Raw genomic sequence first — 143,805 nt, 5'->3', positions numbered from 1 at the left:
AATTGGATCGGAAGATGATTTTCTAAATTCAATTACTAATTGAATTGAATCGAAGAAGAAAATGTTAAATTAAATCAGATGCCCACCCGTATTTAAAACACCACTCACTATCTCAATCTCAATTAACTGTATAGTTTATATCTCTTTTGAACAAATAACTTGTTAGACTATATATATAGTGTATGTAATATAGCATATACAATGATATGAAATGCGGAAAATAAACTGTAATCATATCTATAATATATGCAATGAAAGGATCGATGTACCTCCAGCCATTGATCTTTGAGCTTCAATCCCTGCGATAGCTTCGGTATTGGAGTTCGGGCTTCCTCGCTCTCTCAACTCTCTTTAGATGGAATTTGCTGAATGGATTCAGAATGAGTGAGGAGCTCGGGGACCGAGACCCTATATTTATAGGTGAGATACTCCATCAGTATCTGTGCCACATTAATTGTCAGAATATTTTGACAATTAATTCAGGAAATCAAATCAGGTAATGAAAATAGAAATCTGACCATATATAGAATATTACATAATTGATTTTGTTCAGATTCAATGAATATAAAATATTCATTTATCAGAATATCAATTATTTATTTATTTCCTTAAATAGAAAATCATTTCCTTAATTAGAAAATAATTTCCATAAATAAAAATATTATAATATAACTAACATAACGGTTTTGTAGTACGGACTGGTATTACTTCGGTAATAACATCATTACCAAATTTTGGCGCCAAAATCTGTTAATATCAGAATCCAAACACAACCCAACTACTATATATATAAACATATACCATACATTAAAATTAAACACAACACCACTCTCTACATAACCAAGCTGGTGATGTCTTTGACAAGAGTTCCAAACAGTGAATTGTGTTGATCCATTCTTCAAATTGAGATGAAAACAGAACAAGAAAAACAGAGAGAACAGAGAGAGAAACGTATATAGAGAGAGAGAGATTTGATTGTTTTGGGGCTAAGTTTTGTTCATGACATTACCGAACTGATTTAACGGCAGTTAAGTTAGTTAATTAACGGAATTTTTCTTCATGATAAGTGTCAATATTGGGTTTTTGAAAGGCTCATCTCTCCAAATTCCCAATATTCTTAACTCATGCTTCTTCTCACACTCAACCATTTTTGTCCCTCTTTTTCTATCTCAATTTCAAAAATACTGGATAATAATTAACTGTATAGTTTACATCTCTTTTGAACAAATAACTGATTGTAAGAATAACTAACATAACGGTTTTGTAGTACGGACTTGTTTTACTTCGGTAATAACATCATTACCAACTACTATATATGTACCTATACCATACATTAAAATTAAACACACACCACTCTCTACTCTTAATTTCTCTCTCTGTTCTCTCTGTTTTTCTTGTTCTGTTTTCATCTCATTTTGAAGAATGGATCAACTGTTTGGAACTCTTGTCAAAGACATCACCAGCTTGGTTATCCCAAATCCACTATCAACCACCATTGAAGCACTCCCAATTCTCCAAAGAAGTAATCTTTACATCAGCGACAAAGAGTTTGGAAACAACATCACCCGAATGGTTAGGCCTGTGTTCTTTGGCCACAGCATTGCCCTCATTGTAGGACCCGAATGGAACTCCTTCGTAAGAGATCGCGGGATCAGAGTTGGAGACGTTCTTCTCTTGAGACTTGTTCATCAAGTTACTTCTCCAATCGTCATAATCAATGCCAAATTAATCCGATTAAACCACCAAAATAATCAGACTTTCGTTCCTTTGTTACCCCAAGAAGAACAACGACAATGGCGTGATCACCAACCACAACGACAAGAAGGGCCAGAACCAATTTTGTGTGTAAAAAGATTGAGTCTTGAAGATGTGACTAATGTTGTTGGTCATCAAATTGTTATGCCTAAAGAGATATTAGAAGTGTTTATAGCATCAGGAGGAGTAATGGATATTGCTAATTTGCAACGTTGTAATTTTATGGTTGATTTCTTAGACCAACACAATCCATCTTTGATATTAGACGCAACTTTGGGTTTGAGAATTGATACAATGGAAGTTTTTATTGCATACAATCATTGGTTGCATTATGTGCATCGTCGTGGGCTTCGTGTTGGAGATGTCGTCGTCTTCTGTTTCGATCTTTTTCGAATATGTATCATCTCATCGGCCTATCGTTACAGTCCTCAACATGGTGTTTGCGCTCCAATTCCGATCTAGCTCGAATCAATAATTAATCAGTTGTAATTGTTTAATCAATCTTGGAATCTTGCTTCTTCTTTTTTTGTTACTTGTTTTTTTCTATAACAAAATTTGATTGATGTTAATAAGTACTATTCATAAATAAATGCATTACTTTTTTTGAGAAAGAAATTGTCAATTAGTACTATGTAGTTAGTATTCATTCTCTCAATTACTTGATTATAATTTGTCACTAAGATTGTGATAAAATAGTGCTCTTTTATGTTGTAGTTTTTGATATTAAGAAACTATCACTTGGGGTTCTTACTTTGTTCCAAACAAATGTTGTTAATTTTTATACAAATTGCTTCATTCCTAATAATCAAATGTTCTTACTGTGTATTTTGTTCTGTATCATAGTTTGATTTGCATGAGAAAGGAACACTTGGATGCAGTTAAGTGTTAATAATCAAAGTAAGATGCATGTAAGCCAACTAGTAAAAAAAATGTAATATTCTAGACTTATAGAACATACAAAGTGTGAACCCATATAAACGAGATGCATTTTAATTAGTTACGATATATATTTAGTAATAGTTAAGCCGGCTTTACAATAAAAGAAAACTTACAAATTGTTTGCAGCTTTATGTAGTTGAGATTTATTGCAAAAAAATAGGTTCCAATAATGGGTAGATTGGGATTGGGATCTCTTCGTGTTTAGCCATTAATTCAATTCTTACGTTTTCTCTTTCCTCTGAAAGAAACAAGGCCAATTAAGTTTTACTGTTTAACCAAATTCAATTTTTAACGAAGAAAAAGTTGAGATGAATACTTACGGCTTAAATCGTAGTAGATGTTGTACTTCTTCTTTGCCCTTTTGAAAATTATTGGCTCTAATTCTTCCTCTATATATGTCGATTGATGGAAGCTTTTTACTCCTCAATGCATAATTTTGAACGTTTTTGCTACTTCAAAAATTGACTCAATAAAGGATCTAATAAAAGAGAAAAGGAAAAAAAATTAAAACAATAATAGTTGGGTTTTTTCCCAAAAATAAGAAAAATAGTTGAGAATAATTAAATAAAAAAACCAAAACAAATTACTATATTATATTAATACCAAAAAGAGTAATTTGCGGGATAAAACCTAAGTCTAACGGTAAGAATAGAAAGAAATGGCTTGGTGCCATTAATGATGAAATGGGATCACTAGAAAGAAATAAAACATGGATTAGAGTACCTAGACCTAAAGGACAGAGGGTAATAGGTTGCAAATGGATATTTAGGCACAAAGAAGGGTTGCCTGGTGAAGAAATCAGATACAAAGCAAGGTTAGTTGCAAAGGGGTTTAATCAGAGAGAAGGAATTGACTATAATGACATTTTTCTCTCCTGTGGTAAAACAAACTTCAATTAGAATCATGATGGCTAAGGTTGCTATGTTTGATCTTGAAATGGATCAAATGGATGTAAAGACAACATTCTTACATGGAAGTTTAAAAGAGAAAATCTACATGGAAGAGCCTGAGGGATTTAAGAACATGGAAACTGATCAAGTTTGTTTACTACAAAAATCTCTATATGGTCTGAAGCAGGCACCAAGGCAATGGAATCTTAGATTCCATGAATTCATGCTGCAAATTGAATTCACAAGAAGTGAATATGACCCTTGTGTTTACTACAACAAGACTCCTATATGGTTATTACTCTATGTGAATGACATCTTGATAATTGGAAAGGATAGAAAGGCTATTGACTTACTAAAAGAACAACTCAGCTCTGAATTCGAAATGAAAAACCTAGGTGAAGCTAAAAGGATACTCGGGATAAAAATCAAGAGACAAAGACCTGGCTATGTGTTCTTATCTCAGGAAGGTTACATTCAGAAAATTATTGACAAGTTCTGCATGAGTGAGTCCAAGACAGTCACTACTCCTCTTGCCTCACACTTCAAACTTGCTCAAAATCAAGCCCCTGATAATGAAGAAGACAGAACATACATGGACAATGTTCCTTATGCTTCCTGTGTTGGAAGTCTAATGTATTGCATGGTCTGTACCAGACCAGACTTGGCATATGCATTGAGCATGGTGAGCAGATTCATATCTGATCCAGGCAAGACACATTGGGAGGCTGTGAAGTGGGTTCTAAGATACCTAAAGGGAACATCTACTGTTGGTTTGCTGTACAAAGACAATGGAAAATTTGAAACTGAGGTTGCAGGGTATGTTGACTCAGACTATGCAGGGAGTATTGTTAGGCTAAAATTAGTCTAAGTTTCGGGTTATATTTTCGGTTAGTTTTCACTCTTTGTTTCTAGTTTTAGGGCTATTTTACGCCTGATTCTTTTGTTTCAGGTCCTTGGGTGTTTAAAGAAAGTATGTACAAGAATTGAGGATGCGTGGTGAAAGAATCGAGAAGAAAAACCAAATATTGTGTCGTTGCATGTTCCAGTCGCGGCGGGGAACATGCCAGTCGCGACGGGAACTGGCAGAAACTTTTTCAAGAACTCGATGCTTAACCCCGTCGCGACGGGGGCATTGCCAATCGCGACGGGGACCCAGAGACGGGATTTTTGGGCAGTTTTGTAATTTCACGAATTTTTAAGTTGAGACTTGGTTTAAATAGTGAGAGTTCGTGAAAATTAGGTATTATTCAGAATTAGAACCCTAGAAACAAAGAAGGAGGCTAGAAGAGCGGCTTGTGGCGACCCAGATCAATTGCTTCAACTAGTTCTTTCTCTTCTCTTTAATTTTTCTATGCTATTTTCTGTTTCAATGTTAATTATGGATTTGATTATGGATGTTTTGAACTAAACTCCTATTTAGGGAGAATGATGAATGTTGTTTAAGTTTTTCCTAGTTAATGAATAATTGTCATTCCTCCATCTTGATTATGAACACTATTCATATTTGTGTTTAATTTCCATGTGCAAGATTGATCACCTTTTACATGTTTTATGATCTCAATTCGAAATCCGAAAAGTGAGAATTGAGAATGCTAAAATTGGATAGTCTAGGTTTTGATGTGAAACGAAAGTATTTACATAGCCTTTGTGACATTTAGATTATTGCTTAATGCTGATTTCATGTTAGTTTAATTAAGAGATTAATTAGAGAGCATGAGATTTAGAACCTAGAAGATTTGAAAAGAGCTAGGTTAATTTATAATCTGTCATTCACTTCAAGAGAAGGATAGCAATTATTTTATGTTGAATTTTTTGTTTTTCAATCTTAAAAGTTTAGGGGTTTTATTCCTCATTAAATTCTCTTTCTATTAATATATTATTTGCATAAAATTATTGAGTAAATTAGGAGAATTTTAAGATTAAACTTTTAGGGTTTATATATTTTCTTTATGAAATTAATTTTGTGTTTTTCAATTTTATTCATTATAATTTGAAATTGATTGTGTATATCTCATCAATAATTGATTTAAAATGTTTGTACACCTTTAATTTCCGAATTGGAACACATATTTGGGTTACTTTCTTCTTTAGTTTTCGGATTTATTTTAGATTAGATCTACCTAAGTTTATGTGTTTTCACATGAAATTAATATCGTAGATCTATTAGAAATTGTAAACCAATCAAAATCCCTCTTTTTCCCGTCCGTTTCGTCACTTTTTTGGCCGAAATTTCGTCCCGACCCGCTCGGGTCTGAACCGGGTCGCACAAAACCCATTTTTTTCAGCCATGGAGGTTGCTAGAGGTTGAAGACAACCTGCTGGGACGAAGCCCACTCGCGGCTGCCGGAGAGTGAGAGAGAGTGAGGTAGTTTCGTGACTCCGTTTTCGACGATTCTTTTTTTCAGCATTATTAGAATTTAATTTCTGATTTTTCTATGATTTTTAATTAATTTTTTGACTCCGTTTAATAATTATTATTATTTTAATGATAATTATGCAGTTAAAAAATTATTAAAAATAATTTTTTGATGATTTTTCAAAATCCGTAAATCATAGAATTTTTTTTTTTTTTTGAGTTTCTTCTCGTCCCATATGACATAGTCACTCTCTTGTTTAATTTATCTTGACTATGTAATCTCCACCAATATTCTTTATTTCACATTTTTCCATTAATTGTTGTTCTAAAGTTATAAAACTTGATTATTTGATATAAAAATAATGTGTTATGGTGGACACTTTATTTTTTTTTATTATCAATATAATAAAAGCAATTATATATCTCTTTTGGAAATTTGGTTGAAAATTATTAATTTTCAATGATTGCTTTATCACCAAGTTTCACATGTTGAAGAAAATATTATATTTTGGTTGACTATATGTGTAATTACTTGCCCAAAGGTAGTATTTACATATATTAGTTCACATTCCATGAAGTGAGTTAATATTAAATGTATATATTTTAATTATTTGCCCAAAGGTAATAATTTAAATATATAAATTTATTATTATTTTTTGCTTGAATTAATACATATTTTTAAGAAATTTATTTGCCCAAAGGTAATAAAATTCTTAAATGATATGTATTTTTTTCTTTGTTGTTAACTTCATGAAGGTAAATCATGTGTGTGTTATATTCTCACCCCAAAGGGGAGTTTATAATGACCAGTTGATTCTACAATATTTTCTAATACATTGCTCATATTGCTTATTCAAGTTTTAATTTTTGAATTTTTCAGTCTCCTTTTCTGTGAACAACAATAATGCTTCCATCCATATTTTGAATGCTTCCAACTACAAGACATGGAAACGAGATGTGGAATTTACTTTAGGCATAATGGATTTGGACTTGTGCCTACGAGAAGAAAAACCTGCTGATCTTACAGACTCCAGTACAGCTGCCGAGAGAACTCATCATGCACAATGGAAAAAGTCAAGTCGACTTAGTCTTCTTACTATGAAAAGATCCATTCCTGAACATCTATTGAGTGGTTTGCCAGACACTACAAATGCCAAAGAGTTTTTCAATGCTGTAGAAAAATTATATGACACTGGTGAAAACGCTGAAGCTGGACATCTTATGGATGAAATGACAACCATTAAGTATGATGAATTAAAAGGAGTGCGTGATTTTATTCTGAAATTGGTGAATGTTCAGTCCAAGTTGAAAGATCATAATATTCCTCTTCCTGACTCTTTCATTATTCATCGAGCTCTTCATGCTCTTCCTGCCTCTTTCAGCCTAATCAAGACAGCCTACAACACTTATAATAAAGCATGGAGTGTTAGTGACCTTATTTCTCAGTGTGTAGCTGAAACAAGCAAGATAACTAATTGAAAAGAATGAGTCTTCTCACTTTGTTTCTCACCTCAAGCCTAACAAAGGATAAAGAAAATATGAAAAGAAACAACCACAACCAGAGGCTAAGGGATCTCAAGCAAATAAGTGAGAGGGAGTCAAAGCTTAAAGTGGCACTTATGTTGGAGTTGATCCTATCTATGTTGGCACACTTATTCTTGAATTACAGTTTAGTGTTCAGATTATTTTGAACAGTAATTTCTTGATTCTTACTTTTAAAGTAATTCAGTTTCGCTTCCGCGTTTAGTTAAACAATGATTTTCTTTTCGTTTTACCAATTATAGTGTTAACATTATGTTTGACTCCGAATAATTGGAAACTGTTTTTACTCTGATATTCTTGTCAAATTATCATTGACTTCCTTAGCTTCCTTTTTCAATGCTGTGAATATTGTGGGTAAGAAATCTTATATTAAGATGACATCCTTATTATTATGGCACGATATATCGGGTCATATTTCTAAACAAAAAATGATCGATTCCTTCTAGCTAAAATTCTTCCTCTTGTTGATGTTTCTGGTTGGAATACTTGTGCTGATTGTAATTGTGAAAAATTGACTAAAATAAGAAAGCAGATTGCTATCTATAGTCACTCTTTATAAGAGATTATCCACACTGACATTAGTGGACCTTATTCCACCACGTTGTGCAGAAACAAGTATTTATCACTTTTATCAATGATTTTTCTCGTTATGGATTCACCTATTTAATTAAAGAAAAATCTGACGCCCTTGATAAATTCAAAATTTTTCGAAATGAGGTTGAGAAACAATTAGGAAGAGTCATCAAAGTTGTTCATTCTGATCGTGGAGGAGAATATTATGGTCGTTATACAGAATCTGGACAACACATGGGGCTTTTTGCAGAGTACTTACAAGAAAATGGTATAGTTGCTCAATACACTATGCCACGGTTCACTCCGAGCATAATGGCGTTGCTGAAAGGAGAAATCGCACTCTCATGGATATGGTGAGAAGCATGATGAGTAGAACAAATCTTCCAGAGTTTTTATGGGGTGAAGCACTTATGACTGCAACTTATATTTTAAATCTGTTCATAAGACCCCTTTTGAGTTGTGGACTGGGCGGAAGCCTAGTCTGAATCATCTTCGTGTATGGGGTTGTCCAGCTGAAGTACAGATTTATGATCCTAATTTGAAAAAGTTAGATCCGAGAAGAAATCGCTGTTATTTCATTAGTTATCCAATGCGCTCAAAACGCTATCGCTTTTGCTATCCTACTCGTGGTACGCGAATTGTTGAATCTCAGACTGCTAAATTTTTAGAATTTGATGTTGCTGAAAATATTCCTTCAACGTCTCTTGAAACGGGGGAGTCATCTAAAGGAATTTTTATTCCTATGTCTTTTTCAAGAGATGATAATAATGGTAGTCTTATTCTTACTCTAGTTGATAACACTCCCATTACTGATGAATATATTGCTCCTAATATCTAAGATGACGAGGGTCCTATTATTGATGAGGAACCTATTATTGAAGAAGTTTTTGTTGTTGATGAGGGTCATGTTATCAGAGAAATCTAATTGTGGAATATGTCATTCAAAATGATGGTCAATAAATAGAGGTTATTCCAGAAGTACCTCCTATATGGAGATCTCAGAGACAAAAGAAGTCAACAAAGTGTCATGATAATTTTGTTTATCTTGGAGAAGGAGAATATGATATTGATCATTTTGTGGATCCTGTCACTTACAGTGAAGCACCTAATTGTCCACATTCTTCAAAATAGATAGAAGCTATGGATGATGAGATTAAGTTCATGGACAAAAATAATGTATGTGTGGAAGTTAGTTCCAATACTTGATGGTTTCAAACCAATAGGTTGCAAATGGATTTTTTAAGAACTAAAAGGGATAAAAAGGGACAGATTGAAAGGTTTAAAGCGTGTTTAGTGGCTAAAGGCTTTACTCAAAGAGAAGGTATTGATTACACTCAAAATTTTCTCACCTGTTTCCACTAAAGATTTATTCATAATTATTATGGATTTAGTTGTGCAATCTGATTCAAAGTTGCATCAAATGATTGTTAAAACTGTTGTTCTGAATGGAGAATTGAGTGAGCAAGTCTATATGTCTCAACCTGAAGGCTTCGAGGAAAATGGAAATGACAACTTGGTTTGCAAGTTAAAACGATCCATTTATGGTCTCAAACAGGCATCTCGCCAGTGGTACTTGAAGTTTGACAAGGTTGTGACATCGTTTGGTTTCGTAGAGAACAAGTTTGATTAGTGTATTTATATGAAGATCAGTGGGAGTCGTTATATTTTTCTTGTTCTTTATGTAGACGACATTTTACTTGCCAGCAGTGATTTGTCATTACTAAATGAGACCAAAAATTTTCTGTCTTCCAATTTTGATATGAAAGATCTTGGAGAGGCATCCTATGTTTTGGGGATTGAGATCCATCGTGACAGGAATCGAAAAGCTCTTGGCTTATCTCAAGAAGCTTACATTAATCGTGTGCTCAAAAGGTTCAACATGGATTTGTGTAAAGCTGGTTCTGTTCCTATTCTGAAAGGGGACAAGTTCACTAAGCAACAATGTCCTAAGAACGACTTAAAAAAGAGAAGCAATGAAGAATATCCCATATGCAAGTGCAGTAGGGAGTTTGATGTATGCTTAGGTTTGCACTAGACCTGATATTGCTTTCATGGTCGATGTTCTTAGGAGATATTTATATGATCCTGGCCATGATCATTTGGTTGCAGCCAATAAAGTTTTGAGATATTTGCATAGAACGAAGAGTTTTATGCTTGTGTATAAGCATGTCAACAATCTTTAAGTTGTTGGTTATTCAGATTCAAATTTTGGTGGTTATGTAGATGATTTAAAGTCAACTTCTGGCTATATTTTCACTTTTGTTGGTGCTGCTATTTCTTGAAAAAGTGTTAAACAGACTTTGATCACATCATCTACTATGTATGCTGAGTTTGTTGCATGTTATGGGGCATCTTTGCAAGCTTTGTGGCTGAAGAATTTTATTTCGGAGATACGAGTGGTTGATTCTATTTCCACACCTATGCTAATCTATTGTGATAATGATGCTGCTGTTTTCTTTTCAAAGAATAACAAGATTAGTAGTGCTTCTAAACATATGGAAATAAAGTATCTCACTGTCAGAGACTTGGTCAAGAAAGGAGACATTGTCATTGAAAATTGCAAGACCGAGTCGATGTTAGCTGATCCTCTAACCAAAGGGTTAAGTGTCGTGCTGTTTAATAAACATGTTGTTAATATGGGCATTTTAGAATCTTTTGCTCCTTTGGGTTAGTGGGAGTTTCTTGTTTTATCTTTTGAGATTACATTTATATGTAGTTTACTTGTTGATGTTATGAACTACTTTGTGGGCCAATAATTTTTATTATTGGATGTTTATGCTTTCAGTTAGGCTTTGTTATATTCTCGAGAATAATTGAATTGAAAGCATGTAGTTCATATCTTGTTGTGATCATTGTATTTTAAGTATATTTACTAAAAGACAATGATATTTTGTTGGCTTAATTTTTTAAGCAAGTTTAGTGACACTTACTTATTTATTAAGTAGTGTATGTTTAATTTCACTGGCTTATTTATTAAGCATCACGGTATCAGTGAAATTGAGGACTGATAAGGATATTATGTTATTTTAAATTGATCACATGTTGAACATAATTCCTTACCACACTACTAGACTTATTGACCATGTCGATTTAATACTTTGGTATTTGTGATTATGAATGTCTTTTGTTGAGCTAAAAAAAAAACAATATGACTGTCATAGTTCATTATCAAAGGTTAAATTAGACCGGTATGTTGAGATGCTATCAGAGACTATCAGTTTTTAAAGTGGCCACAAATGTTTTCCTGTTGTTCAACCCATGAGTCGTTTTCAAATAAAATTATTTTGATATATAATATATATGTATTAAAATCAATGTAGCCCAAGTGGGAGAATGTTAGACTTTTTATTTGGGCTTAATTAAATTTTATTGGTTTTATTAAAACTTGGGTTGATTGGATAGTTCTTTGCTGTATTAGCCCATGTTGTTGGTGATCAATTGTTAATGGGCTTAGCATCTGTGAGTAAAGTCTAGGTGAAGCAGAAGTGTGGGCTTTTCTAGTTGACTGAAGCCTTTGATGAGCAGGCCCAGTCCAACTAGGGTTTTGTAGCTAAGTCCCCTCCCTAAGTCTATAAATACATATTGTCTCATCACAATTGTATACCTTTTGATAATCAGAGAAAATAAACTGCTTCTGATTTAGAGATCTAGGGAGGAAGACTTAGTTGATAGTATTGCACTATCGAATTGGAGTAACTGCTGTGGATCAAACAGAGATAATTGCTATGGATCAATCAGGTACACATACCTAATTATTATATCTTATTATTGTGTTCTATGTTATATACAAATAGATCTTGGGTTAATTGTTAATTTATCTAACAAATTAGACATTAACATTGGTAACTTAACAATCTTTCATCTTGATCAATATTCACTTGTTTCTTTAAGTTTCTTGAATTTCTTTCTTCCTTTTTCAATCATAAATACTTTTGATTTGCCAAATAGAATTATAAGTATAGTTTAGTAGTAATTAATCCAATTCCTTGTGGTTCGACCTCACTTGCGTGAGTATACTACTTGATTGCGTGCACTTGCGTAGTAATTAATAATTTTCGCAACAAGTATCGACACCAGAAGGTCTATCACTGGTTATGCATTCACAACTTTTGGTGGATGCATCAGTTGGAAATCGAACTTACAGAAAGTGGTGGCTCTATCTACCACAGAGGCTGAATATATGGCTGCTACTGAAGCCATTAAAGAGGCAATTTGGTTAAGAGGTTTCACAAGTGAACTTGGTTTCAAAGGAGAAGACATCACTGTCCATTGTGACAATCAAAGTGCTATTCATTTAATGAAAAACCCAATGTACCATGAAAGGTCCAAGCACATAGACATCAAGCTCCATTTTATTAGAGAAGTCATTGCAAGGAAGGAGATACAGATCAAGAAGACTGGAACCAAAGAAAATCCTGCTGACATGTTAACCAAATATGTTCCTCAAGCCAAGTTCAGACTTTGTCTGAACTTGCTAAGCATTCTCACTGCCTGAGATTGCTCAAGTCCAGAACAGCTGCAATTCATCTCTATACTGCTGCAATTTTTTTGATATATGTCCAAGGTGGATAATTGTTGAAGTAGTTGGCCAAATATCAAATTCCTAAAGTGCCCTTACCAAACTTAACCATATTAACCAACTGTCTGTTATGACAGTTGGTGATCGAGCACTTTGAACTCAGCTGCAACATCAGTATTTAAAGGGCCTTACATTCATTGATACATAGACTTCTGAACAGATAGAGAGATAGACAGGGAGAGAGAGAGAGAGTTTAAAGAAAGAGAGAGAGAAAGTGAGTAGCCTTGAGTGTTGTAATTGGGGTGACACTGTGTTTGTGTTCATCACCATCATAGTAAACAATTGCAGAAGTTAAGCTTCCTGGTTGTGCAGTTGGTATAAGTTGTAATCTCTTAAACTCGATCAATAAAGTCTCTCAAAGTCATAATTGTGGCTGTTTCTGGCCGAGGATGTAGGCAAGGTAATTTACCATTATCTTGTTCGAACCTCGTTAATTCTTGTGTGTTTTGATACTTGTTATTACTAGTGATTCCTGGTTTTACTTTGCTGCACTACATGAATTGAATTTAATTGGTTTTCATTCATCTCTCCAAATTCCCAATATTCTTAACTCATGCTTCTTCTCACACTCAACCATTTTTGTCCCTCTTTTTCTATCTCAATTTCAATGTATGGTATGGTATGGTATATATATAGTAGTTGGTTAGTGTTTGATATTAACAGATTTTGGCGCCAAAATCTGGTTATGATGTTATTACCGAACTCATACTACAAAAGTGTTGTCTTAGTTATTTATACAAGAGTGTATATTTATTTAACTATATAATTAAGTATTCTTGAAATTGAGAAAGAAAAAGAGGGAGAAAAATGAAAGTGTTGCTTAATATATCTTAATATTTTAAAAAAATATTTTTTATTCCGAACTTTGATATGTAATAAAATATACTCGTGAATTTTACGGGTCGTTAAAAATTTTCTCTAACTATTAAGATTGTTAGATTTAAGAATTTTTGTCTAGTTTCATTCAATTTTGCTAACACAGTAATTGTCCATATACTAAATCGTGTCCCTCGAATTTTGATATTTATAAAATCATGTCCTTGAATTTTATTGTGCTCATTAAATTTTCTCTAACTATTGAGAGGTCGTTAAAAATTTTCTCTAACTATTGAGATTGTTAAATTTAAGAATTTTTGTCTAGTTTCATTCAATTTTGCTAACACGGTAATTGTCCATATACTAAATCATGTCCCTCGAATTTTGATATTTATAAAATCATGTCCTTGAATTTTATTGTGCCCCTTAAATTTTCATCCACGTCACACTTTCTTTTGTAAAATTAGATAAAAGTCTTTAAATCTAACAATCTTAATAGTTCGAAAAGAATTTTTAACGACCTGAAAAATTCAAGAGACATGATTTGATACATGTTAAAATTTAAAGAGTAAAAATATAAATTATCCTATTAAAGAGGTATAGGGGTGATATTTTTATTAACAAGTATACCCTTATTAAGAAACTACTATTTTTTTGTGTTTTTTTTTTTCAAATTTTTATGCTTTATTGTAGTTGTCAATAGAGTTATATGAAATTATGAATCTTACTATAATTAGTTGTGCATTTCTGTCTCATCATGAATTGGAATTTGCTTCCTTTACATCATTTATTGTTTATTTGGACTTGAGTTTGGATGAGCTTTGCACAAGTGACAGGATAAAGAGTCCTCTTCGAAACATAACAAATCTCCAATTACAGTATCTTGCAAATTCATTCAATAGCTAAATCAAAACTTATTACAAAAGAGTATTTATATTGTTGCAAAACTGAAGAAAATAAAAAGAATTACATCCTAACAAATTTTTGGTGACTCAACAACTTGTTTCTCAACGTTTCTCGAGCATCACGAAATCCTCCAACCACTTTGATTTGGCTCGAGCCCTCTTCTTGTGCGTTGGGATTTCCTATTCAACTTCAACCTTGTTCTTTTCCATTTTATCTTCGTTAATCTCAACTGGAGTCAATGTTTCCTCATCACCATTTTAGACTGAGTTGTTTAGCCACTCTCTTACCTTTTGGCCCACTTTTACGGGGTCCAAAGGTATTGGGCTTTGCTAACAATAGGCCTAACCTGCTTCAGTCTAGGACCGGGCATAGCAATGTGAGTATTGTGTGTGTTGTTAGATTTGGCTCAAAAGTTAAATTTTTACATCACATACCCAAATTTCCAAACTTTTTTCTTTTTTATTGTGAGGTGGAATTTTTTTCAAAAATACTGTATAAGTTTTATACTGTGTTAAATTTTCATTGTTGTTCTAAGGTTGTTTTTTAGTTGTCCTATTATTATTTTTGATTATTCTATTTAGTTGTTTTACGATTGTTTTATAAAAAGAAAATATTTTTGTAAAAAAAATTTGTAACAGTAAAATTATAAATTTTTACTCAAAATTCAATATTTTTGTAAAAATTCCAATTATTTTTAAGTTACAAATATATATTTCAATAATCAATCAAGAGATTTGAAATTTATGATTTACCATATTTGTCAATAAAGCTATTTATGCAATGACTTATTATAATCTTACATTAGCTACCTCTCATTAATTATATATGATTGAAAGAGAGAGAAAATTATTAAAGGCTGAAGGAGATATGAGAGAGAGCACTTATTTCTCCACTCATCATAATCCACTATCAACCACCATTGAAGCACTTATTTCTCCACTCATCATAATCAATGCCAACTTAATCCGATTAAACCCCCAAAATAATCAGACTTTCGTTCCTTTGTTACCCCAAGAAGAAGAACAACAAGAGCGTAATCGACAACCACAACGACAACAAGGGCCACAACCAATTTTGTGTGTGAAAAGATTGAGTCTTGAAGATGTGTTAATTGTTGTTGGTCATGAAATTGTTATGCCTAAAGAGATATTTCAAGTGATTATGGAATCAGGAGGAGGAATGGAACGTGCTAATTTGCATCATCGTAATTTTGTGGTTGCTTTGAGAGACCAAAACATTCAGTATTTGGTAATAGAGGCAACTTTGGGTTTGAGTGATGATGCAATGGAAGTTTTGATTGCATATAATCATTGGTTGGAGTTTGTGTTTCGTCGTAGGCTTAACGTTGGAGATGTTGTTGTTTTCTGTTTCGATCTTTCCCGACGAACTATCATCACATCGGCCTTTCGTTACCATCATGAACTTGGTGTTTGCATTCCAATTAATCACATGTAATTGTTAAATCAATCTTGGAATCTTGCTTTTTCTTATTTTTTGTTACTTGTTGATGATGTTAGTAAGTACTAGTCATAAAGAAATTGTCAATTAGTACTACGTAGTTAGTATTCATTCTCAATTAGAATTAGAAAAAAAAATGGTACTTAATTGATTATAATTTGTCACTAAGATTGTGATAAAATAGTGCTCTTTTAATATTAAGAAACTATCACTTGGAGTTCTTCCTTTGTTCCAAATAATTGTTCTTAATTTTTTAACCTAATATTTATTGTGTATATTGTTTTGTAGCATAGTTTGCTTTGCATGAGAAAGGAACACTTGGATGTTTGATTGGATATAATATTGGATTTTAGTATTGAAATTTTTTCCCGTTGAACTTTGACATATACCAAATCATCAATCATGTTCTCTGAATTTTTTAGGTCGTTAAAAATTCTCATCGAACTATTGAGACTGTTAGATTTAAAGACTTTGTCCAATTATGCTAAACAAAGTCTGAGGTGGATGAAAATTTTAGAAGCGCAATTTGGTACATGTTAAAATTCAAGAGACATAATTTAGTAGATATCAAAGTTTAGGGGCACAATTTAGTTAATGGACGCTCGCTACATTAATAAAATTAAATGAAATTAGACAAATATTCTTAAATTCAACAATTTCAATAGTTCAAGGAGAATTTTTAACGACCTAAAAAGTTCAAGTGACATAATTTAGTACATGTATAGTTCAGGGTGTAATAATTCTAATAAGCCTATAATTAATTGTGCTTCAAGTTTGGCCATACAATGGTAGTTCAATTCCTCCAACACCAACCAACCCCAAACCTATTGTTTAAGCTCATCTCATGATAGAATATTCTATCAATTATTTTACAAAATAAATTCAAAATTTCTCAACTGATCTTTATTCTTAAAAAGAACAGTGATGTGTTAATATCGAGTTTTCGAGAGGCTCATCTGTTAATTTCATTTTTAGCATATTTAATTGACAAAAATATTTTATTATTTTCTTTTAATTTCAGCTGGTATGTATTAATATGGTTTCCTTATTTTGTGTATTCAAACTTGGAAGGAAAGTTGTCTAGCTTTCCTATTTTTGGAAAAAAAGGTAAAAATGGTAAGTTTGGTTACCCATTTCGTTTTTATCTAACCAGCTGTATAATCTGATCTTGTGTTGAGTTTCCCATTTTCTCAGATCAGATTTCTTGAAGAGAAAACCGGAGTTGAACTTTCTTTTTCTATAAAAGGAAAGTTGTAGTTACTGCCCACGATTCTGTAGGTACAGAAACAGAAATTTTTGGACTGATTGAAGAATTATTTTAATGAAGTTTCTAGTGGGCTGAGGTCTTGTTCAGACCGAATGTAAGCTATCAATAAGATGTATATTCATTATAAATAGGGCTATTTTCAAAAATATGGGAAAAATTATTAAGGTTATGATAAATATGGCATAAAAAGTAAATGCCACTAAATATGGTATTATCTAACCAATCAAACTAAAAATATGATTTTTTTTCCTAAAAAAAACCATATAAAACATTAAAAAAAAATCTGAATTTAAAATTCATAAAAAATAAAAACTTAATTAAATTACCATAAAAAATATTAAAATTTCCTTCATATTTATTTTTTAAAAAAAATAAAACAAATAAAACTATAATGATTGCCGAAGTTGTCACTCGTGCCGGAAAAGTCACCGGAGTTTACTGTCGGCACCGGAAAAGTCGTCGAAGTAGCCGCCGGTGCCGGAAAATTCGCCGGCGCCAAAAAAGTCGTTAGAATTAGCATTGTCACTGGAAAAATCACCAAGAAACTGATTTCTTGATGAAGAAACCGTTTCTTTTCGGTAATTTTACCGATGACAATGTCAAGTCCGACGACTATTCTGGAGTTTGATGTCGGTGCCGAAAAAGTTGCTGGAGTAGTTCGTGGTGTTGGAAAAATCGCCGGAGTTATTGCCAGCGTAAAAAAAGTCGTCAGAATTGGCATTGTCGCCAGTAAAATCATTAGAAAAATCACCAAGAAAGTGGTTTTTTCATCAAGAAACTGGTTTCTTCACTAAGAAAGTGGTTTCTTTATCAAGGAACTAATTTTGTTACACAACAATAATAAAGATTATGAAAACAAAACAAAAATGATATACACTGAAAATAATTAAAACCAGTTTCATCAATCAACCAAATAGAGAAAAAAATACAAAAAAAATTACTAAGAAACTGGTATCTTCATCAAGAAATTGGTTTCTTGATGAAGAAAAAAAACCAGTTTTTTGGTGATTTTTTCGATAATTTTTTCGGCGACAATGCCAATTCTGATAAATTTCCTAGAGTTTACTGTCGGTACTAAAAAATTCACCGGAGTAGCTGCCGGTATATTAGTCGTCAGAGTTGCTACCAACGCCAGAAAATTCGTTAGAATTGCCATTGTCGTCAGAAAAATTACCGAAAAAATTACCAAAAAACTGGTTTCTTCATCAAGAAACTAGAAACCAGTTTCTTGGTAATTTTTCCGGCGACTATGCCAATTCTGATGACTATTCTGAAGTTTACTGTCGGTGCCGGAAAAGTCGCCGGAGTAGTTGCTAGCGTCAGAAAAGTCGTCAGAATTGGCATTGTCAACGGAAAAATCACCAAGAAACCGGTTTCTTGGTAATTTTTCAGTGATTTTTTCGGCCACAATGCCAATTCCGACGCATTTTCCGGCGCCGGCAGCAACTCCGACGACTTTTCAGGCCCCGACCGCTACTCCGGCGACTTTTTCAGCACCGGCAGCATACTCCGGTGACTTTTCCGACATCAATGACAAATAAAACTTCCTAAACAAATAAAAACATTAAATATGGGATTTAGAAACCTAATTACATATATATGGCATATCAAATACCACAAAAAAACCTAAAAATAAAAAAAATACCATATAAATTGGCCAAACTTAAATGTGTCATATTTATCATAAGAACTTTTAAAATCCCATACTAAGTGTAATTTCCTCTTATAAATACATCTTATAGCAGCTAGGTTTTATTATCTCTTTCAAACACTTAGAATTGGTTTCATATCTTAAGCAAAGAGTGTCTTTGTTATGTAGAGAAGAGTTGTTCGACTCTTACTCTGTTTATTTGTTGTTTGTATTGTCTTGAGTCTGTATCCAAGTCTACAACGAAGAAGAACATCAGTGCACCTTCGGGAGAAGGGTATTTACAAGCTTTCGGGAGATTTCTTTTGAAGTCTTGCATCGGGAGGATACAAGCACACCTTCGGGAGAAGGGTTTTACAAGCTTTCGGGAGATTGCTTTTGAAGTCTTGCATCGGGATGATACAAGCACACAACCTTCGGGAGATGGTTGTATAGGCTTTCGGGAGATAGTCTTTAAGCCTTGAATCGGGAGGATTCAAGCACTCTTCAAGGTGATCGAAGGGAGTTCGAGCTCTTGGAGTTTTATCAAGATTCGATTAGCAGGTGGAATACATCAAGCTTGCGGCATACAATAAAAATGAGTCTATTTATGCATAAGTCAATTACTTTGTATTTTTGATACCGATCTAATGAATCTTATCTTTGGGCGTGGCCCCGTGGACTAGTAACAATCTGAAAAGATTGTTGAAACCACGTAAAAAAATCTTGTGTGTTTTTTACTTTTATGCACTGTTTGTTTTTCTGGGTTTCTATGAAGTTACAGAGTTGTATTCTGTAACTATGGAAAAACTGTTCTCAGTACCGGTTTCATTATTCCGCATTTAATTAATCACTTAATTAAATAATTAAACTGGAAATATTAAAATACGGAATTTCATCATCTCTCCAAATTCTCAATATTTCAAATTTCATGTGGATTTTTGTTTTGTGAATAATCAACTACTCTTAACTCATTCTTCTTCTCACACTCAACTATTTTTCTCTCTCTTTCATGAGCAGTTTATATTTATAATGAAATAATTGCCGGCGCGTATTTAAAATTATGGGTGGGCAACATCCAATCCAATCCATTTGAACCAAACCGATCCAATCTAATTCAATTATAAAAAATTGGATATCCAATTATAATTGGATTGGATTTGATTGGATGTTAAAAGTTGCATTCTAATTGGATTGGATCAATTATTGAATGTCAATCTCAAAATCTAATTAAAAATCGATCTAATTCAATTACATTTATATATGTTAAAGAATTATTAATAATTATTTATATAATAAAAAATACAATATATTAATTATATTTTTATTTGATTTTTTTTTTGTTGAATTTGTAACCGTTAGTTGTTTTATGTATTAATTTTCAAGAAATTTTATTCTATTTTATTACATAGAAATATTGTTGTTTTAACTATTTGAAATTTTTAGTTGCATTACATTGTAATGATAGTGTTTTTATAGAATATTAAACTTAAATAAAGGATGATATTTAATTTTTAAGCATTTTTTTTCTTCATATTTTTATATTAATATTAAAAATTATGTGTGTAATTGAATATCCAATTAAAAACCGATCTAATCCAATTAATAATTAGATTTGATTGGATTAGATTTTGAGGTCTAATTGAATTGGATCGGAAGATGATTTTCTAAATTCAATTACTAATTGAATTGAATCGAAGAAGAAAATGTTAAATTAAATCAGATGCCCACCCGTATTTAAAACACCACTCACTATCTCAATCTCAATTAACTGTATAGTTTATATTGTTGGACACCACAACACGTCAAAAACGTAATTACTTTATTATTGTAAAAGCAATTACACCAAGACTTGAACACTTTAACTTGACCACAATACGCACTAAGCACTCACTCTTTTATTTTATCACTAGACACCTTTACTACACACTTGTGTATAACTCACACTTTTGGGATACTTTGTCTTTAGACACTTATTAAGAACTCACACACTTTAGACTCTTTTTCTCACACTTGAACTCTCTTGCTCAAACTTGCATCTTAAGCACACACCTCACTTATATTTATAGGCTACAAAGGATGTATCTAAAGATTTCTAGATTTTTCTAATTTACTAGCTAATTAATTACTTCTTACTATTTTCTAAACAACTCTAGAATTATCTAATCTTAGTTCTAGTGATTCTAAGTTTTCTCTAAAACTTTCTAGAGTGTTCTTGATTTTTCTTACAAATTTCTTAGAACATTGTAAAACATTCTAACATATTCTAGATTTGATAATGATTTTTAACATATATCTCTTTTGAACAAATAACTAACATAACGGTTTTGTAGTACGGACTGGTATTACTTCGGTAATAACATCATTACCAAATTTTGGCGCCAAAATCTGTTAATATCAGAATCCAAACACAACCCAACTACTATATATATAAACATATACCATACATTAAAATTAAACACAACACCACTCTCTACATAACCAAGCTGGTGATGTCTTTGACAAGAGTTCCAAACAGTGAATTGTGTTGATCCATTCTTCAAATTGAGATGAAAACAGAACAAGAAAAACAGAGAGAACAGAGAGAGAAACGTATATAGAGAGAGAGAGATTTGATTGTTTTGGGGCTAAGTTTTGTTCATGACATTACCGAACTGATTTAACGGCAGTTAAGTTAGTTAATTAACGGAATTTTTCTTCATGATAAGTGTCAATATTGGGTTTTTGAAAGGCTCATCTCTCCAAATTCCCAATATTCTTAACTCATGCTTCTTCTCACACTCAACCATTTTTGTCCCTCTTTTTCTATCTCAATTTCAAAAATACTGGATAATAATTAACTGTATAGTTTACATCTCTTTTGAACAAATAACTGATTGTAAGAATAACTAACATAACGGTTTTGTAGTACGGACTTGTTTTACTTCGGTAATAACATCATTACCAACTACTATATATGTACCTATACCATACATTAAAATTAAACACACACCACTCTCTACTCTTAATTTCTCTCTCTGTTCTCTCTGTTTTTCTTGTTCTGTTTTCATCTCATTTTGAAGAATGGATCAACTGTTTGGAACTCTTGTCAAAGACATCACCAGCTTGGTTATCCCAATTCCACTATCAACCACCATTGAAGCACTCCCAATTCTCCAAAGAAGTAATCTTTACATCAGCGACAAAGAGTTTGGAAACAACATCACCCGAATGGTTAGGCCTGTGTTCTTCTTTGGCCACGGCATTGCCCACATTGTAGGACCCGGATGGAACTCCTTCGTAAGAGATCGCGGGATCAGAGTTGGAGACGTTCTTCTCTTGAGACTTGTTCATCAAGTTACTTCTCCAATCGTCATAATCAATGCCAAATTAATCCGATTAAACCACCAAAATAATCAGACTTTCGTTCCTTTGTTACCCCAAGAAGAACAACGACAATGGCGTGATCACCAACCACAACGACAAGAAGGGCCAGAACCAATTTTGTGTGTAAAAAGATTGAGTCTTGAAGATGTGACTAATGTTGTTGGTCATCAAATTGTTATGCCTAAAGAGATATTAGAAGTGTTTATAGCATCAGGAGGAGTAATGGATATTGCTAATTTGCAACATGGTAATTTTATGGTTGATTTCTTAGACCAACACAATCCATCTTTGATATTAGACGCAACTTTGGGTTTGAGAATTGATACAATGGAAGTTTTTATGGCATACATTCATTGGTTGCATTATGTGCATCGTCGTGGGCTTCGTGTTGGAGATGTCGTCGTCTTCTGTTTCGATCTTTTTCGAATATGTATCATCTCATCGGCATATCGTTACAGTCCTCAACATGGTGTTTGCGCTCCAATTCCGATCTAGCTCGAATCAATAATTAATCAGTTGTAATTGTTAAATCAATCTTGGAATCTTGCTTCTTCTTTTTTTGTTACTTGTTTTTTTCTATAACAAAATTTGATTGATGTTAATAAGTACTATTCATAAATAAATGCATTACATTTTTTGAGAAAGAAATTGTCAATTAGTACTATGTAGTTAGTATTCATTCTCTCAATTACTTGATTATAATTTGTCACTAAGATTGTGATAAAATAGTGGTCTTTTAATATTAAGAAACTATCACTTGGAGTTCTTCCTTTGTTCCAAATAATTGTTCTTAATTTTTACTGTGTATTTTGTTCTGTATCATAGTTTGATTTGCATGAGAAAGGAACACTTGGATGTTATAAAAGAAATCCAAAATAATTCTAATGGAAATTGTATCAATACACTTCAAATTGGATATTTTTTTTTTTTTTTAACATTTGTACAGTTTTTTTTTTTTTTTAAAGTTTTTCACTTATTTTTTTTTCCAGAGAAAAACATTAATTTCACGTCGTTTTTTCATGGCTGCAAAATAGAAACAAAGGAAACACAACAGTCCGAATTTTTGTAAAAAGAAAAACTTAAAAATCCATAAAAATGTAAACTTTTTGTCATTTTTTTAATATTTATGACATAATCCCTAAGCCCAAACCCAAACAGAATTGAGCCCAAATAGCAAAAGGCCCAAAACCCAAAACCCTGTTGCCTTTGTCGTCTTCTCCGTCGATTCACACAAACCAAACATAATATATCTCTCTTTCTCACTACCCCAACGGAACCCTACCCCCTCCGCCACCCACCGCCGCCTATCTTCCCTCTCCGGAATCCTCATGATACGGTACGTGTATGATATGTAGTTCTTTTCTGTAATTTTCCTTTATATTGCTTTTCTTTGTGATATCATTTGTTATTGATACAATACAATACAATACTTAGTAAATTGCTCATTTCATTTTATGACTCCATTGTTGGATAGTGATGAGAAAGTTGAAGCTGCAACCAAAATTTTTATTGTTATGTTTAAAAAATTATAAAAATTTAGTGTTTAATAAATGCATTACATTTTTATAAAGATTCTCAATTAGTACTATGTAATTAGTATTCATTCTCAATTAGAATTACAAAGAAAATGGTACTTACTTGATTATAATTTGTCACTAAGATTGTGCTCTTTTATATTGTAGTTTTTAATATTAAGAAACTATCACTTGGGGTTCTTCCTTTGTTCCAAATTAATGTTCTTAATTTTTAAACAAATTGCTTCATGATTCCTGATATTTACTGTGTATTTTGTTCTGTATCATAGTTTGCTTTGCATGAGAAAGGAATACTTGGATGTTTGATTGGATATAATTACTTAGTTTGTAATTTGTGTAATGATGATTTATATATTCTATTAAGGTTCTGTATAAATATGCAGTTTAAGTGTTAATAATTAAACTAAAAAGATCATCAAGGTAGAATTGATTTGTTACAAACTCAATTGTTTGTAAATAAAGTTTTTTTTATTTACTCTCTGAAAACACTCTTTATAGATTGATAAAATCTTATCAAATCAGCTTTATGCATGTATAAAATATCATTTAGGTAATTACACTAATACAAAAAGGGTATTCTCCGTCGGTTTTTGAAACGATTTTTTTCGAGAACCGTCGCTAATAAATATGAATGACTGTTTTAAACTGTTGAAAAAAATTAAGTATTCACTCGTTATAAAAATAGGCGACGATTTTAAGTAAAACTATCGAATATCTAATACTCTTGTACTCGACAGTTTAAAACTATTTTCTCATTTCTTCATCCCAACCGCACCTAACCCCGAAACCCCACGAAACCACCACCACCGCCGATCTCTCTCTGTTGCCTCCAACTAGCCACGAAACCCACCCACAACCGCTTCCTCCCTCTCTTGTCTCTCGTCTTCCTCCCTACGTAACCACCACCACCGCCGCACCCACCCACCACCTCGATGCCAGACCACCACCTACCACCTCGGTCCCCCTCTCTCTTTCTCTCAAGGTATATATATACATTTATTTATTTTTTATTTATATATTTATTTTCTTACATATATATTTTTTCCAAAAATCTATATCCTAAGAAAAAAGATGTAAATATATATTTATTTATATACATATATATTTATTTACGTATATGGTTAGGAATAAAAAATTAATTTGTTTAATTTAAAGTTAGTTGTTATTGAATAAATTTAATGTGTTATAAAGTTAATTTATTGTAAAAAATTTAACGTGTAAAAAATATTTGGAAAAAACTTTTAGAATAAAAAAGATTTAGTTTAGGTAAAAAATTTATTTATTTAATTTGTTATTATAAAAATTATTTAGTTGTTTTAATTTAGTTTAGGTAAAATTAAAAATTATTATTAGTCAAAATGATTGTATAAATTTAGGTAAATAAATGTTTTGGTATAAGTTTGTTATAGGGATAACTTGAAAACAACACAAAAATAATAAAAAAATTACAAAATTACAGTTGTACAGAATTTTAAACATTTTTATTGTTTTAAGATATTATTTACATAAAATGAAGTCTTTTTGATGCATTTTTATGTTGTATTTTTGTTATTTTGTTATTGATTTTTTGTTATTTGTATATTATTTTTTATGTTTTTTTTTTTCATGTTTTCTTGTTACTTTTATGCGGTTTTCATGTGTTTTTATTGAATACCGTAAAAATATATAAAAAAAAAACCTTAAACGTAATAGTGTAAATATTTTACCAAAAATAGCAGTTTATGTAATTTTCCCTTTATTATAGTTATAGAAAAAAAAAGTTTACTATTATTTAGCTAAAAAAAGAAAGTTAGTTAAAGGTGTAATTAATGTTTATAGAATAAGTTTAATTTTAATTAGTTTGATCTAATTATTTAATTAACTGTTAATTGTTAATTTTGTGTAGGTATTTATTTGTAGTGATACTGTTTGATCTTGTTCAAGTACGTTGATGGGTAACTTTATTAGACTTGGTAAGTTACTAAAATTATGTTGTTAATATTTAGTGATGTTTGTATATTATCGGTAATATATATAAATATACATGTTATATATTTGTGTATTTTTAATTTATACATATTTATATATATATATATATAAGTTGATAATAGTTATAAAGATTAAAATTTTATCTACTTTTACTCTAATTTGATAAGTTTGTAAATGGAAGTTTTTAATTTAATATTTTAAATATTTTATAGGTATCGGGTTCTTTGTGTTGATTGAAGAGTGTACAAGTAGCTATCTTTATTGGAGAAAGGTATAATCACTAAAACTTTAAAATTCTTTATTTAGTGGAGTTTGAATATCTTAGATATTCATTCGTAGTGAAGTAAGTTCTCCGATTAATTATACTGCGGTCGGATGGGTGGAATATGCATGTTGGATGAGTTTAGATATCTTAAATATTCATCCGTACTGAAATAGGTTTTGCGAATACATGTAATGCGGTCGGATGGGTGGATAATTTTTGTACTGTTAATGCTATTTTGTTTGTTTTGTTTCTTATTTTTGGCATGTTTAAAATTTTTGGGACGTCCGATTACAGTCGTTATGTTACTAAAATTTTGGTAGAATTAGGATAAATTTTCATGTTTAGAATGCATAAATTTCACTAAAATTTATATATGTGCGGTAGTTAATTTAACTAATTAAATACTACACATATTCAAACAAATAATTAAATATTGTTTTGTTTTCTTTATAGAAGTTTTAAAATGGATAGAAATTGGATGAATGCAAATAGATTATCAGCGGAGTATAAACAAGGTGTTGACCATTTCTTGGACTTTTGTCAGAAGTATGCGAAAAATCCTAAATTGGTTCTTTGTCCTTGTCTTGAATGTGGTAACTTGGATCGTATGAACATTACTAAGATAAAAGAGCATTTGTTAAGGAACGAAATAGATAAGAGTTATAAGGTTTGGGTTTACCACGGGGAAAAGAAGATTAGAGTTCCGGGCGAGGGAACATCTAAGTCTAAGAAGGTTAAGGGTGTTAATTTGGACTATGAGGATGATTGCATTCCAGAAATGATAGGAGATGCACAATTTGAATCAAATGCCGATCTATTGAAATTTCAAAGTTTTGTAGAGGATGCCGAGAAGCCTATTTACCCAAATTGTAATAGATTTACTAAATTATCGACACTTGTTAGATTATACAATATAAAAGCCAAACACGGGTGGAGTGATAAGAGTTTTACGGATTTACTAACTTTCCTAGTAGAGTTATTACCCGAAGGTAATGTGATGCCTTTGTCTTTTTACGAGGCAAAGAAGACACTTTCTTCTTTAGGCATGCAATATGAAAAAATACATGCATGTCCTAACGATTGCATCCTATATCGTAAGGGACTTGTGGATGCAGTATTGTGTCCCACGTGTGGCGAGTCTAGGTGGCAAAAAAAAAAAAAAATTCTGACGAGGTGAAGGTTGGTGTCCCTGCAAAGGTATTATGGTACTTACCCCCAATACCTCGTTTGGTTCGTTTTTTTCGAAATGTCAATCATGCTAAAAATTTGACTTGGCATGCAAGCGATAGAATATTAGATGGTAAGATGAGACATCCAGCTGACTCACCAACTTGGAAATCTATTGATGCTAGGTGGCCTGAATTCGGCAATGAACCTAGGAATATCCGTCTTGGTCTTTCTGTAGATGGAATCAATCCACATACAACCCTTAACAGTAAGTATAGTTGCTGGCCAGTTTTGCTTGTGATGTATAACTTGCCGCCTTGGTTGGTAATGAAGCGAAAATTCACTATGCTTACACTGTTGATATCAGGCCCTTCACAACCTGGTAATGACATTGATGTGTATTTAGCCCCTCTAGTTGATGATTTGAGTCAATTGTGGTATGAGGGTGTTCCTGCATACGATGCCTTTAGGAAAGAAGAATTCAATCTTAAGGCCATATTACTGTGGACCATTAATGATTTTCCAGCTTTCGGAAATCTTTCTGGATACAGTGTGAAAGGGGACAAGGCATGTCCTATTTGTGAGGAGAAAACATGCTCTATGTATTTGAAACACTCTAAGAAAATGTGTTATATGGGACATCGAAAGTTTTTACCAAAGGAACATGTGTTTCGGACTTGGAAAAAAGCATTCAACGGTAAGCAAGAATTTGAATTGCCACCTTCACCTCTGCAAGGGGAACAAGTATTTGAGAAGTTGAATAAAGTTCAATTCCACCTTGGAAAGCGAAAAATGACTTCAAAGAAAAGAAAAGGTCGGCGTGAGAAAAGTGACGTTACAAATGAACCTCAGGGGCCATGGAAGAAGAAGTCAATATTTTTTGAGCTCGAATATTGGAAGCATTTGTTTGTACCTCATAATTTGAATGTGATGCATATTGAGAAAAATGTATCAAACAACTTGCTTAATACCTTGTTCAATATTCCTGGGCGGAGCAAAGATGGAATCAAATCCCGCCTAGATTTGAAAGAGTTAGGGATCCGGACCAATTTACACCCACAAGTTGTTGGTGGACGAACGTTTTTACCACCGGCTTGTCATGCTCTGACTAAAGTAGAAAAACAATCTTTCTGTAGTTCTATCTCCCATGTGAAATTACCTGAAGGGTACTCTTCAAATGTATCAGATTGGGTGGATACAAACAAATTGAGTTTGAGTGGTCTTAAATCTCACGATCATCATATGTTGATTCAACACATTCTACCGGTGAGTATCCGTTCTGTGTTGCCTAAGAAAGTTAGATATGCAATCACGAGGTTGTGTTTGTTCTTCAAATCTCTTTGTTGTAAAGTGGTTGATGTCCCTAAGTTAATGAATCTCAGGTCAGAAATTATAGAAGTTTTGTGTTATTTGGAACAATTTTTTCCACCTTCCTTTTTTGACATAACGGTTCACCTAACAGTGCATTTAGTGAGAGAGGTGAAGTTGTGTGGACCTGTGTACTTAAGATGGATGTACCCATTTGAACGATACATGAAAATGTTGAAGGGTTATGCTAGAAATAAAAGTAGGCCCGAGGGTTGTATTGTTGAATCATACATCGTTGAAGAGACGATTGAATTCTGCTCAGACTACATGTCAGAGGTTACAACTGTTGGCTCTCGCCCTACTCGGGTCGATATTGGAACAAGTAGAGAGAATAGAGGTGTTTCTGTTTGCGGTGTTAGCCGAGCTGATCGTGAAGAAGCTCACCGACTTGTTTTGCAAAATATTGACGAGGTCCAACTATACATTGAGTAAGTTTAAGTTAACTTTTCATACTTAAAACAAAATAATAATATTCAAATGAAACTGAAATCAATCAAATACTTGAAGGGAACATTTTAATTGGATCAAGACCACTACTCCGACTAAGGCAATGAATCAAAAATGGGTACAAGATGAACATTATCGAAATTTCAATACATGGTTTAAAAAAAAGGTACTATTTACATTATTGTTTTGTTACGTATCATATTGATTTACTTGTGCTCACTAACTCACTTGTATGTTGATAGGTATATGTGGAAATGTGTGAATCCCCAAGCAATGTATCTAACACGCTACTTTGCATATCACGAGGTCCTTCGTGTGATGTACTCAAGTATCAATCGTACTATATAAATAGTACTCAATTTTGCACCCAAAACCATGATAAATGTAAAAAAACACAGAATAGTGGTGTAACGATAGTTGCTAAGACTTTCCAACTATCTAGTTCAAAAGATAAAAATTCTAATGAATGTGACATGTCTTTTTATGGTGTAATTCAAGAAATTTGGGAATTAGATTACAATAGTTTTCGGATCCCTGTTTTCCTTTGTGATTGGGTTAGGAGTGATAATGGAGTCAAAGACGATGAATTTGGATTCAAGTTAGTGGACTTGAATCGAATTGGCCACAAGTTCAATAAGTTTATAATGGCGTCCCAAGCCACTCAAGTATTTTACATGAGCGATCCATTAGATGCACGTTGGTCAGTTGTCTTGACAACGCAACCAAAAGATTATGCTAACCAAGAATCTAGTGACGATGATCTCATGCTCAGTGACCAAATTTATCAAATCATTCCACCACTTATTGATTTCACTGTTGAGGACGATATAATATCATCTCGAGATGATGGGGAAGGATTATGGGTGAACGAACCTATCAATACATAAGTTATCGAATACATATTGGTATTTAGTCTTTTTGATATATTTACTTTTAATTATCATTTTGCACATTTTTATATATTCTAATGTATGTTTTCAAATTTGTGTAAGATTCATTATGGAATCAGCACCAAACGATGATTGGGATGGTTTCGTTTATGAAGAGGAAGAAGCACCCGAAGAACAATCCATGCCAGAAGAATCCAGTATTGAACTCGAAGAACCAAAGAAGAAAAACACACGCGGTAGAAGCAAACCGAATGATATAACAAAAATTAAAAATGAGGGGAAGATTCTGGAAGTTGAGTACAATACACCTATTATAGGCATGATCCTATTAGAATAGAAAGAACTTCATATGTTGCTTGATAATACTAAAATTCTTTTTAGTGTGACACACCATACAATACCCCTCATTAATAGGTTGAATATGGCTTGATATTACTGTGTTGATTGGCCAATAAAATGACTATTTGTATTTATATATATAAGCATATCTAATCTAACTAGTATTTCTAAAACAATTTGTAATTTCTTTTAGGCCCTTAATGATGCTCTAAACAACAACTATAACCATAATTCTAAGGGCTTCTTCCTGCCCTGCCCATACATCCCAAAATAAATTCAAACTTCATCAAATTTTTGAAATGTACTAATAACAGTATGTCATTTTTTAAAGTGTGATATCTTAAGGTACCCGTTATCATTACAAAACGAGTATTGTGAAGAGTTATTTCCTTAATTTTATATAATCAGGCAAATTAATAAGTTAACTAATTGTTTAATCAAACTTTTATTAGCAAGAGATTTTACATAATTTGTCATTGCATGCATTTTTCTCAAACCCAATAAATCGACAAACCCTTTTCAAATTAAGTCTTGCAGAGTAAACTTTGTTCAAAATATATAAAACAAAATGTGAAACATCACAAGCCAATAAAGAAAATACTAATGGGAAGAAATTTTGCTTAGTTCAAAAACAAAAGAAAAAAAGAAAGAACAACATAATTAGTAGCATAATTATTTACGAGTTGATCTAATCTAAGTATGACCATGATGATGATGATGAGTTTGGTGGAATAACAAAATCTTGAACTTGATGTTGAACTTAATATTGATCACTACAATAAACGGTTGTGATGATGCCACGTCGACGAAGATCAACACAGAAAACAACAACATCTCCTCCTTTAAGGCCACGAACCAATTGAGACCAATTTTGACCAAACAAAATTTGACCATCAGCTCTTAACTTAAGCTTAGTCTCAATTTTATTTTGAGGAAAGCTCTGCTCCCAAACAACAACCCCAAAATCATCTTCATTCAAGATTTGAATCAAATCCTCTGCTTTTTCCATTATCACTTCTCCAATCTCTTTGGGCATTTCTATTTGATGAAAATGATTACTTTTCAAATCATCCTCACTCACTATCTTCACACATAAAAATGGTTTATTTTGAAAACCCACATAATCAAGATCATCATCATGATCATGATGGGATTGATTAGTATTAGGCAGAGGAGGAATAATCAGAGTTGGGTTATTGATGTTTTTGGTGTCTAATCTGATTAGTGTGAGATTTATTAAGTAAGGATAACTATGAGTAATTCTCATGAGAAGAACATCTCCAACTCGAATCCCGCGATCACTGACAAATGTATTCCATTCTTTTCCTTCGAATTTGACACGGCCGTCAAGCATGAACACCGGCCTAACCCCGCGAATTCCTTGGAGTCCGGAAAACACTCTGTCGCTAATGTAAAGAGTTGCTCCTCGAGACATTGGAATTGCTTTGATGGAAGTTGCAAGTGGAGTTGGGAGGAAGAAGGTGTTTTTGTTCTTCACTACGTTACCAAACAAGGAAATTTTGTTCTCCATTGTTCTTGGAGAGAAAATTGAGTGTAATTTTCTCAGAAAGTGAGAGAAAAGAAAGTGAAAGAGAGAGAAAGGGAGGAAAATGAAGAGTTGTGTGTTTATTTTTATATTACCGTTATGTTAGTTATTGTTTGGATTTTGGCGCCAATTTGTGTAATCATATCATATTACCGTTGTATATGGTCGTTATGTTTGGACCCCGGATTAATAGGATAGATAGGTAAAAAAAAAAACAGTTGGGAAATCATTTTGTGTTTGATTAAACAAGTTTTTGCTAATTGTCTCTTCACTTGAGCATAATTTAATTACAATAAATTAATTTTTAATCAAACTTAATATGTCTTAAGAAAGTCAAACTTAATGTTAGATTTTAACAATAATTGAATTACAGTAAATTCTTAATTTAAAGTAATTTGCCCACACTAAAAAAAATGGGGTATGAATTTTTTGTGGTGTTCTATGATTTGAAATTTTAAATTTTGATATTGTAGTTCAAACCACATGTTAAAAAAATTTAAATTATTAAATAGTCTTAAAATTTTTGGACTTAAATATTTCACCGCTATTAAAATTAAGATTAATTAAGATTTTTGCCGCCTAAATTTTGACATGTACCAAATTATGCTTCTGAACTTTTTGCCATTAAAATTTTTTCTTAAATTATTAAAATTGTTGGGTTTAATAACTTTTGTCTAATTTTATTGGATTTTGCTAATATGATGAATGTCCATATACTAAATTGCCTCCAAAATTCGATATTTACAAAATCATATCCCCTAAACTTTAACATGTAATAAATTTTCATTCATGCTAGACTTTTGTTAATAAAATTGGACAAAAATTTTTAAATCCAACAATATTAAATCAATAGTTTGAGAATAATATTTAACGACTTAAAAAATTCAAAAATATAATTTGGTACATGTCAAAGTTTAAGGGACATAAACCTAAATTAACCTAAAATTAATTATGCTATACTGTTGAAAAATGAGAATTTTAGTAACTTAAATTTAAAGAAGAGTTGTGTGTTAAATTTATATTACCGTTATGTTAGTTATTAACAGATTTTGGCGCCAAAATCTGTTAATATCAGAATCCAAAGACTACCCAACTACTATATATATACCTATACCATACATTAAAATTAAACACCACTCTCTACTCTTAATTTCTCTCTCGCTGTTCTCTCTGTTTTTTTGTTCTGTTTTCATCTCATTTTGAAGAATGGATCAAGAAAAATCACTGTTTGGAACTCTTGTCAAAGACATCACCAGCTTGGTCATCCCAAATCCACTATCAACCACCATTGAAGCACTTCCAATCCTCCAAAGAAGTAATCTTTACATCAACGACAAATTGTTGGGAGACAACAACACCCAAATGGTTAAGCCTGTGTTCTTAGGCAACGGCATTGTCCACATTGTAGGACCCGAATGGGACTCCTTTGTAAGAGATCGCGGGATCAGAGTTGGAGACGTTCTTCTCTTGACACTTGTTCATCAAGTTACTTCTCCAATCATCAAAATCAATGCCAACTTAATCCGATTAAACCCCCAAAATAATCGGACTTTTGTTCCTTTGTTACCCCAAGAAGAAGAACAACAAGAGCGTAATCGACAACAAGGGCCACAACCAATTTTGTGTGTGAAAAGATTGAGTCTTGAAGATGTGTCTAATGTTGTTGGTCATCAAATTTTTATGCCTAAAGAGATATTAGAAGTGATTATGGCATCAGGAATGAATCTTGATGGTAACTTTTTGGTTACTTTGAAAGACCAAATGATTCAGAATTTGGAACCAATGGTGGTTGGGTTGATTTTGAAAAGTGATGATGGGGAAGTTTTGATTAGATATGATGGTTGGTTGGAATTTGTTAAGCTTCGTAAGCTTATGGTTGGAGATGTTGTTGTCTTCTGTTTCGATTTCTTTCGACGAACTATCATCACATCGGTCTATCGTTACTGTCATCAATTTGGTCTTTGTATTCCAGCTTTTGAAGGAGCTCAACTCAATCGTTAATCTTGCAATCTTGCTTTTTCTAATTTTTGTTACTTGTTTCTTTCTTTAACAAAATTTTATGTTGTTGATTCATGTTAGTAACTACTAGTGATCATAGTAAAGAAACTATCACTTGGGGTTCTTCCTTTGTTTCAAATGAATGTTCTTAATTTTTAAACAAAGTGTATTTTGTTCTGTATCATAGTTTGCTTTGCATGAGAAATGAAGACTTGAACTTGAACAAACGACTTAAGCCACACAACCAATATTCTTCTTTCACATTGATCACCCCGATGATAATCCCACCCATGAAACACCTTTACTAACATCTCATCCACTTTATTATTTTTTAGTTTATTCTCAATAAGAGCACCAACCCCTACTTTATTAAGCTTCAACAAACTAAGGATATCACCCTGCTTATCCCTTTTATTCATACCCCGAACATTCCAACTAAGTATGTTGGTGCAATCCATCTTCACCCTCGAAAGATAAGTTACACTTTTCAACATCCTTCCCATGTTCTTGCAGAATCTTGAAAGTGTTTTGAACCGAAGCTTGCTCAATCACTTCAAGAGATCTTATCACTTTTGAATTTCCAACTTTCTTTGGGGTCTTCCACTCATTAACACAATCCCGGTTTGGAGTAGTAATTCCAGATTCAACACCCTTTTTCCCCTCCTTAGTATCAATCTTCTTCACAGTTCCCATAAAGTCATTATCTTCAGCAGGAACTAAATTTTCTCCCACCGAATCAACCACATCAGTAGGATGAGTATCCTCCACTTTCTTCTCAAGTTGCTGGTTTTTCTTAGTCCAAACTTTCGGACCATAAACAATCACCGAATTTTGTATATGTCAAAATTTAAGAGAGGAGTATGATTTAGTACATAAACAATCACCGAATTCGTAAAACTAAATAAAATTGGACAAAAATCCTTAAACCCAACAATCTCAATAATTTCATAAAAAAATTTAACTATTAGAAGAAACCAACAATCAACTCACTTGTTTTGATTTTTTTTTTCTTCTTTTGTAAGTATATATTAATTTGGTCTAAGGCCCAACAAATCTCCTCATCTGACCCGCTCTGTAATTCTCACTATACACTATGCATATTTTTTCAAGTGTAATTCTTTCCTCTCATAGAAATGTTTAGATCTTCAAACAACAACCCCAAAATCATCTTCATTCAAGATTTGAATCAAATCCTCTGTTTTTTCCATTATCACTTCTCCAATCTCTTTGGGCATTTCTATTTGATGAAAATGATTGCTTTTCAAATCATCTTCACTCACTATCTTCACACATAAAAATGGTTTATTTTGAAAACCCACATAATCAAGATCATCATCATGATCATGATGGGATTGATTAGTATTAGGTAGAGGAGGAATAATCAGGGTTGGGTTATTGATGTTTTTGGTGTCTAATCTGATTAGTGTGAGATTTATTAAGTAAGGATAACTATGAGTAATTCTCATGAGAAGAACATCTCCAACTCGAATCCCGCGATCACTGACAAATGTATTCCATTCTTTTCCTTCGAATTTGACACGGCCGTCAAGCATGAACACCGGCCTAACCCCGCGAAACCCTTGGAGTCCTGAAAACACTTTGTCGCTAATGTAAAGAGTTGCTCCTCGAGACATTGGAATTGCTTTGATGGAAGTTGCTAGTGGAGTTGGGAGGAAGAAGGTGTTTTTGTTCTTCACTACGTTACCAAACAAGGAAATTTTGTTCTCCATTGTTCTTGGAGAGAAAATTGAGTGTAATTTTCTTGAGAAATTGAGAGAAAATAAAGTGAAAGAGAGAAAAGGGCGGGAAAATGAAGAGTTGTGTGTTTAGTTTTATATTACCGTCATGTTAGTTATTGTTTGGATTTTGGCGCCAGATTATGTAATCATATTACCGTTGTATATGGTCGTTATGTTAGTTATGTTTGGACCCCGGATTAATAGGATAAATAGGTAAAAAAAAAACAGTAGGGAAATCGTTTTGTGTTTGATTAAACAAGTTTGCTAATTGTCTCTTCAGTTGAACATAATTTAATTACAATAAATTAAATTTTAATCAAACTTACTATGTCTTAAGAAAGTCAAACTTAATATTAGATTTTGACAATAATTGAATTACAATAAATTCTTAACTTAAAGCAAACTGTCCACACTAAAAAAAAAAAAGTGTTGTATGAAACTTTCGCGGTGCTGTGTAGTTTGTAGTTTTAAATTTTGATATTGTAGTTCAAACCGCATGTTAAAAAAATACAAATTATTAAATAGTCTTAAAATTTTTGGACTGAAATATTTCACCGCTATTAAAATTAAGATTAATTAAGATTTTTGCCGCCTAAACTTTGACATGTACTAAATCATGGCTCTGAACTTTTCTCCATTAAAATTTTTTCTTAAACTATTAAAATTGTTGGGTTTAAGGACTTTTGTCTAATTTTATTCGATTTTGCTAATATGACGATTATCCATATACTAAATTGCCTCCAAATTTTGATATTTACAAAATCTTACCTCCTAAACTTCAACATGTATTGAATTGTGCTCTTTAAATTTTCATTCATGTTAGACTTTCGTTAATAAAATTGGACACAAGTATTTAAATCTAACAATATCAATAGTTTGAGAAAAAATTTTTAACGACTTAAAAAATTCAAAGAATATAATACCTAAAATTAATAATGACTGTTGAAGAATGAGGATTTTAAGGACATAACAGTTAAATTTAAAGAAGAGTTGTGTGTTAAATTTATATTACCGTTATGTTAGTTATTGTTTGGTTTTTGGCGCCAAAATCTGTTAATATCAGAATCCAAACACTTCCCAACTACTATATATATACACACATATACCATACATTAAAATTAAACACAACACCACTCTCTACTCTTAATTTCTCTCTCGCTGTTCTCTCTGTTTTTTTTTTGTTCTGTTTTCATCTCATTTTAAAGAATGGATCAAGACAATTCACTGTTTGGAACTCTTGTCAAAGACATCACCAGCTTGGTCATCCCAAATCCACTATCAACCACCATTGAAGCACTTCCAATCCTCCAAAGAAGTAATCTTTACATCAACGACAAATTGTTGGGAGACAACAACACCAGAATGGTTAGGCCTGTGTTCTTAGGCAACGGCATTGTCCACATTGTAGGACCCGAATGGGACTCCTTCGTAAGAGATCGCGGGATCAGAGTTGGAGACGTTCTTCTCTTGACACTTGTTCATCAAGTTACTTCTCCAATCATCAAAATCAATGCCAACTTAATCCGATTAAACCCCGAAAATAATCGGACTTTTGTTCCTTTGTTACCCCAAGAAGAAGAACAACAAGAACGTGATCAACAACCAATTTTGTGTGTGAAAAAATTGAGTCTTGAAGATGTGTCTAATGTTGTTGGTCATGAAATGGTTATGCCTAAAGAGATATTAGAAGTGATTATGGCATCAGGAGTGAATCTTGATGGTAACTTTTTGGTTACTTTGAAAGACCAAATGATTCAGAATTTGGAACCAATGGTGGTTGGGTTGATTTTGAAAAGTGATGATGGGGAAGTTTTGATTAGATATGATGGTTGGTTGGAATTTGTTAAGCTTCGTAAGCTTATGGTTGGAGATGTTGTTGTCTTCTGTTTCGATTTCTTTCGACGAACTATCATCACATCGGTCTATCGTTACTATCATCAATTTGGTATTTGTCTTCCAGCTTTTGAAGGAGCTCAACTCAATCATTAATCTTGGAATCTTGTTTTTTCTAATTTTGGTTACTTGTTTCTTTCTTTAACAAAATTTTATGTTGTTGATTCATGTTAGTAACTACTAGTGATCATAGTAAAGAAATTATCAATTAATAAAGAAACTATCACTTGGGGTTCTTCCTTTGTTTCAAATGAATGTGCTTAATTTTTAAACAAAGTGTGTTTTGTTCTGTATCATAGTTATTGTTTGGATTTTGGCGCCAATTTGTGTAATCATATTACCGTTACCGTTGTATATGGTCGTTATGTTTGGACCCCGGATTAATAGGATAGATAGGTAAAAAAGAACAGTTGGGAAATCATTGTGTGTTGGATTAAACAAGTTTGCTAATTGTCTCTTCACTTGAGCATAATTTAATTACAATAAATTAAATTTTAATCAAACTTAATATGTCTTAAGAAAGTCAAACTTAATGTTAGATTTTAACAATAATTGAATTACAGTAAATTCTTAATTTAAAGTAATTTGCCCACACTAAAAAAAATGGGGTATGAAATTTTTGCGGTGTTGTATGATTTATAATTTTAAATTTTGATATTGTAGTTCAAACCGCATGTTAAAAAAATTCAAATTATTAAATAGTCTTAAAATTTTTGGACTTAACTATTTCACCGCTATTAAAATTAAGATTAATTAAGATTTTGCCGCCTAAATTTTGATATGTACCAAATTATGCTTCTGAACTTTTCGCCATTAAAATTTTTTCTTAAATTATTAAAATTGTTGGGTTTAATAACTTTTGTCTAATTTTATTAGATTTTGCTAATATGATGAATGTCCATATACTAAATTGCCTCCAAAATTCAATATTTATAAAATCATATCCCCTAAACTTTAACATGTAATAAATTTTCATTCATCACTTTTGTTAATAAAATTGGACAAAAGTTTTTAAATCCAACAATATCAAATCAATAGTTTGAGAAGAAATTGGAGATATGTGTTTAGTTTTTATATTACCGTTATGTTAGTTATTGTTTGGATTTTGGCGCCAAATTGTGTAATCATATTACCGTTGTATATGGTCGTTATGTTAGTTACCTTTGGACCCCGGATTAATAGGATAAATAGGTAAAAAAAAAACAGTAGGGAAATCGTTTTGTGTTTGATTAAACAAGTTTGCTAATTGTCTCTTCAGTTGAACATAATTTAATTACAATAAATTAAATTTTAATCAAACTTACTATGTCTTAAGAAAGTCAAACTTAATATTAGATTTTGACAATAATTGAATTACAATAAATTCTTAACTTAAAGCAAACTGTCCACACTAAAAAAAAGTGCAATATGAAATTTTCGCAGTATTGTGTGATTTGCAGTTTTAAATTTTGATATTGCAGTTTAAACTGCATGTTAAAAAAATACAAATGATTAAATAGTTTTAAAATTTTTGGACTGAAATATTTCACCGCTATTAAAGTTAAGATTAATTAAGATTTTTGCCGCCTAAACTTTGACATGTACCAAATCATGGCTCTGAACTTTTCGCCATTAAATTTTTTTCTTAAACTATTAGAATTATTGGGTTTAACGACTTTTGTCTAATTTTATTCGATTTTACTAATATGACGATTATCCATATACTAAATTGCCTCTAAATTTTGATATTTACAAAATCTTACCTCCTAAACTTCAACATGTACTGAATTGTGCTCTTTAAATTTTCATTCATGTTAGACTTTCGTTAATAAAATTGGACACAAGTATTTAAATCTAACAATATCAATAGTTTGAGAAGAATTTTTAACGACTTAAAAAATTCAAAGAATATAATACCTAAAATTAATAATGACTGTTGAAGAATGAGGATTTTAAGGACATAACAGTTAAATTTAAAGAAGAGTTGTGTGTTAAATTTATATTACCGTTATGTTAGTTATTGTTTGGTTTTTGGCGCCAAAATCTGTTAATATCAGAATCCAAACACTTCCCAACTACTATATATATACACACATATACCATACATTAAAATTAAACACAACACCACTCTCTACTCTTAATTTCTCTCTCGCTGTTCTCTCTGTTTTTTTGTTCTGTTTTCATCTCATTTTGAAGAATGGATCAAGAAAAATCACTGTTTGGAACTCTTGTCAAAGACATCACCAGCTTGGTCATCCCAAATCCACTATCAACCACCATTGAAGCACTTCCAATCCTCCAAAGAAGTAATCTTTACATCAACGACAAATTGTTGGGAGACAACAACACCCGAATGGTTAAGCCTGTGTTCTTAGGCAACGGCATTGTCCACATTGCAGGACCCGAATGGGACTCCTTCGTAAGAGATCGCGGGATCAGAGTTGGAGACGTTCTTCTCTTGACACTTGTTCATCAAGTTACTTCTCCAATCATCAAAATCAATGCCAACTTAATCCGATTAAACCCCCAAAATAATCGGACTTTTGTTCCTTTGTTACCCCAAGAAGAACAACAACAAGAACGTGATCAACAACCAATTTTGTGTGTGAAAAAATTGAGTCTTGAAGATGTGTCTAATGTTGTTGGTCATGAAATGGTTATGCCTAAAGAGATATTAGAAGTGATTATGGCATCAGGAGTGAATCTTGATGGTAACTTTTTGGTTACTTTGAAAGACCAAATGATTCAGAATTTGGAACCAATGGTGGTTGGGTTGATTTTGAAAAGTGATGATGGGGAAGTTTTGATTAGATATGATGGTTGGTTGGAATTTGTTAAGCTTCGTAAGCTTATGGTTGGAGATGTTGTTGTCTTCTGTTTCGATTTCTTTCGACGAACTATCATCACATCGGTCTATCGTTACCATCATCAATTTGGTATTTGTCTTCCAGCTTTTGAAGGAGCTCAACTCAATCATTAATCTTGGAATCTTGCTTTTTCTAATTTTTGTTACTTGTTTCTTTCTTTAACAAAATTTTATGTTGTTGGTTGATGTTAGTAACTACTAGTGATCATAGTAAAGAAATTATCAATTAATAAAGAAACTATCACTTGGGGTTCTTCCTTTGTTTCAAATGAATGTTCTTAATTTTTAAACAAAGTGTATTTTGTTCTGTATCATAGTTTGCTTTGCATGAGAAATGAAGACTTTTTTTTTTTTGCTGGAGTTTTTTTTTTTTTGCTGGAGATGAGAAATGAAGACTTGGATGTTTGATATTACTTATTTGTAATTTGTGTATTGATGATTTATATATTCTATTAAGTATTAATAATCAAAGTAAGATCACAAAGTTAGAATTGTTATGTTGCAAACTCAATTGTTTGTAATTGGCTTCACTCTTAATAAAAATCAGTGTTTTTATTTCACCAATGAATAATAATATAGAATTACAGTGTGTTTTTCTAGTATATGTAGAGACTCACAATAACATTAAGAATAAAATTTTAGTTTAATAATACAATATTCATTATCTATAAAAATAGGTGCACCACACAAAGATGTACCACCACCCAAAATTTAAATTAAAATGAATGAAAATTAACCTTTTCATTTCAAAGTGAAGTGCCAAAAAGTGTGGAAAACTATTGCAATCTATGATAATATATTTTTTTTCTTTTGAATGTCAAAAATAGGATTTTTAGAATGCCACAATTACTAATATTAAATAGACTGATTATAATTTTTGTTTCCGAATTATAACATTACTATAACAAATTTTTCTTGAACTATTGATATTGTTGGATTTAAGAGCTTTTGTCAAATTTTAATAAGACAAGTCTAATATCGATGAAAATTCAAGAGGCATAATTTTGTATATGTCAAAATTTTAGGGACATAATTTGATAGATATCAAAATATGGAGAGCATGATTTATTACATAAACGATTACCGAATTAATAAAATTAAATGAAATTGGACAAAAAACCTTAAATTCTAGAAAAAACCAACAATCAACTCACTTGTTTTGATTTTTTTCTTCTTTTGTAAATTTATCTTAATTTGGTCTCATGCCCTTTATTTGGTCTAAGGCCCAACAAATCTCCTCATTTGACCCGCTCTATAAAAATATTTTCCCACGGAATTTTTTTCAAAAATATTATACTTTTATAAAACAATAGTGGAACTCAAAACAGAACAACTAAAAACAACAATAGAACAATTGAAAAACAATAGTAGAACAACAGTGAAAACTTAACACAGTACACAATATAAAACTTATACAGTATTTTTTTAAAAAAAAAACACAGTATTTTTTTAAAAAAATCCGCCCCACAATATGAAAGGAAAGAAGTTGAAAAGTTCAGTATGTGGTGTAATTATCTCATATAGTATGCATTTTATTTAAGTATAATTCTTTCGTCTCATAGAGATGTTTAGATCTTCAATGGACAATTTACCTTTATTGCCCTTTATTTGGTCCAAGGCCTAACAACACACGCCACTAAAATCATAATCTAAACAGTAACAAATAATTCATTGTATAGTTTATTTACCTATTTGGCGCCAAAATCCGTTAATATCATAATCCAAACATTAACTAACTAAACTACTTTATAAACATTAAACACCAACCATTCTTCTCATTTCCCATTCTCTCTGTTTTTTTTTTTTGGCTCTATTTTCATCCCAAATTGAAGAATGGAGCCCCAAAACTCATTGTACGGAACACTAGTCAAAGACATGAACACCTTGTCACTCCCATATCCACTATCAACCATCATTCGAACACATTCAACTCAATTCCCAGAAATTCTTTACATCAGCGACATAATTTTCGGGGACACCAATGTCCGCCGAGTTAGGCCGGTCATCTCCAACCACAACGGCCTTGTCAAACTACAAGGCCGCGAATGGAACACATTTGTTCGAGATCGCGGGGTTAGAGTTGGAGACATTCTTCTCTTCAAACTCATTTTCCAAATCGCCCCAATCATCAATGACATGATTATCAATGTCACATTAATTCGATTAAACCCCCAAAATTACCTCACTTTCACTCCTCTCTTACCTTACTACAATCAAGAACAATTTCGATTCCATCATCGAAATTGGCAACAACAACAAGAACCAATTTTGTGTGTGAAAAGATTGAGTTTTGGAGATGTGTGTGGTACTCTTGATCATGATCACAAAATTGTTGTGCCTAAAGAAATGTCACAAATGATTATGGCATCAGAATTGGATCTTCTTGATTTGAGAAATGGTAATTTTTGGGTTGTGTTGAGAGACCAAACACTTGCGAATATTAAGATTTTAATGAGTTTGGTTTTGAGTGATGATAATAAGGTTTTGTTTGGAAGTTATAATTGGTTGGGTTTTGTTTATCATCGTAATCTTAAAGCTGAAGATGTTGTTGTCTTCTGTTTTGATCTTCATCAAAGGATTATCTTCACAACTGTTTATCGTTCTCATCAATTTCTTGATTGTATCATTCCACTTCCACCAGGAACTCAAATTATTTTTTTTAAATCTTGATTTTATATTTATGTATTATGATCATTAGCAGTATGTGAAGAACAATGAAATGTTTGAATTGTTAGTAATAGAAGAATATGAATTTTTCTTTATTATAATTTTCAATCATATTGTATGAATTTTTTACCATATTTCTACATACCATGATTAGTTTACCTTTGTTTTATGTTATTATTGTCGTTTTACATGTTTGTTTGTCGTTCGTAGACAATGTATAATTATTCTATTTATTTAGTACATTACATTACATGCTTAAAGATCAATCATGTGATGAGTGAAATGAGGAAACGCTTAAATGGCCATAGGGGGTGCGTGTGTGTTGGAGGTCCTGGGTTCGAGTTCCAGATTATGCATGTTGTAATATATAAACGCTTAAATAAAAAAAAAACGAAATGAGCAAACAAAACACTATTCATTTAATTATTATTATTATTAATATTAGTTCAGGAAAAAAAAATTATTAATAATATTATCTAAAGACATGGCTTAGTTGAGCAACCTCTCATTTTCCCATACTATAGAATTATTAATTTTAAGTTAATTTGGATTAAAAATATTCAGATTGTTAAAAAATTTTCTTAAATTATTGAGATTTTTAGATTTAAAGATTTTTGTCTAATTTTATTAACGAAAGTCTGAAGTGAATGAAAATTTAATAGGTAAAATTCAGTACATGTTAAAGTTCAAGAGGCATGATTTTGTAAATATCAAAGTTTAGAGGCACGATTTAGTATATGGACAATTAGCATATTCGCAAAATCAAATAAAATTAGATAAAAATCCTTAAAACTAACAATCTCAATAGTTCAAGAAATTTCAATGGCCTGAAAAGTTCAGAGGCATGATTTGGTACATGTCAAAGTCTAAGCGGTAAAAATCTTAATTAACCTTAATTTTAATAGCGGTGAAATTTTTCAATCCAAAAATTTTAAGACTATATAAAATTTTGTATTTTTTTAACATGTGGTACAGTGCAGTTTGAACCACAATATCAAAATTTAAAATTACAAACCACACCACACCAAGAAAATTTCAAACCGCTTTTTTTATGGTATGGGCAGGTTACTTTAAGTTAAGAATTTATTGTAATTCAATTCAATTATTGTTAAAATCTAATATTAAGTTTGATTAAAATTTAATTTATTGTAATTAAATTATGCTCAAGTGAAGAGACAATTAGCAAACTTGTTTAATCAAACACACAATGATTTCCCAACTGTTTTTTTTACCTATCTATCCTATTAATCCGGGGTCCAAACATAACTAACATAACTAAAATCTTCAAACTCAAAATATAATACTGTTCATTAAATTCTAAACATAACTAACATAACGGTCAAATGTCAGATATTAAAAGTTAGGTAATATGATGAAAGAATTGGCGCCAAAATCCGTTAAAGACAATTCCAAAGAACAAATCTCACACCATATTATATAAACCAAACACACCACTCTCCAATTTTCCCTTTCACTTTCTCAGAAAAAACACTCCAATTTCCCCTCATTTTCCATCTTATTAATCTTCAAGAACAATGGAGAATAATAATAACAATTCATTGTTTGGAAATGTAGTAAAGAATACCAACACTTTCTTCCTCCCAAATCCACTAGCAACTTCCCTTAAAGCCCTCTCAAATCTCCAAAATGCCACCATTTACATAAGCGACAGAGCTATGGGCATAGGCGATATTCGAATCCTTAAGACGGTGTTCTTGCTTGACGGCCGTGTCAAAATCGAAGGACAAGAATGGGACACATTTGTCAGTGAGCGCGGGATTCGAGTTGGAGATGTTCTTCTCTTGAGAATTTTTTACAACATTCCTTACATAATCAATGTCACATTATTTAGAATAAACCCCCAAAATAACCCAATTTTGATCAATCCTCCTAAACCCCAACAAAATAATGTTCATCATGATCATAAAGATCTTGATCTAAATTTGGGTTTTGAAATCAAACCATTTTTGTGTGTGAAGAAACTGAGTGAGGCTGATTTGAGAAGTGATCATCATCAAATTGAAATGCCTAAAGAGAGTGGAGAAATGGTAATGGAAGAAGCAGAGGATTTGATTGAATTCTTGAAAGGTGATGATTTTGGGGTTGTTGTTAGGGATCAAAACATTGGGGCAATTCAGATTGAGACTAAGTTGAAAATGAGAGATGATGGTGTGGTTTTGTTTGGTGAAAATTGGTCCCAATTGGTTGATCTTCGTGGCCTTAAAGGTGGAGATGTTATTGTTTTCTATGTTGATCTTTGTCGACGTGTCATCATCACAACCGTTTATCGTTCCCATCAAGAACTTGATTTCTTTATTCCATCTCAACCTCATAATCTTGGTGATCATATTCATACTTAGATAATTATATTATGTCATTCTTTTCTTTCATTTGTACTTTGTTTTTGAAGATTCAATAGTCATTTTGATGTTTTGTTTTATATAATTATTGTCGTTTTACAAGTTTTTTTTGTCGTTTTACATTAAATAATTACATGCATGAATGAAGATCAATCAAATGATAATGATGAGTGAGTGAAAGTAGAGTTCATTTAAACTTACTATTATTGTTACACTTAAAATGTTAAATTAGAAGATTTAGTTATTTATTGGGTCTCTATTAAAATGGAGAATAAATTTATATAGTTAACAATTACATATAGATATAGGTAAAACAATTAACAATGATAATCGAGAAGTAATACTTGAAAAGTCAAGTAATTGTTGTGAAAGGTTACTGCAACATGTCTAATACCAACGAAAATGTTAATTATTTTTATTGATTTATAATATATTTTTTTAACAGATTATTTATAATATTTAGTATCATAACTATTACATAAAATTACTATCAATAGTGCTTAATAACAACAAATAGTTTTCAAGAATAATTTTCTTGCTTCATAAGTGCCAATTACAATCTTTTTCTTAATTTTTGCATTTAAAAACACATATCCAATTTTTTTATCTATTTTTTTTCAACATCCCTATGAATTTTTATAATATCAAAAAAATTTAAAATTTTTTGAAATAAATTTTTATCAACACAGCTGGTATCGATTTCTCCCATAAAGGCATTTCAGCTAGCAGGCTTCTTAGCCAACCTGCTTCTTCACTAGTAGAGGCTAGTGCTATCATTTCAGACTCCATAGTGGATTGTGCTAAAATAGTCTGTTTCTTTGACTTCCAAGAAACAGGGCTACCATCTATGCTAAAAATATAGCCACTATTGCTTTGGAGTCATCAGACAAAGTGTTCCAGTTTGCATCACTGTATCCTTCAAGGACAGTTGGAAACCATTGATAATGTAATCCAAGGTTCATAGTGCTCTTAAGGTATCTCATTACCCTCTCAATAGCATGTCAATGCTCTATACTAGGACTACTGGTAAACCTGCACAATAATCCCACGACATAGGCAATGTCGAGTCTCATACAATCAGTGGCATATCGAAGACTGTCAATGATGCTCGCATATTCAGATTGTTTCACATCGTCACTAGTGTTCTTAAATAGATTTACACTTGGATCATATGGTGTGCACGCAGGTTTACAGTCAAAGTAATTATATTTCTTGAGAACCTTCTCAATGCAATGAGATTCATCCAAAGAAATTCTATTTTTAGACCTAGTAATCTTAATACTAAGGATTATATTAGCTTCTTCGAGGTCCTTCATATCAAAAATAACATGTAATAATGGTTTCACAGCATGGATATTTGAACCAAATATAAATAGATCATCCACATATAGACATATAATAGTGCAAATGTCATTTTCAGATTTATAGTAAATGCATTTGTCACTTTCATTCACTTTAAAGCCATGTGAGATAACTAAATTGTCAAATTTCTCATGTCATTGCTTAGGTGTCTGCTTAAGACCACATAGAGATTTATCTAACTTGCAAACCTTATGTTCCTGGCCTGGGATCACGAACCCTTCAGGTTGATCCATGTATATTTCTTCTTCTAATTCACCATTAAGGAATGTTGTCCTAACATCCATTTGGTCATACACAACTAAATTGTGTATAGCAGCTAGTGAAAGTAAAACTCTAATGGATGTAATTCTAGTGACAGGTGAAAAAGTGTCAAGAAAATCTACATTCTCTCTTTGTCTAAAACCATTTGCTACTAAACGAGCTTTGTATTTGTCAACAGATACATCGGGTTTCAATTTCTTTTTCAAAATCCACTTACACCCTATAGTTTTGCAACAATGATGTAGGTTTGTATAATGCCAGGTTTTGTTCATAATAAGTGAGTCCATTTAATCATCAACGGCCTCTTGCCACAGGTCAGCATCTAAGGAAAACAAGGCTTCTTGAGGTTGGCAAGATCCTCCTCTAAGGTGTAAGCGTAAAAATATGAACCAAAGTCTTTATCTATTCTAGCTCTCTTGCTTCTTCTGGGTTCTATTTCATTACTCTCAATGTGCTCATTATTCCTAATTGTAGGAACATTGCTAGTAGATGCGCCCCCACTGTTTCTTAATTTAAAGGAAAATCTATGTTCACAAAAATCAGCATCATTAGATTCCACTATAACATGTGCATTCAGATCATAGAATCTATATGTTTTGCTATTCACCGCATATCCAATAAATACACATTCATAGACTCTACTAGCTAGTTTTATTCTCTTAGGATCAAGAATCCTAACATAAGCTAAACATCTCCAAGTTCTAAAATAAGACACATTTGGTTACCTATTTTTTAAGATCTCATAAGGTGAAATTTTGCTCTTAGATTTAGGAACTCTATTCAGAACATAACAAACAGTTAATAAAATTTCACCCCACCAATGAGATGCAACACTAGAATTCAACAAAATAGTCACAACTAATTCAGTAAAGGTTCTATTTTTTCTTTTTGCTTTACCTTTCATTTCAGTTGAATATGTTGCGATCCTTTCGTGTATTATACCATGTGAATTATAAAATTCAATAAGCAAGTTCAGTTCATATCCTAAACATGTCAAGTGCATCATTTTTATTTTTCATTAAGTACACATAAGTAAAATCGGATCAGTGGCGTGCGTGCGTGCGGTGTGTGAGTTCTTACCCATGCGCACAAAATTGGGTACCCCTTGGGGCCCATACCTAAATCTCAAACTTACACTATATATATATATATATATATATATATATACTTCTAATAAAGTGTTTCTATCCCATGTGATACTCCAATCACTCACACACTTCACTTTTTATTTTTTTACACAATTTCACAAAGTTCCAACAGATTCAATTCTTGAATGGTGATGATTTTGGGGTTCTTGTTTGGGATCAAAGCTTTGGGAAAATTGAGATTGAGACTAAGCTTTGTTGTGTGAAATCTAATATTAAGTTTGACTTTCTTAAGACATATTAAGTTTGATCAAAATTTAATTTATTGTAATTAAATTATGCTCAAGTGAAGAGACAATTAGCAAACTTGTTTAATCAAACACACAATGATTTCCCAACTGTTTTTTTACCTATTTATTCTATTAATCCGGGGTCCAAACATAACTAACATAACGACCATATACAACGGTAATATGATTACACAATTTGGCGCCAAAATCCAAACAATAACTAACATAACGGTAATATAAAAACTAAACACACAACTCTTCATTTTCTTCCCTTTCTCTCTCTTCCACTTTCTTTTTCCCTTTCTTTCCTTTTCCTTCACTATTCATTAAACTCCAAACATAACTAACATAACGGTCAAATCAAATGTCAGTTATAATAAGTTAGGTAATATAATGAAAGAATTGGCGCCAAAATCCGTTAAAGACAATTCCAAAGAACACCATATATATAAACCAAACACACCACTCTCCAATTTTCCCTTTCACTTTCTCAGAAAAAACACTCCAATTTTCCCTCATTTTCCATCTTATTAATCTTCAAGAACAATGGAGGATAATAATAACAATTCATTGTTTGGAAATGTAGTGAAGGACACCAACACCTTCTTCCTCCCAAATCCACTAGCAACTTCCCTTAAAGCCCTCTCAAATCTCCAAAAAACCACCATTTACATAAGCGACCGAGCTATGGGCATAGGCGATATTCGAATCCTTAAAACGGTGTTCTTGCTTGACGGCCGTGTCAAAATCGAAGGACAAGAATGGGACACATTTGTCAGTGAGCGCGGTATTCGAGTTGGAGATGTTCTTCTCTTGAGAATTATTTACAACATTCCTTACATAATCAATGTCACATTATTTAGAATAAACCCCCAAAATAACCCAATTTTGATCACTCCTCCTAAACCCCAACAAAATAATGTTCATCATGATCATAAAGATCTTGATCTTAATTTGGGTTTTGAAATAAAACCATTTTTGTGTGTGAAGAAACTGAGTGTGGCTGATTTGAGAAGTGATCATCATCAAATTGAAATGCCTAAAGAGATTGGAGAAATGGTAATGGAAGAAGCAGAGGATTTGATTGAATTCTTGAAAGGTGATGATTTTGGGATTGTTGTTAGGGATCAAAACATTGGGGGAATTCAGATTGAGACTAAGTTGAAAATGAGAGATGATGGTGTGGTTTTGTTTGGTGAAAATTGGTCCCAATTGGTTGATCTTCGTGGCCTTAAAGGTGGAGATGTTATTGTTTTCTATGTTGATCTTTGTCGACGTGTCATCATCACAACCGTTTATCGTTCCCATCAAGAACTTGATTTCTTCATTCCATCTCAACCTCATCATCTTGGTGATCATACTTAGATAATTATATTATGTCGTTATTTTCTTTCATTTGTACTTTGTTTTTGAAGATTCAATAGCCATTTTGATGTGTTTAGACCTTTGTTTTATATAATTATAGTTCATTTAAAATTACTATTATTGTTATACTTAAAATGTTAAATTAGAAGATTTGGTTAGTTATTGGGTCTCTATTAAAATGGATATAGTTAACAATTACATATATAGATATAGGTAAAACAATAATTAACAATGATAATCAAGAAATAATACTTGAAAGGTCAAGTAATTGTTGTGAAAGGTTAATTATTTTTATTGATTTTTAAAATTTAGGTATAATAACTATTACATAAAATTATTAACCATCTATAGTGTTTGAAAAGTATATTTTTCGGTGTTATATCGTAATTGATGTAATTAAGTAATGCGAAACACTAATAATTTTTATGAAAATAATTTTTAAGAAATATCACTAATATAATTGTAAGACATCACTTATAGAACTTATAAAAGGTTCTAAACGCTACTAATGATTAATAACAATGCTAGAAACAACAAATAGTTTTGCATTCGAAAATGAATATTTAGTTTTTATTTCTATTTTTTTTTTCATTATCTATGTGAATTTTTACAATAGTATTAAAAATGAACAAGTGTGGTAAATTAAAATACATAAACTTGTTATTAACAAGAGATTGTAAAAATAAAAAATGAAAATAGTTTTACAAAATGAAGAAGCAGAGGATTTGATTCAATTCAAAGCATTAGGAAAATTCAGATTGAGACTAAGCTGAGATTGAGAGGTGATGGCCTAGAAGTTGGAGATGTTATTGTCTTATGTGTTGATCTTTTTCGACGTGTCATCATCACAACCGTTTATTGTGCTGATCAAGATCAAGATTAAGATAATGCTACTAATTAATTTTAATTATTATGTCGTTAATGTAACTGTTGTCGTTTTGCCTGGTTTTATTGTTATTTCAGAATTTAGAGTTTATTTATATCTATTTGACACAAAAATCTATAGTTTTTTTTTTTTTTTTTTTATGAAAAGCGTACTTATATTAGATTAGAAACTGTTAGACCTCCCTGTCATTACAAAATATAATTTCAGGCAAAGAGGAAATCGGCACAAAAATCTACAGTGGTTCAAGTATATATTCACCTTAAAAATGATTATGAATTTACCTTTTGTAAAGTCATAAGTCATAATAGAGAATTAGATATTGTTACAAATTGGTCGATAAATTATAATGATTATACTTAATTATTGAGAGAAATCAACCATTGTACTTAATTAATTACTAAAGGCAATTAGCATGTTGCATATATTGTCCTCAAATTACTTTAAAAGCAATACTGATTTAAGGAATATAATATCTATGTTATATTTCTTGAACTTACGTTAAATAAAAAAAAATACATTTTAAAAAATATACATAGATTTTTTAATAATTTTTAAAAATATCATTTATTTTTATAATAAGGGCCTAAATTTTTATTTTGACTCACATGATAGGCGTTTGGTTGGAAAGAATGAAAATATAGGAATAGGAATAAGAATGTGAATAGGAATAGAAATGGAATGGAATAAAATTTAAAATGCATAAAAAAATTTGATAAAAAAATCATTATTTTTTTTTCTTGTTACATTGGAATGGTCATTCCTTTCTTTTTAAAATGGAATAGCCATTTCACCAAAATGGTAGAAAGAGCATTCCATTGGAATGCCATTCCAATACTTTAAAATACAACCAAACAAAGGAATGGAATGAAAATTGTTTCCTTTCCATTCCATTCCATTTTATTATCTCCAACCAAACGCCACCTAATGTGAGGTACTTACGGAAGTTTTAAAAATATAAATTAAGTATTATTAATGTAATAAATTAAACTTAAATATTTATTTGCAACTTAATTTTTTTTTTTATTATTGAAGAGTTAGTATATATATTACGGAATACGATTTTGTCCCGTGATGTACTTTCACGGAATATATTCCGTGGTACATTAGATGGGTCTCGGGTACATTAAATGAGTGTTAAGGTACGTTTCTACTTTTTAACCTTAATTACCCCGAGATCAATCTCAACCGTCAGATCAAATAAGTCTCTCATCTGACGGCTGCCATACATCACGGAATGCATTTCGTGAAAGTACAATCAACGGGACAAAATCATATCCCTATATATTACATCTATAATCAAAAGTTAAAACTAAAATATTAAATTATTCAAAACTTTATTATTCGTTATGACAAATGACAACTCTTGCCATCACGGTTAGCCTAATCAGTAGCTTGGAACATTACATAAAGCATATTTAGCAAATTAATTATCTAAGAAAAAAATATTTGAGGAGGAATTTAAATATCTTAATTAATTTATTTTACCATCTTAATTAATTTGTAATAATTTTATTCAAAAAAAAATTGTAATAATTACTATTCTTTTTTCTACAATTATTAATAATTAGCAAATTAATTGTCTTAAAAAAAAAACAGCAAACCTTTTATTTATTAACAACGATTTAACTATACATATAAAATTTGCTTCTCAAAAAATTAAAGAAAAAGAGAAAAGAAAAAACGACAAGATTGAAATCAAACGACACTATTGAAGAAAAACGACAAAAATGTTTAGGGAGGAATTTGAAAATCTTCTTCTTCATCAACACGATAAACAGTAATGATGATAACATGTCGAGGAAAATCAACACAGAAAACGATCACATCACCTTCTTCGATACTCCGTTCATCGACGAATTTCGACCATTTATCATCCAAATACACTGCTTGATCATCATCATCATCACCGTTCTCGGATCTCAAACTCTTCTTCAGCCTCGTCAGAATCTGTATATGTTCATAAGTCTGATCCCTAACTCGAACCACAAAACTATCTGTATCAATCAATTCAATCTCATCAGGAAGCTCCAATCGATCTCCGCTCAGATCTTCTTCGCTCAATTTCTTAACACACAGAAATTGCCGATTCTCATTTTGATCTCGATCTTGATTTTCATCTTGATATTGAGGCAGGGGAGGAGTGAGAGTACGGTAGTAGTTGTTAGATTGGGGATTTAACCTGATTACAGTAACGTTAATGATGTTAGGAACGTTATGAACGATTCTCAAGAGAAGAACGTCTCCGATTCTGATTCCTCGATCTGCTACGAAAGAGTTCCATTCTGGTCCTTCGATCTTGACGGAAGTGATGTCGCCGTTATTGCCGGTTGAGAATACCGGAGTAACGCTGCGGACGCCGATTTCTGAAGCTACGTCGCTGATGTAAACGGTTGATCTTTGAACTGGCGGAAGAGAATCGATTGAAGTTGCGAGTGGATTTGGGAGAAGGATGTTGTTGATTTCCTTGACTAGAGTTCCGAACAGGAGATTTTTGTCTTCTTCCATTTTCTTGAAATTCAATCAACAATGGAGTCTTCGAGAAAATGAAAGAGAAAGTTTCAGAGAGAGAGAGTGAGATAAATGAAGAGTGTTTTGGTTTATATATGTATGAGATTTATGAGAAATGTTTGTTTGAATTGGATTTTCTTAACTGATTTTGGCGCCAATTTGTTAGGATTTGGGAATCAAAACAGTTATGTTAGTTATTTTCATTACTCTGCCCTTTTATTCAAAGCCACCTTTTCTTTCTTCATTTCTTTATGAGCATTGATATTAGGCACTAGTGGTGCCTAGAACTTTCTCGACATATCGCATTGCGATTAGCTACCGATACTCCATAAAAGCTATTATATTAAATTATATGGAATTCGATACTTAGTTGGACCAATAACGATACTGACACATAAGAAGGTATTAGGTATCACTAGTGCCCTTTAGCATTTCTCTTTTAATATATGCAATATATCATAGTTTTTTTCAGAAGAAAAACTATGTTATTATAAATTATAACAATATTATATTATAAGGAGTAATATTAAGATGATGATTTGGAAGAGTCTTCAACATCAAAATATAGATTTCAAAATGGTACTAATTACAAAAAAAAAAAAAAAAACTGCGCCAAAATTTAGTAAGTTCAAATTCAAAATTTAAAGAGCATTGTTATTAGGCACTAGTAGTGCCTAGCACCTAGGGCCGGCCCAAGCATTTTAGGGATTTTGTGCGAAATTTTAAAATTGGGCTCTTTAGAAATAAAAAACCGTGTATATTAAGACCACAATTCTATTACTAGCCTTTTTTCTTTTAAGATTCGTTCATTAAATTTTCAATTATAAATTTTTTATATATGTATATATAATATAAAGAAAAAGAAAAAAAATGTAGGCATTTTCTTTTAAAAAAAAAAATATTAGGCCTTAAAAAAATGGGAGTCTTGTACAATGGCCCTAGTTGTTTGGGTCGGCCCTGCTAGTACCTTTTTATAGGTGGTACCTCACGATTGATTAGCGATATTTCCTAAAAGCTATTTTCTTAAGTTATATTGGACTCGATATTTTCTTAAGTTTGCCATATTTATTAGGGTAAATAACATTTTAGACCCTGTGTTTTGCAAAAGTTACTGATTTGACCCTTTGTTTTGTTAAACGACAAAATCGACTCTGCATTTTCCAAAACTATAAAAATATGACCCTGAGGCTGAGCTCAATTTTTAATAATTTTTTTTAAATATAAATAACTTGAAGATAATTTCTAATACGAATAGATGCAGAAAATATAATCAATTTTGTCATAACACCTCTAAATCAAATTATTATTAAATTTTATTTTGACAAAAATTTTAGAAAATACAGTACAATTTTAGAAAATACAAGTCTATTTTGTCATTTAACAAAACAAAAGTTCAATTAATAACTTTTACAAAACTAAAATAGTATTTACTCTATTTATTAGCAATTCTCAAATTTAAATCTAAACTTTATATAAATATAAATTCGAAAGAAAAATAACTAACATAACGGTTTTGCTCAAAATTGGCGCCAAAATCATATCATCAAAACATTCAATCTTAATTTTCAAGAACAATGGAGAGTAACAATTCATTACTGTTTGGAAATGTAGTGAAGAACATCAACAACTTCATTCTCCCAAATCCAATGGCAAATTCCATTGAATCAATCCCAATCATCATCAGCGACAGATTGTTAGGAGACAACAACATTCGCAGTCTTACCCCGGTTTTCACACCCCTACCACCGGACCAAGGCGGCCGCGGTTTTCTCAAGATCGAAGGACCCGAATGGAACTCCTTCGTCCGAGATCGCGGAATCAGAGCCGGTGACGTTCTGCTCATGAAACTTGTTCATCAAATTTCCCCAATCATCAACATGATTATCAATGTCACAGTGATCCGATTAGATCGCCGTAGTAATCGAACTCTGATTCCTCCTCTGCCTCCTCCTCCTCAAATTGATCAACAGCGATCGTCATCTTCATTTCTGTGTGTGAAGAAATTGGACGAAGCAGAGATCGGTATCGATCGAATCCAGATGCCGAGAGAGATCGGAGAAGGAATAAGGAGTCATGGAGATTTGATCGATTTGAAAGAGGATCGATTCGAGGTTGTTGTGAAAGATCAGACGGTTGAGAATATCGAGATTTTGACGAAGCTGAAATTGAGATCAGAATCAGATGATGATGGTGAGATTTTTTTGGGAGATGATTGGTTGAAGATTGTTGATGATCGTGGTCTTAGAGCTGGAGATTTGATCGTGTTCTGTTTCGATGTTGATCGGAGAATTATTACTATGAATGTTTATCGTTCTCATCAACAACATGATTTCTTTATTCCATTTCAACCTCAAGCTATACTCAACTCTGAACTTGTTTATGTTTAATTACTTAATTAATTAAATCTTCATCATAATTAATTAAGTTTTGATTAGATAATTAGTAGTACATATATGTATAGGATTAATTCTTTAGTGAAAATTTAGGATTTGCATGAAATGTACATATTATTTTGGGATTATTTCACAAAAACATAAAAACAACAACAAAAAAAAAAATTACAAAAATGCGGTTTCACGGAATTTTAAATATTTTTACGATTTTTTTTATTTTATTTACTAAAAATAAGTTTTTTTATGTTGTAATCTTATTAATTTGTTGTTGATTTTTTGTTGTTATTTTCATGTTACTTTTATGTAGTATTTTTGTTGATTTTATGTTGTTTTCGTATTATTTTTTGGAAAACTGTAAAAATGTAAAAAATCATTATTTAAATGTAAAAATGTAATTAATTTATAGAAAATAGTGCCTTATGAAATTATTCATATTATTTATTGTGTTTTAATTTACATCATTAAATCTTTAGAATCATATAATATTTCTTGTGATAAACTAGGTTTCAAGCTTTGAGTTTGATCTTAAAGGTTTTGTCTAAACAACATGTCGTAGCTTTGAGTATGATCTTAAGGTTTGTCTAAACGACTAGTCGTGGTTAGATTAACTAGCTTGTAGATTGGCAAAATGAAAACATATTATTAATTTGATTAATTTGTTGCAATATATATATTACCAAATCTTAAGAATCATATGTTATTTTTCAATATATATATTTATATATATATTAAAGTCTTTACAAGCAAAATAGGAATATAGGTGTTACCTAGCTATGAATAGAAAAAACGACTTGTCGTTAGATCAACTATAGCTTGTACATGATACAAATTACAATATTGGCAGAATATTATGTTACTCTTAATTATTATGTCGTTTTTTGGGATTAATTAGTAGTAATGAATTAATGACCTATTTCTAAATGTTATTCAAATATTTTTTTTATACAAAACAGTAACACCCCTGAATTTTGAAAAATACAGTTCGTGTATTATATTAAAAATTAAAATTAAAAAAAAAAAAATAGACAAAGAAGTAAAAGAATGGTTGTTTGTGTTGGATTAAAATCCTGTTGTGGGCACATATGTATAATGTATATTCTATTATAAAGTGTGATACAAAATTAAGTGACCAATTATATTATGGGTATCAAAAGGATATTAAATTGTCTTAAAAATAATGTGTAGATAACATAAGTTAATTTACAATTTGTTGAGGGGCCAAATTATAAATACCCAAAACTCATTCTAAGATGAGTCTAGTGGTCCCCAAGAAACCCTAGAATTTCTGTATTCTCTCCTTCTCCATCAGAGAAAATACCTAAGAAAATAGTATTCTTAGAAGATCAAAACCTTCTCTGCAATCTCCAACAATGGCTTCAGGTTAGTGTTTCCGCTCATCTTTTATCATCTTCTTCTTTAATTTAATAAAGGTTTTATATATTTATGATTTAGGATTTTCTATATTAAAGCAATTTTAGGAATATGTTTAGATCTGTGATTTATATATTTCTTGAGTGTTTTATAAACCCTAACAGTTTGACCATATGGTGTACTGGTAAAGATACTTTTATGAGTATTCTTTTAGCCACATCCCGGTTTATTCATTTTTTAAGATACTATCTTGTTGTAACGGTGTAATCTTTTAATATTATAATGTAAATATTGATTACTATTTATATTGTACCAACAATTTGACTAAAAATGATTTATGGATACTATGTACAAAATGAAATTCAATTTGTTTTTTAGGAAATGTCTCAATTATCTACAAGTGTCGTGTGATTTATCAAATTTAGACACATATCTTGAAGAAGAAAAAGAAAATCAATGAGGTTATATTCACTAATGTTGTACCCCGCTCTTCCACTTTTCGGGCAGCCACACATTAATATGATATTTCTGTTTTTAGTTTAACCCTTCACGGTTTTGTTTTTGGCACATTTTCAGAAGACCAGAGTACGTGAAACACTTATATTTAGGCAGCTCTTATCTATTATCTATTCTTCCGATGTGGGACTTAAATTGATACCCAACAACTAATTCATATCATGTTCTCAATATTTCATGAGAAATAGTCTGGTTATTACTTTTCTTATACTTAAATTGATGAAATAGAAAGAGTTGAAAAATTGGCCGAATTGCTTGTAAGTATAATATAAAAATATCTTCATTATATAAGAAAAGAATATAAATAAATAAATATCTTCATGAAAGAGACTAAAAAAGGCAACTTGAGAAAGCTTCCAAAACTAGATATTATGGTATGGCAAAGATGGCACGTACGTAGGGTATATAGGGTGACCCTCCAAATAATTTTTTTCAATTATTATATTTTACTAAAATATTATGAATTAATATTGATCACTACTTGCTTCAATAATTAATAAATAAATAAATAAAGTATGAATAACTATTTGTGCCATTTTTTTATGATTTTGATTTTAGTAAGTTTGTTTTTTAATCATTTCATATACTATTATTTTTAACTTTTTTTCTATTTTGACGATTTAAGTTACTCATTAATGTATGAGTTGTAATGTAAATTTGGGTTGCGATTAAAATTACTCCATGTACTTTTGTATAAATACAAAAAATTGCTTTTAAATATACAAATAAAAAAAAAATTGAAAAAATTTAGTGAAAAAAAAGACTTTTAGCAAAATAAGTTTGAAATAATCAAATAATTTCTAAAAACTTTGTTTTTAATTTCATAATTTCTAGAAATTTTGAGATTTCTTCATTATTTGACAAATGAGTACATTTGCTATTTTGTCAAACTCAAAATTGTATTCCCATAAAAGAAAACCTAATTATAGACGATGACCTCAACCACATAATAAGAAAATATATATATTAATAATTAATAAACAAAGATAAAAAATCAGGGTAAGTTAATATTATTATAAATGAGTGATAAAAAAATTATTATTCAGATTATTTTGCCAAACGGTATTTTTTCTAAAATAAAATAATAATGTGGTAGTGGTATTACACTATATAAATATTAAATATAAATAAAAATTCATTAGAAAAACTCCTCTATTTTAAAAGCATTTACGTCATGCATGGGACTTGATTAAATTACACAAGAATATAGAGAATATTCCTCTATTTTATTCCCATCTTAGAAATTAAACTATATAATTCAATTTACTATTTGTTACTTTTCTCTCGTTCTGTAATTTACGGTGTAAATACTTATATTTAAAAGTTATTATATTAAATTATATGACACCTAATAATTAATTATACTAATAACGATATGACAATCACATTTCTCTTTTATTGAAGGATAAATAGTGGCATAAGTACTCAAATTTTTGAGTTTGTAAGCTGCATAAACTCTATTTTAAATTTATTAAGAAAAAAATTATAAGTAATTGATGCTACATGTTTTCGTCCAGACCAAATGATCTAAAATCTTAATCTTATATAGGCTCTATATTTAATTTAATAATTTTAGATATTTATACCGCTATTTACCCTTTAATTAATAAGGGAAATTTGAATTTCCATACTTACAAAATCCCATTATTTTTTTCCTAAATACATACTTACTAAAATTGCTAATATATGCCAATTTTACTAATTTTCCAAAACTAACCCTCCCATTTGAATTCAACTCTCAGCCGACTCTCTCTCTCTCAACTCACCAACACCCCACGCCACCCATCAACCCCAAACGGTGACCCACGAAACGTTCACCCACGCTCAACCCCAACCCCAAACTGTCACCGATGCTCAACCCACGAAACCCGAAGAAAACCCCAACAACCCCAGCCCCCCAACCCCTCTCTCTTCGTCTCTCAAAAACTCGGAAAAAAAAAAAAACTCCAGTGGTCCGATGGTCGGACCATGGGGTCCGATGGGGTCCGACCATCGGACCCAACCCCTCTCTCTTCGTCTCTCTCAAACTGGAAAAAAAAAAAACTCCATCGTCCGATGGTCGGACCACGGGTCCGATGGGGTCCGATTTGGTCGGACCCCATCGGACCCCATGGTCCGACCATCGGACCCAACCCTCTCTCTTCGTCTCTCTCAAACCGGAAAAAAAAAAGAAAAAAAAAACTCCAGTAATGGTGTGTAGTGACTCAGAGAAGCGGAGGAGCAGTGTAGAGTGAGAACTGAGAAGGGTAAGCTTAGGTTTAGACTAATGAACAGACTGAGAGACTTTACCTTCAAGCCCGGCCCATTCAATTTGAAGACATAATTGACTTTGACTTTGGTTTTTCAACTGTATATAATAGTTTTTTTTTCCTTCGGAAATGGAGTAAATACTGTGTTTTTTTTTTTACCCAGTTTTAGAGAGACGAAGAGAGAGGGGTTGGGGGGATGGGGTTAGTTTTGGAAAATTAATAAAATTGGCATATATTAGCAATTTTAGTAAGTATGTATTTAGGAAAAAAATAATGGGGTTTTGTAAGTATGGAAATTCAAATTTCCCATTAATAATAGGGGATTATTTTACAAATACACAAAAAGAATAAATTTTTTTACAAAAATACGGTTGTACGGAATTTTAAATATTTTTGTGATTTTTATGATTTTATTTACAAAAAATACTGTCTTTTTATGTTGTACTCTTGTTACTTTGTTGTTAATTTTTTGTTATCTATAATTATTTTTAGTTATTATTTTGATGTTGATTGAATGTTATTCTCCTATTACTTTTAAGTAGTTTTGTTATTGTTTTCGTTTTGTTTCTATAAAAAAACGTAAAAATTAAACTTAAAAAATATAATTTTTTTTAAAAAAAATAATATTTTATGTAATTATAGCTAATAATATCTATACATATGATTCATTAGTCCATTGAAGTTACCGAACAACAAATTAAACATCGACACGTGTACAAACACCAAATAACATTTATACAAAAATAGAAATATAATTTATATTATTATTATTTTTATTTAATAAGCGAAATTGCATAAAGATGGTCTCTGTGTAGATTCATTGAACCTGGACACCCTTTACTTTTTAGCCCTATAAAAACCCCTCTTAATTCAACCAATAATTAACCACACATAATTTTCACTTAACAAAATTCAAGAAGAAGAAGAAGAAGAACATAACAATGGCGGTGACCAAGCCAACTAATAATGAGTCCTTCGAAGACCAGACTTCGCTCATGAAGAGGAACCAGGAGCTGGAACAAGAGCTGAGCCGGAGCCGCGAGAGAGAGGAGGAGATGAGGAACGAGCTTCTCAAAACTTGGCAGCGGCTTCGGATAGCTGAAGACGCCGAGGAAATGCTCTGTTCTCAGCTCGGCGAGCTCGAAGCTGAAGCCGTCGATCAGGCGCGTGCTGACCACGCGAAGATCGTCTCCCTCGTTAAGCAACTCTCACGCGCTCAACAGCTCCTTCAAGCTGCCTCTATTTCGATCTCTCTCTGATGATGATGATCATATGATCTTGACACGTGGAATAATCTGAGCCGTTTGTTTTTAAAGGCCCTCGTTATTCTCTTTATTAGTTTGATTTTTGATTAATGATTTGTATAATTTACAAGAGCTTTTTTCTTCTGTAAATTGTATGTAAAATCTGAATTTTGTAAAATAAGAAACTATATGTCTTTTTTATTTTCTTTTAATTAATTAATGTTTAGTAATGTTATCAGATTATATATATTACAAATTTCAGTAATTAATTAACGAGAAATATTGATTATAATTTATATATAATAATTAATTAATTAAGAGTATTATTATTAGTTGGTTGAATGTGAAGATGAAGAAAATGAATTGTAGCCAAAATCACATTACGTGCAAATTTGATATTTGACCTTGAATTTTGGTCCTTACTTACCAGCCAATTCATGCCATAATAATAGATTTTTATGGATCATTGGTTAAAAATTGAAATGTTATTTTCAGGGTTTTTGAGAAGTTTAGACAAAGTGTACGCATTTTTAGTCCTATATCGACCTAATTGACACTTAACAACTAAAAAAAGATATCATTATAACAAAATAAGGTACTTTTGCTGTTATTTTTTTTATTAAGATCATATGTGTTTAATCGTAAGATAAGATGTTTTCATCGCCACTTTATTTTATTAAGATTATATGTATAACAAATATAAATATTAAAGAATTTCGTCGCAACTATCCTTTAAAATATTGTAAAATATCATCCAAAAAAATTTGAAATTAGAACTTGCAAACATAAACAAATGCATAGATACCCCTATTTTTAGGTTCCTCTAAAAATATAAATAAAAATAAAAATTTGCTCCAAAAAATATACAAAATGTAATTTCCATTATTGTTGGACTTTGGCCAATGGAAACTCTTAATTTTTTATTTTGAAATTTGTACATTTGACCCACCATGTTCGTCTGTAAAAACAATAATCAAAATGATATTAAATTTTTAAATTAGATTAAATAAAAATATAACCTTTTCTTAATGTGGACGGCTGAGCTTTGAGTTGTAAATATTAAGAAAGTAATTATTTATTTTAGTCATATTTATTAATTAATAATTCTGTAATCCATATACTTTACCATAAATAGCCATAATATTAAGGCTAATTAGTAAATTTTCTCCCTGAACTTTGACATGTAGTAAATCGTGCCTCTTGAACTTTTTTTACCGTTAAAAATTCCCTCGAACTATTGAGATTGTTAAATTTAAGGACTTTTGTCTGATTTCATTCAATTTTACTGTTTCAGTGATTGTTTATGTACTAAACCATGCTCCCCAGATTTTGATATCTACCAAATCATGCCCCTCAAACTTTAATATGTACTAAATCATGCCCCTTGAACTTTCATCCATGTTAAATTTTTTTTACTAAAATTAAACAAAAGTCCTTAAATTTAACAATCTCAATAGTTCAGGAGGAATTTTTAACGGCCAAAAAAGTTCAGGGAGCACGATTTAATACATGTCAAAGTTCAAAGGGAAAAATTACTAATTAGCCTAATATTAAATCTAAAACTTGTACAAATATTTAAATATATATTATATAAAAATAATATACAATAAAAAGTTTAAACTTTATTATCGTCACATCTACAAATTTGAAGTTGTGTATGGTGGGCGAACTAACCTATAAATTTAAGTGTTTAAATTTGTCTATGCTTATGAATTATTTTGTATGGAATGATTTATGATTAAGAAAAATTAAAATTTTATAATATCTTTTATCTTTAAAATAATTTAACTTTTAACTTTTCAAAATAATGGCTACCCAAATCAAAATTTAGTTGATATAGTATGGAGTGATTACTATTTTCTTGGTACTGTAATAAAAACCAGTACAAGCAGCCTAGCAAAGTTAAACTATCGATGTGGTTCACTCAAGATCCACATTATTCAAAACTTGGTGATTCACAAGACAATTTTGGTCAATTCCATACATAGGCGGGCTAAGTCTGTGTCAAGGGCCAACATTTTCGGAAGCCCAAAATAAAAAAAAAATAAAAAAATTTATTAAGCTTTTATTTTAATAAAATTTAAGTGTATTATAAACTACAAATATCCATAGGTTAGTTAGCTGAAGTGTTTGGCATAATATTCAAAATCATAGTTTAAATCCCATATATTTTCAGGACTGGCCCTGATTCCATAACAATAAGAAATGTATCAAAGAAAAAATTTACTAACACACTATAGTATAATACAATACAAGCTTATAAATATGATAGCAATATTACTGTTTAAGTTGTGGAAATTAAGAATTATCAATAAGGAACAACTCAATGAATTTAGTACTGCAAATTACAAAAGAAAAACATACTCAAAGTTAGTTTAAATTTCCTCACTATATTATCAAAGCTTTCATCAGCTATTTTTCATTATATATTTATTAGCTGAACTCAAAAGTACACTTTGATCTCTTGAAATCACATATGCAAGAGCTACAATAATTAATTAAAGAATTGAAAAGTGTATAATTTATGTATATATGCAATGTAATGTAATAATGTACTCATCTGTACCATATCATATTCAGTCTTTGCTAAAGCTCAACTTTGAAAGAACAGCAGCTGCTTGATCACCACCCAACAAGAAATAAGGATGCCTCAATGCAGCAGAAGCCGATAATCGCCCTCTTTTAAGGTATCCTCCTCTTTCGGAGATTAGTTTTGTTGCTAGATCCCAACCTCGACCCGAATCAAGATCAAGAATCGTTAAATCAGGCAATCGACGAGTGTATTCTCTCCATCGGATTAAATCATAGTTGAATGTTTTTAGCTCGGAATTGAAGTTCTTTAAGCCAGCTGATGACCTTAATGTTGGTACTGCCATTTGCATCAGTACAATTCCAGCAGAGTACATATCAAACAGATCAGGACTATTCAGCTGCAAAAGTATGATAAAAAGCATTAACAACTCGATTTAATTAAAAAAAACATGCCTCCTGAACTATTATCCATATTAAATATTTTTTCTGAACTATTACTATAAGGAAAATGCTAAACTTTCCTTATATAATTAGTAATTTTATCCTCGAATTATGACAACTATTACATTTGCCATCTAAATTATTACTAACGCCAAATTGTGAATATGATACTCGTCATATTTTGGAGGGTAAAATTACTAATGATGTAAACAAAATCTACCAAAAAATACTGTTAGTATTGAGGATAAGGTGAATGAGGTTTTATCTCAAAATGTGGGATTCTCTAATATTCTTTGAAGATAGTAGCTATTTTATTTGCTCACCACAACTCGATCATAAGCAGCCTTTTTTTTTTAGTCTACTTCGATCGAATTTTTTTTGTTTATTTTTGCCCTCATACCATGTTAGAATTTAGAATAAGATGAATGAAGTTCTATCTTAAAACTAATTGGTAATGAGAGGAGTAGCTCGTTCATTTTATATATTCCACTATCTTTCCATACATCAGTAATACGAGACTCTCTAACAAATACTTATTTATTCTTTTAACGGTTACGAAATCACAATACCTGCCAAAGAAAAGGAGAAAGTAAGGCTGCAATAGGCTCAGGAGGAGGACTCGGTGTCTCCTCCGGCATGACATATAACTCAGGAGGACAATAATCAGGATCAAGGAGGCCGCGATTAGGGACATAATTTTTGCCTATTCTAAGATCTGTTGCAGCACCGAAATCTATGAGCTTAATCTGTCCTCGTTTCGTTACCACTAAGTTAGCTGGCTTTACATCGCGATGAACAATGCCGGTGTCATGGATTTTCTTTAAGGAAGTAATAATTTGACGCATAATTTGCTTGATTATCAATGCACTGCGTTTTACTGAGTCCACTCCTTGCAAAACTTGTCCAAACATGACAGATTCTAAGTTGAATGGAAAGTTTCTCTCCCTCATGTAATCCAACAGACTTTGATCACCCTGTTTGGTAAATGGTAAATATATTATCATTTAGCCTATGAGTAAAAAAAAAAGAAAGGAAAATTATGTACCATGGAAGAATGTACCTCAAATTTCCAAACAAGCCATTTCCCACCTTTTGTGAACTGAGAATTGGTTTTGTCAGAAACAAAACTGCCAAGAAATTCAGCACATGTTTCAGGTGCTGCTCTTGAGAGTCTATAGTTAAACCATTCTTCAAAATCAGCACACTCATCAGCCCCTTTCACTCCAACTTTTACCTGCAAATTCTCACTAATAAGAAATAACACAAAACAATTCACAATTCCTATTTGGATATGTAGTTAAAATAAACAATAAATAAACTCCAAAAATCCCAACACTACCCAGTAGCAAGAAATTTCAACTAGACTGAGAAATCAGGGAAAAAATTGTTCTGATAGATTGTAATAAACTCAAAATAGGAATTAAGGTTGCGTTCGGTTTGAAGTAATGAATGAAAAAGAATCAATTTTTATTTCAGATTGCATTTTAAAGTATTGAAATATCACTTTCTACTATGACTATTCGGAAAGACTTCCATTTCAATGCAAGATAAAATAAAGAATAAATTTTTTGTCAAACTTTTTCTTTTTATACATTTTAAATTTTATTCTAATGTTATCATTTCTCTCCAACCAAAACTAAACATTGGTTGAAATGTAAACAAATACTAAATAAACTCTAAAAGTTCCAATACAACAGTTGCAAGAAATTTCAATAATTGGACATAACTATTAAAAATTTCAACTTTAAAAGTCCATTGAGAAATCAAGGGCATAATTATTTGAAATCAAGTATATAGAAATATAGATTAGTTACACCTCATATCCAACACATTTTGTATTTTTACCACCCTAATAATTACACTACATAGTAAATATACAGTTGCTTTCAAACAAACCGAAAACAATGCAAAATAGCCATAAAATGCAAGAAATTTGAATAAAAAGAATTTATTTAGATTAAGTATAGAGAAATATAGAACTAGTTACCATTTTAAGAATGACTTTTTCCTTGAACCTACTATCCAACCTGTTTGTTTTAGCTTTACCCCTCTTTTTTTCAAGAGTAACATTTTTAGGTACAACAGCACCAGCATAAACAACCCCAAAAGACCCTTCACCCAATTTCTCACCCACAACAAAATCAGTCCTCTTCAAATTTCTTCTCCCAATCAAACTATTGAAACCCAATTGAAGAGGAGCAAGAAGGTAAGAATCAATGGCACCCAAAAGCACACCAGGCCTTGCAGTCAAGTAAATCCAAATGATTCCAGCAAAAACAACAAAACCCCATTTTTGAGTTTCTGACAAATCCTTTGTAATCCTCTCTAATTCCAAGTAATAGTAAGTTTGGTCCAAATCCAAATGGAGAACCTCTTCCAATTGTTGAGGGATATCTCCAACTCCAAATAATGCATTGCATTTGCACCTTAAGGTTAAGTTGTTGTTATAATTATTATTCTTGATGAAAGTGAGATGGTTTGTTGTAGTGTTTGGGAAGAAGCAAAAGTTGTTGTTGTTATTATGTTTGAGTGTGGTTGAGGTTGGAGATGGTAAGCTCATGGTCATGGCCATGGATGATGGTTGGTTAGGTTGGGGTTGAGCATGGCAAAGTTTTGTGCACAAATAACAATTTGATAGTATAGAATAGATAAGGTAACTTAACGTAAAGAGTGGACCACGTTCGTTCTACTTTTATCCAAGAAAAATATATCTATATATATATTTGGAAATTCTAAAATTTCAATGATCAAAATAGTTTTAATTTTGATTTTTTTGTAATATGAAAGTGTATAATGTAATAATAACAAGTGTAAAAATAAAAAAAAAAATTATGTGTTAAAGTATTTTTTAAAATTTTTAATCTATTATGTAAATTTTTTTATATTTTAATTATGTGAGATGTCTTATAATTTTTTCTTAAAAAATAAAAAATAATTTACAATAAAATTTAAATAATTACTTACCAAGCAATGTAAGAAAAAACAATCACTTATTCAATAAAATATTTAAATTTTATCAACCCTATGTAAAATTCTCTAAAATTTAAACCTTAACCTTAAATAAGTATAACTTACTAAAAAGTTCTTATTAGCAACGGTTCTTTATTGAAGACTGTCTTAAAATTTATTTATTTATTTATTTTGAGCACGATGTCCTATAATTTATTTCAAAAATTAAACATAAGAATAAAATTGAAATATAATTTTACCCGATGAATTTTGACATATATCAAATCATATTTTTAAAATTTTTCAAGTTGTTAAAAATTTTACTGAATTGTTGAAATTATTAGATTTAAGAACTTCTGTCCAATTTCATTTAATTTTACAAATGTGACGATTGTCCATATATTAAATCATGTCCTTAATTTGATATCTACTAAATCATACTCGTAAGGGTTCGTTTGGTACGCCGTATTACATCGTATTGTATTGTATAGTATTATATTAAATTGTATTTCATAAAATATTTTTATGTAAAATTATATGTGGTATTGAATTGTATGAGCTTCATCTATATAATATTTTAGTATAAATTAAAATTTAATATAGTATTATATAAAAATATGATATATAATCATATTCAATATAATACAATACAATACGGCCCAATACAACATATATTTTTAATAATCCTTAAATCTAATAAAAATACTTAAATTCAATAATTTCAACAATTAAAAAAATTAACAAATGTGAAAATTCAAGAGGAAATTAGTCTATAATTTATTTCCATTATTTTTTTATTTTTATTTTTTTCATTTATATTTATAATAACAGAAGAAGCAAATACGTCAGGAAACGAAATTGCAAAAAAATCGTGTGTAGCTACATTCATTGAACCTGGACACTCTTACTTTTTTGGCCCTATAAAAAGCTACCTTATTCATTACCACAACTCACACAATAAACCATACATAATTTTCAGTTTAACAAAATTCAAGAAGAAGAAGAAGACAACAATGGCGGTGACCAAGCCAACTGATAAGTCCTCCTTCGAAGACCAGATTTCCACTACGCTTAAGAAGAGGAACGAGGAATTGGAACAAGAGCTGAGACAGAGCCGCGAGAGAGAGGAGGAGATGAGGAACGAGCTACTCAAAGCTTGGCAGCGACTCCGGATCGCCGAAGAAGCAGAGGAGAGACTCTGTTCTCAGCTCGGGGAGCTCGAAGCTGAGGCTGTTGATCAGGCGCGTGCTGACCACGTGAAGATCGTCTCCCTCCTTAATCAACTCTCACGCGCTCAACAGCTCCTTCAAGCTGCCTCTATTTCGATCTCTCTCTGATCTTGAATTGAAACGTGGAATAATCTGAGCCGTTCGTTTTCGAAGACCCTCTCTCGTTATTCGCCTTAGTTTGATTTTTGATTATAATTTACTTCTTCTTCTGTAAATTGTATATGTAAAATCTGAATTTTGTAAAAGAAACGATTTGACTTTTAAAGGGTAAATACCATTTTGGACCCTTGCAAAAGTTACCAAATTGAATCGCATGTTTTGTTAAATAATAGAAATGGGCCTGTATTTTTTAAAATAAGATAATAGGACTCGAATTGATTTTTCATTAAAATAAAGTTTAATTATAATCCGATCTAAAAGTGCTATGACAAAACTGTTTACATTTTTTTGTATCTGTTCATATTAAGCATTGTCTTCAAGTTGGTTGTATTAAGAAAAAAAGTTCAGGGTCCTATTTTTACTATTTTAGAAAATACAGGGTCCATTTTGTCATTTAACAAAACACAGGGTCCAATCTGTAACTTTTGCAAAACACAAGGTCCAAAATGGTATTTACCCACTTTTAAATAATAATACTTATAATTAATGTCATATTATCTTTTTTAATTCATTTACAAATTATTTTTTAATTTAAAAAGTAAAAATATTCTTTATTAAAAAAAAAAAAAGTGAAATATTATTAACCAAAAACATGATCCTTTTTAAAAATAGTAAAAAAAATTACTTACAACAAATTTTTAAACAACTTTTTTATTTAATATTACCGTACTAAAATTTAACTTAAATAAAATTAAAAATAAATTGCAAAACACTTTTGTAACAAAATTTTTAAAAATGAAAACTCTACTTTTATTTTATAATTAAAAAATTAAAAAACAAAAATGATATCACCACCTAATTAACGAGAAATAATTATATTTAATAATTAATTAATTGTTTTTTTTTTTTAATAATTATAACCAAAATCCAGACCAATTCAATTAGATTAAATGGGTCGTTTTGAACTTAAGGACAGGAAATTACGACTTTGACCTTGAATTAATCCATTCAATAGTTTGCGTTAAATGTTGTTCAAAAGATATGATAATAGACTTTTATGGATCATTGGTTGAAAACTGAAAAATTATTTTATGAGTAAACTAGGGAATGGTACCGCGCTTCGCGCGGTTTTAATAATAATTGAAAATTATACATATTAAAATAATTTTATATTTTATAGTAAAGTTTATATATTTTATGATTGAAATTCATGATTAATTTTACAGCTTGTACAATTTAAATTATTATAAAAATAAATTAGTAAGTATTTTTTTTCTCCTGATTTAAAAAAAAATTCTCTAAACTATTACTGATGTTAAATATTCTCGATACTGAGTTGTGATCTTTCTCTTACTTTTCATCTTATATGGTTAATATAAAACTGATTTGGCACATTAAATCCTAGTGTGTTTTAGTAATATCAATGCAATGTGTATAAAATAAATAAGCATTTTGCCGTCTCTATTTTTTTTTAAAAAAATAAGAATTGTACTCTAAATTTATTAACTTTTAAAATTATTTAAATAATCAGATTAATAAAAACTCAATTATTTTTAAGTGTATATATATAGTTAGAGCTAAAAAAAATGTGTATACATGCATTATATCTTACTAAATAAATTAATTATAATTTTTATATTTTAAAACTATTATACATAACTTTATGATAGTTAAAAATTATGAATTTATTATTATATATTGAATTATATATTATGAGTTAATAGAAAAGTATAGAATATGTGAAGATTAAAAAAATCAACCTATCTATATTACATAAAGATTTTGTTGATGATTAATATTTTTATAAGTTATATTTATGATTTTATTTTTTATTAGTGTTAATATTATGTATTGTAGATGAAGATGTTTATAAGTTATCAATTTTTAAGAGAAGTTTTTTATCTATTAATTATGATATAGAGATTAAAAGCATAACTTACCAAAAATTAGAAAAAATTCAAATTTTATTAAAAAAAAAAGAAAGAAAATATACAAAGTAAAAAAAAAAAAGAAAGAAGATGTCACATGTTTTTGCTTGGGTTTTTTTTTTTATATATAAATAATTTCATTTTTTCGTCGTTTTGTAATAATAAAAGTATTATGAATACATATTTAGTTTTATATTTATTTAGTTAATGATAATCTCTTAAATACACATATAATCTCGCTGAATAATTCATACATTATGTAACTTTTCATTCACTCATATTTTTTACAATATTTTTATAAAACGTCTAAATTATAAATGATTAAATTTATGTTTATGAAAGAATTTATATGTTTTGACCAATTATTATTTTGTACTATATATATATACATTACAATTGATTTTTCTTATAATAATTCTGTATTGGTCAATATATTTGATAGGAATATATTTTTCTTTTTTAAAAATTTCTTCAAACAATTAAATTTTATATAAATTGTTAAAATATACATAAGAGAAACTCATTATAATTCGATTACTTTACGATTTAGCACTATTTTTTTTTTAAATAAAACTCTAACTGTCAAGCATTAATATTGCATGCTTCTCTTTAAAACGTATAATAATATATATGCATAGGACAATCTCATATACGTGTATTTATATTATGTCAAATACAAGAAGTTCACATTAAAATTAATTATTAATAATAATGTGATTTGTTTTCCACAATATTTCAGTTTAATTGTTATAATATATAAAATTATAATACATAACATTATTTTATGAATCTAAAGTGACAAAAAAATAAATTTGGGACGTGAATTATTTTTTTTTTTTTGTTTTATGTTACCTATAATATTTATTTTTTTAAAATTTCAGATTTATATATAAATATAGATATAGATATTGTTAGTTTTTTATATTGCTCTAAAATAATAAATGTGGTAGATAAAACACTTTAACTAAATATATTATTGTTAGTAGTCTAATTCTCTCATTTATATTAGAAATTTTTAATTATATAACTGCTATTAAGATTACTATTAATATGATTAAAATTTTAGTAATAGTGCATAATAAAATTAAATTAATCCCATTATAAATAATGAAGAGTCTCAATTATATATTAGATTTATCTCTTCAACTAAAAAATTAATAATTATTATTAGTTTATATTAAATAGAAAAAAATATAAAAAAACCCACAAAATTAAAGCATTACAATACTATAAAAATAAAATCACCTCTTTTTATTTGAAGATTATATAGATATAGATAGATAAATAAATATAGATATAAATTATATACAGACACTTTTATAAAATTTATTTTTTATTAATAATTGAAAAAATATAGTATATATAATTAATAATAATTTTAAGTTGAAATGGTTGTTTTAATGGTGAGAACTAAATGGTCATGACTATATATCATATACAAAAACTATATAACTTCCCATACATAAAATACATAATTTCATACATCATCATTATTTTCAATAATTAATATATAGAAATATGTTACTAATTATTATTAAAAAATAGAATAAATATTTGTCTAATAAATTATTATTATTTTCATATATGTATTCTAATTTCAACATAATTTATAATATATAGTAGATAATAACTATTTACATTGTTATCTAAAAAAAGTAATAAAAAAATACACTATTAACTTATATAAATTAATATTTTTAACATACATGATTGATATCTAATTATAATAAAATTTAAAAAAATTTACAGGATAAATAATGTATTTTCCCACATAGGCACATATATATATGTCAAGGGTTCTAATACATTATGATTAATCGAATTGTGAGGACAATATTAATCAAGTGCATATACACTATATTAAAAGATTAAAAGATTTCTCACTTGTATTAAAAGGCATGTTAATCACTTGTGTACATATTTTCAATTTTTTTTTTGTGTTGTAAAAGTCCTACAATCCCTAAACTTCATAAAATTTTCACGAAAAATATTAATAAAAAAACTTTATAAACGCATTAATATGAAATTTAGAATTGTAGCAAGCAAAGCTTAATTATTACTTTTTTATTCCAATCTTAATTCTCTAAAAAAAATATTTTACATAAAGTTCATGATAAAATTGAAAAATATTCATAACAATAAAAATTAAAATAAAATAATAATATTAATTCTTATTTATAATGCAATATATAATTTTATTTTTCTTATAGACACACTATAAATACTATTTAGAATTTTATAATGTTAAAAATTATAAATAAAAAATGAGATATCTGATTTATTAGAATAGAAAGAGATGAAACTATGAATAGAAATAGAATTATCATTTTTTCTTACTACTACTTAGGAAAATAATATGATACATACCTCAAATATTTGAAAGCAAATGAGAAAAGATGATGATATTTTTCTCTATAGAGAGAGTTATATATACATGATATTAGCTTTAATAGGAATATAAAAAGTTCTCTATAATAATAATAATAATAATAATAATAATAATAATAATAACAATAGTAATAATAATAATGAATGATTAAGAGTTATAAAATATGAGAAGTCACTATATACATGTTTTAATAATAATGGTATTAATAATATGTAATTTATTTTGTTTTTCCTTTAACAAAATGTGAAAGTGTTAGAAAATAGTAAAAATAGTTAGAAAAAAAGATAAGATGCCACTTAAGATCTTTTGTGCTTTCCTTTATTTATATATATTGATTATTTTGAATTGGTGCAGTGCTATATGTTCTATAATATATTAAAATATAAAATAAATAAAATTTATTTCTAGAATTATGATTATTATACAGTTTTTGTAGAATCTGTTGCTAAATTTCTTCTAATCATAAAAATTATTATTTTGTAGTTGGGTTCTGGTCATTTATTTAAATAATTTATTGATATAACACTAATATAACATTAATTTAGCACAGTTTGAAATTCCAGACGAAAAATAAATACATAAATAACAGTCTAATTATGAGAGTTATGTGTGCATTTTTAGAGCTATTATTCATATGTTTAATGCCAATAAAATAGATTTTAGATAATTTAGAGTTATTAAATAAGTCATTTTAGTGCAATTATACTTGTAACGCATAGTCATATAATCAAATTATTTTAAAAATAAGCAAGCATGTAATTGGAGGAGAATATTTGTAACGATTTGCATAGTTCATGGTAAATTTTGCAACAGGAAAAATTTTAAGAAAATACTCTACAAAGATTATAGTTCAAGATAGTGACTGACCCAAAATTAAAGTCGAGGGAGCATACTTTTTGTTTGTGTGTGTGAGGGGGTAAAAATAAACTAAATATTAAAAATAAACATATTTTTGTTAGGATTTGAACACTTCATCTCTATAATATGTCCAATATAACTTAACTATCATGCCAAAGTTAATATTATATTTTTATCCCAATTTTTTTTCAGGAGCGACTGCTCCCTCTCGCCTAGAGATGGAAATTGGTCGGTTAATGTACGGGGAATGCAATCCCCGCCCCCATCCCCGCTACCTATTTATACCCCCATCCCCGCCCCATCCCTGTCTAATAACCAACGGATTCGGGGCAGGGGAATACCCATCGGTTATGGGGAACCCATCGGGTATCCATTAAGGTAAAATGAAAAAAAAAACATTAATTTAAAATAATTGAAAAAAATAAATTAAACCAATATTCTCACAAATATTTATTATGCATTCATAATTCATAGAAGATAAAAGATAAAACTACTTAAAAAAAAAGCATAACCTAATAGAAAATAAAAACTAAATATGTCTCAAAGTTTGAAAAAAATACAAAAAAAATTATATATATCTATATCGGGGTCGGATATAGTGCGGATAGTATTATCCCCGCCCCCGCCCCATCCCCGCTTCGGGTATTGAAATTGTCCCCCACCACCGCCCCATTAACCACTAAGATGGGGAATCCCCACCCCATTAGGTGTGGGTCCCCGCGGTTACCCATCTATAAATTTCCATCTCTACTCTCGCCTCACCTCTATGTAGGTTATGGTTCAGGCAGGGTCGACTCTAGACATAGGCAGGCTAAGCCTGTGCCTCGGGTCCACACTTTTCGGAAGCTCAAAATAAAAAATAAAAAATTTCATTACATTTTTATTTAAGTAAAATTAAGTATATTGTAAACAACAAATAGTTATAACTTAGTTAGTTGAAGTGTATGACATATTACATAATATCCAAGTTTCAAATTCATAATACTTTTTTTTAATATTTTTTTTTTATATATATTTGAGGGTCCTAAATTCTAATTCGTTTTAGGCCTATATATTCTCAGGACCAATTTCAAGGCAAAAATCATATTTATTCTAAAATATATTGTTTTAAAAAATAGCAATTCCATTATTGTTAGACTTTGGCCAATGGAAATTAATGGTAATTTGAAATGTTTGTACATTTGGCCCACGATGTTCAGCTATAATAATATAATCAAAAGGGAAATTTGAATTTATATCCATATTTTGTACTTAAATTAATTTTTTAAACTAATACTTATATCTATTGAAAAAGTAGGATCACTTTTCCCTATACCCTAAAATACCCCTCTTATTATTTTCAACCTTCTCTTTCTTCCTCTTTTCTCTGTCAAAGAAAGCCTCCCAACTGTATGCACACCAAAAACCCAACCCGTGAGGCTAGATCGCACCACCCAAAACTCGACACCACCCACGGTGAACCACCGCACCCAGCCACCGCACCCACCCCGACCCAGCCCCACCCTCTCGGACCGCCCAAAAATCGCACCCCGAAAGCCTTCCTCTCTCTGAAATCGCAAAAAAAAAAAAAAAAAAATTGCTCCAGGTCCGATGGTCGGACCATGGGTCCGATGGGGTCCGACCAATCGGACCCATCGGACCCATGGTCCGACCATCGGACTGGGTCTCTCTTCCTCCCTTGCGAAAACGCAAAAAAAAAAAAAAAAAAAAAAAAAAAATTGCTCCGTCCGAGAGATTAATAACTACAAATTAATGCAGTTTGTCATTTGGACCAATTTCCCAACTTGCTTTCTCATTAAATGACCTGGAAGAAAATAAATCAATTTAATTATATTATATGTATATGGGAAAACTCTACCACTGTGCTTAATTAATTTAGTGGCCATTTGTATGCCTGGATCTGTCTGTTTGACAGATTATATATTAATCTTATATATATATGTTTTGCTTTGGAGGTTATAGATGAATTGTCAGTATAATAGAAATAATATAAATTTATGTATAGGAATCTGATATTGTAGCAAAATAATTGAGAAAAAGGCCAATTAATAGACTGTTGCTGCAGTTGAAACGGTGAAAAGGTCAATCGGAGCAATTTTTTTTTTTTTTTTTTTTTTTTTTGCGTTTTCGAGAGAGGAAGAGAGACCCAGTCCGATGGGTCCGATTCGTTGGACCCCATCGGACCCCATGGTCCGACCATCGGACGGAGCAATTTTTTTTTTTTTTTTTTTTTTTTTTGCGTTTTCGGAGAGAGGAAGAGAGACTCCAGTCCGATGGCTCGGACCATGGGTCCGATGGGTCCGATTGGTCGGACCCCATCGGACCCCATGGTCCGACCATCGGACGGAGCAATTTTTTTTTTTTTTCTGCGATTTCAGAGAGAGGAAGGCTTTCGGGGTGCGATTTTTGGGCGGTCCGAGAGGGTGGGGCTGGGTCGGGGTGGGTGCGGTGGCTGGGTGCGGTGGCTCACCGTGGGTGGTGTCGAGTTTTGGGTGGTGCGATCTAGCCTCACGGGTTGGTTTTCAGTGTGCATACGGTTGGGAGGCTTTCTTTGACAGAGAAAAGAGGAAGAAAGAGAAGGTTGAAAATAATAAGAGGGGTATTTTAGGGTATAGGGAAAAGTGATCCTACTTTTTCAATAGATATAAGTATTAGTTTAAAAAATTAATTTAGGTATAAAACATGCATATAAATTCAAATTTCCCTAATCAAAATCTATCCAATGATATTAAATGTTTAGATTTGATTAAACAAAGTTACAAAGGTTTAATCATTTTTTTAAAGTTGGACAGCTTCCAACTTTGAGTATGTAAATATCAAGAAAGTAATAAATTATTGGAGTCTGGCCATATTAATTAAAAATTGTTGTAAATTTGCTTTTAATATTTATTGATTAGATATTTTTTAACATGATGTGATTACACACGAAAATTAGTGCAAGAAACAAACCATCACTATTTATTGAGGAAATTACACTCTATATACTTTTTATATGGTCTTCTCTTATTTTTACCTTCTTTTTAAAAATCTACCATTTTTACTTTTTTTTAAAAATATTTTACTAATTTTGCCCCTGTCACTTCAAGATACTCTCCATGTGACTCTCTTATGTCAGGGTATTTTGGGTACAATACATATAAAAAAAAGGTATGTTTCAAATAAATATAAAATTAGAGGCAAATTTAATTAATGGATTAATAAAAGAGGTATTTCTCAACTTACCACATCACTATTTGTGGGTATGATGTTATTGTCAAACCCCAACTAATGAGATTTAAGTAAAAAAAAAAAAGCCTAATAAGGAGGATTAGTCAAATTTACACGTAAATCTCTTTTGCTATTTTAAATTATATTTTCTAAAAATTTACAAGTACAACATACACCATTATAATTTTTGAAAATTTTTATTTTTGTGACTTTTAAAGTATAAAATATAGTTTTTTTTATTCTCAAAAATACAAGTTATTTCATGGGGAAATTTTTAAAAAAAATTTAAAAATATAGAAAAAATAACATAAGGTACTTGGTTACCTCTTGTTGTAACTGGTTACTCATCTATTTACCATAAGGGTCCCTAGTTACCCTTATCTGATTTTCCTATTATTTTTTTTTTTTAAAAAAAAAATCAATTTTCTCATAAAATAATTTTTTTGTAAAAAAAAATACCATATTTTTATACCAAAAGTATAAAAGTACATAAAATTTGTAACTTTCTCTTTTTTGGGGAATTTTGTACCTCGTAAAACGCTCTCGTAAATGATGAAATAGATAAAAGTATACTAAAACACTGGGTGTATAATAGATTTTTCTTAAATTATTCACACTTGATATTAAAGAATTTATTTATTAGGTAGATATTTTGTAATAAATTATTTAATTCTTAGGAAAAAAAAAATTGGATCTCTATGCATTAGTCAAATAAGTTAAAGAGATACAATTAAAAATATTGAATAAAGTAAACATATATTACTTATCATGTTGATCAAGAATCAAGTAAATAATAAAGCTCTGACAAATTAGGTTAGAGTTAGAATTTTTTTAATGCAAAATATAAAAGGTTGACCAACTAGGTACGCTAAAGGTATAATGCTTAATATTAAATTATACTAATAATGAGATTTGAAACACCTTTTTGTGTTTATTGAAAGTGATTTTGAGACGGCAAGACGCCTAAGGAAATTTATTCCAGTTGAGGTATTAGTAATTATGTGATTCAATGTAAACATATCTATAATTTTCTGTTAAATCGTAATTTTTCGTTTATTTCAAGATATTGTAATTTTGCGGTCTGTAATGTGGCTAAGTGAGCTTTTTCCAAAAATGTCACTGATATGGTTGAACTTTCTTCTATACCAGACAACATCATATGTAATGACCGTGAAGTTTAATTCTATTTAATTTTAATCTATAAATGTCTTTTATTAAAAAAAAAAATTATACTAATAATAGTATAATAATTATATGTCACAAGTGGTGTTTACCTAATGGACACCTTATCATACCACATAAGCCATAACAATGGTATAGAAATATACTTATTAAATATGTAAAAATTTCCCAAATTAATAAAGATGATTAATCAATTGATGAACACATAAATCCCAGGGGTAAGTTGAAAAATACCACTTTTATTAATCAATTAATCAAATTTACCTCTACTTTCATATTTATTTGAAATCATACCTCTTTTTATGTGTATTGTACCTAAAATACCCTGCCATAAGAGAGTCACATGGAAAGTATCTTGAAGTAACAGGGGCAAAATTGGTATAATGTTTAAAAAAAGAGGTAAAAATGATAGACTTTAAAAAAAAGGGTAAAAATAAAAGAGGACAATATAAAAAAGGTATAGAGTGTAATTTCCTCTAAATCCCACTATTGAGCAAATGGGCCAATAGCCCAAGAAAAATGGTAGGAGGAGATTGAGTTTGAAAAAGAAATTGGTCCCACCACCAAAGCTATCATCATGAGTCATGACCACTACAAAAAGAGCAAGAAAACAACCATTTTGAGCGTCACAACTTTAGTGTGGTGCCCTTGCCCTACCATAATTGTTTGCTTTTGGGTTATGGTTAGAGATATATTTTGTAATATAGTGGAACATATATGAGTGTGGTTTGTTTGTTTGTTTGTGTCTTTTACCATTTTAGATTAGAAAATAGAAAGTGAGAAAATAAGAATGTGATAGTGAAAGAGCCAAGCCAAGCAAGTAGTGTCTTTGTGTGTAAGCTATTCTTTCTTGTGTTGTTGAAATCTTTGTGAAAAGGGGGTTTGGGTAATGTGATCTTTCCTAGATTAGGACCATTTTTACACCATCAAAATGTCACATGTGTGTGGTTATAGATTTTTTTACGCTATTTATTAAACTAAAACATGTAAGACTTTAATATTAAATTATACTAATAATAATATGATAACGGCTAATCTACCTTCACATTTCTCTTTACAACATAAATGATAAAATGAGTTTCATCCCTTTACAAAAGTACTCACACTAATTCCATTTCAATAATTTAAATAAAAATGCACTCACACTATTTTTTTTGTTGGTTTAAAATATATTAGAAAAATGCATGCAATTGACTGCAAAATTTACTTTTGGTTACACTTATATTACCTAATAACTACAAACAAGAAAAGTTATACTATACTTTTTTTTGGTCATGTAATTTACATGTGAATATTAGTGATTTTTTATTATTCAAATAGAAAATAAATTCATAAATTATTTTTGAATTATAATCAAAAGACAAACATCATAATCTCTTAAAAATAAATTTTATTGAACCAAATTAAAAACTTGATAGTTTCTTTTCAAATACAACACACACAAATGACTCATTCCGATTAGTGAATATACATTTTCATTTTTTTTTTCTTATGAACAAATCATAAAAACAAAAACAATCTAACATCAAGAAACTTGAGCATGTAAATTTATATAATATGTAGTGGTGATATTAATAGATTACATATAAATTTATTTGTGATTTGTTAAAATTTTATATTATAGTATTATAGCTGATTGGGTAAATAAATTTTATTAGAGTAAATTTGTAAGAGAGATAAATAATACATATAAAATATAAATAAATAAATAAATTATTTTCCTTCGTTAAATTAAATTAAGGAAATTATAAATTTTATAGATTATCATACAATCCGTTCAAAAATGTATTTTCTTTAAAAAAAAATAAAAAAATTTATGGAAAGAAATTTAAGAAAATATAGAAAGAACAGAACTAATTACCTTAAAATGGATTAATCAATGAATAGAACTAATTACCTTAAAAGTGATTAACCAATTACCTTATATCTTATACTGTTTTAAAATCAAATATGAAGTGTAAAATTTTCAAATAGACTAATTATAATTTTTACCTTAAATTTTGACATATATCACATTAAAAATTCTCCCTCAATTATTGAAATTGTTAGATTTAAAATTTTTTGCCCAATTTCATTCAATTTTACTAATTCGGTAATTATCCATGTACTAAATTATGTTTTCCAAACTTTGATATCTATTCAATTATGCCCCTCAAACTTTGACGTACCAAATCATACTCCCTAAACTTTAATAAATATTAAACTTTCCTTACTAAAATTGGACAAAAGTCCTTAAATCTAACAATTTCAATAATTGAAGAAAAAAATTTAACATTAAAAATTCAAGAAGTATTCAAATATATTACTAGTTAGGTTAAATCTTTACATTTCTTGAAATTCTAATGTAGCACAAACTTACATTCAAAATATAAATTATTTTACAATTTACTAATAATTTTTTAATATTATTTTACATAATCCTTAGACTTTAATTTTGATAAATAGTAGGTTATATATAATTTAATTTAATAACTATTATATGTATTGCAAAGTCCCTAGTGCCTAGTAAGTATACTCTTAAATTTTTATTCCCTGTTTCTATGAAATATATTTTTTTCTTCTCAATCTATGATCTCTAATGTGTAGTGTAGTGTTTGAAGTGGACTTTTTCATAAGAGGGAGAGAAACACATAAGAATTATTGCTAATCAAATTTTACTCCCAACAAATTTAGTGAATCAATTTTTTCAGCACAAAACAAAACAATCAATCCCACATTATCTCTTTTCATTTCAAAAACATATCACCTCCTAATTACTCATCCTCACCTCACTATCTGCTTCTGCTATTAAAACTGGTGAAAACAAATTGACTTCAATGGCAGCTAAAACTACAGCTCCCGACAAGGCTATCGCCACAGTCTATTTTCCACGTTTTCCCTTGAATTCCGGGTCCCTGAAACCATTTTTGATTAACTTCATAAGATAAAGAAAAAATCATGTATGTATGTATGTATTTAGACATGTTCTGTTTTCTACTACCTTTGAATGTGATCGAGAATGAGTAGTCGTGGTCCTGGTGGGATCTTCACATCTCTAAGTGCGCTGAAAACACAAAATGATATGCCATTAGCTCTTTTTGTATGTGGGTTTTTATCTTATGTTTTGTTTCGATGAAAGTTATCGAAAGACTTCTACCTATCAGTGAGAAGAGGTAACGTGGTGTCTGATAATAACCCTTTCTTGAAATTCTTCTCGTAATTCTGGAGACCGAGGTTACTCAACATGCTTCTCGTTTTGGAATAGTAAGTATCTTCCACTGGCGGTTGAGAAAACTTTTGCCCCAACTGCATAGCGACAAAGCAGGGAGGTGTTTTTGAAGTGAAAAGTTTGGCCGGTGTGATAATTATATGATGGAAATTGAAATTGTCAGACGATATTCAAAAGAAATTATGAGAAGTTTGGCCATCTGGGCATTTCTTCTACTCATAAAATGCTAAACTCTACCATTCTGAAGCTTTTACCTGGAAAAGTCCACCTTGAACAAGTGCAAAGAAAAGCCCTGAAGTAGCTGCATTGGCTATCTGATTTGGACCGCCCATGCCACTTACCAATGAAAACATAGCTCCGGAACCAAACGCTGCTACCATACTGCAATAGAATGCCAATAGTCTCAGCATGAGTAAGGAAAGAAAACTATAAAATATCAAAGAGAAGCTAACTTTAAGAAACTTATATCTTAACAGCTAAAATATTTGCCTCCAAAAACCACTGAATACTCTTTGATTTCATTTGCCTCTTCGGTGCAATTACTTAGACACTTGCCAAAGAGAACTCAAGTGCCTTTAGTTGAAAATAATTACAATGGTAACAGTATGGTTTCTAAAAGGTATGCCCAATCCTACTTGACTGTAATACCCATCTAGCCCAAATAGCACTACCAGAAAACTCGGTTGAATCTTCAGTCTTTGTCTAATATCATGAAGAAAAGTTCATTTTTCCACCCTTAGAATTGAAACAAAATATCTCCAAGATATATCAAGGCAACAAATCAATTCTCTATCTATGCTAGGAGCTTCCGGCTACAAAATGTTAAAAAGAATTTGAAACTTAAATTGGAACTCCAAGCTAACGAAATTATTGCAATAAACATGCTTCAAATAATACTACTTACAAATGACAAAATAGAACACAATAAAGTGATTGAAATAACCTTGTATGAATTTACTATCAAAAAGCAAAAAATGAAAAAAGTTGTTGAGAGTTTTATTGTTTAGAATATCAGTGGAAAGTTCAATAAAAAAAAACAAATCATAAGTGTGTGACAAAACAAACAATTTATCAACAGAATTATCATTAAAAGTGTTAGTAAAGTGTAAACATGTAAGCAATCCTGCTAAGAGGTTCGCCCAAATTATGGTAATTTCACAATGTAAGAAATTCCCCTGGCCATTGACAACACGTCAAGGTAATTCCAGTACAGATGGGCATATAAACCAGTGCTAAATACACCACGGATTGGAGTTTCCATGAAAAGAAAATGGTGGACATTATATGAAGAGTGTTTGAAGAGAATCTAACCTGGACTGAACATCCTCCTTTCCCCTCAATCTTTTCATGACACATGATATGCCAGCATTTACACCAGTCATTACAGCAAAGTTGCGAGCTTGTACAAACGGGCCTCCAGAAAGAGCCTGCAATCAAAGTAAATCATTTGTCACCATACACCAAAAAAAAAAAAAATCACTAACATATAAAAACTTGATGCATATCATCAAATACATCTTTGTTGTTGTTGACACATTGTTAATAGCATACAACCTTTTCCTCGCGTTAAATGAAAGATCAAAGCACATAATCAATCTTACCCAACTCAAAATTTCAAGTTCAGAATATTTTTTACTCAAGCATTCAGCAAATATAAAATTTGATCAGTAAAATGAAAAACAAGGTCTGTCAATTTACAATACCAAATTATAATTAGGAATTCAAACCCATGAAAGCAAAAAAGGAAAAAAAAATGAAATATTACTATTAGGCACCAGTGGTGCCACAAGGTGACACCTTACGAGATGGGCCTCACAAATGTTTAACAGTTATTAGATAAAAATATATGAATTCTATATTAGATTACACCAATAGCGATATAGGTGGTGCCGACACCATTGGTGAACTTTAGCATAAGGAAGCATCCACACTGTTATTCTAGGATTCTTCATATCTTTTGACCTTTAGTTGGTGTTGATTTTCATGTTGTCAAAGAGTTGAACAATGAAAATAGATGGCGAGTGCTTGATCAAATTGATCGGTTCATGTAGGAACAAGGTTTAAGTCTGCCGGTTAATTAGAATACCTCAATAACTCTTCGCTCTTTGCGCTTTGTAAGCAGACATAGATATATATTGTCCTCATTTTGGCCAACCAGCTGTGGAAGCTCTTACTCTAGCGGGTGCTCTTGGCCCAGTGAATATCGCCTATTCGTGGTGTTCTTTAGCATAAGGAAGCATCCTAACTGTTACTCTAGGGTTCTACATATCTTTTGATTAATTGAAGAGGTTCCAGTTTCATTTTTCTATCTAATTTCCTAAACCTTTTAAGCTACAAACCACAGAACCATGAATATACTAAAATTATGTAAATGATCAGATTAATAACTAAAACCCTATCTTCCATTTCTAGAACCCCTTTCCTCTATCCAATTACTATTTCACATAATTTCCAAATGGGTATTTATACAGTTCAGTTACAGAGACAAATAACGCCACAAACCACAATAAAGCACCAAACTCTCACATAATTTCGATCAAAATCACCAAAAATACCATTTCTAAAAACAAAAACGAAAGAGAGCAGAATTTCACCTGAGCTTGTTTAAGTGAAGCCATGGCTTGAGGGTTAAGGTTAGCCTGAGGAGGAGTAGGAAAAGGAGAGCCACCATCGTTGGTTAAAGTACCCATAAAAGCACCGATGGCAGCACCTTGAGCGGCGCTAGTGATAGTGACGATGGCAGCTTCAACAGGCAAAGATTGCTTAGTCAACCAAGTTTTGAACTGAGTCTCCAAAAGCTTATACCGAACTTGTAATTGCTCTATTGGGTTCTGATTAGGAGACAATTTAGCCACCATGACTCCTTGCTTCCCTTGCTCCATCGAATCAAAATCAAAAATCTTCTTCTTTCTCAAATGGCGTCTTGAGTTTGAAAGTTTTGGTTTTGAAGATAACGAAAAAGTGTAAGAAGAAGATTTGGGTGTGTTTGTTTGGTTACGAGTATAATTTTATTCTTAGTAGGAATAGCCTAAAACCCTAATAGTTTGGGCTACGATATGGGCCTAGTCACTACCCATTGCTACATGTGTCTATGGTTAGGCACGTGCCAATTCATACTATATTGAAGCTTTTATTTATTTATTTATTTATTTTGGCATTTAATAATTTGGTGGGAAATTGGAATTTGCCACACCCTATTATGTTTAGGGATTATTTTAATAAAAAAAAAAAAATACAAAAATACATAATTTTAAATGTTTTTACAGTAATAAATAATAATAACTAAGTAAAATATGAAAAAGCATCTCTAATAGTTAAATTTTAGAAGATGTTTGGCAAAACATAAAAATACTATACCATTAGAGATAAATAGATCATATCATAGAATATTGTGTTAATGCCATTATATGACATTGATTCTATCTTTTTTTAAAAATAATATAATATTTATAATTAAAGCAAATAATATATTAAATAATAATGTGTAAAATTATAATTACAATATTTTTAAAGAGTGTTATAGTGTTTTTATTAGAATTAATTAGGTGGCGTTTGGTTAGAGGTAATGAAATAGAATGGAATGTTTGGTTGCATTTTAAAGTATTGGAATAGCATTCCAATAGTAATTATTCACGGAAATTATGAAAAGAGTAATTTGCGGTATAAATATTTAAATTTAACTCTATAAGTATTTGGCCGTTAAATATTAAATTAGTGTCATTTTCTTATTGCTTTAAATTATTATTTAAATAAAAAAATTAAAATTAAAATCAGAAATTACTATAATTTACTTAATAGTTCCTCTAGAAATTTTAAAATTATAACTTAAATATTATTAGTATCAAAAATTTATTTATGTCATAAATTATTATTGCAAAATTTAAGTATCATTAACGTATAAAATTAAATAAAAAATTAAATGGTTGTTAAATTTAGGTATCACATACTCCTCTCCTCTCCCATCGAGCCGTGCCTCACTCCCTCTCTCCGAATCTCCAACCGCCGTCTACCGTCTTCCTCCTCCGAGGGCTCCGCCGTTTTCCGGTAATCCCTTAAATTCCATCTCCACTTTTGTTGAAATTTTTATTATTCTTATCAATGCTATATTTATATATCTATACGATCTTCATTTTGGTAGTGAAAGGTTATACGATTATGTTCATTTCTAAACTTTCAAGAGTTGGTGTTTGGATGGTTAAAGAGCTTTGTAGAGGTAATGCTATATTAACAATTATGCTTTCAATCTTACTTTCTATGTATAGTTTGAATTTGAACACTTAATTTAGTTATCATGTTGAATTTTAGAGACAAAAATTTGATTCTGTGTATATTTTGGTTATGTCAGGAAAATCTAGAACCCTAACTAGTGCTGGATATACACACAGACCTTCTAGCCATTACTTGCAAACACTGGTTAGTTTTCTGCTTTTCTTATTTAGAAATTGTATAACTTTATATATGTAAATGTATGTATACATGATCTTATTGATTTTAGTGGTTTTGCTCCCTTCTCTTTTTATCTGATTGCCCTAACTATGTTGAGATCCAAGATCCTATTTTGTGGTTTCTGGAATAGGTTTATGAAATTTTGTTTGAAAAGGGAAGAAAAAAAAATCAATTGTGGAAAAAAAAATTAATTAGGGTTTAAGGGGGAAGTTTCATTACTTTTGCTAGCATTTGTGCAAGTAATTTGATGAAGATTCACTCCACATGGTTTGATAGAGCAAAATGTTTGTAATGACAAGATTTTTGGGAATATATCAGAGAATGAAAGCAGTAATTTGGTGAAATGCTAAAGAGCTCTCTAAGTGTATTGTCCAACACCTTTTTATTGCTATTGGTCCTAATGAATATCGGTTCCCATACCTTTGAATTTAAATACTAGGGTGTTGGGCACCCCTAGGGTGCTTTATAGTAATGCAATCTTTGAATAATTTGCTATTAAATTGATATTGTGTACTATACTGCCTCAAACTATGTTATTTAAGCTTCACTTCAATTTATGGAGAGATTATAGCTTCCCATTATTTTCTATTTTTATAATGTTTACTATTAATTGACGTTTTAAAGAACTTGACCAGTCAGAAGCTAAGGTTTCAAGGGGAGCAATCTTTCAAAAGCATCGTCTTTTTTCTTCAGTAAATAGCGCCCCTTCGGAGGAAGGGAGTGAGCCGGAGGAAGAGTAAGTCTCTTTGGTTTTCTTATAGCCAAGTTTATGGCAGGACATGAGTTCTTAATTAAAAGAAATGTTGTAAGTAAAAGAATGTAGGTCATTAGATTTTCCCTTTATTTGTACTAAATTATTTTATTCGATGACATGTCTGGATATTGCAGTTTACTAGTTTAGTGTATGTATTCTGTGTTCTTATTTTTCAGTAGTTCTACCAGTTTAATAACTAGCTCACAAATTAGCATTGTTGTTTTAATTTTTTCTTTAAATTGAGATTTGCAGCCTTCTCACAGATTTTCTTTTCTGTCTATGTTCAGGATTTCTGTGACATTTGTTGATAAGGATGGTGATGAGAAGCTCATTAAAGTTCCAGTTGGAATGTCTATGCTAGAAGCTGCTCATGAAAATGACATTGAACTTGAAGGCATGAACTTTCTGATGCTTATTAAGTATAGTATAATGCAATTTTATATTTTCCAACCTTCATAATTCTGTAACATTTTTTTTAGAAACGAAACATCAAACTTGTATGATTTGTAGAAACTAATACAAAGTGGCTCAAAAAGTCACTCAGACAAAGCTAAAACCCTCGAAATGCAAGACAAGATATTACAAAATAACTCAAATGGCTCTTTTACATTATGCGACCATAAAACATGTCCATAGTAATTGTTTTCAGCCTCAGTATCTTGATTCTTTTATTGATCTGTTTCATCATATATCATGGGATGGTATATCTTTGTGGCTTTATGAAGTAATATCAAGTTCTCTGATTTACGAAATCTAATATTCTGCAACAAAATTTATAACAGGAGCTTGTGAAGCCTCACTTGCATGCTCAACATGTCATGTGATTGTTATGGTAAGTTTTTGTGACATTTGCAGTAAAAAGAAAACTCTGCTTTGTAAACATTTTCTGGTTGTGATGAATAATAATTGAATCTAAGTGTAGGATATGGAGTACTACAATAAATTAGAAGACCCAACTGATGAGGAGAATGACATGTTGGATCTAGCTTTTGGACTTACCGAAACGTAAGACCACAAACTTGCACACTATTTATACATCTTCCAATGTCATTCGGGCAAGATTAAAATTCATGTTTCGATTCGATATTCTTGCAGGTCTCGTCTGGGCTGTCAAGTAATTGCAAAACCCGAACTAGATGGAGTCCGGTTAGCTATTCCTAGCGCTACTCGGAACTTTGCTGTTGATGGGTATGTTCCAAAACCACACTAGCTAGATGTAATAAAAAGCACACATTTTTGCAGCTCCTGTATTCTATTGGATCAAGATCAATTATTGGTTTTTGAGTAACTTATATTGATGAGTTCTCATCATCTAAAGAACTGAACTAGTGTAATAGTAGTTCTCATGATTTGAGGGAATTTTCCTGACCATTTTAATTTATGGTATGGTGTATTATGCAATAAGAAATTCTTGGAAGAGTTATTTGTATTGGCTTTTGTTGCCTTTTTAATAAGGTATGCTTAGCTTTGGGCTTCATTATAAGCTCAGCAGTTGTATGTAATACATTATACATACTCAATTTTGAAGATATGAATTATGCATTAAAGTTTAGCATATACCATTACTCATATAATTATTGGTATCTTTACTATAAACTTGTTCTCAATCTTTTGAAACGACTCTGTTAGTTGCAGAAATACAATATAACCATTGTAATAAAAAAAAAAACATATTAAAATCAAGTTTTTTTTTTTAATTATTTATTTATTTCAATAGATAGAGCAAATTTATCCATACAAGTTTTGAATGCATCTTGAATTTACGCACCCCTAACTTAGGAGTGGCAATTCGTAGTCGTGTCGTGTCGAGGTCTATGTATAACAGGTATATGCTCAATTTGAACACAATCTGTTTAATAATCGTGTCAGAAAATGACACCCGAACATGATCCGTTATAAATGATTGACCTGACACGGCCTCCGTGTAACTTGTTTATAAGCATATTTTGTTTAAACATTTCAACCAATAACACGTTTATGACATATTTAATAAATTTATAACTCATTTTTGACTTGTTAAAATAGCAAAATAATTTTAAATAGGTCATTAGCAGGTTTGTTTTGTGTTAGTCGTGTTAATCCGAACATGACCTGTTTATTGAACGGGTTAGATAAGTCAATCCGAATACAACCCCATCTTATAGTAAATTCAAACCCGCTAACTCTTGTGCAAGTTTCAAGTTGTTTATCGTGTCTGACCTGTTTTGCCAATTCTAGTCTAACTCATGAGAGGACCCATAATAAGAATATTCAAAAGAATTGGATAGCAAATTTAAAATATCAAATAATAGAAATCCATAAACATTTATGTTAAGACAAAACATGATTCAATGTTATACAATTAAAGTCTACAAAATAAAAATACCAAAGCTATCATCACATGAATCTACAAATTTTGTTCAAATGAATGTAAGGGGCTCAACAAACCTTTCCTCCAATTCCAACATTAGGCATCATACTTTTTGGAATAATTGATTAACAACTTACAAAACACACAAATATTTATATATATATATATATTTATTAAAATAAATTAATTTGGAAGAGTAAAATTTCAATCTAGTAATTGAAAGAAGAAGAAAACTATCTTTGAGATTCAATGATCTTTCAATCTTGCGAATTCTCCAATTTCCATAACTTATAAAAATATAACTTAGCATAAAACCACAAAAGTATAACAATGACAATGAAGAACACAATTAACACAATATATTAAACTAACACAAAGAGAAAACGATTAAGGTAAAATTATAATAAATAATTATACCAAAGAAAACTATCTCTTCTAACTAGTAAATGAAAAACATTGTTTTGTTACAACTATTAAGTTTCAATTTCATTTATAAAGCATTTAATTTGTAATATTTTAAAAATGAAGTATTTTTACAACATTTTTTAGAAGAATTTTTACAAAATGAGAGACACATCCCTAACTTCGTACGGATATGTAAATTAAAGTAAATTAAATCTCATCTCAAAAATATATTTTAAAAAAATAGACAAATTAGTTTATTTATTTGTTCTAATAGAAAAGTCCTTTTTAATTCATTTTCTTTATATAGCTATTTAAAATCATAAATAAATTTTTAAAAAAATTGAATATTTTATTATATTGAAAATAAGATTCAAATAATTACAATTACAATTTTTTTTTAAAAATTTTACAATTAGACCAAAAAGTTTTTTTTAATGCCGAAACAAATAAAAGATCAATAATTTTAAGTGATGCAATATAAAATTATTCAAAAGAACTTGAATAATTTTGTGTCATGTCGAACCTGTAAGATCTCGAGTCTATTTGTGACAAACCCGCAAATCATAACTTAATTTGTCACCCCTAAATATTAGTGGTGCTCAATAACAAAATTCCTTAATCAATTAAATGATATGATTTAGTTTAGTGAACATTGAAATTAGAATCGCGTTTATCCCAATCCAGAATAGTCCAATTCAAACAAACAAACAACTAAACATATATAATGGTTTGGTTCAGTGTTAGACACAGTCCCGCCTTTATTTTATTTCTTATTTTTGGCGCAAATTCATATATAAATATATTAGGAAAAAAAACCTTCCGATTCCATAAACTCAATAGCTCTTCCGAGTCGACTCAGTGATTTCCTTCTCTGGTAAGCTTTTCTTTCTCTTTTTCAATTCTTCGAACACTTACTGTGCATTACACTTCCGCTTATCTATTTCTTTATGCTTCTGCATTATTTTCTTTTCAGTTAGCTAGGGCATGAATTTTTATCGATTACTAGCTTTCGATAGCAACAGATTCATGTAATTATAACATTTGCGAATAGTTTATCAGCTTTGATTTCAGTTCAATTTCTGGAATATTTTGTGGATTACTTTCTAGTGATTTAGGAGTGGAATTTTGGACCGTAATTTTGGTTTTTTTTAGGGTTTATTGTTCAATGAAGGAAGAATTTTGCTGAATTAGAGGAAGGATTAAGATCAACATGAGCGGATCCAGGGAGAATTCACCTGATTGGCTGCGGTGTTTTAAGGTATTTTTTGAAGAATTATTACATTGTTATGTTTATCTAAGTTGCTATGAATTTGATTGTGTTTTTATTAGATCAATCATCAATCATTTGCTAAAAAATTGTTTTTGTTAACTAGCCTCCTACTGAGACAACCTTTGAATTATCATCGGATTCTGTGGTTTCTTCCCCTGCTGGTAGTCCTTCAAAGGATGATGGATCTGATAGTGAAGAACTGACTTTGGGTAAGTCTTCAGAAACCTTAGATGACAATGAGAATCTTGGAAAAATTCTTGGTGAAAGTGGTGGTAAATCTTCGAGATCAAGGTTAAGGACTCCGAAAAAAGGGCAAAAGTTAGAAGATGGTAAATCTTTAGAGAAGAATAAAACAGCCAAGAAAAGAACAGGTGAATAAAAAAAGAAGAGAAATTGAGCTTACATTGTTCTTCTGACTTAAACTAAAAGTTTTATGAGTTTGTTTTGTGATATGTTTTAAGCTAGAAAGGGAAGTAGATGCTAATTTCTATGGAGCTAAATACTCAAAACTTTAAATACCACTTATTTGTAAATTGTGCAGGTGGTAAGGTTGCTGGGAAAGTTCCCAAGAAGGAAACTGATGATGTAAAGTTCTGTGTACTTATGTAATTTAAATTTGTTTATTGAGATCCTTATTTGTTATATTTACGGTCATCTTCTCTATGTTGTTGATGACATAAAAATAAAATTTCATGTGAACCAGGAGTTGAAATCCTCAGTTTGGACACTGTCTTCAGATTCCGAGTCATCTCCTCAAAACAGTCCTACAGCGGAAAATGATAAGCAAGATTCTGATGATGAGAAAATTTCTCAATGTATAGGCAGAGGGAAGAAGGCGGTCCTTGGCAGTAGCAGTGACTCTCCCTCTAAGAAGGCTTCAAAAGATAAATCGCCAAAAAAAGAGCTGCAAGTGGATGGCCTTACAACAATAAAAGAAAAGAAAAAGAGTAGTTTGAAGAAAGAAGGTACTAATAGGTGGTATATTAGTTGCTTTAATTTGCAATTATTTTGAAATACCAAATTACCAAAACCACTTAAATCTGAAAGAACATAACAATGTCAAGGATTTTTTCTTCTTGGTCTACTCTCTTAGAAAGTAACTTTAAAAAGACAAAAGTGTTAATTTAATTGTACTATTTTTTTTTTCACTATCTTCGAATATGAGTTTTTTGCTTTTTATTCCGTTGCTTTCTCACATGTAGCAAGTGATGATGTGGAAATGAAAGAGGAAGGGGAACCTGAAAAACAAGTTGAATCTCGAGTAAGAATACTAAGATAATAAGAATAAAGTTGTTCATGTATCTTTTGCCTATGTATTGCCTTAGCTATTCTATGATTTTCAGGTATCTTCTGGAAGATTTCCTTTGATACTCTCCGAGAAAGTCCAACGAACAAAGGTAGGGTACAGTTAAAATTATTTGTCATGGTCTTTTCTTTTATGGTCTCTAAGATTGCTACTTAATGTTTACCATGTTATCTGCTGTGAGATTGGTTCCATATTTCGAACAAAATTATGAAAAAGAGTTATTAAAGACGTTCAAATGTGTAAATTGCCACACCTCAAACCGTAATGAAAATGAAAAATGAGTTGATTAATGATAGACACACACTTGATAGGAATTTCCTAGCAATTAATTAAGAACAGTAGCAAAAGGGTAGAATAATAGTGCTAAACAGTAGCAAAAGAGGAAAATAGTAGCTGATATATTTTGATATAAAAGATAAAGAGAACAAGGTTGCTGGGTGTTCGAGAGACCCAGCTCTCTGCCAAGAGCTAATGCTCACTTTAAAAATTAATTCTCTACCCAAAACCCCTCTGAAACTCTCACATACATACTATCTCAATACTCCCCATTACAATGACCAATGTATCTTTTTATTTATCCTAAGGCCTAACAATTAATTAACCTAAACTTTGCTTCTTGTGGCTGTGCAGGCACTTGTAGAGTGTGAAGGGGATTCCATAGATTTGGCTGGTGACATAGGTGCTGTTGGACGAGTTGTCATTTCAGATGCTGCATCTGGTGATCCTGAGATGTACTTGGATTTGAAAGGTATGTTTTCTTCAAATTAAATTATTTCTCGTGTCAACGATGATTAGTGGGTTAGATAAGTGAATGATATTATCTGATGATACCTATTACCTTAGCGCCTTACCAACTGTCGAGCAATATCTTTACTTTCTTCTTTTATTTTTTCAGTTGTTAAATTCAAGATTTATCGATGAAAAAAGAAAACACTCACTATGAAATTCCTCGGCTCCTTTATTTTGTTTACTTATTTTTACTTTGGTTACCTTACTTTCATGGTTCTTTGTGCCTTTTCATCCTACCCCTGTTTTTGTGTTTGGTCTTATATCTGTTGTAAGTAATTGTTTTGCATTTTTGTACACCCAGCTATTTGCATTAATGCTCTGTGTTGATTACTGTTTCAGGAACCATATACAAAACAACAATAGTTCCTTCCAGAACATTTTGTGTAGTAAGTCATCAGTTTCCTCTATTAAAATTCATCACATTGGACATAATAATGTCCTCGTATTGTCATGTACGAATCTCAGCTATATAATAAATATTTGACATTAAATTTAGTATCGAACTCCTATATAATAATGATGATCCATGTTCTTCAGGTTAGCTTTGGACAATCAGAGGCAAAGGTTAGTACTTCCTTATTTCTCTCTTGAATTGTATTCATTGCTGGATTTGTATGGTAATTGATAGGTAACTCACTCTTATTGTTTTACTCTTGTCCACTTTTTACATATCTTCAAGAGAGGTACCACTTCAAGTTTCGATTCCTAATTTTGTAAGAGCTGGAGATTATAAACAAAACTGACTGAATTACTGTTCTTTGATCAGATAGAAGCCATCATGAATGACTTCATTCAGTTAAAACCACAATCAAACGTCTTTGAATCCGAAACTATGGTTGAAGGTAGGGGAACTTTTTTCTACTGTTGGGCTGAGTCATGAATCTAATATGGCCTTAAATCTATTCGGTTTTTTCTCTTCTCCTGAGTAGGAACACTGGATGGTTTCTCATTTGATTCGGATGAAGAGGGTGAAAAGGTTCCGAAAGCTCAACAAACTGAGCTCGGTGAAGATGGTGAAGAGAAAACTAATGGAAAGTCAAAAGGAAAAGCTGAGAAAGCATCGGTATGGATCCAACCTTTAAAGTAATATTAGCTTATCATTTAGCAAATATAATATGGTGCATGTATCTTGATGACAGGGCGTTGCACGAAAGCGGGGTAGAGCTGCGGGAGGGAAGGCACAACCGCAAAAGAAAGTAAAAAGGAAAGCTCCAGCTTCCAAGAAAGCCAAGGGCAAGGCCAAGAAGTGAGGATAAACTTATATTTTTATTATTCATTTTAGTTCTGCCATAACTAACAATCAATAGAATTTGTATTATGTTCAATTAGATGACACTAGTTGTAGGTTTTTATGAACATGTTGGTTAGAATTTATGGCGAAATAATGGGATCGATATACCTTGAAAAATTTAATTTTAATAATACTGAAATATCATATTACCCTTATAATTATGTTGTTTCTGAAATAGTTGTAGAAATATTTGGCTACTTTTCCTTTGTAAGATTTATATTTGGTAACAATATCACAATGTACATTTTGAGAACATAACAAAAGCCAATTGATGGGATCTAATGAGCTATGATCTGCATGCATCTCTTCAAATTAGATTTTAGAACAAAGTTCTTCCTCTTGGCTCATTGCTTTAGTAGCTCTCGAGGACTCAAGACTTCAGAGCAGTTAGAAGTGTTCATGAGATTAGCTTGAGGATCAGAAGAACGATTGGCAGCAGGGTTGGAAGTGGCAAGAGTGTGTTAGAAGAAGAGACCATCCGTACTGCTGCTTGATCGCTGTGGCCATATACTGGCATCGATGGCTGTTGTATCGGTATTGATGGCTCTTGAACTGGTATGATTGGTGGTGCCAATCCACCTACTGGTATGGCTGGCGGTGGTGGTGCAAGCTCACTCCCTGGTATTGATGGCTCTTGCACCGGTATGGTTGGTGGTGCCAGTCCACCTATTGGTGTGGCTGGTGGTGGTTGTGCCAAATCGGTATCTGGTATCGTTGGTGGTGCCAAACCGCTATTTGGTATCGATGGTGGTGCAAATTCACCTCCTGGTGTTGTTGGAGGTGTCAATCCATTGCTTGGTTTTCTCACCCTTCACGACATGATTAAACGTCAACAACAAGAATAATTTAGTAGAATTTTTACTTTTTACAGAAAAAAGGAAATTGAGTTATTCTTTTGAAAAATAAAGAGATTGAAGAAAAGAAGCATTACCCATTATCTTTAGGACAGAAGAGAATGGAGTACTCATAAGCTTTGCAAGTAAAAGTACTGGTGCCATCATCAAAAGCATAGCTATAGGCTCTTGGGCAAGCGTTTTTGAATATGGTTGAATAGAAAGAAGGCTTACATGTGGTTGGATTAGCAAACTGACCACTGCAGCAATACTTGTCCAATCCAAAAGCTTCACATGCACTCTTACATCCTATCACACCACTCCCACCATCTCCACCTTCTCCTCCAACCACTTGAAGCTCTTTCGGACAACCTATGTCATATCGGTTCAAAACAAAAACAACCCTATTTTAATTTTCAATTATAACAAATAGGGTTGGCCCTAAGATTGGATGGGTCTTAAGAAAAAAAAAATTATAAAGCCTTTTATAAAAACTACTAAAAACTTTACTACTTATAGTTTTAAAATGAAAATACTTATTTCTGAACCCTTAGACTAGATGGGACCTAAGTGCAGGCTCAATTTTCTTTAGCTAGAACGACCTTGATGAATAAGAAGAGTTAGTTAGTCAAGTTATGAAAACCCTTTACCAGTATTGATATCAGAAGCGCATCCAGTGGCATTACAGACACCGAAAGCTCCCACTGGAGAGGCAACAATGGGAAGATTGTAGCCGTCGACAATGCTAACATCATAGAAATCTTTATCATCGCCATGACCAAGTGTTATCTCAAAGAGAGATGTAGGTGGATTTGCACCTCTGCCTTCACATTCAAGCGTGCCACCACAATCACCGGTTTGGCATTTTCCAGCTCCTGTTGCATCAAATGTGCAGCCAGTTCTTCCCCATATTCTCCCTGACCATCCGGGAATTGAAGGAATTCTAATGGTTTGGCCAGAGTCAAGTCGAAAACCGGTTGTTAGCAATTGGGGTGTACCTGAACCAGCTAATGTACCAGGCCATATTGTAAAAGGACAATTGTTTATAATAGTAAAAGTGCTATAGTAGGATGAAATAAAAGTGAAAAAGACACAAAGGAAAGCTTCAACTTTTGCTATATACATGTTTTCTTCAAGTCCTTTTTTTTTAGCTTTCTAAATTGAAGTAGAAAAGGAGGGAAGTAATAAGAACAACCAAAGTCCCTATATATACAATTATGCATATACAAATCCCTGCAGTTAGGTAATTTTTTCTTTTTGGGTTTAGTATTTCTTTTATGTTTTGATAGAGTTGGCCTCATTAAGAAGCAATTCCTTTCTTATTTGGAATTTTGCAGGGGACACAATACACATAGTGAAAGCTATAATCTCCTCACTCAAATGATAGAAGCAAGTTTTTCATATTGAAAGGCTAATAATAAGTAACAACAAGGCTTAATGAAGAGAATTTCCATTGAAAAGGGTGACCCATCTAGGATTATTCCTAAGTTTATTTATAGACATATATTCTTTTTCTCAACAAAAAGAGAAGTTATATTCTTTTGTAGACCTACAAGAACAATTCACTTTCCAATATATATTTACATTGTTATTCATTTCATATGGACCATATAATCAATTCACGTTTAAGATCCCTATGTACTACACAAAGAACCTGCCTTTCTTTTTAAATTTAATTTTTTACTTGGTGGACACAAAACAATTCTATGACCACTCTTTATTCGAACACTGTTTTCAACATGTTAAATTTTTTCAAATCTCTCAAAATTTTGCTAGATATCTTAAATAACTATAAACAATCATATAAAAAATTAAACTAAAAAATTCTCTCGAATACCAAATCAAATGTATTGGTGGACTCCTTTTAAGAGATTAGAAATATCCAATCATTTTCATCATGTGTGCTTTTTTTTTTTTTCAAAAAAATTCTTAATAAGCGTGATGCATACAGATTCTCATAAACTACAAAAGTATAAAAGATAACATCAATAGGGCCAAAAAAACCAATCACAGAAGTTCAAATTCTCTTTCACAATAATTGGCGTAATCTACAATACTACACATACAAATAAACCTGCAAAAACAAAAACAAAAACAACAAAATAAAAGCTGACCCTAAACAAAGACTGGAACAAAATTGTTTTGGTATAATTTTTAGGGGCCGAGGTTGTATGGATTTTCCTGATGATGCCAAACCGACCGTAATTACAAGTTGTTCAAGGTCTGCAAGTAATTGTTGGCCCAATGGAACTATGTCCACACCAGAAGAGAGACAAATCACAGCCTGATTAAATAAGTACCATGCAGCTAGCTTCACAAGGTTGCCAGTAAGAAAATTGTTGCAACTTGTTTTGTTATGATTCACGATGAGATTTTGCGATCTGTGTTGGTAACTTGTAGAAGAATTCCAAACTAAGCTTTCTGATCTGCTACATAACAGAGCACATATGCAGGAAGAAAATGAAAAATATAAGACATGGGATATATTGTAGAATGGCTAAGAAGATCGATTTAGGTCCGGAGATCCCAAAACTAGTTCGGTTTTATGAAGGGATCAAAAAGTATTGTCTTTTTAACCTATGATGAAATTGAGTAGATTTCAAGCATAGTATCATGTTAACATACCTCATATGTGCTAGTGCTAGTGGTCATCGCGATGAGAAATTTGCTTTAGCTTGCAATTTGCAGAAAACTTTGATCACCTACATCAAAAAAAGAAGAAACCAATTGTATATTAGAAACCAAATCCGATAATGGCTAATTAAACAAGAGATATATGTTATGTTAGGAGAGAACAGAAATCTAAAATCTTCATAACAGCACAAGCTTGAAGTCCTGCAAAATAGAGATTCACTTAAGAAATCAATTCATCAGAATCAGAACAAAAAAGCCAAGAAAGACAAATATTATATATATATAAAATATAAAAACTCCTGTGGAATGAAGGCCTGGTTATTCATCTTCAACCTGTTCCAAACCGGGCAAGGTGAAACTAGGATACATTCGATCTACACTTCTACTAGGTAAATTCAAACAAAGCCTATAACAGGAGTAGTTCTATAAATACAATAAAATAAAATAAATTATTGCCATATTACAGAACCAGAGCCAAAACAAATTCAAATCAAGTACAAGAAAATAACTATTCTTTCTTAGCCCCACAAATGTACTAAACATAACACAAAAAGTGCAAGCTAATGAATATCCCAGATTTCTGTCAAATTTAGGAGAACTGAATTTAATTCAAGTCTCACAAGCAAATGAACATTACTCGAATTCATATCGCATTTCAAGGAGACAACTAATGGAAGATCTAAATTGCATTAAAGAAGACTAGAAATATAGATTGTCCCTACATACGGGGCAGGACACATCAGGTCCACCATTTAAGTATCTCACATAAAGTTCTATCATCCAGATTTGTTCCAAGAAAAGAGAAAAAAAAAAGGGAAAATTATAAAGAAACAAGATTAAGATAAGTAAGTAATATAACATCTTCGCATTTATGTATATATCTCTAGCTCATATCCATGCCATCTCCAACTTGACTGCAGATTGGACTGACAGCGGTGAAGGATCTCTCGAAAGGAGAAGGCTGGAACTGTGCATCCCGTCGTCTGCGCTTGAAAGAGCAACTATCAGTTGTGGAGGTGGTGTTATCAGCATCAACCTTCCTTCGAATACCTCTCACAGCCTGCTCCTCTACAGCTGTAAGCTGAAATATTTGACGACTCGCTCTGCAAAGTGAACTATGGTTATCATACAAAATTCTTTGGTTACAGTTTTTGTCACAGATGTGAGTAAGTCCAGTTAGTTTGCAACGATACATGTTTCCACAAACATGTTCATTTTCACACTTCCAATCGCATTTGTGAACAGGAATCAACCCATCTCGGCCCAGAATAGTCGACAGGTAAATCACATTAGCAGGCCCTGATGATACCATAGATTTGCCACACACCTCCATTGCTACTGCGAATCGACAAGTTCTAAATGTCAATTTATGAGACAACTCTGCATATTCCAATGCTAGAGGACAAAATAGAATTGGAATATGGAACCTCTGTGTTCTAAACTATTTCAAATCCAGTAAAGAACAAGGATTTGGTACACCACATAACCTATTAAATTCTCTTCACTAGAACAAAAAGAAAGCTACTTTAAATCATTTGATGTCCTTTCAACCTCCATAAATTTAAAATTTCTTCATTTTCCTCCTTGAAAATGGTTTCTACAAAAGGAAAAAGGCCTAAAATTTGTGAAACCCCTAAATACAGAACGAGTACAAAAAGAAAAAAAGGACAAACGAACAATTCTTCCCACAAAATCTTATTTCCTGCAACAGATCTGAAAATCCAAAATCCATACATATATATACAAATATAAATATAAACAAATAAGACATATTTAATTATTTATGACATAATTATAACTGTACATGTCCAAAAATATATCAAAAAAACAGATAATTAAACAAATAAAATATAAATTTTTCTCTCTCACTACCTTTTACAGTTAATCAAAAACAATAAATATAACCAAAAATAAATAACTAATCAAATCAAATCATATCATATCCATAACAAACCAGACAAAACAGAAAATATCTCAACACAAAAAGTTAAAGAAAGAAAGAGAGAGAAACAATGCAAAGACATACCTCAGTGCTTTAGCTTCTTACAGAAGAATAAGAAGAAGAAAATGGCGAAACTTGAGCCACGCGCCTCCACCGGCCACCACCTAACTCCAACCCAAAACTCTCTCTCTCTTTCTCTCTCTCTCTCTAGCTTTCACTTTCTCTCTCTAACTATCCACAATGATAATAATCTGAGCTTTAACGAAGAAAAACGTGGAAATGGAACTTGGTATTTATAGAAAATGGTGGGTTGACGATGAGGCCAGAGGTCACTGTGAATGTATATTTACCATTTTAGACACCCTTTTCATACTATTTCTCTTTTGGATTACGGGGGTAATTTTGTAATTTTACTCTCTCGTACTCACAGTTACTTGACTTTTGTTAAAAGCGTATTTGGAACTCCACTAGTTCACCTACAATATTGGATAATATCCCACCTATTATATATTTTTTTTTTCATTTAATAAATAATTATTTTCTCCACATTTTTTGTTTTTTTGTGTTTCTAAATTAGGTTTTATTCTTTTTTGGTCCTCTAAATATTTATTATTTAGCAAAATTAGTCCTTCATATTTTTTATTTCATCAATTTAGAACTCTTATTAAGTTTCTTTTTTCTTTCTAATACATGAAAATGAAATAATTTTTAAATAAAATGAATTATTAAACAATATTATATTGGGTGTAATTATTTTGAAACAAAACAAATTAGCATGAACTCAATTATTTCACACATTGAGATTCTGGGCCCTCATTTAAAATATTTGTGATATTTTTATAAATTATTACAAAATTATGGTGCCGTTTGGTAACACTTTTGTTTTTTAATTTTTTAATCACAAAATGAAAGTAAAATTTTTGTTTTTAAAAAATTTGTTTTTGAAAAACAAAAATGCGTTCTGTAACCACTTTTGTTTTTCAATTTTAAAAACAGAAAACAAAAGTGTGTTCTATAAAGTTTATTTTTATTTTTATTTTTTGATTTTATTTAAGTCGGGTCTAGGTCCGGGGTCGGATTCGGGTTCAAGTCAAAAGTCGGGTTTAGCGCCAGGGCCGTAGGGAGGGGATTTGGGTCCGGGTCTGGTCCTAATCTAAAAGATTGATTAAGAAAAAAAACTGTTTAAAAAAATATTGAAAGTGATTCTTTTTGTTTTTAAAATTTTGATTTCTAATTATAAAATTAAAAAGTAAAAACAGTTTTATAGAACATGTTTTTGAAAAATATTTTCACTTTTCTACTTTTAAAAACAGAAAACTGATTAAAAAAGTGTTACCAAACGCCACCTATATGTATTGTTTTTTAAAAAAACTTTTATTAGAGTCCTCTAGGTCATGTGGGCCACTTAATCCGTCTTAACCAATACCCGACCCTAATTGAGATGATAATGTATTATGTTTAAATAATTTTTGAAGAAACAACATTAGTGCTGTTTAGTACTATTGATAAAAACAGCTAAATATTCATAAATTGACACTTTACGATAGTGCTGAGTACTACTGCTGTCTATTAATAATGTTTTGATTTTTAACATAAGAGACTTAATTGTTTTTATTTTTATTTTTTAAAAAAGAAAAAACTTAATTGTTAATAAATTAAAATTCTAAGAATTTAATTGCAAGTATTAAAACGTTTTAAGGATAAAATCATAAGATATTAATAGTCCAAGGACTAATAATGCAAAATTAATTTTATATATTTATATTTTTTAATTAATTAAAATCAAAGCGAATGAGAGGGAGCTTTAGTTCACTATCACGTGTCCCACCCACCCCAACGGTTCTTACTCTGTCTCACTCTTTTCTTAACGATTCAAACGCATCCACTAAAAATGCGCCACGTGTAACATCTACCGTTATTATTGCTCCTGTTCTCTCACCGGCCCATGATCCAAAACTCGGACCCAAAAGTTTTGGGCCTTCGGCCTGATACCTCTGGAGCCCATTTTTTGGGCTTAGGGCTTCGATGTGTCCAAAAAATGAAAAAATTCAGATGCGGCTGGCTGCGATTAGGGTTTGGAGAAGAGGAAATTCCGGTCGATCTCGGAATCGGAGAACGGTGTTTGTTTTCAGATCCGTATGCTGAAACGCTTGATTTGATGTTGAAAATCCTAATCTGTATCTGGAAAGATCAGATTTTGGGTTTTTGTTTGGGTAGATCGAATTGGATCTGTAGAGATGGAGAGTGAGTTGAAACTGAGGATAACGATGAAGATCTCTTTGGTAATTATCCTCATGTTATACGATCTGATACTATTGATGGTTGTAAATGAAGGATTCGCCTAAAAAAGAATATAGACTTGATTGTTGACTTGGTCGTTTTCAAGTTTCCAGTCTGAGGTAATTAAAGCTTTAATTTTTTCCCCTTTTTCTTCCGTAATTTCCTTTTTCGTATTTGATTGTTGAGCCTTTGAGATTTGAGCTTCGAAGATGTTTATTTTTGGGTCATTTTTCTCATTATTATGCTATTATTATGAAGGTTAAAAAGTGATAATAATTCAGCTGAATTTGGATCTGTAGCATAGATCAAAGCCATGTATAATAGTGGTGTATTATATGTATTTGAAGTTAAACATGGATGATCAGCAGCTGATGGATCTTGGGTTTTTGGAGGTATTATGCTTCATAATTCATATTTAGTATTATACTCATCAATATTTTTAATTATATATTATGAGATGTGCATTTTTGACTGTAACTGCTGATATAAACACTTCAAATATATATTTTTGTAGACAAAAATTTCATGCTTGGAGATTTGGGATGAGGTAAAGTAACAGATCTTGATCCTTGTTTTCATTATTTATGATACAAAGTAGGGTTCTTGTTGCAGTTCATATATTCTTGTGTTGTTTTTGTTTACACATTCATATTAGTGGCATAGTTTGAATAGAACGTTTATGCTTATCATTGAGCTCTATTTGGTGTGATTAAACATTTGGAACAAAACTCACAGATAGAAAGAAAAATAAGAATCATTGAGTCTGATTCACCCTTTTTTTTGGTTGGATATTTTTCTCCCTTTTTGGATGAGCAATTTAGGTAGTGGGAAATTAGTTGCTTTTGCTTAATAATCACAGCCGTTCTGTCGTGCTGTCTGGGTTGTTATTCAGGTTTTTGAATGAGGAAACTTTATTCTTCAATGAGATTAACAAAAGGCAGTTTAAGTTAGCTAGAGATTGCACCAATTTCTGTAAGTCGATTATTGACTTAAAAAATTTATTAAGCACTAACATATTCTGATCAGCATATACTGTGCAAGCCTGATTGTTTTAACCCTGAATAGCCTTTGTCGAGACTTTATGGCTTTTCAGTCAGTCAATTCACTCTTTTTAAATAAAAAATGGCTTTGCTTCAACTTCTATTTTGATGCATCTAATACTTTCTAAAGAAAAGTTGTTTAAGGGCTCTGTTCTGGCCTTTTTTACTATGAAAGATCTTTGGGTTCTTTCATGATTTTCACGCTAACGGAAAAGTTGTTGATAAACAATTTAGTCAGCTCTTCTTCGTAAGATGAGATTGGCTTCGAAGGCAGTTGTTGAAACTGTTAGGAATTTTGCAGTACTTGGACACTCAATTTCATTTGGATTTGAGATATGAAAATTAGAACCTCAAATAAAGTTAATTAATATGATTTAGCCACCACCTGAGATAGAACCACACCAAAAAAGCACCAAAAACAATAGAACAATAACTAGAAAAGAATAGAAACACACCAGCAGAAAACTAAACCGTAACAGCCATGGTTCTTGATTGTATTTCTCAAAGATGAAAGCAATAACAGATAGAGAAGACAGTGGTCCTTTCAGACCTTGATGTAGAGAGAAAAATATCAATTCTTACATAACCTTTCCCGCTAAAACTAGCTATATGCCTTTCCAACCACTCAACAATTACGAAAAGGCCCTCACACACATCTCTTTGCCCTTTACATATTGGTTCCCTTATTGCTCTTGGCCCTTCTAAAGCATAAGTAAACCTGATAGGAGGTTTAACAATTCCCCCTTCCCCTCGGGGAAAAAAAAAATCCTTAACCTGGTCGTCAAGGTTAGAAGAAGGAAATTTTGTGTGGACACTCTCAAATTGTTCCCAAGTCGCTTCAAAATTTGGCGGGTCCTGGCACTGAATCAGCACCCCCACTCCTCCTGTAGTACCTTCCTTAGAGTGACTCACATCCAGCAAAGCCGTTAGGGTCACTTGCAACTCAAGGTCAGTACTGAGTTGATGAGGCAGTGTTGGAGAGGAATGAGCCATGCCTCAGGCTGCTCGAAGTTGTGACACATGAAACACCGGGTGGAGAACCAAGGTAGGGGCAACTGATAAGCCATTTTGCCAATCTGGCAGAGTACCTTAAAGGGCCTATAAAAACGAGCAGCCAACTTCTCGTTTTTACGACGAGCAAGGGTCTTTTGTCGATAAGGGCAACTTGACAAAAACCAAGTCACCTTCTTGGAACTCCACATGACCGGCGAGAAGAATCAACAATGTTTTTCATTTTTTGCTGGGCACGCAACAAGTGCATCTTCAAATCATCGAGAAAGGCATCTTGATCCTCTAAAAGTTAATCCATTGCTACTACTGTCTAGACCTAGTAGTGTAGCGAACAAGAGCAAGGGGATCATGACCATAAAGCACCTTGGAAGGTGAACAACCCAAAGAGGTGTGGAGAGAAGTGCTGTGCCAATATTCAACCCACGACAGCCACTTAGACCACACTTTAGGTTTCTCTGAAGCAAAGCAACAAACATAAGTTTCCAAGCAATGATTGACTACCTCGATGTGTCCATTGGTTTCTAGATGATACACCGTGCTATGCTCGAGTTCTATCCCTTGGAGTTGAAACAGTTCAGCCCAAGAATGACTGAGGAACACACGGTCGCGTTCTGAAATAATGGTGCGGGGCTCCCTATGGAGCTTTACCACAAGTTGGAAAAAGGCTTCAGCCATAGTTTTAGCTGTGAATGGATGCCGAAGTGGAATAAAATGGCTGTATTTACTCAAACAATCCATTACCACAAGTATAGTGTCGACCTCTTTTGATTTTGGTAACCCTTTGTAATACCCTATCCCATAGGGACGCCGTGTGTGCGCGCTTTTAAATTAGTTTATAATAATAAACCAACTGTATATAAAAGAAAGTGTGACTTATTAAAAATTCTTATTTACTATGTATATAATTCGGCTAAACAACTTTTAGGTTCGGGATTCCCTTAATTACAAAATAGTTCCATAATATCTTTACATCAAGATATTTAATTCAAAAGTGCCATTAAATTTCTCTTGACAACTTCGGTGAAACTAGCTGGAAGAGTTGATATGTACACTTGCCAGAGAAGATCTAGGTCTCATGGTTGTCCTATTATGCCTTTCCCTTTACTTGCACCATATAGCACCTGTGAGTCACAAAAACTCAACAAGAAAAGTAGTATCACAATAATTATATAACATTAAATAATCTTTCAGATATCTCATGATAATGATTATTTGCGTAATGAGACAAAGCATTTCATTACTTAATAAAGTAACCATTACTCTCAGTTGTCCAATAAAACAACCTTTAATCCGTTGCCTAATGAGACAACTTTTTTACCCTACAACGAGTTTTCGGAGAGTAAAACTCTTCCGCACATAGTACCATACAATGAGTTCTACAGAGTAATAACTCTTCCGAACATACCACCCTACAATGGGTTTTGGAGAGTAATAACTCTTCCGCACATACCACCCTACAATGGGTTTTGGAGAGTAATAACTCTTCCGCACATACCACCCTACAACGGGTTCTGGAGAGTAATAACTCTTCTGCACATACCACCCTACAACAGTTTTTGGAGAGTAATAACTCTTCTGCACATACGATAATAACCGTATCACCTTTAATGTATTCAAAGGGGTACAACTGTACTTTTCTTATCTCAAGTCCAATTTCAAGTCTTCTAGCTAACGAAAATGGGAAACCCTTGATGATCCGGGCCCTATGTCACAATAGTAATGATGGGTAAATAATTCAATCAAATTCGCGTTAAGACTTAAAACAAAACTGAGTAAACCCATCCGAAAATCTTATACGGAAATCCTTGCTTGGAGACATATCCAGAAGCTCATGTTCGGAAGTCCTCCCTTTTGGAATCTTCCTTCCCGGAACCTCACAACCGGGTTTCCCCAAACTATTCCCTAATGACACGCATCTGGGATCTCGCAGATTCAATTTCTACCGGCTAAGCCACAACTAACCGGACAATCTATTATCTGGTACTAATAACTCGAAGCCTGTTCGCAATTAGTATCTGGAACTAGGACTGTACGTCGGTCGGTTTATACTACATATTTTTTAACCCAACGTAAAGATCGGGTTGCAAAATTCTACGTCCAACCTGCCCAATTTAAAAAAAAAAAATTTAACCCGACCGACGAGTTGGTCGATTTGGTCGGGTTAACTCGCCCAAACCGAGCTAAGAGTTTTTTTTTTTTTTCAACTGAAATGAAAATACTTTGGGTGTGAGTGTGACTATGAAAAACATAGATAGATACGAGAGATAACATGAGAGGCTGAGATGAAGAGAGAGACAGTGAATGAGATGAGAGGTCTCGTCACTCGTCAAGGTCATTTCCTTTAGTGTTTTTCAATATATATTATTATTATATTTATGTTATAATAATAATAAAAGACTTAAAGTGAAAAACTGAACTTAAAAAAAAGGCTAAAAGTGGGGTTAAATTGGTTTGGTCGGTTTAATTGGGCGGGTTGGGTCTATTTTCAACCCGCTTAATTAACTGATTGAGCGATTTAGAATTTTTTCGGGTTATTTCAGTTTGTATCTTTTATCAGTTTTTTCGGTTTGATTTGGGCGGATTATTCGAGTTGGGCGGTTTACGAAAATCCTTGTACAACCCTATCTGGAACTATCCTTCCGACTCTCATCACCTAGATCTACCACGGTAGGTATAACTCATTCAAAACCATTTTGGGCAGAAAAGTGTTCGAAACTACACAACTCCAGGCCCTTAAAGGTAACTCCCACCTTAATCAAATGTTATCAAACTTACTAAAACAATAGTATGCGATAATCTAAACATATTCCACACTTTGAAGGCATCCAAAATCACCAAAAGTCAAATTTACCATTGTTGGGTGAGCTTTGAGTTCAAAACCCCAAACCCTCCTAAACAAACAGTAGAAATTCTAATACTCAAATTAACTCCATAGAATCTAACCCTAAATTCAAATTCAAAACAAAACTATTCATACAGAAACTTTAAAAAGACGAAGGAGTTAGGTTACCTTAATGCTCCATCCAATTTAACACTGAATTAGTTAAAATACCCCGTAATAAAACTTCTCATTACTATTACCACTCATAAAATATTGTTGTGATATCTCTGGCCAATCCATTGAGTTTTGACAGTTGTTGGATCTAAATATATTTTAATTCACTTATAGCATGTGTATGTCATGTATATATATTCTAGAATATCTTTGTAGTTAATAAATTACACTTATTTTTTATATTTTGATTAATAAATCTAACTCATTAATTATCGTAGTAAGATCGTAATCTTATCCATTAATCTTCTAACACACATAATTTTATATTTCATAAAATATGCCTATTTAATTATAACTATAATTCCTGGGACATTACACCCTTTAATGAAGTCAATAGTCAAATCATTTCAAACTTGGTTGGGCAGTTGTAGAAGACCAACTAGAGACATGGCAGAATACTTCTTCATTCCAATCAACTAAACATTTCTGGCTTGATAAGTGCAAGTCTCGCTTGAGTGATCCCCAATAGAAGACCAATGATATTCCTTTAGAAACTAAGGAATCAAGTTTAAGGGTGCAAATAAAACTAATCTGCCTTTATATAACAACTTCCCATGCTCAAAAGAGAAGTCCTCTCTCCAAATTAGTGAGATTACGAGCTAAAAAACTGTCTTGACTGATTTTCTTTGGTCACAACATCTAAATCCTGCAAAGATTTTGTAGTGAATTTTAAGAAAAATCTTTTATTTTCTTATTATTAGATCAATTTTAAGCCATTGGAATATGAACAATGCTAACATATTCTTAGATTCTACAAAATTTATTATAATAATTACCCGATTCAAAAAAAAAAAAAGATTTTGTAGTAAGTATAGTACACTCCACCGAAGGCATCCGAGTTAGAGCATTTGCAACCCGATTACCTTTGTCGGGTCAATATTGAATCTTAAAATCATACCCGAATAGCTTGATCACCTATTTTTGCGTGTCTGAAGTTAAGACTCACTGTTCAAGAAGGTACTTTAGAGTTTTTTGGTCCGTCTTGACCACAAATTTGCATCTCAGCAAGTCGAGAAGAGCAAAGACAGGAACAGTAGTCATCGCTTCCTGCAAACGATGAAAGGTTGTTGTGGCCTCATTGGACCAACAAAATTGATTCTTCTTCAATTGATTCGTAATTGGATGAGCAATACTACCATATCCAACCATAAACTTATGATAGTACCTCGTGAGACCTAAGAATCCACGAAAAGCACAAATAGTAGTCAATTGAGTCCAATCAAGCATCGCCAGGATCTTTGGTGGGTCCACCTATTCTCCCTACCCCGAAATAATATGGCCCTAGTACTAAATCTTCGACGGCCCAAAACGACACTTCTTGAGGTTGGCATAGAATTGATTCTGAAAAAGGATTTGGGGCACTATGGAGAGGTGTTCTACACGAGTTTCGACATTTGGACTATACACTAATATGTCATCAAAGAGTACCAACACAAAGTCATGGAGATGTGGTTGGAAAATCTTGTTCATGGCAGTTTGAAAAGTGGCAGGGACACTAAAAACTCCGTGTCCCTCACGAGTCCTAAAAGCTATCTTGTGAAGATCCTCTGCCTTAACCCGAATTTGATGATAAGAAGATTTCAAATCAATCTTTGGAATCACCTTAGTGCCAAAATCTCCAGCTACCATCTTACTTTTTTACGTGAAAAATTGGGCAGGGTTGTACTAGATTGAATGATTCCTGCCGCTAACATCTGACCCATTAATTTTTCAATCTCATCTTTCTGTACGTGGGCGTATTTATAAGATGGCACACTTTCAAGTGAGGTCCCTGGTTGAAGGATAATAGCATGGTCGTGATTTCTTGTTGGTGGAAGAGTTGCGGGTGTCTCAAACACCATTGAATACTTCTGTAACAGGCTTGAGATTGAGAGACTTTTCACCATTCGTTCTGGAAAAACAAAGGTATTGTTAACTCGACCTAAACGCCCTCTCCTTTGTGTTGAAGTGCTTGAATCACAAATTTAATCGAGACTCAAGATCGTTGCAAGGATGGGTCTCCTTTTAATGTGATTGATTTGCCACCAACATTTAACTTCATTCTATATTCCTTCCATTGGGTGACCGAGAGTCTCCAGCCATTGTACCCCAAGAATAATATTCGTATTGTCTAAGGGAAGAGGGAGAAAAACATCAATAATAACGAGCTCTTGGACTGTTAATTGAATTGCCTTACAATTTTCGGTTCCATACCCAGCTTTCTTGGTTCCCTTCTGTACCCCGTAAGATTCTGTTGAAACTGTTGAAACTATTGGCAGAGCCAATTTGTTCACAATTTTTGTTGAGATGAAGTTGTGGGTGCCCTACTGTCCACCAAACCTCCGTATCATTGATGTTCCCTAATAATATCATGGCTTTAGGAGAAGTATGTCCATTGTGTTTAAAAAAACCTGTACCATTTGCGCCTCCACTACCTCATCGGTTGGAATTCCTAAGGTTTCCTCGATGGCCGACTACTCTGCTTCCCACATCTTCTCCTAGATTCGAATCACTTTCAACTCTAGAGCTGTACAACGATGCCCACGAGCTTAGGTATCATCACATTCGAAGTTAACTCCTTTATTTTTTTCTCTTGATTTTTTGCTTTGGTTAATAATACCCATTGGTTGTGTCGTGCAATGAAGAAGATGAAGGCACGTACTTCTCTTTGTTTATTATTGTTGGGCTTTGCACATAAGTGCCCTTTGAACTCATGGGTAACCCATGAATCTGAAGAGGCCCACTAAGGATATTAGTGTTTTGTATTTCCATGACTAACCTGTTCATAGATGCTGATTCCTTCAGTGATCCATCAATCGTTCCAAGCGAGGAAGCCAATGTATTCTTGTATTGTCGAAGTTGTTGCAAGTTTAGAAAACGATCATGGACAGAACCTTGATGAACTGGTAAGAATTGTCTTAGCAGCAACGATTTGAGTTCTTCCCAAGTGCAAATTTTTGCTGTCTATTTTCCCTGCGGAACCAGCGAAGAGCCAGACCTTCCAAGCATAGCACGACAACTTCGAGTTGTTTGACAGGCTTCAACTGTTGCAAACTGAAATATTGTTCAACACACTATGTTCAGTCGTCTGGCTCGAGAACTAAGGAAACTGGTAATTCAATTTTTCTTGCTTTGAACTCATGGCATCGCGCTCCATCTCCTTTGTGTTTACCTTGTTGTTGTTGCCACTGCTACTGCCCAGAATAGAGCTATATGAAGCCGACGCTCCTTAGATTCTTTGTGGCTTGGACTCTTGGGACCATTGGTTAATTTTGTAGCAACTCTTGCCTGATCTCATCAAAGCTCATTTCACATAGGTCATTTCATCTTGGTTTTGATTATGAGAAGCTTCTTCCTCAATCGTCTCCATTAGTTTGGCACTCCTAGTATTCAGCCACCACCTAAGATCAAACTATACTAAAAAAGCACCACAAGCAATTGAACAATAACTAGAAAACAATAGCAACACACCAGCTAAAAACTAAAAACCATAACAGCCATGGTTCTTGATTGTATTTGTCAAAGAGGAAAGCAACAACAAAAGGGCAAGACAATGGTTCTTTCAGACCTTGATGAAATCTGAGTTCTTACATAACTTTTCCCACTAACACTAGCTGTCACTGTTTTGCCTTTCCAACCACTCAATAATTACTAAAAGGCCCTCCCTCATACACACACCTCACTGTCCTTTTCATGTTTGTTCCCTTATTACCCTTTGCCAAGTAAACCTCATAGGAGGTCTAACATTAACTCAAAATAATTGGCAATTGTAGATAAATTTTGTTATAGCAAAGATATTAATACAATTTCTTTGAAAAACCTCACTTATTTTTCTCTCGCACTCTTTCTTTCTCTATGTTGAGTTCTCTTTTTCTGTCTCTCACTAAAATTACTCTATAATAATGAGATAATCAACTCGTAGATATAGTTTGTATATGGGGTGACTTTAGGCTGTGGAAGTTTGTGGAATGCAAGCTTACTTTGTCACAAATAATTTGTAGAACTTCATTCATAAATTAATTTCTATTACTTTGTAGAAAATTCTCACATTCTTGGACTATTCAACACTTAGTTGAGAAGCAATAGTTATATATGGCCGACTCAATTTCGAAAATCCACAAAAGGGGCTTTATTTACAACCTTTTTCTCCGACTTAAGTCACGTTTGTAATTCTTCTTTCCTTTCTACTTTGCCACTTCCGTGCTGCTACGTTTCCGCTAGGCCAATAGAGAATCTATGATTCTATACCAAATAAATTTGTCACTGTTAACCAACTTTATTAACATGTTTGCTAGGTTATCTCTAATATGGATATTCTGCATATCCACACATCTTTCCTCCTCACAAACAAAATGATATTTGGCGCGTATGAGTTTTGTGTTTGTGTGAAATTTTGAATTTTTCTCAGGTGGAAAGTGCTTTGATTGTCACAAAACTTAATGATTTTCTCTTGTTTGTGCCAAAGCTCTTCGAGTAACATTTGCAACCAAATTGCCTTTTTGGCGCACACATTCTGTATAGTTGATTGCATTTTTAAAATCCAGCTTACAACTCCAGCAAGAGTAAACATATATCCTATGGTGAACTGACTTTTATCGAGATCACTTACATAATCTGAATTAACATAACCTCTAACAATAAAGTTTGATCCTTCGTAACATAATGCAGTATTTGAGGTACCTTTGATGTATGTCATGATCCTCTTCACAATATTCCAATGCTCTCTACCAAGATTCGCTTTGTATCGACTAACCGCTCCCACTATGTAAGCAATGTTTCTTCTTGTACATATCATAGCAAACATTAAACTTCCCACTAACCTATTTGCTTCACTGTTAGGGCTCATACTTGAGAATAACTTGAATTAATAGGGAGCAGGGTAGATATTGACTTACATCTTGCATGTTGAAGCATTTTCTGAAAGTACTTCTTTTGAGATTCTTCCTATTTCTGTCTTGGTGATTTTTATACCGAGATAGAAATAATAGGAAGATTTGACCTTTGAAGACGAACTACTTCAAGAAAATCTTGCAGCGCGTCAACATGCAAGATTGTTAGCCAATCTCTACCTCGTTTTCTTTTAACTTCAAGCTATCCTCAAGTATGAGCCTTAGCAGTAGAGTAAGAGCGATTCGCCAATACATGGAAAATTTGGGTAGAGAATATTGAAATACTGTGAGGAGGATCTGAGATATATCAAGAGTACCTCAAATGCACATTATGTTGTGGGGAATCAAACTTTAATGTCAGAAGTTATGTTGATTCAGATTGTGTTGGTGATTTCATAAGTAAGCCCGTCTTAGAATGTGTTTTTGTCTGGAAGAGTTCGACTACAAACAAGTGACATTGAGAGCACTTTGCACATGGCAAATAATTTGGCATTTCATTTCAACAAAGCACATACACATCAAATATTATTTTGTTCATGAGAAGGTGGAGGATTATATGTTGAATTGCAAAATAATCTACACTAGAGACAACTTTGCAGCTATGTTAATAAAGCCGATTAACAATGGCTAATTTATTTGTGTCGATTATCCATTGGTCTAGCGGAAACATAAGCGGCATGGAAGTGACAAAGTAGAAATAAAACAAGAATTACAAAAGTGTTAAGTGAGAGAGATATTTAAATAAAATCACTTTTGTGAACTTTCAAAATTAAGTCAAACCATATATGACTATTGCTTCTCAATCAAATATTGAATAGTTGAAGGAAGTGAGAGTTTTCTACAAAGCTGTTGAAGATAATTAATGAATGATGAAGTGTTACAAATTGTAACAAAGCTGTAATATTACAACATGCATTACATAAGCTTCCACCGCCTAATGTCACCGCCATATACAAGCTACATATGATCTTGGTCATTTGTCATTTGAATTTGATCATATTATTCCAATTTTGTAGAGTAATTTGAGTGAGAGAAATAGAGCTCAATATAGAGGTTGAAAGGTGTTTCTGAGAAAAGAATGAGGTTTCTCCTAAACATTTGTTTGTAGTCTTTTATTTATTAGAGTACGAGGATTATTATCATATGTTATCCTTGTTATGCAATTATCAATTTTTTTGGCTCAACTTTATTTGAGGTTCTCATATTCATACATCAACTTCAGTTGTAATTGAGTGCCTAAGTTCCTCAACATTTCTAACATAAACTATAATAATGCTACTGTGCAGGACCATCAAAGACTCTGCGTGAACGTTTTTCAATTCACTGCTTCAACTTTGCCGGGTGTAATGGACACCATTGCCGTCTTCTGTTTGAAATGTAAGGCATACTGTCATGAGGGTCGGTGTTGCCCCTAAAATCTTGCACCTTAGGTGCCATGTATTTAGACAAAGCCTCCACATTGATGATATTTCTGGTGTACACGATAATGTGCTTGCAGTGTTCACCAGATCTTTGTGATCCGATCGGTTTTAACATTCATCATGCTCTCCATTGTGACTATTTTCTCCATCGTGGTCCTATTCGTTCAGCTGGTGACGATTACTGTTCGAGTAGATTCTGCCCCACTTGATCTTCCAGCCTTATTCCCTTGTGCAGTGATCCAGGTTCAGTGCCTTCGATATGTCCTGCAGGGGTAACTGGAGGAACGACTGCCTCCTTATAGGTTCTCGAATTGATTTTAGTGTATTAGTTTCTTTTTATTTGACAAAGTGATTTGATGTGGTAAGATAAAAAATTCACACCACACATCATTATGATCATAGAAGCACATGATTATATCTAAAGCTAGGATCACACATTCACATTGTGCTTAATCTCTTTCTCTCTCATTCCTCACTGGTTTTTGTTTTCTCACTGAAGAAAGAAAAACCATTTTCTCAAATACCAGTCCTATGATTTCTTCATAATTTTCGGATAGATCAGTAACTTCAACTGGGTATGTAAGTTTCATAGGTTCATTCATTTTTGTTGTTTCTTTTTTTCTCGATCAGTTGGTGATGTACTATAGTGTGACATAGTTCTAGATATAATCACGTGCTTCCATGATCATAATGATGTGTAGTGTGAATTTATATCCCTCATAATGATCATTAAAAGAAACGAATACAATTAAATAATAATTGGAGTTACCTCATCCCTCTCTGCTTGTCCGAAGACTTGATTAACTCAACAATTTTTTCCCCTTAGAACTGTCTGGGGATCCCTTGTTAATGCCCTCCGAGTTGCTGGACTTGCGAGTTCAGCATATCGATAATTCATATTTGTCTATTGCGGTGTTTTCCATCGCAGAATAATGATCACTCCCGAAAGGGTTTTTAATCTTCTTATGTAAAAGTCTCTGCCTTATTGTGGGGACCAAATTGTTGGGGATAAATCAACTATTAGATTTGAGGTTTGAGTGGTTTTCTGGTTGGGAATGACTGCTTGATTTGAAGCTTCTATTCTTATTTCCACCAAAAGCAGTGAAACTAGGAAACTGCTTTGCAATCCAGAGTGGGGTTTCTCTCATCTTTTAGGCACTTTTTGCCAGCCTAAGGCAGCAAATACCCCAAACCTTTTCATCAAATGGACTGAGGAAAGCAAAGATTGGTTTAGTCCTCCTCATATCTCCAGTCCAGTACTATTATGTTAAGCAATTTAATGATACCACAGGTGGGGAAATGTAAGGGAAACTTGATCAAAATACAAGAAGGGAACACATTTGGAAAGGTGATATTTCAACTATAATAAGATTTTGATTTCTTTATGACTTAACAACAAAATTATGAATATTGCAATGGGGTTACCTCCCATACTAGTTGATGCATTATATCTTATATTGATGCAATTTAATACCATGCCAAAATCGTACCGTGTCACCTTAAATTCATTTATAACATTACTCAAAACATTATAGTAAGCCCTCTTGATATGTGTCTCTTCCTATTGATATCATTCTAAAATAATAGAGAAATTTATTGAGAATTTGTTAGAAGATTTTCTTTTTGTGAATAAATGATTTCATTTCATCATCTATAATAGGACTAAGTTCTTTTATGCTGCTTCATATTATTCTTGCTCTGAATTATGTATCATACATAAATATAATTACAATTTATGTTCAGCTTGATGGTGATTCTCCCTTGATTTTTTTTATTACTGGTAATGGCTAAAAACCGAACCCGATTCGTAAAATCTTGAATTTAATAAGACGGGTTCGGTACCTATTTTCATGAACCTAAAGCCCTTAATTAGCTGATAAATTCACTTGATGTGCAGCCCTGTTGATGTACCCTTAAACAATTCAAATATAAAGTGAACTTAACCTCTATAGAGTAAGTTACAGTCAATAATTTTTATTTTTAATTTTATTATATATAATAATTTATGACTACATACATCAATTAAACTAATATATTATAACAAAAACAATGTTTGTGTAAAATAAAATTTATATTTAGATGCTAAAAGCCAAATAAAAACCCCATGTGGGATGAGTCACATCTTCTGCTCTGCTTATCTTATTATCATTTATATTTATATATATATATATTTATATATATGTACCAAAAAAGAGCTAGTACGTATACACATACGCATACATTATATATATACTTATATTTACTTCAACTTGATAAGTTCTCCTTCTGATCAGGTCTGCAGCTATATATGGCATCGTGCACCGTACGTTCTCAAGTTTTTCAACAGACAGAGAGAAAGAGACACAGCTTTTATATAATACTATATAGTACACTCACACACACATATATAAATATATTGTTTATATATATTATTATTTAATGATATGTGGCAGACTTATGAGATTCTTATAGGTTTGACTTTGAAGAAGATGCCAGCTTTGATTGCCAAAGATAACGCCATCAAAGACGGTGGTGGCTAAAGAAAGACCACCGTACGTATGAAGAAGAATATCTTTACACTTTTCCTTATATATACTCATTGATCATATACAGTCTCTCTTCAAAACCACTCTTCATTTTCTCCCTTTCTTAGTCTTTAACTCAAGTTTACTATAAGTTTTAAAACCCCATTCCAAACTTATTGGCTACTAAAGAAAAATGGAGAAAAGGGTTATTGATTATATGTTAGTTCCATTAGGACTCTTTGCTTTGGTGGCTTACCATGTTTGGCTTCTCTACCGAGTTATAAACTACCCCACCAAGACCATCATCGGTATCAATGCTATTCACCGCCGTTCTTGGGCTCGTGCTATGTTGGAGGTTAGTTAAAATTAAACGTCGTCATTCTGTGTTTAATATTTGGATGCATATGTATATAGTTGAATCTAAATGACATTTTGTTTTGTTTGCAGAATTTGCACAATAATGGTGTTCTTGCTGTTCAGAGTTTGAGAAACAACATAATGTCGTCGACCCTTATGGCCTCGATGGCAATTATGTTGAGTTCTCTAATCGCTGTGTTGATGACCAGCGGTGGGAAAAACAAAATTGAGTTGTTTATTTTTGGAGACAAAAGTGAAGCAAGCTTATCTATCAAATACTTTTCCATAATGGCTTCCTTATTAGTGGCCTTCTTGTTCAACTTGCAATCCATAAGGTATTAATTTCATATATATTATATATCGAAAGTATTCATATAGATCTAGTATCGCAAAAAGACATCAGTGGTGTCCAGTACCAACACAACTCAATCCTTAATTATTCATTGTTTGTGTTTTTTTTGCAGTTACTATAGTTATGCAAGTGTTCTAGTGAATGTGCCATACAAGAAGATATCACAAGACGATGAACACGAGAAGCTCATAGTTGATTTTGTAGGAAGGAGTGTGAACACCGGAAGCTATTTCTTTTCGCTAGGGTTACGAGCTTTCTACATCTCGTTCGCTCTATTCTTATGGATATTCGGTCCTCTTCCCATGTTTGTTTATAGCTTTGTTTTGGTTTTCATGCTCTATTTCTTGGATGTTAACTTTCATTGTGGTGCCATTGTTGATATTTCTGATGAAGACATTAGTATTAGAAGACCAATAAAAGATGAAGAGCTTGGCATTATTATAGGAAGACCAATTTAGATGTTTTTTTTTGGTTGGTCAAACTAGCTATAGCTACAACTACTTGTTGTTGGAAAATAACATTTTTGTAATCTCAATCTCTATTGTGATTATTGATCTTATTCACTACACAAAAAAAGTAATGTATATAGCGGATCTTGTTCTGTTTTGTTCTCTTTTATTCTTTATGAAATTACATTCCACTAAGATACAAAAATTAAGTTATTGTTCCATTGTTGTTGATCAATTCTTGACTCACGTTATTTAAGTTACAAGTTGGTAGTTATGAAAAGAAAATAATTAAACGAAAGGCCAAAATCATGCTAACTTGTATAGCTATAATATTATTAGGTGGCGTTTGGTTGGGAGGAATGAAAATATAAGAATTGGAATGGGAATGAGAATAGGAATGGAATGGAATAAAATTTGAATTACATAAAAAAATTGATAAAAAAAATTATTAAATTTTTTTTCTTGTTACCTTGAAATAGTCTTTCTTTCTTTTTAAAAATGAAATAGTCATTCCACCAAAATAGTAGAAAGAGCATTCCATTAGAATGTCATTTCAATACTTTAAAATGCAACCAAACGAAGAAATAAATAAAAATTATTTCATTTTCATATTCCATTTCATTACATCAAACCAAACGCCACCTTAGAGTTTTTGGCTGCTAAACCCTTATAATTGTCATTTCACTTGTATTTAACTTTTCAAGTTTAAATTTTAGAGATAAAACCTTCTATATTGAACTGGTAGCAAATTTAAAGTATCATCGATTTTTTATTGTCACTATGGACTATTTATGTATACACTCTTGTATACATGATATGTTCATATTGGTACACTTAATATTATTATTTAAAAATTATTCAGTTCAGTAGTTTAGAAAATTTTATCATCAAAATTGAGCTTAAAGAATTAAGTAGAAGTGGAATGATAATTAAAAGTGTTTAGCCGAAAAAAAACTCATATTATTATAATCCATGTCATGATATACTCATCCCTCATTTCATCTCATAAATGTTACATTTTCAATTTTATTTGTTTAATGTTTTACTTCATGTATAGTTGTATATTTTTTAACATTTTAGCTGACTACATTAATTAAAATGATATAAATACATACTATATTATATAAATATAACATGAATGGAAATTAAATTTGGATGTACATAGTCTTAATTAGCACATGCACAACCCCAAAAACCATTTGGGATTGGAATCTAAGCTTGCTTAGCCACACATGCTCTGTCTACTTATAACAAACTCATATCACAAAAGCATACATGTTCATTCAAACCACCTGAATATATGTCACTACAATATATTATATATATGTGATTAAATATTGTTTGTAAGTTGATTTATGTTGAAATCTATTTTCTTTGGAATGAAGTTGTTCATGTTACTAGTCTCTAGTTTTATGTTAAAGAAGAAACGAAATCTTCTAACCGATAATTAAGCTAAAGAAAGAACTTTAATTTTAATTAGCATTAACATATGATTCTTTATCTTAGTTTCATGAAACTTCTAATAATTCGATCAAAAAGAAAGAACAATGACTTTTCTTTTCTAACAGTTTCGGGAATAGAAACTGAACTTCCTTCGAAAACAAATTTCATTTTTCGATTTCTAGAATTAAAACAAATTACAATTCTCAATTCTATACGAACTCTAGGGACTACAATCAACCTTAATTATTGTACTCCATTAATATATTAAAAAAAAAAAAAGAAACTAGCATTCAAAGTGGTTGTTTTTTTTCCTTACAATTATAAATAAAGCCTTGTTCTTTGAAAGATCTATCTCGTGTCTGGTACTTCATGGTTTCACTTTGCAAGAATTTCGAATCATTCTGTTTAAGTCCATTTTCTTCATCATAAATGATCTGCTTGCCCCGAAATGACCTGGCTCAATAGTGAAATCCTAATTCGTTGGAGCTTTCTATTTGATTGTATTGAAAACCCGAATCAGATGCTTTCTTCAGGAAAAAGCTCATCTTTAATGGAAGGAGCTATCCATTGTATTTGAATATAAGTAATCTCCCAAAGATCATCATCTTCTTTCTGAACCAAAATCCCATTCTCCTTCATCTCAGTAATCATTTTTCTCAACAAGTCAGGAACAACACCAGGTAACTTAGACACACCATACTCACCTAAATCAGCTTTCATATAAGTATCCATTCTCCTCAAAACACCTAACCAAAATGTCCTAAAACCAGGACTATTCGAAATCTGTGTCATCAACTTCAAGAAGATCTCACACAAAAGTTCCATTGCAATTGTTAAAGTTCCTTCCATGCTTCTAGTTTCCCTCTCAGCATTTTCCCTCCTCGAATACTCGAACATCTTTTCGTGCAAATCATCCACCATAGCAAAGATCACAAGATTGAAGCAGTTAATGCAGTTGTTCGGGGTAAACTCGAGCTCTTCAGCAAGCATAAAGCTTTTCTGAAGAGCCATAACTGCAGCATTTCTTATCTCTTCTCGTCGAGCTAAGCTTGTTTTTCTCAGCGCTTCGCCTAGTTTGATGAACAAACTCATGAAGAAGTTCAATGAGCTAGGAGCTCTCAAATTTTCCTCGAATGAAGAGTTACTCGCGTTACTTGTCGCGCTGAAATTGTTACTATTTGAGAGCTCTAAGCACTGTGTTTTGTACCATTGGACTAATTGAGTAACTGTGCTTGCCAATAGATCCAAAATCATTATGTTCTTCTCCAATGGACTGTTTCTAAGAGCAAGAAAGCTAAAAGCAGAGTCAATACAATAAGTATAATTCATTTTTGAGATATGAGTTCCATCTGATATCAACATGATCAAAGTCTCAACAGCTTGATCATAAGTTTCAGGTTGTCTACCTGTGATTGACAACAAGTGTAGAACAGATTTCCAACCGAGTTGAGTCTTCAAATTCGCGGGAAACTCAGTTAAAATCTTGTTAACAGATTTTGTTATGAACTCACAACAAGTGTCAAGTATTTCCTTTTCAAGTTTCCACATTAAGTTTATAGACTTGAAAATCATCTCCTCAGGGGTTTTTTCTTGTTGGTATGTTCCAAGTAGCTTTAGGCAAACTTTGAAGAGGCCTACAATGCCTTTTTCAGCGAATGGGACAGGCGAAAAGGTAGGGAATTGAGCAACTGCAAGGAGATGATCATTAAAAGCATGCCAAAAGGTTTGGAATCTATGTAAGTTTGCCAATGTAATGGCAATGATTAGATCCCAACAGAAACCAACTGTTTCTTCTTCATCAACTGGTGTACTAAACTTCTGTCCTTTCCCTGCAGCCGAAAAGATTAGAGACCGCCCGAGATTGATCAAAGCATCTTCAGGCAAGTTTGAAGTCTTGCTGAAGATGTTACCAATTCTACATTGTTTAATAATCTTAAGATTTTGCTCAAATTCACTCACACCAAGTGAAAGTGAATCTTCCATACTTTCCAATGATAGAAAATGAGAGAATCTGCTAACATTTACAACTTTAGAATCATTTGGAGTAGAGAGGCCTTGTTCTGATGTAGCTTGAGAATCTGATGATGTAGTACCGAAATTAGCAGCATCGAATTCAATGACAGATTGGGGAAGAAGTTTAAGTCTTTTGAGCTTTAACAAACAATCAACAATGTTCTTCCAACCACCTCTAATAGAGTTACCAAAGTTATTTGCAATAGTGAAAACTGCAAGTGTTGCTATCTTAGGCTTCAAATCATGACTAAAGGCGAAAAGGGTCTCTTCAGCAGAGGCATAAGGGTTCAAAAGAGTAGTGAATTTTGAAAAAGAAGCAAGAAGCTCATCAAGGGTCTCTACTAATCCATATTGAGCTATTCTAGCTATTGAAAACAAACCTTCAACACATTCATGGAGGATTTCTTCTTCATCACCATGCTCGAAAAACGCGCATAATGTAGAGACAGATGGCCCTGCAATACTACCAAACATGTCTCTACCAATTCTCTTATCATCATCAAAATTACTTAACTTATAAGGTTGAATAATTCTTGACCTGTTTATAAGCTCAATCCACCTACTTGGATTCATTTCAACAATTTGACCAGATTGACCAAAGATAGTAATAGCATTGTTTGAAATTGAGTTGAATAGTTCAGATAAATACTCCTTAGGAAGATCTTTACCACCATTAATAGCTCTATTATTCCTAATAAACTCTTCCTCTGTCATCTTTTTCTTCACTTGAGGATTATGTTGATCAGTATTAAGCATTATAAGAGAATAACACAAAATAAAGACAGCATCTTTACTAGCAAAAATATCAGAAGTCTGTTGTTCATAAAATCTATCAGAAAAAGCTTCAAGAATTCTAGTAATCTTCTGAGACTCACCGGGCAACCGAAACGTTTCGAGATAAGTTCTAAGAGCATGATCAAGAATCATACTTGAAAACTCAAAAGTTTCAGTGAATTCCTTCAAAACTTGAAGATGAAAACTTTCAGGATCACCAAGATAATCACCAACCATGCTCTTATCCAATCCAGGAGTGTATCTAAAAAAGAAAGCTAAAGCCTTTGGATCATGAGGATCAGGGGACAATTTAGAAAGCTGTAAATACTCCAAACCTTTCTTCTCATCACAATTAAAATGGTAACTAGTAACTAGTAACTTTCTCTTCTGAGCTTTTCTAAACCTTAAAAAATCAACCCAATTGATTGAATCATTTCTTGGTTTATCTTCCCAAAAGGGTCTAAACTCTGAAATCTCAACTGGGTATGGCTCAAAAAGTGTTCTTGAATCATTATCATTATCATCATCATTGTCATATTGTCTATCTATGTTGTCAGCTATGTTATGGATTATAATCATTAAACCTTCAAAAGCTTGAATCTTTAAGGAAGTTAGAGGACTTGTTACTGGAAATGAGTGTTTGCAGAGTAATTTTCCGATGTCTTCGAAGATGTTTCGACAGAGTGGATCGCAATCATAGTTTTCGTAGATTTCGATTATGAATGTTGGTTGTCTGCAAAAGTTTATGATTCCTTCAAGTGAAACTTCTTGGAGTTGGAGTGAAACTCCTTGTGTTGTTGGAACTCTAAGAAGAACAAAGTTGAAGAAGGCTTCTATTTGGAGACGAAGGAATCTGCAAACAAATGTATAACACAAAAAAAAACACATCAATAATTGAATGTAGAGGGTGTTAATTTGTTCTTGGTTTAGGTTGTATTGTATGCAGTGTTGTGTTTTTTGTTTTTCTTGTGTCTTAAGCTAAGTTAACAAAATAGGAGGCGTTTGGTTGGGAGGAATGAAAATATAGGAATAGGAATGAGAATGGGAATAAGAATAAGAATGGAATGGAATAAAATTTAAAATGCATAAAAAAAATTGATAAAAAAATCATTAATTTTTTTCCTTGTACTATTGGAATGGTCATTCCTTTCTTTTAAAAATAGAATAACCATTCCACTAAAATGGTGGAAAGAGCATTCCATTGGAATGTCATTCCAATACTTTAAAATGCAACCAAACAAAATAATGGAATGAAAATTATTTCCTTTCCATTCCATTCCATTCCATTTCATTACCTCCAACCAAATGTTACCTTAAATAAGAATTAAGAACAAAAGTAATTATTTTGGAACTTTAAATACATATTTTTGTATTTGATTTTTCATAAAATTATAATAGTTTATATTGTGAAGATTCAAACAGTTTATTGTATGTATGTCTTTTTTTTTTTTATGTCAATATTTTATTTTTGTATTATAAATTGTTATGAGTATTTTTAAATTTTACAAGATATATTATATAATTATAGTGTAAGTATTACATATATAAAATTTAAAATTATAACTATTTAGATGTCGAGAAAAAAACTGCATTAATATGTTCGTAAAATATTCTATATTTTCAGAAATCGCTAAAGGTGAAACACTATTTATGGGACATTTTATTTTTAAAATTTAAAATAATTATAATTCAATTTTTTTATATCACGATCTACTTTATAGTTGTAGCTAGGTATTTTATTAGTTTTCAAAAAAATTCTTAATAATTTACAACACTAAATACAAAGTTTAAATATTTTACATTTGTTTTTTTTTTTTATACATGTGTGAACTTTCATGAATTATTTTAAATTTTTCGAAAATAAATAAAATATCTATGTAACTATAAGATAGGTCGTATATAAAAAAAATTAGATTATAGTTTTTCCGAATATCAAAATTAGAGATGTCCTAGCAAAAGTTGTATTTCTTTTGTAGAATTTTCCCCTTAAGTGCCCAACACTAAAAAAAATTATCATATCACTACTAGTACAATTTAATAACGAGTTAAAATATTTTAATTTAATATATAATATAGTTTTGGTGTGGTGTTAGGCACTCTTATTATGTGCCTAGCTAGAATAATAGCAATGCACTATATTTTATGATGATCAATGTTATAATATCATAATCATGATTATTAGCATACATGCATGCAAAAATGAATTAAGGAATAAATATAAAATTTAGGAATGTTAAACCTGCGAAGAAAATGATAGGTATTCAAGACTGTACTACAAATCATGGATAGAACAAGTGGTGAAGAACAAGTCCCATAATGTATCAAATGATGAAACAAATCATCTTGAACCATTCTAAGAAGCTTTGGATGTTTTCCAATCCCATCACCACTCAATTCAATAGCTGAGTTAATTAAAACCAAAGCAAATACTTGAACATCTTCATCACCACAAAATGAAGTATTATTACCCAATTCCGAACCACTATTCTCAACCAATTCCACCACATTTAACAAAGAACACAAGAAATGAAACACATCCACTGCACACCGAATCCCATAACCCGATTCCCCTTCGAATTCACCTCCTTCTTCCTCTTCTTCACCCAATCCCGAACCCTTAATGCTCGTAACCACCTCTATTTCGGGCAATTTAGAAAATATTTTCTGGATCAGTTCGTGCATTGTGTACCGAGCGCTTCTTTGAAGCAAATCGCCTCGGCCAATAGACTGTTGAACAACTTGAAAACAAGTATTGACGAGAACACAAACCGCTTGATCGGTTAATAGAGCTGAGGCAGAGTGGTTCATAATCGCGGATAAGACTTGTAAGATCTTCATCATTACAGCATCTTCTGAGATTGAATCGGTTTTTTCTAGTCTACAATTTGTAATGGAAGTTACAATTGTAGCAATGGCCTCAGCTGCGGCTGGGGTCTTTAAATTAAAAAACTCGAGTTTTAGAATCTTGAGGAGAGCAGAGAGGGCGACTCCCGTGGCCGAAGCAGGGATGTCGTCGCTCTGTATCACCTCGAGAAATGGGGAGAGGTAGATAGAAGGGTCTATTGTGCACCATTGTTGTTGTGGATTGAAAATTAGAGCTCTTAGGGATTTTAGGGATTGGAGAATTGCATTGTCTTGGGATTCTTCGGGCGATCCGAGGTAGTGGGAATTAGGATCGGCCGGACGGCGGATTACGGCGAGGAGAGCTCCCACTTCGGTGTTGAGCATGCATGAGAGCCCTAATTCTTTTCTCTTTGATTTTTGTTGTTCTTTCTCTTTTTCCATTTTGGAAAGAAAGACCATTGAAAAAACAGAAAACGACAAAAGAAGAAACCGTTGAAGGTATGGTAAATATTGATCATATATAGTTTAAGGATTGAATTAAATTAAATTTATTATTATTTATATTTTGTGGTTAATTAAACAAGAAAGTAGTAGAGGTTATATAATGGTTTGCTTTTTATAGAGTTTTTACTATTTACATTTTTTTTTTTTTTGCATGGTTAAGAAAAGTGTTTTTGAAAATTTCTGCCTTTTTTCTCTCCTTCCAACAAAATAGTTATGAGAAATTAATACTAATAATAATTTATTAGTTAACCACGTGGGAGGAGTCAGTACACACTCGGTGCTCTGCTTATCTTATTTATATTAAAGAAGATGTCGTACGTATATATATTTATATATGTTTATAGGGATATGATTTGTGGGTGACGTACTTTCACGGAATGTATTCTGTGATACATTAGATGAGTCTTATGGTACATTAAATGAGTGTCAAGTACGTTTCCACTTTTTAACCTTAATTACTCTTAGATCAATCTCAACAGTCAAATCAAATAACTCTCTCGTCTGACGGCTGTCGTACATCACGGATTACAATCCGTGAAAGTACAATAACATGACAAAATCATATCCTATGTTTATATAAATACAAACAAACTTGAAGTTGATACGTTCTTCCTCTGATCAGGGTCAGGACTGAAGCTACGTTGTCAAGTTTTTTCATGATACAGAGAGAGAGAGCATTAATTACTGCACTCACACGTATATATATATATATATATATAATTAATTTGGAAATTACTTAATGATGAATATTAATGTGGGAGACAGAGTGATGAGAGATTCTTTTATATTAATTAGGTTTGACATTTGAAGAAGATGCCAATTACCCAAAGTGATGCCCTAACACTCTGCTGCCTAATATATCTAATTCCAGATCATCAACAAAGACCCTACACGTATGTATATATAAGTAGGATAAGTTTTTTTATTTTTATTTTTGAAAATAAAGTCTATATATTAGAAGGAACTAAATAGTTAAACCTTACGGTCATTACAGAAAATAATACTCAGAATAGTAAAAACTTCTACCATACTAGAAACATTGTTGGCAAACGCCCAATTGACCACATTATGGGCCGCAAAATTACAGTTTCTAGAAATATAAAAAAAATTACAACTAGTGAAAAAAGTAGAGAGATGTTTGCATTGTCTTACATAGTTCTCAAGCCGCCAAAAGCATTCGACACCCTTTAGGTTCTTGATCACCATCTTAGAATCACTCTCCACCATAACAAAAGGGTGATGCATTGTGGCTGCCGTCTCCAAAGCTAACATACAAGCCGCCGCTTCCCCGATAAGAGGGTTAGTGAAGTGAAGCTTGTTAGTTGCCACCCACAAAATCGATTCCGTATAATCTCTGGCAATTGCCACCACACACATGGTTTCCACCCTGACTCTGACATCGCTGTTGATCTTGACTCAATCCTCAGGCGAGGGGGACCAACCCAGAGTATCATCAACCTGTCAAGACTTGAGCAAACTGGATCCATAATCTGCGTAACAATAATATATAGAGTCAATATAATGTTTCAAGCTACCCATATTGTTTTTATGAACCTTGTCATTTCGAGCCCTCCAAATCGTGTCAACCACGATAGAAGCATAAAGAAATAAGCCATCTGTATCCACTCCTCTGGTCCTAAGGTTCCAAAAAAGGTAACCCAGTCCCACATACGGGCCCTAGATTCCACAACAGGCGTAACTCCTAGCTAAAGGGGAAGATCTCTAAAGGTGAGACGCCAAATCGCAATAGAGAAATAAATGCTTAATATAAGTAGGATAAGTTGAAGAATATTTTTTATCCATTAATTAAAAATACTTTTATATTACATTTTATTAAAATATACTCATTATTTTTATAAGAGGATATTGCTTAATATATTCTCACCCTCTCTATTAAATTTAGCACATAATTTATATTAACTTAAAGGGTACAACACATCATATAAAAGTGAATATATGTTAAAAAATAAGAATAATTACATAAGACACCATTTTTTGTAAAATATTTACATTTTTACGTTTAAAGAATATATATTTTTTTTTATATATTTTTACGGTTTTTTAAAAAATATCACCAAAACAACATAAAATTTATAAGAAAACTAAATAAAAGTAACATGAAAATAAGAACAAAAAATAACATACATATAACAAAAAATCAACAACAAATTAACAAGATTACAACATAAAAAGACCGTATTTTCTGTAAATAAAATCAAAAAAATCGTAAAAATATTTAAAATTCCGTGAAACCATATTTTTATATATTTTTTTTTTTGTTGTTTTTATGTTTTTGTGAAATAATCCCTAAAAAATATGAAATAAAGGTAAAAATTAAAATAAATAAAGTCAAATGAATATATAATGTAATTTCCTCTATATAAATATTAGAAAATATTTTACTTAATAGATCAAAAATTTAAAAGAAATTTATAAAAATACATTAATACAAATAAATTTTCATTTTTATTCTTTGAACTTTTTATTTATAAAAATACCTATTTAGTAAAAATAATAAACTATTTTTTGGTTATTTTATAGTTGTCATGTGGTTGTTTTTCTAATATTTTTAGTTGTTTTATAGTTTATTTATAGTTGATTTATAGTTGCTGTAAGATTGGTTTCTCTTTATTTTTTAGTTGTTTTTTTTTTAAGTTTTTGATGAGCAAATAAAGTGTATTCTTGTAATTTTAAAACTTTACAAGCGTATTTTTGTAATTAAAGATTTTATGCTGTAAAATTGTAAATAAAACATAAAAGATGGGTGATTAATATTAATCGTGAATTTATGATGCATACATCCGTAAACAGTGCATGAACCTTCTTGAACCTGGATAACTTCTCGTCTAACCGAAAGACATGCTTTGTCAAACCATGAACTGTTAAAGTCAACGAGCAATATGAGACAAATTAATTACCCCCAAAAATTTATACAATAAAACTATAATTTTCTCAAACAGTACACTCAAAGAGCTAGAGCTTTAACTTGTATCGCTGAATACTACACGCTAACTCATTAACATATCAAGAATAGTCCCCAAACATCTACAAAATAAAATAAGATAAAAAAATAAATCAATCCCTATCGATGATATTAAAACATAATATAAGAAATTCTCAATAGTTAGAAGATAACGACTCTCAAACAAATAATATTTAAATTAAACTTATCGAAAAAAATTTCTCTAACAGTTGGCCCTCCTCAAAACCGATAACCTACAAATTAACAATACATAAAACTATTACCATACAATTTAATGAAAAATAATTAATTTGAAATGGTAAGATAATTCATATTTTAATGTCAAGACTTGAAACACTTATTTGTCGGATTAGACAAGTCGTAATTTGAAGAAGGTATACAAAATAAAATACTTCTCATACACATTAATCATATCACAAATCTACCTTAAACAATTAGGGGCAAGCCATAAAAATAGCATAAAAGCCAAAAAAGGCATGAAAACCATCAAAAAATGGTACAAAAAAACTAGCATAGTCATCAAACATAAAATCTATTTTTAAAGATCTTTTTGTACCTTAAAAAAAATTAATTGAGTTTTAAATTATAAAACAATAAAACAGTCACCATACATATACTAGCCACCAAAAATGGTACTATTGTTAACAAGAGAGAAAGAGTGAAAATGATCTGATTTACAGAGCAATTGCTCAAGAGTTTAAATACAGCTGAGGCTATGTACATAAAGCAATAGAATAACTAACTAACTAACAGAAAAGTAGTTACAATGAGCTGTACAATAAACAAAATAACAACCCTTAACTAACACCCCCCTCAAACTGAGCTGGGCTAAGGAAGCCAGACTCAGTTTGCGACGAAGACAGAGAAAACGAGTGGAGGCAAGAGCCTTAGTTAAGAGATCAGCAATTTGATCGAGAGCTGGAGTGTGACGAACTTCAAGTTTCTGCTGCATAACACGTTCTCGCACAAAGTAAAGATCCAGTTCAATATGTTTTGTGCGAGAATGAAGAACGAGATTGGCAGATAAGAGCACAGTACTCTGATTGTCACACCAAATTGTAGGAGTTGGCAGCTGTGAAAATCCAATCTCAGCCAGTAAAGATTGAAGCCAAATGACTTCAGCAGTGGTATGAGCCAGGCTGCGATACTCAGCCTCAGTGCTGGATCGAGAAACAGTCTTTTGTTTCTTTGAACTCCACGAAATGAGATTGGATCCTAAGTAAATGCAGAACCCCGTTGTGGAACGACGATCATCGGGATCAGACGCCCAATCAGCATCACAGAACGCCGTGAGAACAAGATTGGAGCAAGGCCGAATATGAAGACCATAATCAAGAGTTCCTTTGAGATAACGAAGGATACGCTTGACTACTTTCCAATGAGGTTCACGAGGTTGGTGCATATACTGAGAAACTTTGTTGACAGCAAAGGATATTTCTGGTCTGGTAATCGTGGCATACTGCAGTGCACCGACTAAACTTCTATAGAGATGAGGATCAGGAAATAAATCTCCATCATAGGCACTTAGTTTATCTCCACCAACCATAGGAATAGGAAGTAGATTAGCATTTTCCATCTTGGCTCGACAAAGAAGATCAATGATGTATTTTTGTTGACTGAGATGTAAACCTGTAGTGCAGTGATGAATCTCAACCCCAAGAAAGTAATCAATGGGCCCTAAATCTTTTAAGGCAAAAGAGGAATGGAGCTGAGATATTAAAGCTGATATATGTACTTTAGAACAGCCAGTAACAAGAATATCATCTACGTATACGAGTACAAATATCGTGTGAGAAGATGTAATCTTGAAGAACAGAGACTGATCTGCTTTGGAACAAAGAAAGCCAAGATGTGAAAGGGCAGATTTGAGCTTGTCAAACCAGGCACGGGGGGCCTGTCTTAAACCATATAGTGCCTTCTGTAATTTGCAGACCATATGAGGATGTTCTTTGTCAACATAACCAGGAGGTTGAGTCATAAATACCTCCTCGGTGAGATCACCATTAAGAAACGCATTGTTGACATCGAGCTGTCGAATACTCCAACCTTTAGTGACTGCAATGGTTAATATGGTTCTAATGGTTGTAGGTTTGACTACAGGGCTAAAGGTTTCTTTAAAATCAAACCCATATTGCTGCAGGAAACCTTTAGCCACGAGCTGTGACTTATACTTATCAACAGAACCATAAGAGTTTTCCTTGATACGATGTACCCACTTGCAGCCAATTGCACGCTTACCAGGGGGTAGAGGAACAAGAATCCAAGTGCCTTTGGTTCTTAAAGCATGCATTTCATTGTCCATAGCACCATGCCAGTTTGGATCTTTAAGAGCTGCTGCCAATGATAATGGAGTTTGGGAAACCAATAATGTCTTTGGTGTGTAAGTTCCTACTTTTGCTCGAGTTACCATTGGATGTTGGTTGACAAGTGCTGGGGGATGGACATTGGTTTGAACAGGTTCACTTGGTGATGTAGTAGGCAATTGAGAAGTGGATGGTGTGTTGGGGAGTGACTGAGATGGGACAGGGGAAGGAGATGCAGGTGAGGGCTGTGTGTGTGAATGGGAAGTTTCTGGTGTAGGTAACTGACTGGTGGAAGATGAGATGGCTGGAACATGTTGTACATAGGACAAGGTGGGAATAGAAGCAGTGGGAAGATTAGTACATGACTGATCTGAATTGCTGGCAGTAGGAGAAGAAGTGTGAGAGAAGGGAAATGAGTGTTCATTGAATATTACATCTCGAGAGATGTAAATTATGCCATTACTAGCAAGACATTTGTATCATTTGTGCTTAAGACTATAACCAAGAAAGGTACATTGAACACTACGAAATTCTAATTTGTTTTTATTGTAAGGCCGAGTGTTTGGGTAACAAGCACACCCAAAAATTTTTAAAGTGGAATAATCGGGTTGCTGATGAAACAATAAGAACAGGGGAGTTTGATTTTGAATGACAGGAGAAGGAAGCCTATTGATTAGATAGGTAGAAGTTCTCACAGCTTCATCCCAATAGCTCAGAGGCATAGAAGCTTGAGCTAGAAGAGTGAGAGCCGATTCAATAAGGTGCCTATGCTTACGTTCAGCAACTCCATTCTGCTCATGAGTTGTTGGACAAGAGACTTTGTGTTTGATGCCATTAGCCAAGAGATAAGACTCAAAGGCTTGATACTTCCCCCCTCCATCAGATTGGACTATGATAATAGAGTGATTAAACTCTTTTTCAACCTGAGTTCGAAAGTTTTGGAAAGTCTGAATAGCTTCAGATTTGGCTTTCAATAAAAATGTCCAAGTATATCGAGAGTAAGCATCAATAAAAGAAATGTAATATCTATAGCCATTAGAGGATAGGGCTGGGGATGGACCCCAAATATCAGTGTGTATGAATTCTAAAGGCTTAGAGTAACCAGTAGTAGAATGGGAGAAAGGAAATTTATGAATTTTTCCTTTGCAACAAGCTTCACAAAACTCAATGTGTTCTTTATTATTAACAGGTACATTACAATTGACCATTATAGATTTGACAACACGACTAGAGGGATGAGCAAGCCTCTTATGCCACAAAGAAAAAGAATTACAGACATTGACAGACTGTAGCTGATCATTAATATGACTAGCAGTGTATGTAACAGGGGGATGCACAAAGGATGGACAGGTTGTGAGCTGAAGTTGATTAGGCTGAATGACATAGAGACCATTATGAAGTTTGCCTTCCATTAGAGTTTGCTTGGAAACCTGATCCTTGACAAAACAATTGGTTAGGATAAAACTCAAACAAGGCATTATTGTCTAAGGCAAACTTGGAAACACTTATAAGGTTTTTGGTAAGTTGAGGAACATGAAGCATTTTATCAAGAACCAGAGTTTTGGAAGTAAATGGTGTATGAAAAAGTGTCTTACCAACATTCTGAATTGGTATGCCAGCACCATCACCCATGTGCACTTGATTGGAGCCACAATAAGGTTCTTGCTGAGTGAAGTTGCTTGGATCTAGAGTACAATGGGAAGTGGCACCTGAATCGGGATACCAAGCCTCATCAAGAACTGTATCAGCAGTGGCTATATTGGCTGAGGGCTGGCCGATGTTAGCTGCACCAACACCTGGAAAATCGAAATTGAACCTCTGGTAACAACGAGAGGCAATGTGGCATGTTCTTGAGCAAAGTTGGCATACTGGTTTAGAACCAGATCCAGGAGCAGTAGTCGAATGAGGTGGAGGAGTTGGGGAAAAACCACGGCCATTAGAAGAACCAGAAAATCCAGGAGGATTGGATCTTGGCATGACAGCATATGGATTCCAAGGACCACGATTGCTACGGCCAGAATAAGGAGTAGAGTAATCACCACGAGGTTTTTGATCATAAGCTGCAGTGTTAGAGGAAACATTTCCTTTTCCACGAAAATTACGACTAGTAGCAAGATTAATAGAGTCAAGTTCTTTATTGTGAGTGTCCATTCGATGTTTGTCCATTCGATGTTCTTGAGAGAGTAACAATGTCTCTATTTCAGCAACAGTGTAAGAAGAGTTTCTTGAATTAACAGAAATGACAAAAGTATCATATTCAGAAGGCAAACCTTTAAAAATGGCTGCAACATGATCTTTGACAGAAATGAGATGACCTACAGAGCCAAGATGATCGACAAGAGCCTTGATGCAAAGCAAGTACTCATTGATGGAGAGAGATCCTTTCTTTAAATTTTGCAACTGATTAGTGAAGAGATCGATCTTGGCAGAGGTCTGAGTAACAAAGTATGTTTGAAGAGTTTGCCAAACTTGAGCAGATGTCTTAGCACCCACGATCCTGGTCAGAATTCCATCAGACATGGAAGATAGAAGCCAAGAGTATAGCAGCTGGTCTAGCACTTCCCACTCAACAAAACGAGGATTGACGCGACCAGATCTTTCATCTGCTTCAGTGAGAAACTTTGAAGGCGATCGAACAGGATCTGAGATGTAATCGAAGAGGCGATGACCTCGAATTGCAGAAAGAACTTGAGGACGCCATAGTAAGAAGTTGTTATCATTGAGTTTGACAGAAACTTTGTGAGAAAACACCACCGGAGTGAATGAAGAAGAAGTAGGATTCGCCATGAACGAAGAGAGAAAAAAAATTGCTACTCTGATACCATGTTAACGAGAGAGAAAGATTGAAAATGATCTGTTATTATTTACAGAGCAATTGCTCAGGGGTATAAATACAGCTGAGTCTATGTACAGAAAGCATTTAGAATAACTAACTAACTAACTGAAAGTTGTTACAGTGAGCTGTACAATAAACAGAATAACAACCCTTAACTAACAACTATTAGCTCCAAATCAAAATACAAATTAGCCACCATAAATGATTAAATAAGAACTTAACAAAATAATTCACTAAATCTTACCCACAAAAAAAAATTTGAAAATATATATTTATATATGAAGAATAAATGTGATGCAACAAGCTATACTTTTTTAAATATATAGATTAATTTCTTCCTTAGCAGTGTCTTAGGTTTAACTCAAATTTACTATATTTAAGTACTCAACACAATTATATATAGAATTTAAATTATTTGCTACTATATTTTCATTTAAAAAAAAAGGAAAAAAGAAAAATGGAGGGAAGGGTTATTGATTACATGTTAGTTTCATAGGGCTCTTTGCTATGGTTTCTTACCATGATTGGCTTCTCTATCGAGTTATACAACACCCCACCAAGACAAATGTTGAGAATTCACCACAGTCGGCAACCACCCCAGCTGCCCAATCACTAGCCTAGTCATTGTGCCAAGTATGCCCTACTTTATAGAAGAATGCTACAACACCTCTAATAATCTTGCAGTAGATATTTTGTGTGTGGTTTCTGTACTATTAGTTGTAATCATTTGATAATTCTATTAGAATATTCTCCTTTGTTGCTGTGCATTTATTTTGTAACGTGTCAGTGTTTGAATAGCTGATGCCTTGATTTGTATTCCCTTTATAAATATGATAGTACAACCCTAAATTCATTGAGTTGAGATTTACAATAAACATTCCACATTTGCTTTAGTGTGAAATTTATCTTAGTATAAGAGTCAATAGAAGGTTGCATTTATGGCTACTCCAACACTTGAAAATGAGGGTTAACAAACCCATATGCAGCAGCCCAATCAACAATGGAGAAACTGGACCAGAGACAAGGATTCAAGTTAACCCTGAATTTGAGCAATGGATCATCAATTACCAGCTGTTAATGGGATTGTTGTACAACTCTATGACCGAGTCTATTGCCACAGAGGTGATGGGAGCTACAACATCAGCTGGACTTTGACAAGCACTTGAAAGTCTCCATGGTGCTTATTCAAGAGCTAAAATGGATGAGTTTATAGAACCCTTGTACAAACAAGAAGGAAGGGTTTAACATCTATGGCTGAATATCCAAGGCAAAAGAAAAATTGGTCTGACATCTTGGCATGGTGATCTTTACCCTGAGTCACATCTGGTTGCTAATGTGTTGTGAGACCTTGACACTAAATACATCTCCATTGTGGTTGAGATTGAAGCCAAGCTAAAAACAACCTGGCATTAAGAATTGGAGGACATCCTGCTGAGCTTTGACAACAAGATCGAACGATTGGAAACTCTGATCAACAATGGAAAGATCATTGGAGCATCATCAACACCTCAAGTAAACATGTCAGTAAATCTTCAAATTCATGGTCGAGGCAGAGGTTCTTTTACTAATCAAAATACAATCATTGGAAATGAAGGTCGTTTCAATGGAAATCGTTGTGCAAATTGTGGCTGATTTAAAGGCAGAGGTCGTTTCAACAACTATAAATCTAGGCGAACATGTTAGGTTTGTGACAAATATGGACTCTCTACAGTTGTGTGTTATAACCGTTATGATGAGAACTTTATGGGAACAAATACAGGAGCAAATCAATCTTAGTTCAAAGGCAATTCTAATGCTTTCATTGCTACTCCTGAAGTTGTTGAAGTGATGTTTGGTTTGCTGATAGTGGTTCCAGCAACTACATCACATTTGATTCCTCATCAATGAGTCAGAAGCTTGATTATGGTGGTAAGAAGCCTGCTACGGTAGATAATGGTGAGAAATTATCTATTGCTCATATTGGTAGTGGCTATTTACATACTCATTGTGGTATTTCCTTCAAGTTAAATGAAATTTCACATGTATCCAAAGTAGCCAAAAATCTAATCAGTATTTCAAAACTTACTGTTGATAATCCAATACTCATTGAATTTCATCCTACTTGTTGTTTGATCAAGGACAAGGTAACAAGGAGAGGGCTGCTTCAAGGGGTGCTTAAGGATGGTCTCTATCAACTCTTACCAAGTTACAAGTCTGGTTTTCTTTTATTTTTGAATAATACCAAGCCTACAACTTTCTCTAGTCTAGCAATGTCTAAAACATCAGATGTAACTCAACATGCAACTGATAGAACTTTAATTTCTAAGCTTGATGTTTGGCATAGGAGGTTAGGTCATCTATCATCAAAAGTTTTGAGTCATGTTTTAGAGTCCACAAATGTAACCATTTCAAAAATGAAATGAAATCCTTTTGTATGCCCGTCAATATGGAAAATCTCTTGCTCTACCATCTAAACTTTCACAAAATCATGCTAAACATGTGTTAGACCTCAAGCTCCACCTCAAGCTCAGTTTCATGTGCTTTTGTTCTCTCTTGATCAAAATTTTCTCTAGCTTCAACACACTTCTCAATGAATCCCATGGATGCTTCATTTAATGTCACATATCTGCTAATTATGCATTTTCTCATTTTTGGTTCCAGGCACCACAATCTATAACCTTTGACTCCTTCTGAATACCCTAAGAAAATGCATTTTAGGGCTCTAGCCTCAAGCTTGTCCTGTCTCACATGTGCATAGCAAACACATCCAAACACCTTAACATGTTCATAGCTTGATGGCTTTCCAGACCACACCTTATCTGGTGTTTTAAAATCTAATGTAATTGGGGGACATTTATTGATCAAATATGAACCTCTCAGCAAGTCCATTATGTTTTGGGGGGGGGGGGGGTTCCTCATTATTTTATGCCTTGCTATACCACATTTGCACAACATGTCAAAATTATCTGAGCAATATTCTAGGCCATTACCGATCTTAAGTCTCTTGATTTTCTTACTAGTTTGGTTTTTATCATTATTTTCCAATAATGTGTGAATTTCTCTAACACTTCAGTTTTACTTTTCAAAATAATAACCCATAATTTACTAGAGAAATCATCAATAATGGATAGAAAGTACCTTTGTAATATCTCAGAAAATCTAATTTTAATAATTAGAGCATATTTTATAAAATATGAGATAATATGTGTGCTATGAGTATAAAGGGTAAGATTATGATTTTACTAATCTAATTACATGGTAATTAGGAATTTAAGTATAATTGAATGAATAAGCATAATTTATGAATTATGAAAATTTTATTAGAATATATGGGTATAATATATGTTATTGGTAAAATAAAAATATTTTTCAAGTCTGGCAATTATGGAGACCCGACTGGCGGCCAGAAATATCACAACATTATTAGTTTGTGTTACCGGTGGTGTTTTTGGGTTTGGTTGTTTTTGGTATTATCGGGGTATTTCGGGGTAATTAGTTCTGATTAAATTACCCCTAGGTTAAAAATTACTTAAGTGTTAAGTTGAGAATTAGCTTCCCGGAAAACGAAACTTGTAACCATAACTAATATATATATATACGTTCTACAAGATCGTGTGAAATTGACATGGGGTGTAAAAGGGGAGGAGGTTGGGTACGAGAATAGGTAAGCATGGGAGTCTGAGGGGCAGATACGGGAATTATTTTTTATTTTAAAATTATTAAAATAATTTGAATTAAAAATAATTAGTTAGAGGAATATGGATCAACACATGATATTTTTTGGACCTACAAAAGGAGTTGTTATTGATGGGAATAATGAAAAATCGATAATTTGAGTACTTGTGCGGTTATTTTTCAAGATTTGAGTATTTAATTACTAGCAAAAAAGAGTATGTATTGGGAAATTCCATAAAAATAATAATTGGATCAATTAGGTTATTAGATTAGACATTTTTCAACTCATATAGTGTAATAAATTGGTTTTGGGAGAAAAAGAGACTCTTATTAGGAAAAAAATACTAAAGATGACATATTATTATTGGTGTATTTAAATATTGTATCTCATATATTTTAATTTAAATATAATTAGTACAGGAAATCATGACTAACAATAAAGTATATCGAGTGAGTATAGTTAATTTGTCAAATAATAATACTTTATTAGAAATGACTTATTATCAAATTTTCAAGTTAAAAATGGTTGAGACCCTATAATATATATAGGGAAATATAAATTTATATCCATCTTTTATATTTAAATTAATTTTTTAAACTAATACTTATAACTATTGAAAAAATATGATCACTTTTCTCTAAACCCTAAAATACCCATCTCATTATTCTCAACCATCTCTCTCTTCCTCCTTTCTCTCTCAAAGCAAACCCAAAAACAAACTAAGAAAGCACCACCCAAATCCAACATAACCACCGGCGTTCCACCCAAAACGCCGATCGAGCACCACCCACAGTTAACCACCGCACCCACACTCCGCACCCACGGTATTTTTCATTTTTCATGGTATTTTTCATTTTTTTAATTGTTGATTTAGGGTGAAAATGCTTTTTCTTGATAGATTTAGATTCTGTGATTTTTAGGGTGTGATTTAGTGTATTTTCATCAAAGAAGATGAAGGCCCGATGGGGCCTGATGGGGCCCGATAGTTGGGGCCGATGGTAGTGGACGATGTGCCAAAACGGTGAAAATTCCATGTGGTCCGATGGGTCCGATGGTCGGGCCCGATGCTCTTGATTGGGCAAATTTGTTCGTGGGTCCGATGGGCCCGATGGTTTTCCTGGTGCTCACGGTGGTTCGGTGGAGATCGAGATCCCTTCGTGGATCTCCGTGGTGGTCACAACGGTTCGGTCGGTCAAGAGTGGGTGGGGGCGGTCAAGAGTGGGTGGGTGCGATCTAGGGTGGGTGGGTGCGGTCTAGCGTCGGTGGGTGTGTGCGGTCTAGTGTGGGTGCGGTGATTAACCGTGGGTGGTGCTCGATCGGCGTTTTGGGTGGAACGCCATGGTTCGGTTGGATTTGGGTGGTGCTTTCTTAGTTTGGTTTTGGGTTTGCTTTGAGAGAGAAAAGAGGAAGAGAGATGGTTGAGAATAATGAGAGGGGTATTTTAGAGTTTAGGGAAAAGTGATCATATTTTTTCAATTATTAATTTAAAAAATTAATTTAGGTATAAAAAATGTATATAAATTCAAATTTCCCTATATATCCGTATATAATAATGGTTGCTAGAAAATTGGAAAATTTTATGAAAACCCTAAATGGATAATACTTACCCATAATAAAAACAAATTAAATTGTGCTAATATAACATTAACACAATATTCTTCTTATATATACTATTATTGACCTAGAGATAAAATCTTTTAATTTAGTCATCAAATAAATAGACCATGAGATGGTATAATCTATATAGGCTATATATCATAAATGTTACATTTTCAATTTTATTAGTTTGATAATATATATAAGTTCTATATATAACAATTAAATAGTATTTATACATATATATATATATATATATATCCACCCAACCCAAGATTCATATATAATAATAATAATAATAATAATAAATATGTGAAAGTACGTACTGTTAATAATGAGCACATGCACGTACATAATTAGGTACCATGTGGGATTGACAACAATCTAGCTCAGACATGATCTGTGATATGCTCGATTCTATATCTTAATTTATCAATGTAAACTCATCTCAAATTAAATTACTAAACCAAACAACTAATGCTGGCTGGCACTTTGTTTTTTCACCTACCTGAATAATAATATTATACATAGACAGAAATGATCTTAAGGGTACTTTTCACCACCACAATATATATATAATACTTTTTTGGTACGTAGTTTAAGCTGTTTGATATTGTGATAAATTTTAGAAAATAGTATCAATGACCAATTACAAGATAACCTAAAGGTTTAGGTGTTAGTCACCATTACTGTCTAGTAACAATATATGCTCTTTAAAACACCAATTCTAAAAAATGATAGCTACCCACAACATTTATTAATTAATAAATATATTATTACGTTCGATCACTTTAACTACAAAGCCCATATTAAATTAATATAATTGGTTAAATGCATATATATATATATATATATATTATGTTAGCAGAGTGATTAATTATAGATCGATTCTTATTTGGTTAATAATATTTGACATTAAAGAAAGATATGCCATTGATTCGATCTTGATGGCCACGGATGGCGCCGTATACACAGTGGTGGTAATTAATAGCTAGCTAGGGTTTAATTAATTTCACACATATATAATGAAAAATATTATGTATTTAAAATCTAAACCCCATATCAAAATTTCAAAAAGTTTTCATTTTAGAAAAAAGAAATGGAGAAAAGAATTATTGATTATATGTTAGTGCCATTGGGACTACTGGCTATGGTGGTTTACCATTGTTGGCTTCTCTACAGAGTTAGAAACCACCCGAACACCACCGTCATTGGTGTTAATGCCATCTACCGACGGTTTTGGATCCGCGCTATGATGGAGGTAAACAAATATAAAAAAAAAAAAATCAAATAAAAAAGATCGCTTTCATATGTGCTTGGATATTTTCTATACGTTTTATAAAAGATAAATTTAGACCTCCTGATCATTACAAATATTGAAGAGATATAATATGAAAAAAATATGAACAACAAAATTACAAACTCTATTGTGTTTGATATATATTATTTATTGTTTTAATGGTAGGATGTGAAAAAAAATGGAATGGTTTCGGTTGAGACATTGAGAAACAATATGATGGCTTCGACGCTTCTGGCGTCGATGGCTATTATGTTGAGTTCTTTAATCGCGGTGTTAATGGCTGATGGTGGCCGAAACAAAACCGAGTTGTTTGTTTTCGGAAATAAAAGTGAGGCCAGCTTATCTGTCAAGTACTTTTCCATATTGGCTTGCTTCTTAGCTTCCTTCTTGTTCAATGTCCAATCTATAAGGTATTTATTTTCTTTGTTTAATTGCTTATTATAATAATATATTGTAATTATATCTATATAATTTAATTTGATCTTAATAATTAGTGTTGTGACAATTAAATCAAGTTTCACAAAATAAAATCAATTAAATTCATCAAAGACTATTATTGGTCAATTTGGTCAGATTTTTTTTCCCCACTCTAATAGAAAGTTTGGTCAAGTTATAATTCTACATATTTTCACCAAGTACTTGGGCGAGTTAGTATGCTTGTTAAAAAAGAAGAAGTTACACATTTTATGAGTTTTTATACAATATTTATAAAAAATATAGTTTTCGTTTTTTTATTATTATTTTCAAAAATCTACTTTATACAGAAAAAATTAAAATAAAATAATTAGAGGTAACCAGCTACCTTAGGGTAACCAATCACCTAGCTTTTCAGGCTGTAACTAATTATACCTTATTCTAGTATTTTCCAGATTTTTTTTTTATAAAATTATTCTCATAATTAAAACAACTTTTTTAAAAAGAGCAACATTTTTGTAAACTTACGCCTTAAAAACTATAAAAATAAAATTCTAAAAGTTAAAATGAGATGTCTCGATATAAAGGACTAGAATAGTCAAAATAGTGGAATGTTATTATATTGTTTTAATTTGGTAATTATTCATAAGCATATAATTTTTTTTTTTGTTTTGTTATTATAGGTACTTTAACCAAGCAAGTATTCTAATTAATGTACCATACAAGAAGAAATCACAAGATGATCAACACCAACAATTGACAATTGATTTTGTAGAGAGAAATGTTCATAGAGGAAGTTTTTTTTGGTCTCTAGGGTTACGTACTTTCTACTTCTCTTTCACTCTTTTCTTATGGATATTTGGTCCTCTTCCCATGTTTGTTTCTAGTTTGATTTTGGTTCTGATGCTCTATTTCTTGGATGTTACCTTCGAATCTGCTCGAGTTGTTGATGTTTCCGACGACAACAATAATTACGCGAAACGTGAGGAACTAGGAATGATTGGGATGAGACCAATTTAAATGTTATTTTTTTTTGTTAGGTTAACCTATAATATGAAACTCTATATTGTGTAACATTCCAAGTTAAATGTAGTAACATATTTCACTATTCTTCTTGACTACAATTTAGTTATAGTTCAATTAATTAATTAAGGTGCTGTTTGGTAACTATTATTATTAATTGATTTTATATTTCGTTAATTAAAAACTAAGAACAAATTAAAGAAGTTTCTTCAATTGAATTGGAAAAAACAAAATTAATTAAATTTTTTGCCTAACAAGATCACCTAAGCTTTTAGTTATTTTGTATCTTCCATGTATAATCACTTTAATGTAACCTATTTAATACTTTGTTTGACACGTGTTGTCTTGAATTGTCAGATTTTTATGATTAGCTTTTCTAAATAATTATGTTTAATGATTGTTAATATTTTTAGGTATAAACTGACTTGTATGGCCAATTAATGTTGTTTGAACTTTTTTGGCCGTTAAAAATTTCTATTGAACTATTAAGATTGTTAAATTTAAGGACTTTGTCTAATCTCATTCAATTTTACTATTTTCAGTAATTGTTTATGTACTAAATCATGCTCCCCAAACTTTAATATCTACCAAATCATATCCTTCGAACTTTGACATATACTAAATAATGCTCCCTAAACTTTTATCCATGTTAGACTTTTTTCACTAAAATTAGACAAAAGTCCTTAAATCCAACAATCTCAATAGTTCAAGGGGTATTTTTAACGACCTTAAAAGTTTAGAGGGCATGATTTGGTACATGTCAAAGTTCGGGGGTAAAAATCCTAATTAACCTTTCTAATATTTCATTTCTTTTACTCTGTTCGGTCGGTCAATTTTAGGTTGTAGTTCTCCCAATTCTTATTTGTCAATAGTATAATTTTCCTTTTCCCAGGGTCGAGATGGGGTGAGTCCCATTCGATTATAATAAATCTTATCTCGGCCATTTGGGATAGATATTGTAACGTCCCCGCTTCAAGCCTCCATTGGGCCCTTACACCCACGGACTAATGGCTCTTATACACGAGTACGCCACTCTAGCTGCTTCCTGGATTGATGACTGACCCTACAGACCAACACAAGTGTTTCCAGAGTGCTTTGTTCTCACTCACACGCATCCTGAGAAAACTTCCCAGGAGGTCACCCATCCTTGAAATTGCTCCAGGCCAAGCACGCTTAACTGTGGAGTTCTTTCGAGATGGGCTACCGAAAAAAAAGATGCACCTTGTTGATATAGGTAGTACCAATCAATCCATTTAAGCTCTCTTCAACTATGTAGTCCCATACCTACACAGTCTCAGAATCATCCCACTTGACCTTCCCCAGGCGGTGTGGGATTGTACAGCTTACCCGGTGTTTCCCCTTACGGATCACGGGACTACTCAGCATCCTGAATTGTTCAGGTAGATTTCGGGGGCGAAATCCTTTTAACGGGGGAATAATTGTAAAGACCGCATATGATTAATACCTTGAATTATTAAATAATTAGGGTTTATGTATGAGATTTTATTATTATTAATAATAATATGATTTCGGGAATTTATTCGAGTTCGTATATATTTATTATGCTATTTATGTAAATTTCTCAATTTCTGTGATTGTGTTCGGAAGCTGTGGAAAGCGACGTTGGGCCTATAGAGAGTCGTATTTTATATGATTTAGAATTTATTCGGGATATCATTGTTAGATATTAGAGGCGTTAGAATTTTCGGGGTTTGGAAAATGACCAATTAACCCTTGGGTTGTTTTAATCTTTGTTTTCTTAGTGAGGGGTATTTAGGTCTTTCCATTCTTTTGGCTTTATGTGTGTAGTGGAAGCTGTCCAATTTAATTAGATTATCATTAATCTATTTTGGAAAATAAATGGGATAGTTAAGCTTAACCTAGAAGAAAAATCATAAACCTTTCTTCACCTCTCCTTTTTTTTCGAACCAGCAAGAACAGCTAGAAGGGAAGAGTTTCTTTGCTGAAATCTTTGCACTCTAGCAGGTTTTTAGCAGTTTAAATCAAGGTATATTTCTTTAGTAACTTTACTCAAGTTTTACATAAGTTTTGAGTTTATGTTTTGATGTTTTAAGTTCAAATAGGGGCTGTGTGTATGATTTCAATTTGGGTTCATTTGCTGAAGTTGGGTAATGTTTATTCTTACTGTTTTAAGCTGGGATTGAGCCTTAGGTTGTGAATTGTTCAAGTTAAAGCTTAGAAAACCTTAGTTAGGTCTTTAATGGTGTTTTTGGAATTTGAGTGAATTGTTGTGATTTGCTGCTTGGGATTGGTTTGGAATGATGTATACAGGTATTCTGGAAGTTTTTAGAAGTTTTGGGCTTGATTTGAATTAATGGGGATCAAATTTTTGTTCCCATCTCAGAACCGGTCGACCGGTTCTGGGAAGCCCCTTGCAACCGGTCGACCGGTTGGTACCCAGGAACTGGGGTTCCAGTTGGGAACCGGCCTACCGGTTGGGAATTTTTCCCGAACCCTAGTTTTTCCTGTTTTTAAGTAATTTAGGGTATTGGCATCCTATTTATCGATAGGGTTAAGCTTAGTTTCTATTTTAAATCCCCGATAAGTGTTTTAGCGAGTCTCTCATCGGATTTTGAACATTATGGTTTAGGGCCCTGTAAAACGTCAAGCTGCACTTCCACTCAGGCTGACCGGCACACTTGAGCACGGAACGAGGTAAGATAGCGTAAGAATATATATATGAATGTATATGCTTGTTTTGATTGTTATACTACTAGCACTAATATAAAATGATTATTAGAGTGTTAGTATAGTATTGCATGTTAATGTGGTTACGGTGTTACCAACACGAGTACCCAGGGTACGTCGTGTTCGTGGTACAACACTTAGTAATTCTCGGGAGTACAGTTAGGGCTCTACCAACACAAGTACAGAGTTGGTACTTTAGTGCATTTGGTACAGTAGTCGTACTACCCTTAAGAACGTTCTTAACCATTTGGTGAGCTTGGTTATTGAGCTCAGGGCGGCTTAATCATAAAGCCGGCATTGCAATACTTTTATATATTTCTTGCATATCTTACTGAGTCTGTTGACTCATCAGTTTGCTACCTTGTGTAGGTAAAGGAAAAGCAAAGCTGGAGGAACAGTGAGGCAGAACTCGGCATGATTGTACATATCGCGGCAGTGCAACTTGGAGGGTTTCGATTTCTTAGTATTTTGGAGTGTATTTTGAGGATGCATGTCCGCTAAACTTTTAAAAAAAAATATATGCGTAGATAGTAGTAAAGTATTTTTAACTTGTATTTTGATACTCGGGATCTCGATCCATATGGTTATTAATATATAAATTATTAAAATTAATTTTCGAGTTTATTATTATAAAATACGGGCGTTACAGTTTGGTATCAGAGCCACCGGGTTGTCCACTGAAGACCGTCAAGATATGTACAATCAAGGCCAGTGTCGAGTTCAACTCACGGTTCCGTAAGCTTTATTTCTTTTTGCAAACTGTTTTAAGATATGTTGTGATGTATATATGATTAATTGAGATGTTTTAAATCTTAATTGCGGTCTTGAAAATATTTTGACCACTGTCTGACCTACGTGCCTTGTGGGTTCGCAGGCTAAGTCCTAAATAATGGACGACCAGCGAAACGTTAGAAGGCAGGGTGAATTGGTTGAGACCGGAGGTGGTCGGGGTGGTAGAAATCCCCAAAACCCCCGTGGACGCGGTAGAGGCCGCGGTCGAGTCCCGAGAGGTGGACAGGAGAATCCACCTCAGGCCCCGGTTGATTGGGAACAAAGGTTTGCTGAGATGCAAACTAGAATTGAGCAACAAGAAGAAGAGATTCGACGACTTAGGCAACGGGATGCTCCTGTTGAGCCTCCCCCACAACCGCCTGCTGCGGTTCCTGCAGCCCCTGCAGTGCCAGCTGAGCAACATGTTGCTGGTAACCGCATGGAGCCTTTATATGAGAGATTCAGGAAGCAAGCACCTCCAGTATTTCTGGGAGGCCCTGATGTTTTAAAAGCGGAGCAGTGGTTGACTGTTATCGAAAGAATACTGAATTTCATGGGAGTGGTCGGAAATGATAGAGTGGCATGTGCCACGTTTCAATTTCAAGAAGATGCCCTGATATGGTGGGA

At 32.1% G+C, this 143,805-nt stretch overlaps 13 protein-coding genes across 33 annotated transcripts in view; 8 read left to right on the top strand and 5 right to left on the bottom strand.

The window, feature by feature from the left end:
- Positions 1–23,235: 23,235 nt before the first annotated feature.
- On the top strand, positions 23,236–30,226 carry LOC115718144 (uncharacterized). Of its 4 annotated transcripts, XM_061115172.1 has the most exons (7): positions 23,236–23,410; positions 25,495–25,561; positions 25,790–25,848; positions 26,296–28,805; positions 28,885–28,990; positions 29,067–29,729; positions 29,817–30,226. In XM_061115172.1, exons 4-6 carry the CDS (start codon positions 27,148–27,150, stop codon positions 29,709–29,711), a joined length of 2,409 nt encoding a protein of 802 aa, XP_060971155.1. In that variant the 5' UTR covers positions 23,236–23,410; positions 25,495–25,561; positions 25,790–25,848; positions 26,296–27,147; the 3' UTR covers positions 29,712–29,729; positions 29,817–30,226. The 4 variants fall into 4 exon arrangements, with proteins under 4 accessions (XP_060971155.1, XP_060971157.1, XP_060971153.1 ...); XM_061115174.1 differs by lacking the exon at positions 25,495–25,561; XM_061115170.1 differs by having other exon boundaries at positions 25,790–28,805.
- A 30,034-nt stretch (positions 30,227–60,260) lies between these two features.
- LOC115715635 (protein RESPONSE TO LOW SULFUR 4) lies at positions 60,261–60,843 on the top strand. Its single transcript, XM_030644293.2, has one exon. The coding sequence runs from the start codon at positions 60,329–60,331 to the stop codon at positions 60,644–60,646; it is 318 nt and encodes a 105-aa protein (XP_030500153.1). The 5' UTR covers positions 60,261–60,328; the 3' UTR covers positions 60,647–60,843.
- Positions 60,844–63,001: 2,158 nt separating this feature from the next.
- Positions 63,002–66,286, bottom strand: LOC133037734 (serine/threonine-protein kinase STN8, chloroplastic-like). The gene is made up of 4 exons (XM_061115189.1): positions 65,592–66,286; positions 64,665–64,838; positions 64,174–64,578; positions 63,002–63,561 (listed from the first exon to the last, which is right to left on the bottom strand). Exons 1-4 carry the CDS (start codon positions 66,174–66,176, stop codon positions 63,208–63,210), a joined length of 1,518 nt encoding a protein of 505 aa, XP_060971172.1. The 5' UTR covers positions 66,177–66,286; the 3' UTR covers positions 63,002–63,207.
- A 1,083-nt stretch (positions 66,287–67,369) lies between these two features.
- LOC115717448 (protein RESPONSE TO LOW SULFUR 4) lies at positions 67,370–68,086 on the top strand. Its single transcript, XM_030646436.2, has one exon. The coding sequence runs from the start codon at positions 67,567–67,569 to the stop codon at positions 67,888–67,890; it is 324 nt and encodes a 107-aa protein (XP_030502296.2). The 5' UTR covers positions 67,370–67,566; the 3' UTR covers positions 67,891–68,086.
- Positions 68,087–80,082: 11,996 nt separating this feature from the next.
- On the bottom strand, positions 80,083–83,630 carry LOC115716627 (chloroplastic import inner membrane translocase subunit HP30-2). Its single transcript, XM_030645466.2, has 6 exons — positions 83,248–83,630; positions 81,965–82,080; positions 80,908–81,034; positions 80,582–80,730; positions 80,426–80,488; positions 80,083–80,339 (listed from the first exon to the last, which is right to left on the bottom strand). Exons 1-6 carry the CDS (start codon positions 83,533–83,535, stop codon positions 80,306–80,308), a joined length of 777 nt encoding a protein of 258 aa, XP_030501326.1. The 5' UTR covers positions 83,536–83,630; the 3' UTR covers positions 80,083–80,305.
- A 913-nt stretch (positions 83,631–84,543) lies between these two features.
- Positions 84,544–87,422, top strand: LOC115715583 (uncharacterized). The gene is made up of 8 exons (XM_030644221.2): positions 84,544–84,697; positions 84,792–84,866; positions 84,999–85,066; positions 85,735–85,835; positions 86,141–86,247; positions 86,636–86,685; positions 86,776–86,858; positions 86,949–87,422. The coding sequence occupies exons 2-8, from the start codon at positions 84,809–84,811 to the stop codon at positions 87,061–87,063; spliced, it is 582 nt and encodes a 193-aa protein (XP_030500081.2). The 5' UTR covers positions 84,544–84,697; positions 84,792–84,808; the 3' UTR covers positions 87,064–87,422.
- A 1,700-nt stretch (positions 87,423–89,122) lies between these two features.
- On the top strand, positions 89,123–94,063 carry LOC115716366 (DNA-binding protein BIN4). Of its 3 annotated transcripts, none has more exons than XM_030645147.2 (13): positions 89,123–89,482; positions 89,761–89,866; positions 89,982–90,249; positions 90,420–90,463; positions 90,582–90,843; positions 91,081–91,139; positions 91,222–91,275; positions 91,815–91,932; positions 92,313–92,359; positions 92,511–92,537; positions 92,740–92,815; positions 92,903–93,036; positions 93,113–94,063. In XM_030645147.2, exons 2-13 carry the CDS (start codon positions 89,819–89,821, stop codon positions 93,221–93,223), a joined length of 1,248 nt encoding a protein of 415 aa, XP_030501007.2. In that variant the 5' UTR covers positions 89,123–89,482; positions 89,761–89,818; the 3' UTR covers positions 93,224–94,063. The 3 variants fall into 3 exon arrangements, with proteins under 3 accessions (XP_030501007.2, XP_030501008.2, XP_060971166.1); XM_030645148.2 differs by having other exon boundaries at positions 89,317–89,482; positions 89,982–90,087; XM_061115183.1 differs by lacking the exon at positions 89,123–89,482 and adding an exon at positions 89,535–89,636.
- Positions 93,440–98,936, bottom strand: LOC115716365 (pathogenesis-related thaumatin-like protein 3.5). 4 transcript variants are annotated; one of them, XM_061115185.1, is made up of 5 exons: positions 98,758–98,936; positions 96,723–98,069; positions 94,748–96,526; positions 94,196–94,469; positions 93,440–94,073 (listed from the first exon to the last, which is right to left on the bottom strand). In XM_061115185.1, exons 3-5 carry the CDS (start codon positions 95,220–95,222, stop codon positions 93,662–93,664), a joined length of 1,161 nt encoding a protein of 386 aa, XP_060971168.1. In that variant the 5' UTR covers positions 95,223–96,526; positions 96,723–98,069; positions 98,758–98,936; the 3' UTR covers positions 93,440–93,661. The 4 variants fall into 4 exon arrangements, with proteins under 4 accessions (XP_060971168.1, XP_060971167.1, XP_060971169.1 ...); XM_061115184.1 differs by having other exon boundaries at positions 94,748–96,523; XM_061115186.1 differs by having other exon boundaries at positions 94,748–96,523; positions 96,723–96,799.
- Positions 97,400–98,064, bottom strand: LOC133037733 (uncharacterized). The gene has a single exon (XM_061115188.1). It carries the CDS (start codon positions 98,062–98,064, stop codon positions 97,615–97,617), a length of 450 nt encoding a protein of 149 aa, XP_060971171.1. The 3' UTR covers positions 97,400–97,614.
- A 1,687-nt stretch (positions 98,937–100,623) lies between the features above and the next one.
- LOC115716339 (uncharacterized) lies at positions 100,624–116,167 on the top strand. Of its 13 annotated transcripts, XM_061115180.1 has the most exons (10): positions 100,638–101,072; positions 101,212–101,345; positions 101,468–101,500; positions 101,846–101,925; positions 112,214–112,304; positions 112,426–113,696; positions 114,246–114,301; positions 114,622–115,207; positions 115,300–115,544; positions 115,674–116,167. In XM_061115180.1, exons 8-10 carry the CDS (start codon positions 115,046–115,048, stop codon positions 116,017–116,019), a joined length of 753 nt encoding a protein of 250 aa, XP_060971163.1. In that variant the 5' UTR covers positions 100,638–101,072; positions 101,212–101,345; positions 101,468–101,500; positions 101,846–101,925; positions 112,214–112,304; positions 112,426–113,696; positions 114,246–114,301; positions 114,622–115,045; the 3' UTR covers positions 116,020–116,167. The 13 variants fall into 13 exon arrangements, with proteins under 13 accessions (XP_030500968.2, XP_060971163.1, XP_030500967.2 ...); XM_030645107.2 differs by lacking the exon at positions 101,846–101,925; XM_061115176.1 differs by lacking the exon at positions 101,846–101,925 and having other exon boundaries at positions 112,214–113,696; positions 114,622–114,650; positions 114,800–115,207.
- A 1,439-nt stretch (positions 116,168–117,606) lies between these two features.
- LOC133037732 (ARF guanine-nucleotide exchange factor GNL2-like) lies at positions 117,607–123,717 on the bottom strand. Its single transcript, XM_061115169.1, has 2 exons — positions 122,480–123,717; positions 117,607–121,093 (listed from the first exon to the last, which is right to left on the bottom strand). The coding sequence occupies exons 1-2, from the start codon at positions 123,541–123,543 to the stop codon at positions 117,970–117,972; spliced, it is 4,188 nt and encodes a 1,395-aa protein (XP_060971152.1). The 5' UTR covers positions 123,544–123,717; the 3' UTR covers positions 117,607–117,969.
- Positions 123,718–138,057: 14,340 nt separating this feature from the next.
- LOC115716526 (uncharacterized) lies at positions 138,058–139,774 on the top strand. Its single transcript, XM_030645336.2, has 3 exons — positions 138,058–138,222; positions 138,427–138,671; positions 139,359–139,774. Exons 1-3 carry the CDS (start codon positions 138,061–138,063, stop codon positions 139,693–139,695), a joined length of 744 nt encoding a protein of 247 aa, XP_030501196.2. The 5' UTR covers positions 138,058–138,060; the 3' UTR covers positions 139,696–139,774.
- Positions 139,775–143,617: 3,843 nt separating this feature from the next.
- Positions 143,618–143,805, top strand: part of LOC133038043 (uncharacterized) — an 822-nt gene continuing 634 nt past the window's right edge. Inside the window, exon 1 of the mRNA XM_061116025.1 lies at positions 143,618–143,805. This exon is cut by the window's right edge and continues 134 nt beyond it. Coding sequence (XP_060972008.1) covers positions 143,618–143,805 — 188 coding nt within the window.

This window comes from Cannabis sativa, chromosome 5, assembly GCF_029168945.1.
Source record: "Cannabis sativa cultivar Pink pepper isolate KNU-18-1 chromosome 5, ASM2916894v1, whole genome shotgun sequence".
Lineage (NCBI taxonomy): Eukaryota > Viridiplantae > Streptophyta > Magnoliopsida > Rosales > Cannabaceae > Cannabis > Cannabis sativa.
Note: the sequence above shows the minus strand (reverse complement) of the source record. Positions and strands in the feature narration are given on the sequence as shown.

What these genes read in the sequence shown, in the direction of transcription:
- LOC115716526 (XM_030645336.2), top strand. Translation starts at nt 138,061, where the DNA reads ATGGAGAAAAGAATTATTGATTATATGTTAGTGCCATTGGGACTACTG. An exon ending in GGATCCGCGCTATGATGGAG is followed by an intron (nt 138,223 to 138,426) that starts GTAAACAAATAT and finishes TTTTAATGGTAG; the next exon opens with GATGTGAAAAAAAATGGAAT. An exon ending in TTCAATGTCCAATCTATAAG is followed by an intron (nt 138,672 to 139,358) that starts GTATTTATTTTC and finishes TTGTTATTATAG; the next exon opens with GTACTTTAACCAAGCAAGTA.
- LOC115716365 (XM_061115185.1), bottom strand. Translation starts at nt 95,222, where the DNA reads ATGTATATAGCAAAAGTTGAAGCTTTCCTTTGTGTCTTTTTCACTTTT. An exon ending in CGCTTCTGATATCAATACTG is followed by an intron (nt 94,470 to 94,747) that starts GTAAAGGGTTTT and finishes GATATGACATAG; the next exon opens with GTTGTCCGAAAGAGCTTCAA. An exon ending in TTCTGTCCTAAAGATAATGG is followed by an intron (nt 94,074 to 94,195) that starts GTAATGCTTCTT and finishes CATGTCGTGAAG; the next exon opens with GGTGAGAAAACCAAGCAATG.
- LOC115717448 (XM_030646436.2), top strand. Translation starts at nt 67,567, where the DNA reads ATGGCGGTGACCAAGCCAACTGATAAGTCCTCCTTCGAAGACCAGATT.
- LOC115718144 (XM_061115174.1), top strand. Translation starts at nt 27,148, where the DNA reads ATGAGACATCCAGCTGACTCACCAACTTGGAAATCTATTGATGCTAGG. An exon ending in GAGGTCCAACTATACATTGA is followed by an intron (nt 28,806 to 28,884) that starts GTAAGTTTAAGT and finishes AAATACTTGAAG; the next exon opens with GGAACATTTTAATTGGATCA. An exon ending in ATACATGGTTTAAAAAAAAG is followed by an intron (nt 28,991 to 29,066) that starts GTACTATTTACA and finishes GTATGTTGATAG; the next exon opens with GTATATGTGGAAATGTGTGA.
- LOC115716627 (XM_030645466.2), bottom strand. Translation starts at nt 83,535, where the DNA reads ATGGAGCAAGGGAAGCAAGGAGTCATGGTGGCTAAATTGTCTCCTAAT. An exon ending in TTACCTCTTCTCACTGATAG is followed by an intron (nt 80,489 to 80,581) that starts GTAGAAGTCTTT and finishes TTGTGTTTTCAG; the next exon opens with CGCACTTAGAGATGTGAAGA. An exon ending in ATTCTCGATCACATTCAAAG is followed by an intron (nt 80,340 to 80,425) that starts GTAGTAGAAAAC and finishes AAATGGTTTCAG; the next exon opens with GGACCCGGAATTCAAGGGAA.
- LOC115715583 (XM_030644221.2), top strand. Translation starts at nt 84,809, where the DNA reads ATGTTCATTTCTAAACTTTCAAGAGTTGGTGTTTGGATGGTTAAAGAG. An exon ending in GGTTAAAGAGCTTTGTAGAG is followed by an intron (nt 84,867 to 84,998) that starts GTAATGCTATAT and finishes TGGTTATGTCAG; the next exon opens with GAAAATCTAGAACCCTAACT. An exon ending in CATGTCATGTGATTGTTATG is followed by an intron (nt 86,686 to 86,775) that starts GTAAGTTTTTGT and finishes ATCTAAGTGTAG; the next exon opens with GATATGGAGTACTACAATAA.
- LOC133037734 (XM_061115189.1), bottom strand. Translation starts at nt 66,176, where the DNA reads ATGGCCATGACCATGAGCTTACCATCTCCAACCTCAACCACACTCAAA. An exon ending in AAAAAGTCATTCTTAAAATG is followed by an intron (nt 64,839 to 65,591) that starts GTAACTAGTTCT and finishes GAGAATTTGCAG; the next exon opens with GTAAAAGTTGGAGTGAAAGG. An exon ending in TTTCTCCTTTTCTTTGGCAG is followed by an intron (nt 63,562 to 64,173) that starts GTATTGTGATTT and finishes ATACTTTTGCAG; the next exon opens with CTGAATAGTCCTGATCTGTT.
- LOC133037733 (XM_061115188.1), bottom strand. Translation starts at nt 98,064, where the DNA reads ATGGAGGTGTGTGGCAAATCTATGGTATCATCAGGGCCTGCTAATGTG.
- LOC115716339 (XM_030645108.2), top strand. Translation starts at nt 115,046, where the DNA reads ATGGAGAAAAGGGTTATTGATTATATGTTAGTTCCATTAGGACTCTTT. An exon ending in GGGCTCGTGCTATGTTGGAG is followed by an intron (nt 115,208 to 115,299) that starts GTTAGTTAAAAT and finishes TTTTGTTTGCAG; the next exon opens with AATTTGCACAATAATGGTGT. An exon ending in TTCAACTTGCAATCCATAAG is followed by an intron (nt 115,545 to 115,673) that starts GTATTAATTTCA and finishes TTTTTTTTGCAG; the next exon opens with TTACTATAGTTATGCAAGTG.
- LOC115715635 (XM_030644293.2), top strand. Translation starts at nt 60,329, where the DNA reads ATGGCGGTGACCAAGCCAACTAATAATGAGTCCTTCGAAGACCAGACT.
- LOC133037732 (XM_061115169.1), bottom strand. Translation starts at nt 123,543, where the DNA reads ATGGTCTTTCTTTCCAAAATGGAAAAAGAGAAAGAACAACAAAAATCA. An exon ending in ACCTATCATTTTCTTCGCAG is followed by an intron (nt 121,094 to 122,479) that starts GTTTAACATTCC and finishes ATTTGTTTGCAG; the next exon opens with ATTCCTTCGTCTCCAAATAG.
- LOC115716366 (XM_030645147.2), top strand. Translation starts at nt 89,819, where the DNA reads ATGAGCGGATCCAGGGAGAATTCACCTGATTGGCTGCGGTGTTTTAAG. An exon ending in AACAGCCAAGAAAAGAACAG is followed by an intron (nt 90,250 to 90,419) that starts GTGAATAAAAAA and finishes TAAATTGTGCAG; the next exon opens with GTGGTAAGGTTGCTGGGAAA. An exon ending in CCAAGAAGGAAACTGATGAT is followed by an intron (nt 90,464 to 90,581) that starts GTAAAGTTCTGT and finishes CATGTGAACCAG; the next exon opens with GAGTTGAAATCCTCAGTTTG.